Source organism: Mustela putorius, unplaced genomic scaffold (assembly GCF_011764305.1).
Source record: "Mustela putorius furo isolate JIRA1106 unplaced genomic scaffold, ASM1176430v1.1 tig00003846_pilon_pilon_pilon, whole genome shotgun sequence".
Classification (NCBI taxonomy): Eukaryota; Metazoa; Chordata; class Mammalia; order Carnivora; family Mustelidae; genus Mustela; species Mustela putorius.
This window is the reverse complement of record NW_025421999.1, coordinates 17297171-17419066: the sequence shown is the minus strand read 5'-3', so window position 1 is coordinate 17419066 and position 121896 is coordinate 17297171. Positions and strand designations below refer to the sequence as shown.

Here is a 121896-nt window from a genome sequence, read left to right as displayed (position 1 = left end):
AGAGCAAGAAATATCTATTTGTTCAGGCCACAAAACATCCTTTGAGAGAAACTAACAAGAGAAATCTCTTTGAAACAATTTAGCAACTTAGTAATATAAAACCTCCTGAAATTGACTTTGAAGCACCTGCTTTAAATATCAAAGTAAAATCCTACAGTTTTCAAGTCACAATTTTGAAAAAGCTTTACATTATCTCTTTTGGTTAAAAAATGAAGATAAAAAATAGTGTTTATTGATGAGGTTTTAGAATATAGAATTAAGAATTTAGAATATAGGTGAGGTTTGGTGAGGTGGAGTCTGGAGCCAATGACCAAGAAAGAATTCTTGAGACATCTTTGGTACAAAATGGTGGGTTATGAAAGCACAGGGACAGGACCCCTGGACAGAAAGAGCTGCTGCACTGGGGTTGTGAGGGGTGGCAGGTTATATATGGTGGGGTTGGGGGAGGTAAGGAAAAAGCTAGCTTTCAAAAGAACTTTCGTATGCTAAAGAGGACCTACAAGATACCGGAGGCTTTGAGGCCTTGTCATTGTCAAGATTTTTCCCTCTAGCAAGATGTTAACATTAAGATAGGTGGGAGATTCCAAAAGAATGTCATATATGTCCCACCCAGGAGTGCTGGTGGGAGAAGGTTGCTGTGTGTCAGCTTTTGCTTTGTCCTCTGCCAGCCTTCTGTTCCCTCTTCATTTATTGGGCAATTCCTATGTGCCAGACTCACATAAATAAAATGTTGGGTAATCATAAGATGCAACTCTATTTAGTCATAAAGTGGAAGGAAGTACTGATACATACTACAACATGAATGATCCTTGAAAGCATTATGCTAAATGAAAGAGGTCAAACACAAAAGACTATATGATTCCACTCATATGAAATGTCAAGAATAGGTAAATCCATAGAGAGAGAAAGTAGATTAGTGAGAGTAAGGGACTGGGCAGGGGGAATATGGAGTGACTATTATTGAATACTGGGATTTTATTTTGGGAATGATAGAAATGTTGTAGAATTCGTGGTAATGATAGCACAAACTTGTAAACATACTGAAAACTACTGAATTATACACTTGAAAAATGCAAGCTTTCTATACATGGACCTTCTTTCACTTTCCTAAATAAGTCATTAGCTGGGATGGGGAAAAAAATGGAGCAGAGAGGAATTATTCCTTCAAGAATTTAATTATTCTTTTTGCTGATTGAGGTTTAAATTAATAACTTGAATATAAGGTAAAAGGAGGTAATAATTATGGAGGTGAACATAACAAAATGTTACAAAGCTCTTTTTGCCTGTCTCTTCCAAACTCAATCTGTAATTCAGTAAACAATTTTGTTCCAGGTGTCAGCATGTCTTTCTCATTAACAAAGCTAAGAAAGATTTCTTGAGATTGGTATAAAGTTCACAAAGATTGAAGGTGAGAAATGGATACATGGATAAATGGATACATTGTTTTATTGTTTCTACTTTTATGTTTTGGTGAAAATTTCTGTAGTAGTAAGTGAAAGAAATTACCTCTTTGGGGGAAAGCATTGTTTTCCACAAAAGTTGGAGGATATTTTTCTTTCTTGCATTTTTGTAATGAAAATAGAATACCAGTGAAATGCATCCAGATCTTAAGTATATATAGAAAGTTCAATGAGTTTTGATAAATAAATACTACCCTGAGATCTTAAGCCATTCCCTCACTATAGAAAGTTTTCAGTTGGGCACCTGGGTTGCTCAGTCCTTAAGTGTCTGCCCTTAGGCTCGGGTCATGATCCCAGGGTCTTGGGATCAAGCCCTGCATCAGACTCTCCACTTTGCCGGAAGCATGCTTCTCTCTCCCACTGCCCCTGTTTGTGTTCCCTCTCTCGCTGTGTCTCTCTGTCTCTCTCTGTGAAATAAATAAATATTTTTTTTTTTAAAGATTTTTATTTATTTATTTGACAGAGATCACAAGGAGGCAGAGAGACAGGCAGAGAGAGAGGAGAAAGCAGGCTCCCTGCTGAGCAGAGAGCCTGCTGTGGGACTCGATCCCAGGACCCTGGGATCATGACCTGAGCCGAAGGCAGAGGCTTTAACCCACGGAGCCACCCAGGCGCCCCATAAATAAATATTTTTTTAAAAAAAGTTTCCAGGCATTACCTCTCACAAGCAACAACTCTTTTGATTTGTCACTAGAATTTGTTTGCCAGTAAGTACAGGCAAATAATGTATATACTCATTGGCCATTTGAGTATCATATTGAATAGCCTTGACATTTTTGTAAAAAATTCAAGTGCATATATATGTGGATCTATTTCTGGACTGCATTCTACTTCATTGATCTATTTGCCTATATTTATAAACCTAATACTGTGCCTTGATTACTATAGCTTTTCAGTAACTCTTGAATGTAAACTGAATCAACTTTGTTTTTTTCATAATTATTTTGCTATATTATGTGTTTGTATATAATTCTAATTATCAACATCTGGAAACATTTGTTGGTATTGTGATAAGTATGGTATTGAATCTATAGAACAATTTGGGAAGAATTGTCTTAACTGTACTGGTTCTTTAAATTCAAAACATGATTTATTTCTTCATTTATTTAGGTCTTAGATTTTTCTTAGAAATGTCTTATAGTTTTTAGTGCAGAGGACTTACATGTGTTTGTTAAATTTATTCCTACATATATTATGTTTTTAAATGTTAATATAGGTGGGATTATTTAAAAAAACTTTATTTTTCAATTTTTGCATGTAGAAAAACAAGTGATTTTTAATTTTTTTAATTTTTAATTAATTAATTTATTTTTTAAAAGATTTTATTTATTTATTTGACAGAGAGAGATCACAAGTAGGCAGAGAGGCAGGCAGAGAGAGAGAGGGAGAAGCAGGCTTCCCGCCAAGCAGAGAGCCTGATGCGGGGCTCGATCCCAGGACCCTGAGATCATGACCTGAGCCGAAGGCAGAGGCTTAACCCATTGAGCCACCCAGACGCCCCAACAAGTGATTTTTTAAATTGCTGTTCTATCATGCTACTTTGCTATGTCCATTTATTTGACCTAGTTATTTTGTAGACTCCTTTAGATTTTCTGTGTACAGGATATTGGCATCTGTGAATAAAGGCCCCTTTTTTTGTCCTTCGAATTGATAGGACTTTGTCTTTCTTGCTTTATTGCTCTTGTTAAAACTTTAACTAAAATGTCGAATGGAAATAGAAGAAATCTTTGTCTTCTCAATTTCAGGGCAAAAGTGTTCAATATCTCAGCTTTCAGTGTGATGTTGGTTATGGTTTTTATTTTTTTTTTTTAATTAACCCTGAAAAAATTCCCTAAATTCCTAGTTTCCTGAGAGTTTATTTTTAAATAATGTGTCTTAAATACTTCTTCTGTACCTATTAAGATGAATATATGATTTTCTGCTTTTTTCTTTCAATATGTTTAAGTACAACAATTTTAGAACTTCCCACTTTTAAAATTTAGAAATGAAAAATTATACTTTTTAAAAAGATTTTATTTATTTATTTGAGAGAGAGTGGGAGCTAGAGAGAGAGAGAACACACATAGAGGGAGAAGGAGAGAGATAAGTAGGCTCCTCACTGAGCAGGGAGCCCGACATGGGACTTGATCCCAGGCCCTGGGATCATGACCTCAGCCAAAGGCAAAGGCTTAACTGACAGAGCCACCCAGGCATCCCTACATTTTTAAAAAATACTGTTTTAGCTGCATCCCCCCAAATGACATGTATTTTCATCATTATTCAGTTTGACATATTTTTGATTCAGTGTTTATTTACATGTGTACTGCTCAATTTCCAAGTACTTGTTTTTTAAATTGATGTATAATTAATATATGGTCATATTTCTGTCAAGTGTATGATATGATTCAACAATTTTATGCATTTCTCAGTGCTCATTAAGGTGAGTGTACTCTTAATCCTTTTTGTTTTTAAAATAAATTTTTTGTTATTGATTTTTAATTTGTTAGAGAACATACTCCATAAGATTTCAGTCTTTTAACATTTACTAATACTTATTTTGTGGCCCAAGATATAGTCTGTCTTTGTGAACATCCAGTAAGAACCTAAAAAAATGTATGTATTTTGCAGGTATAGTTTCAATGTCCTACAAATGTGAATTAGATCAAGGTCATTTATAGTATAATTCAAATATTTTGTATTTCTTATTTTTCTAGCATTCTGTAATTGCCAGGTAGATTTTTTCCATCCTTTTACTTTCAACCTTACTGTTTTTTTTTTTTTTTTAAATATAGAAAGCATATCTCTTATAGGCATCACAGTTATAATTTGCCTTTTTTTTGGTGATCTGATCTGGCAATTTGTCTTTCAATTGGAGGCTTTTTATTTATTTATGTTTAATATAATTACAGATATATTCTGATTTAAGTATACTATTTCTATGTGTTTGAGTCATCTATGCTTTTGTTTCCCTTTTTATCCTATTCTCCTTTTGTGTATTATCTTTTAACATTCTATTTTGATATTCTATTTCTTTTAACTACATCTATTTGTATTATTACTTATCACTTTCTTTAGAGATTACCAATGCCTGGTTAACTTGTCAAGGATTAGAGTTAATATTTATCAGTGAGTTTAAAATGTAAAACATTTTTAATAGTATAATTCTATCTATACTTATCTATTTACTTATATGTTTTATATATACTATGTTATATAACAAATCAATATTACATATTGACATAAACCAATCAGTTATCTTTTCAAAGAAATTAAGATAATAAAAAGAGGGTTTCTAAAATTTAGGTACACATTTGTCATTTTGGCTCTCTTTATTTCTTCCTATAGATTTGAGTTTCCATCTATTGTTATTTCCTTTTAACTTGAAAAAGTTCCTTTTGCCTCTAATACAGGTTAAGTAGTGATAGATTCTGTCTTTTGCCTGTCTTATCCATTATAATCCATCACTGACTTTTTTTGAAGAATATTTTCACAAGATAGAGAATTCTAAATTGACAGTTCTCTTCTTGCAGGACTTTAAAAATGCTGTTCCATTTTTCTCTGGCTTCCATTGTTTCCGATGAGAAGATAGTCATTCTTACTACTGCAATCCTATGTGTGTCATTTTCCCTCTGGGCCCTCTTTTTTTAAATTTTTTTTTTAATTTTTAAAATTAATTAATTTATTTTTAGCATAACAGTATTCATTATTTTTGCACCACACCCAGTGCTCCATGCAATCCGTGCCCTCTATAATACCCACCACCTGGTACTCCAACCTCCCACCCCCCCCACCACTTGAAACCCCTCAGATTGTTTTTCAGAGTCCATAGTCTCTCATGATTCACCTCCCCTTCCAATTTCCCCCAACTCCCTTCTCCTCCCTAACTCCCCATGTCCTCCATGCTATTTGTTATGCTCCACAAATAAGTGAAACTATATGATAATTGACTCTCTCTGCTTGACTTATCTCACTCAGCATAATCTCTTCCAGTCCCGTCCAGGTTGATACAAAAGTTGGGTATTCATCCTTTCTGATGGAGGCATAATACTCCATAGTGTATATGGACCACATCTTCCTTATCCATTCGTCCGTTGAAGGGCATCTTGGTTCTTTCCACAGTTTGGCGACTGTGGCCATTGCTGCTATAAACATGGGGGTGCAGATGGCCCTTCTTTTCACTACATCTATATCTTTGGGGTAAATACCCAGGAGTGCAATTGCAGGGTCATAGGGAAGTTCTATTTTTAATTTCTTGAGGAATCTCCACACTGTTCTCCAAAGAGGCTGCACCAACTTGCATTCCCACCAACAGTGGAAGAGGGTTCCCCTTTCTCCACATCTTCTCCAACACATGTTGTTTCCTGTTTTGTTAATTTTGGCCATTTTAACTGGTGTAAGGTGGTATCTCAATGTGGTTTTAATTTGAATCTCCCTGAGGGCTAGTGATGATGAACATTTTTTCATGTGTCTGATAGCCGTTTGTATGTCTTCATTGCAGAAGTGTCTGTTCATATCTTCTGCCCATTTTTTCATATGATTGCCTGTTTTGTGTGTGTTGAGTTTGAGGAGTTCATTATAGATCCTGGATATCAACCTTTTGTCTGTACTGTCATTTGCAAATATCTTCTCCCATTCCGTGGGTTGCCTCTTTGTTTTCTTGACTGTTTCCTTTGCTGTGAGAATTGATTCCATTTACTATAGCACCAAGAACCATAAGATACCTGGGAATAAGCCTAACCAAAGAGGTAAAGGATCTGTACTTGAGGAACTACAGAGCACTCATGAAAGAAATTGAAGAAGACACAAAAAGATGGAAGACCCTTCCATGCTCTTGGATCAGAAGAATAAATATTGTTAAAATGTCTATACTACCTAGAGCAATCTATACTTTTAATGCTCTTCTGATCAAAATTCCACTGGTATTCTTCAAAGAATTGGAGCAAATAATCCAAAAATTTGTATGGAATCAGAAAAGACTCCAAATCGCTAAGGAAATGTTGAAAAACACAAATAAAACTGGGGGCATCACGTTACCTGATTTCAAGCTTTATTACAAAGCTGTGATCACCAAGACAGCATGGTACTGGCATAAAAACAGACACATAGACCAGTGGAACAGAGTAGAGAGCCCAGATATGGACCCTCAACTCTATGGTCAATTAATCTTCAACAAAACAGGAAAAAATATACAGTGGAAAAAAGACAGTCTCTTCAATAAATGGTGCTGGGAAAACTGGACAGCTATATGTAGAAGAATGAAACTCGACCATTCTCTTACACTGTACACAAAGATAAACTCAAAATGTGAGACAGGAATCCATCAGAATCCTAGAGGAGAACATAGGCAGTAATCTCTTCAATATCAGCCACAGCAACTTCTTTCAAGATATGTCTCCAAAGGCAAAGGAAACGAAAGCGAAAATAAACTTTTGGGACCTCTGGGCCCTCTTAAGACTTTTTGTTTTTAGCGTCTGACTCTAATGGGTCTTAATATTCTGTTCCCTATATTTATTCTGTTAGATGTTCACCCCATTTTTTTGGCTGTATAAGTTAATATTTTATGTCAATATTTGTCATCAAACATTGTTTTCTTTCCAAACTTTTCTCTCAACTTACGGAGTTTCAATTACACAACATGTTGGACAAGTTGGTATTTTCCTAAAGGTTACTGAATATTCATTTAATTTCCTTGTATTTGCTCTTTTTTTCTAATATTGGATACTTCTTATTGATGGCCTTCAAATTTACAGATCCACTTTTGCAATCTTTTAAACCCACACAGTGAATATTTTACTTTACATAATTTTCTTTTTCAGCTCTTGGAATTCAACTTGGCTCTATTAGTTTTGTTGTATCTCTTCATTTTTCTTATCTTCTTTTAATGTTTTCATTATATTTTTGCACATATCATGTGGTTTTGCACATAATAGTTGTATCTATTAATTCTACCATCTGGATCATCTTGGGGTTTGTTTCTACAAATTGCTTTTTGACTGTCCTATATTCTTTGTTTTCATATATTTTATAATTTTTGATAACATACTGGGCATTACTGATGATGTTATAGAGGGTCTAGGTTTTATCTTCCTAGTATAATATAATCAGAGTGATAATAATAGGTGAATGGAGTCTGATTTTCTCCAAAAGTTCAAGAAGTCCATGTCGAGCAACAATTTTACCCTCACAACACTATCAAGATGTTAACTGAGAAGTTTGATCAAAATAGTGGTCACCCTTTTGTAGATAGTCTTTATTTTAATATCTGCTCATTGAAGGAAACGGATGCATAGAGAGTATTCTAAAGCCGTAAGGGAAGATTCCTTCTACAGCCAAACCTGGGAATCAAGATACTTATTAAATACAGTATGGGAGTGAGAATTACTGGCTCTAATCAACTAATTCTGTTTTGTCCTTTTATTTACTTGGTATTTAGTCCTGTGGTTGATTTTTTTTTAAAATAAGAGTTTGACCAAATAAATATTTACCAAAATGTAAACTACATAAATCAATCTAAACACTTTTCAAATGTTTTCACCTGAGAGGAGTTTAGAACAGTGGAAAAGGAAGATTGGGGGCAGGTGGCTCAGCAATGAAAATGTACTTTATAGATCAGAAGTGTGCATAACTGGGGTTTGGCTTCCACTGGCTGAGGGGCCTGATTGAGAAGAAACAGCCAAAGTGTGGGGATTTAAAGCCAGAAGCAAGCTAATTTTAGATTGCAAATATCAGATATAGAAAAAGAGTCACAGGATAATATTACCAAACCCATTCCTCTGTCAGCTCAGGATACATTTGAACAAAGAGATCAAATATGAAACTGACCTCAAAGCCAATGCTTAACCACTGCTCTGGGCCCTAAAAAAGAGTTGTGAATGGAGTTTAGTTCAAGTGGATACTATTTTAATTAAATTCAATACTTCTGCCTCTTTAGAAGAAGCTGAGATAGAATTTTTTTTTAAATCAAAAGAAAAATATTCTGAAAATGCCACCAGATTTTTGTACATAATATGTTTCTCACACATTGCTCTGCATGTTCTTTGTCTGCAGGAGGGATTGTATGAATGAGTGCTAGAGTATTTGTGCCACAGTATCTCAGAAGAGTTGTTTCCAAAATGCCAGTCTATAGATTGATACAAGCACACACAGTGAAAGAGAAAAGTAAGAATATGAATTTTTCATAGAGCTAATAATTAAAGGATTTACCTTAATTCTGAATTTAAGGTCTTCCTACATTTTGGCTTTTACAATATCCTTTTGGAAAGAGAAAGGTATTGGTACATGTATTTTTTTTTTTTTTTAAATTTTTTATTTTTTATAAACATATATTTTTATCCCCAGGGGTACAGGTCTGTGAATCACCAGGTTTACACACTTCACAGCACTCACCAAATCACATACCCTCCCCAATGTCCATAATCCCACCCCCTTCTCCCAAACCCCCTCCCCCCAGCAACCCTCAGTTTGTTGTGAGATTAAGAGTCACTTATGGTTTGTCTCCCTCCCAATCCCATCTTGTTTCATTTATTCTTCTACCCACTTAAGCCTCCATGTTGCATCACCACTTCCTCATATCAGGGAGATCATATGATAGTTGTCTTTCTCTGCTTGACTTATTTCGCTAAGCATGATACGCTCTAGTTCCATCCATGTTGTTGCAAATGGCAAGATTTCATTTCTTTTGATGGCTGCATAGTATTCCATTGTGTATATATACCACATCTTCTTGATCCATTCATCTGTTGATGGACATCTAGGTTCTTTCCATAGTTTGGCTATTGTGGACATTGCTGCTATAAACATTCGGGTGCAAGTGTCCCTTTGGATCACTACATTTGTATCTTTAGGGTAAATACCCAATAGTGCAATTGCTGGGTCATAGGGCAGTTCTATTTTCAACATTTTGAGGAACCTCCATGCTGTTTTCCAGAGTGGCTGCACCAGCTTGCATTCCCACCAACAGTGTAGGAGGGTTCCCCTTTCTCCGCATCCTCGCCAGCATCTGTCATTTCCTGACTTGTTGATTTTAGCCATTCTGACTGGTGTGAGGTGATATCTCATTGTGGTTTTGATTTGTATTTCCCTGATGCCGAGTGATATGGAGCACTTTTTCATGTGTCTGTTGGCCATCTGGATGTCTTCTTTGCAGAAATGTCTGTTCATGTCTTCTGCCCATTTCTTGATTGGATTATTTGTTCTTTGGGTGTTGAGTTTGCTAAGTTCTTTATAGATTCTGGACACTAGTCCTTTATCTGATATGTCGTTTGCAAATATCTTCTCCCATTCTGTCAGTTGTCTTTTGATTTTGTTAACTGTTTCCTTTGCTGTGCAAAAGCTTTTGATCTTGATGAAATCCCAATAGTTCATTTTTGCCCTTGCTTCCCTTGCCTTTTGCGTTGTTCCTAGGAAGATGTTGCTGTGGCAGAGGTCGAAGAGGTTGCTGCCCGTGTTCTCCTCAAGGATTTTGATGGATTCCTTTCGTACATTGAGGTCCTTCATCCATTTTGAGTCTATTTTTGTGTGTGGTGTAAGGAAATGGTCCAATTTCATTTTTCTGCATGTGGCTGTCCAATTTTCCCAGCACCATTTATTGAAAAGGCTGTCTTTTTTCCATTGGACATTCTTTCCTGCTTTGTCGAAGATTAGTTGACCATAGATTTGAGGGTCTATTTCTGGGCTCTCTATTCTGTTCCATTGATCTATGTGTCTGTTTTTGTGCCAGTACCATGCTGTCTTGATGATGACAGCTTTGTAATAGAGCCTGAAGTCCGGAATTGTGATGCCACCAACGTTGGCTTTCTTTTTCAATATCCCTTTGGCTATTCGAGGTCTTTTCTGGTTCCATATAAATTTTAGAATTATTTGTTCCATTTCTTTGAAAAAGATGGACGGTACTTTGATAGGAATTGCATTAAATGTGTAGATTGCTTTAGGTAGCATAGACATTTTCACAACATTTATTCTTCCAATCCAGGAGCATGGAACATTTTTCCATTTCTTTGTGTCTTCCTCAATTTCTTTCATGAGTACTTTATAGTTTTCTGAGTATAGATTCTGTGTCTCTTTGGTTAGGTTTATTCCTAGGTATCTTATGGTTTTGGATGCAATTGTAAATGGGATTGACTCCTTAATATCTCTTTCTTCTGTCTTGCTGTTGGTGTAGAGAAATGCAACTGATTTCTGTGCATTGATTTTATATCCTGACACTTTACTGAATTCCTGTATAAGTTCTAGCAGTTTTGGAGTGCAGTCTTTTGGGTTTTCCACATATAGTATCATATCATCTGCGAAGAGTGATAATTTGACTTCTTCTTTGCCGATTTGGATGCCTTTAATTTCCTTTTGTTGTCTGATTGCTGAGGCTAGGACCTCTAGTACGATGTTGAATAGCAGTGGTGATAATGGACATCCCTGCCGTGTTCCTGACCTTAGCGGAAAAGCTTTCAGTTTTTCTCCATTGAGAATGATACTTGCGGTGGGTTTTTCATAGATGGCTTTGATGATATTGAGGTATGTGCCCTCTATCCCTACACTTTGAAGAGTTTTGATCAGGAAGGGATGTTGTACTTTGTCAAATGCTTTTTCAGCATCTATTGAGAGTATCATATGGTTCTTGTTCTTACTTTTATTGATGTGTTGTATCACATTGACTGATTTGCGGATGTTGAACCAACCTTGCAGCCCTGGAATAAATCCCACTTGGTCGTGGTGAATAATCTTTTTAATGTACTGTTGAATCCTATTGGCTAGTATTTTGTTGAGTATTTTCGCATCTGTGTTCATCAAGGATATCGGTCTATAGCTCTCTTTTTTGGTGGGATCCTTGTCTGGTTTTGGGATCAAGGTGATGCTGGCCTCATAAAATGAGTTTGGAAGTTTTCCTTCCATTTCTATTTTTTGGAACAGTTTCAGGAGAATAGGAATTAGTTCTTCTTTAAATGTTTGGTAGAATTCCCCCGGGAAGCCGTCTGGCCCTGGGCTTTTGTGTGTTTGGAGATTTTTAATGACTGTTTCAATCTCCTTACTGGTTATGGGTCTGTTCAGGCTTTCTATTTCTTCCTGGTTCAGTTGTGGTAGTTTATATGTTTCTAGGAATGCATCCATTTCTTCCAGATTGTCAAATTTATTGCCGTAGAGTTGCTCATAGTATGTTCTTATAATAGTTTGTATTTCTTTGGTGTTAGTTGTGATCTCTCCTCTTTCATTCATGATTTTATTTATTTGGGTCCTTTCTCTTTTCTTTTTGATAAGTCGGGCCAGGGGTTTATCAATTTTATTAATTCTTTCAAAGAACCAGCTCCTAGTTTCGTTGATTTGTTCTATTGTTTTTTTTTTGTTTCTATTTCATTGATTTCTGCTCTGATCTTTATGATTTCTCTTCTCCTGCTGGGCTTAGGGTTTCTTTCTTGTTCTTTCTCCAGCTCCTTTAGGTGTAGGGTTAGGTTGTGTACCTGAGACCTTTCTTGTTTCTTGAGAAAAGGCTTGTACCGCTATATATATTTTTCCTCTCAGGACTGCCTTTGTTGTGTCCCACAGATTTTGAACCGTTGTGTTTTCATTATCATTTGTTTCCATGATTTTTTTCAATTCTTCTTTAATTTCCCGGTTGACCCATTCATTCTTTAGAAGGATACTGTTTAGTCTCCATGTATTTGGGTTCTTTCCAAACTTCCTTTTGTGGTTGAGTTCTAGCTTTAGAGCATTGTGGTCTGAAAATATGCAGGGAATGATCCCAATCTTTTGATACCGGTTGAGTCCTGATTTAGGACCGAGGATGTGATCTATTCTGGAGAATGTTCCATGTGCACTAGAGAAGAATGTGTATTCTGTTGCTTTGGGATGAAATATTCTGAATATATCTGTGATGTCCATCTGGTCCAGTGTGTCATTTAAGGCCTTTATATCCTTGCTGATCTTTTGCTTGGATGACCTGTCCATTTCAGTGAGGGGAGTGTTAAAGTCCCCTACTATCATTGTATTATTGTTGATGTGTTTTCTTCTTGAATTTTGTTATTAATTGGTTTATATAGTTGGCTGCTCCCACATTGGGGGCATAGATATTTAAAATTGTTAAATCTTCTTGTTGGACAGACCCTTTGAGTATGATATAGTGTCCTTCCTCATCTCTTATTATAGTCTTTGGCTTAAAATCTAATTGATCTGATATAAGGATTGCCACTCCTGCTTTCTTCTGATGTCCATTAGCATGGTAAATTCTTTTCCACCCCCTCACTTTAAATCTGGAGGTGTCTTCGGGCTTAAAAATGTGTTTCTTGGAGGCAACATATAGATGGGTTTTGTTTTTTTTTATCCATTCTGATACCCTGTGTCTTTTGACAGGGGCATTTAGCCCATTCACATTCAGGGTAACTATTGAGAGATATGAATTTAGTGCCATTGTATTGCCTGTAAGGTGACTGTTACTGTATATGGTCTCTGTTCCTTTCTGATCTACCACTTGTAGGCTCTCTCTTTGCTTAGAGGACCCCTTTCAAGATTTCCTGTAGAGCTGGTTTGGTATTTGCAAATTCTTTCAGTTGTTGTTTGTCCTGGAAGCTTTTAATCTCTCCTTCTATTTTCAATGATAGCCTAGCTGGATATAGTATTCTTGGCTGCATGTTTTTCTCGTTTAGTGCTCTGAAAATATCATGCCAGCTCTTTCTGGCCTGCCAGGTCTCTGTGGATAAGTCAGCTGCCAATCTAATATTTTTACCATTGTATGTTACAGACTTCTTTTCCCGGGCTGCTTTCAGGATTTTCTCTTTGTCATTGAGACTTGTAAATTTTACTATTAGGTGACGGGGTGTGGGCCTATTCTTATTGATTTTGAGGGGCATTCTCTGAACCTCCTGAATTTTGATGCTCGTTCCCTTTGCCATATTGGGGAAATTCTCCCCAATAATTCTCTCCAGTATACCTTCTGCTCCCCTCTCACTTTCTTCTTCTTCTGGAATCCCAATTATTCTAATGTTGTTTCGTCTTATGGTGTCACTTATCTCTCGAATTCTCCCCTCGTGGTCCAGTAGCTGTTTGTCCCTCTTTTGATCAGCTTCTTTATTCTCTGTCATTTGGTCTTCTATATCACTAATTCTTTCTTCTGCCTCATTTATCCTAGCAGTGAGAGCCTCCATTTTTGATTGCACCTCATTAATAGCTTTTTTGATTTCAACTTGGTTAGATTTTAGTTCTTTTATTTCTCCAGAAAGGGCTTTTATATCTCTCGAGAGGGTTTCTCTAATATCTTCCATGCCTTTTTCGAGCCCGGCTAGAACCTTGAGAATTGTCATTCTGAACTCTAGATCTGATATATTACCGATGTCTGTATTGATTAGGTCCCTAGCCTTCGGTACTGCCTCTTGTTCTTTTTTTTTGTGTTGAATTTTTACGTCTTGTCATTTTGTCCAGATAAGAGTAAATGAAGGGGCAAGTAAAATACTAAAAGGGTGGCAACAACCCCAGGAAAATATGCTTTAACCAAATTAGAAGAGATCCAAAATCGTGAGTGGGGAGAAAGGGGATAAAAAGAGGTTCAAAAAGGAAGAGAGAAAAAAGAAAAAAAAAAAAAAAAAAAAAAAAATAAAAGAAAAGAATTTTAAAAAAAAAGAAAACACCTAAGAAAAATGTAAAAAAAAAAAAATATATATATATATATATTAGATAAACTAGTAAAAAATCGTTAAAAAAGAAAAAGGTAACAGTTAAAAAAAAAAAAATTTTACCCGAAGGCGAGAAAAAAAAAAAAAAAAGAAAAAAAAAAAAAAAAAAAAAAAAAAAATTAAATTAACTGCAAGACTAAAAAAAATCACAGGAAAAAAGCCATGAGTTCCGTGCTTGGCTTTCTCCTCCTCTGGAATTCTGCTGCTCTCCTTGGTATTAAAACCGCACTCCTTGGTAGGTGAACTTGGTCTCGGCTGGATTTCTTGTTGATCTTCTGGGGGAGGGGCCTGTTGTAGTGATTCTCAAGTGTCTTTGCCCCAGGCGGAATTACACCGCCCTTACCCGGGGCCGGGGTGAGTAATCCGCTCGGGTTTGCTTTCAGGAGCTTTTGTTCCCTGAGCGCTTTCCGTAGAGTTCCAGAGGACGGGAATACAAATGGCGGCCTCCTGGTCTCCGGCCCGGAGGAGCCGAGAGCCCAGGGCCCCACTCCTCAGTGCGCCCTCAGAGAACAGCGCCCAGTTACTCCCGTCTGCCTGACCTCCGGCCGCGCTCCGAGCTCACCGAGCCTGCGACCGGTTCAAGGTCACCCCGAGCTGCGAGCTCACTGTCGGCTCTGTCTCTGTAGCCGGCTTTCCCGTTCCAGTACCCGCAAGCTCTGCGACACTCAGACACCCCCGATCCTTCTGTGACCCTGCGGGACCTGAGGCCACGCTGACCCCGCGTGGGCTTCGCCCCGGTTTAGCCTCTGGAGCGATGTCCCTCAGCGGAACAGACTTTTAAAAGTCCCGATTTTGTGCGCGGTTGCTCCGCCGCTTGCCGGGAGCCGGCCCCTCCCCCCGGGGTCTATCTTCCCGTCGCTTTGGATTCACTTCTCCGCCGGTCCTACCTTTCAGAAAGTGGTTGATTTTCTGTTTCCAGAATTGCTGTTCTTCTTCTCTTCGATCTGCCGATGGATTTTCAGGTGTTTGCAATCTTTAGATAAGCTATCTAGCTGATCTCCGGCTAGCTGAAGCAGTCTCAGCTTGCTACTTCTCCGCCATCTTGACTCCTCGGTACATGTATTTTTAATTACCTTTCTTAGAAGAATGAAAATTGATAACCTTATATAAATCCCTCCATTAAAATGAGTCTGTGCCATTCAAATTCAAGGCACATATTCTTCAGAACAGCATGAAAGCATTTACAAAAAAATGAAACAAGAATGTACATCATTAAAATTAAGCCTTTGTCAATTGTGAGACAATCCATTCTTTCCGGCAGAACTACTTTCAGATAGAAAACATACCACCAGATAATTAATTATTCATACCGTCAATAGTGAGATGCATCCTGATATCAGGCTTGTTAATATGTGAAAAAATGTGATGCTAAGAATCTATGAGATAGAGTGTGTGATTTACATAGAGACGATTCATTCATTTAACACGTAAGTATTCTTCCTATTATTCTTTGACACAGTGTACCTGAGTCTAGGCATTGAAGAGTTTGAATGATACATGAAATTATGAGCCAACCATATTCTTCATTCTTATCCAGTGCAGTACTTCTCAAAATTTTGAACTTTTTCAAGTTATTGTTTTTACCCATTTCTCATTTGATGTCCATGTTTGACTATTCCAAGTGCTCTGGTTATGCAAAACATTCTGTAGTCTCAAACGTTCCTAGCTCTGTGGATGAACAGTGGACGAACTAGTCACCCTAATATATAGGATGTACTACTTGAAGTCAGGGAGGAAAACCTGTTTACTGCCAGATGCACTCACAAGGATGAGTGCTCTCTAAGCTGAAGGATAACAGGGGATGTAGTTAGGGAACATAAATATGAAAAATAAATTCAAATTTCTGCTCATTTCTGCTCACCCTAAATTCTCAAGTATTTCTCAGAAATAAGAATTGCTTAATAAGAAATGCTGAAATAATTTTTTCACGTTCTTTAGGAAATAAGAATCTCTGACCCAGGATCAGCAGTAAGGTTCAGGGTAAATGAAGATCTGGATTGAGAAAACCAAGTCATAACCCCTTACTAAAAATCTGCATTGGCCTTCTCACTTCTAAATGTCTTCTTTTGATGGTGTTGACCCTTCATCAGATATAGAAGAGAAACACTAATGATGCTTTGTTGGAAATGTTAATAGGGATAAAAGGGAAACACAGCCTTCGCTTTTTCTTGAAGACAATCATAATGAATAGGAAACTTGTTCTCAGTTGTTTTTTAATTGACACTAAAAAACAACCGATAGAAACACCATGAGGCAAGTATGAAATGATCATGATAGTGAAATAGTAGTCTTGTTTGTGCTGCAGGTTCAGGAATAGGAAAGAATTTTAATATGCTTAGGGTAGGGGTTTGACCTAATGTTCTGATGTGTGATGAAGTTGAAAATATGTAACTTGGGATAAGAAAATGGTCGGTAAGGAGAGGGAGAGGAAATTTGTGGCTTTTTCCCATTTTAAAATGATTATGGTTTCCTTTAGCCAACTCCAGGGGATTTAATAACTTTTTGTATTGGAGAAGGGTGGCTTATGCCATATGGCTACCCCCTGCTTCTGTGTTCAATCTACAAATAGCATAATTTGGGAGCCCAGGACAATTTGTTCATTGTAAATCTATGCTGTAATTCTTCTTTATGTCTGAAAACTATATTCAAGATTTCTTTCTGGCTCTTGAATTGCCTTTAAAAAAATCAACTGGCAAGGGTCTGAGAGAATAATTTCTAAGTGAGTGACAGAAAACTGTGCCCTTTCCGCAGACCATTTCAAAATAACCTTTGATGAGCCCACAATCCATTTTAATTACCTGTGCAAATAGCCCATTTCTAATATTGTGAGCAATGAATGGCCCTGTAACTCTGTGTAATTGCTTGGGATATTGCTGCTTGGATACTGAATGTTTTATGAAGGACACCTATTTAGTCACAAAATTAAAGGCCAGAGTATTTTAAATTTTGGACTAATATTCAGCCATGCAGCTTTGGATAATTCCAGTTTTTTTTTTTTTTAAATTCTCTCTCCCTGTTTGTGTAGAGAGAAGGAAAAACATGATTTCAGAATGCTATCATAGTGTTTCAAGCAATTTATCACATCATATAATTCAGCCAGGCAGAATAAACATAGATTTCAGCAGATGTAAAAATCAAGGAACAGTTATAATATTCTGTTTGATAGAAACAGGAAAATATATAAATGCACATTAAACAACTTTTTAAAAAGATAAAGAGCATTTTAATTATTTTATAAAGATCTCCATTTTCTACATTTTCCAGAGTCAACTTGGTAGAAATTTACGGCTACTTGGCAATTGACAAAAATGTTTAGAGAATGACCACAACTACTCAGTTTCACTTAGATTCTGAATAGTGTTTTAGCTACAAGGCACTATAACTCAGTGATCAGAAAAAAAGTCTTAAGTTATCAGTTGCTTAATATTTGTTTTTCCAAACGTAATAATGATTACCATCAGAGTATCTGTAAAATCCTTTGTAGTCTTTAGAAGTAGTGTACTACTTATTGTAATTATGGCAATTTCTTCTTCAAATGATAGCAACCATTTTGATTTTTTAAAGAATAACTATTCACTGTTTTTAAGTGTGCTGCTGTCCTCACCTTTAAAACAGAGTTGGAGCTATCCCTGCAGTTTTCCAGGGTTATCATAAACATAATACTGACATTGTGTACTTCTATTTTTCTTAAATAATTCTATTAACTCATTGTAAATTTTTTACTGACATGGTAAATTCAAATAACTAACTATACTTTAGCATTGTAGTCTGCAATGGAAACTTTTATAATACTGAGATACCAGTTTTAAGCTAAAAGTAAATGAGCATGACCAAATCACTCTAAGACCACAGCATTCAATCTAACTTTGCAAGGCCATTATAAATGGTACATGCAAACTGAGATCAGTGTTTATGGTGATTGGTTCCATGACACAATTACATGGATATACTTTCTTAGTAGGATAGAATAAATTCCCTGGTTTGATCTGACATGTTGGGATAGATGGGGTCAAAGTGAGGAAGAAGTACAAGGTCCATCCACTACACCAGGAGCTGTTTTATATGGTGGATGGAAAGGAGAACATAGTTTAATGGATTGAATTTGATTTGTGTTTAACAGGATATTGGAACATTTCAAAGACTAGTTTTTAAATTGTAAGCTACCATTTGCAGAGGTATATACTGGACTGAGTAGCCTCACCCCTACCCAAACTCAACATCTACCTAGAACCTATGAATATTATCTTATTTAGAGATAGGGTCTTTGCTAATATAAGTAGATATAGATGAAGTGTTACTGGCTATGGGTGCTCTAAATACAATATGACTGGTGTCTTTATAACAAGAGGGGACTTTAGATACACACGCATATTAGCTATTTGTAGCCCTGCAAAGATGTGCATGCTATAAATGGGAATTCAAACTACTTTAATTCATTATAGTCTCCATTAAGAAGGAAAAACAAAGTGTATTTGTAATTGTATATCTTGTGTTGATCAAGTACTTTTTTTTTTAAGATTTTATTTATTTATTTGACAGAGAGAGAGAAAGAGAGAGAGATCACAAGTAGGCAGAGAGGCAGGCAGAGAGAGAGAGAGGGAAGCAGGCTCCCTGCTGAGCAGAGAGCCTGATGCGGGCCTTGATCCCAGGACCCTGAGACCATGACCTGAGCTGGAAGGCAGAGGCTTAACCCACTGAGCCACCCAGGTGCCCGATCAAGTACTTTTTGATAAGAGAGAATATTTATTTGACTAAGCATCAATGAGAATCAAGTCTTCCATTTTTACTTTCCACAGACAAGCTCCTGGCTCTGTATTTTTCAAATCTTGATTCTCTACCAAATCAACATATTTCATATATCAAGTATGATACTGTGATATAACCTCTGGTCCTTCAACATTGTCATTTTAAGAATTTTACCACAACATATGTCTATGTGAACATATTGCTAGGACCATTCCCAGGGCCTTGGGCAGTAGGCCCATTTAGTGAGAGACCCTAAGCAAAGCTTCATTAGCTTACTAAAGCTTTAACCCTCAGCAACAGGAACAGAAGCTGGTCTGTAGAAAATAAAGGAGTATCTGGTGGGTAGGCAATATAATGCTTATAGCAGCCTGAGAGTTTTGGTGAATTAGCCAGGAAAGAAAAAAAAGCCAGAGTAGTGGTTAGAAAGAGAGTTAGGGTCATATGTAAAGGTTCTATTTGTGGAGCTGTGGATTGCAGTTTTAAGTCTGGGGGTATGAATATACAGAGGAGGGGGTAGAAATGGAGAGAAAGGAGCAGCAGGTGGAGGAGAAGGGAGAAGACAGGGTTGGGGAGGAGAAGGGCGGAAGAGGAGGGGTGGAGAGAAGGGATAGAGGAGGGAGAAAGGGGGAGGACCAAGGGGAAGGAGAAGGGGCAAAGGAGGATGGGGAGGCCCCTGTGGCAATGATGGGGGGAGGGGGAGGAGGAAAGAAAGAAGAGGAGGGAAAAAGGAAGAGAATCAGGGAAGCAGTTTTGGCATTGCCAGTCACAGTCCCTAATCTCTCTCCTCTTCTTTGGCGTTTGTCCAAATTCCTAGTAGCTTTCCCTGTTGTCTTTATTGGGGGAGGGGATTCTCCATCCTTGTAGACTTCCTGTCAGCACTTGGATGTCAGTTGTTCCGTCTCAGGCTGTTGCCAAAGCTCTGTCCCATCGTGGCCTCTGAGCATTAGACCCTTACCTTTTTCATTTTTCTGCTCCCAGCCACAAAGGATTTTCCTGTCTCACATCTCTTCTGGGGAAATCTCTCAGACAGCAGGGGAAGGATTAGAGGTTGGGCACAATACATGATGAGGTGAAAATGGGGTCTATAGGAAGTGTAAGACAGATTATCTCAATATAGACATTTTCCCTGGAAAGCAGAACATTAATTCTCTGTTCTATAAAATCATTTGAATGAATATACAATTTCATCTAATGAGCTTGATTTTTGCCATTATAAGTGCTTAATATAAATCCCTTATCAAAATGAATCATGAAAGACTGCATTCTAAATGGATTTTCTTTGGATATTGCAGGGCTAGGACTTTTAAGATATTTTGGAACCTGCTGTCTGAAAATAATACCACAATCAAAGTGCCACATTTGGCTGCGTTTGTATGCTGCCAAAAAAATCGGAAGAAAAATGAAAAATTCGCTCATTCATTTGGAAGTTTCCAAATATCCAGATGTTTGGCATCATACATACTGTTAGGTGACTAATTGGTTGGGCTGTTCATATTCCACATGTTTGGCATTGTTTTACATAGATTCGGGTTATGTTTTCAGATAGGGAAGTGCAATGTATTTTATGTGCTCACTTGGGACCCAAAGGCTAATGGTGTCAAATGGATTTTTCCCATTTGACCCCCATGAACAGAGTTCAGTTTTCCTCATGTTACTTAGTCCTACAAAAATGCAGGTGCAGATATTTTATTGCTTTTTAAATCTCACAAAGTACTAAAAGATTTGAATAAGAAAAATAGTTCTGTTCCAGCAGAAATCATTTCATCCCAAGGAAAATTTTCCTCTCATTATTCCAGCAAATGAACAATAAAAAAATACATGAAATCATAGTATCACCAAGTCTGAGAATACACATCAAAACTTGACCGTTTTCTTTCCTATAAGGCAGAATGGGGAGAACAGATGTTTAAAAAGGGACTTTTAGTTAAATTATACTTTAAACATACGACTTTATCACATTAAGATCTAGAAGATCTAGGAAAATGATAATTTTCACTACATATAGTGACTCCTTGAGTTTTGTTTGCCTAGAGTTAATTTTTTGTCGAGAATTTCCCAGCTGGGCTATGCCATTTGTTTTAAATTGATTGTGTGTTCTATGTGGAGCTATAACAGAAAACTGGGAAAACAGATCAATTTAGGGACCGGAGAGCTACCAGAGAAGAGATATTTATATTAATTTAAGAGACTTAAGCCTGTAAGCCTTTCCTTCAATATGTCTAATGACTTAATTCAACAAATATTGACTGAGTTGTTCTCATTTGAAGAGCGCTTGCTTTACTACCCTGGGAGAAGCAGAGTTAAACAGAATAAAAGTCTTTTATTTCAGCTGACTAAAAGAATATTGAACTGAAGCAAGAAATCTGATTAAAAAAACACAGTGTAAGGAAGAAATGTTTACCAAATAGAAATTATCAATCAACTATTATTTAATATTCATCATCAATATTTCTAAGATTCAGACTTAAAACAGCTACTAACATATTCTTAAGGAAAAGGAATAGAAATTAGGAGACATTTAAGGAAATTTAATTCTTCCTGCTTTTACTTGACACAGAAATGATTAAGGAGAAAACAGAACAAAACAAAAGTAGGATTACAGGTTTTCTTTTATACTTGAATGATTTAAAAATGTATGCCAACATTAAAACACACCTTGAAGAATTCTAGTAAATTGGTCAGCAAGCATTTCAGTGATAAAAATGCTGATAGTATAAGTGCAAATAACAGACAAAAAAATGAGTGAACCTGATAGGATTGATTCATTCAAAAGAGATGAAATTATTAAAAGATCAAGTGCAAAGGGAAAAGTCTATAAATATTGATGTGTCTGATACACCAAGAAAAAGCAGAAAGACACATGATAGCTCTGAGAGGGATGACTAGTAATTGCAAGAGGCATATAAGGCAATAAATTATAGCAAATAAGTAGATAACATTTCTCAGATTAAACCTCAATTGTGGGCTGAAACAAATTGGTGTGGTACAGGAGGCATGACTTCAAGAATTTTTTAGAAGAGAACTGCTACATGATGCACCATAACAGATCAAATTGCTCTTGTTATGGGAAGTACATTCTGCTATAGAATAGTTTCAGTAAAGCAGGGGAAGTTTTTTCTCCTCCCAAACTGTCCAATAGAAATACGCATCTGAAAAATGTGGCTCTGGAAGAGAGACTAAGCAAATGTAGAAATAGGAACATCAACATTAAATTCATTATCACAATTACAAGAAACCACTATTTCAGTAATTATAATAGTAATAAAACACTTTCTATGCTTTATTTGTTTATGCAAATAGAATCAGGCACAAGTAGAAATCAATACAAATGTCTAGATACTATTGGTAGTTTGATTCAGCAACTAAAGATTAAATTATTGAAAGATCTAGTGCAAAAGGAAAAAAATCCATAAATATGTATGTATTCTGCTACAGTATAGAAAACATCAGTAAATGACTAAAGGCAATGTGAAGGAAGTATTCATTTCTGATGTGGAGTTCCATAAGAACAATCTCAAGAGAGAATAAGGTGATAACGGAGTTGGATTTCAAAAGATAGATCTGTTTCCAGAGAGGAAGAGGATAAATCTAGTACTAAGAAATGGAGACTTTGATCAACAAAACAAGATTGGATGAGGTGTGTTGGAAACCCATATGTGGGCCAATGAGTGAAAGTAGAGACAACTGCACCATAACGTGGTAGATAGTCTAAAATACAGCGACAACAGAGGAGTGCGAAAATTTCAGTTTAATTTAAACTACTCAAATCCATGGTGCTTTGATTTGGTAAGCTGTATCAGTACATCAGGAGGATCCAGGCTGTGGTAAAATTTAAAGTCAGGAGCAGTGGTTTTACACTCTGGAGGTTTGCTGGGTTTGCCATGGGACCCCAGCATTAGCTATTTTAATTAGAATAATGTGCAACCTCGAGGGAGGAGAAATTGGAAGGGGCTAGGAAGGCTGTCGACAGCCAAGTGAAGCAAGTTTGTTTTCAAGGAACAGTGTGAAGACTGAAAAACATATGGTTGTCCTTGCTTTCATCTAAGTACACTAAAAACTGGTTTTACGATAGCAAAACTAAATTTTGTACACAGTGGCAGATGGAAACCCTAATGTGCTGCCTGCTTTGGCAGGATGTATTTGAGTTGAGTTCGGATGACATCGTATATGTGAAGGGTATTGAGTGGTTACAGATAAAAAAAAACTCAGTAAAAGAAGGACTGAAGGAGGGTTGGATAATCTCAGGTTGTATTTAGGGAAAGGACTACTGATACCATATTGAAACCCAAATGCCTGCCAGTGGTCATCTGTAGGTTGTTTTCTAAGTATCTTAGTTTTAACACATCTGAACATAAGCTTCTGTGTTTTCTCCCAAACTGGGTCTTTTCTTCATTTTAGTTATAGGTACCTGGCTGCTCAAGTCAGAAATTTAAGAGCACTCTGATGTTTCCACCTTCCTTACTACTTTCATTCTCTTCATCAGCAAGTCCTATCAATTTCACCTACAAAGTGCTCCTGGTTTCCATGTACTTCCATCTTTATTGTCATTCACTTGTCCAAGCCTCCATGTTCTCTGGAGTAAATGATTGCCCGTCAGACTCTTCACTTCTCACCCTTTTCCTAACACACTCCTCATGGATTGGGTTGATTGGTTACAATTATAAATCAGGTCCATTTGCTAATCTGCTTAAAATAAGTTCAAAAATTTAAAAATTAAATTTCTCAGTATGGTCTTTGATGTTCTGCATGATTGACCCTGTCTGCCCCCCAGGGTGTTTTAGATCATTGTTCTCCATGCTCACCATGCTTCAGGCACGTGTGTATTTTTCAGTTCTTTAATCACAACAGATCATTTCTCAAATTGGGGCCATTGTAGCCTTTTGTATATAATTTTTTCATCATGTTACTAGGCCAAAAGGGAGGCCTAACAGTTTCATTTATTAAGGAGTTATGACCAAATAACTTGATAAGTATTTATGTCCTAACAACTTATTAGCTGTTTAAAAAATACACATAAATTGAAAGAAAAGAATTTATTTCATTCTTAACCACAATTATTAATGAATGGGACATGTGTACCACTTTTCATAGCACAAATTCTCAAACTTTGGAATCAGATTGAACAATGACAAACTCATATTTAATTCCACAAAATCTTTTGTGTGGTACTTGCTTTTTGCTGCAGCACCTACTGGCATTTTTAGAAATCTGCTTTACAAAGATAATCATGTCATGAAAAGAAATGTAATGTGATCTAACATTGAAACTGCCAACTATCTAGTGTTAGTAACTGGCCTTGTGTTTCAAGGATATTAGGTATCATTGTCTTTTGCTCTTGAAAATTTCTCTCAGAACATCCTTGTTGAGTTCACTGTGGTGCCCTAGGGTATCTTGGCATACCATTTGGGAACCAAAGCTCTAGAGGATTTGAATGGGACAGTGACCTGACCTTCGCATACCATTTGGGAACCAAAGCTCTAGAGGATTTGAATGGAACTGGGATTTCACTTAGGATAGTACTCTCTAGTTCCATCCATGTGTCTGCAAATAGCAAGATTTCATTCTTTTTATGGCTGAGTAATATTTTATAGTATAAAATATTATATTTTATATTTTTTTTACTGAAAGAAAAAATTTTTTATTGTTTATTTTAATTCAGGTAGAGTTAACATACAGTGATATATTTGTTTCAGGTGTACGATATAGTGATTCAGTGATTCTATATATTACTCAGCGGTCATCAAGAAAAGTGTACTCTTAGTCCCCATCATCTATTTCACTCATCCCTCCATCCACTTCCACTCTGGTAACCACAGAGTCGGTATTTTGTTTGTATCTTTTTTCTCCTTTATTTATATATGTTAGTTTCTTAAATTCCATATAAGAGTGACATCAAAAGGCATTTGTCGGGACGCCTGGGTGGCTCAGTTGGTTAAGCAGCTGCCTTCAGCTCAGGTCGTGATCCCAGCGTCCTGGGATTGAATCCCACATCCGGCTCCTTGCTCAGCAGGGAGCCTGCTTCTTCCTCTGCCTCTGCCTGTCATTCTGTCTGCCTGTGCTCACTCTCTCTCCCTCTTTCTCTCTGATAAATAAATAAAATCTTAAAAAAAGAAAAAGGCATTTGTCTTTTTCAGACTGGGATTTCACTTAGGATAGTACTCTCTAGCTCCATCCATGTGTCTGCAAATAGCAAGATTTCATTCTTTTTATGGCTGAGTAATTTTCCACTCTGTGTGTGTGTGTGTGTGTGTGTGTGTGTGTGCATGTATCATCTCATTTATCAAATCATCAAGAAATATTTGGATTGCTTCCATATTATAATATTATAAATAATGTTGCAAGAAACATATGGGCACATGTATTCTTTTGAGTTATTGTTCTCATATTCTTCGGGTAAACACCTGGTAGTGTGATTGCTGGATCATAAGGTAGTTCTATATTTAATGTTTTGAGGAACAGTCATACTGTTTTCCACAGTGGCTGCAGCAGCTTGCATTCCCACCAACAGTGCAAGAGATATTTAACAGAATCACTTTGGCTATTGTGAAGAAAATACTGAAGGGGTAAAGGTAGAACCATGACTGGTTAATAGCCTACTGCAATAACTGACAGCTAATGCTGTGGTCATCAGACCAGAGAGGTAATAGTGTCAGTAATGAGAAGAAATGCTGTATTTCAGACTGTGCTTATAAAATTGGATTCCAGCTACAGAGGAAAGAGAGGAAATAGGGATCACTCCAAGTTTATTGGTTTAAGTAACTGGAATAATAGACCAGCAATCTTAAAGAGGGTAGAAGATGAGGAACTCAGTTTTCTACATGTTGAAATTGAGATGCCCATTGGATATCTACAGAGAAAAGATAAATAGGAAATTAAGGTTTGGCGTTCAGGGGAGAATTCTGCTCTAGAGATAAACATTTGATGATGCTGTTGTATTATCATCCTCTATTTACAGGCAGGGGACTAGAGAGTTCCAAGGAATCAATTATACAGAGAAAAGCTGCAGGCGATAAAAAAGGATGTTAATATATATATTCAATATACTTTTTTCTACGTGGAGGGGAAAACTGATGCTGGTGCTGGTCAAAAAGAATTGCTGACACAAGAATCTACAGGAGAGGAGAGATCATGGAATCCAATCTAGAGGTCTAGTTAGGAGATGGTATTAGTTGCTATCCATGATAATGGGGAGAGAGGAGGGGCTAAGAAAAATGGAAGTGTAAGTTCTTCTCTAAACTTGTTTTTTCTTTTCAAAGAATTATAAACAAAGTCATCACCTGAGAGTAACAGAAGTGGGAATGATGTTGGAATTTTGAAGAGAGAAGTTATGAAACGGCCAAGAGAGAAGAACAAATGGAAAAGAGTAAGTCACATTGTTGGGGAGCATTGGTTGATAGGAGGTTAGTGATCATGAACCCAAATGAGAGCATTTAGCATGGTTTTATGGTTTCCAGAGCCAGGTTTGTCTTTCCTGGTGCAATAAGTAGACAGCTATACTTAACAAATGTGCTTTTTCAAAGTATGGTGAAGAAAGAGAGGGTAAAGGAATTAAGGGTATATTTAAGGTAGTAACTAGAATAACTGATCCTGGATTTTAAGGTGATTAAGGACAGTAAAGATGTTAGAGAGGTGAGGATCAATGAAAAAGTAGTAGAATCGATAGTTTGTAAAACCTCGTGGGTTCAAAGAATTATTGGAGTAAGGGCACTGGAGAAACTACTGGTCAAAGAATAGGTTCTTGGAGTTAAGATTAAGGCAAAGTTACAATTGTGGTAAATTACAAGGTAGAAGTTCATCCATGGAGCCACTGATTTAGTGTGTTAAACAAAATATTTGGTGAAGGCAAGGTCTGGGAACTGCATTAAAATGATCATTAATTTGTACTTGCTTTTATTTCTGGCTTTTGATTCATTCTTAGGAAGACCTTTAATATTCAAATTTTATAAAATAATTCTATATTTTCTTGTTACTTTTAGGGTTTCATTTTCTACATTTAATTATTTCATCTCTTAGGAATTCTTCTTGAAATATGATTTGAGATACCAATATAATCTTTTTTTCTTCAGATATACACCTAGTTGGCCCAATACCGTTTCTTTTTTTTTTTTTTCAATTTTATTTATTTATTTGACACAGAGAGAGAGAGAGGGAAGCAGGCTCCCCACTGAGCAGAGAGCCTGATGCGGGTCTCAACCCAGGACCCTGAGATTGTGACCTGAGCCGAAGGCAGAGGCTTAACCCACTGAGCTACCCAGGCAACCCCCAATACCATTTCTTGAACAGTCTATCTTTTTAGCACTGATTTGAGAAAACACCTTTAACATATATTAGAATTACACATGTATTTGGGCCTCATTTAGACTTATTATTCTAGCTTTTAAAATTTATATACTCATATCATACTCTTAAAATTGAGACCTTATAATAGCTTTAATATCTGTTGAGGCTAAGCCACTCATTGCTTTTCTCTTTCAGTGGTTTCTTGCCTATTCTTATACACATATACATCTCCAGATACTCTGGAATCTGATTGTCTATTTAAAAATTATTAGCATTTTAATTGAAATTGTGTTATAAATTAAGGAGAAGTGACATTTTGAGTCTTCTCATTTATAACATGTCCATCTGTGACCCTTAGACATGCACTAGTTTGAATTTATAGGTCTAAGATATTTGATAAATTTATATTATTTCATATATTTTTCATCGCTAATGTGAAGGTGATCTTTTCTCCCATTATATATTTTGATTGTTTGGTCTTTGAATATATGATAACCACTGATTTCTGTGTACTTATTTTTTACCCTTGTGATTTTACTAATTCTCTTACTGTTTGCAATAATTTTTTGGTTGATTTCCATGTGTTTCAGGGTATACAATCCTATCATTTTTAAAAAGTTTATCACCTTCTTTCCAAATTTTATATTTCCAAATGTTGTTGTTATGTTGCTTATGTTGTTTTTAATTGATTTGACAGCTAATTGGAGTAAAATGTTAATAATACAGATACTGATCATATTTTGTTTTCCTCTTGTCTCTAATAGTAATTCCTCAGTTAAGCAGAATGATGGCTTTAGGGAAAGACTATTTTTTCATCTCTACTGATACTATTAATGATTGGAAATCAAGAATGCTTTGAATTTTGTCTGTTTAGCATTTGAGGAGATGTTTATTTTTTCTCCTTAGAAATATTAATTTAATAAATTATATTAGGTAAATTATATTAATAGTTTCCCTAATTCTGAGCCATTTTGCATTATTGGACTAGATCTCACCTGGTCTTAATGGATCATTCTTTCAATTACAATGTATTACATAGGTGATTTTATTATATTCACAAAAAAAATTAACCTACAGTATTTATGTGTTGTTATTGTTTTTAGTGTCATCCAGATTTTGGTATCAATGCTGTATTTGCTTCATTAAAAAACTGGAATTTTCTTCCTTTTGAATACTCTAGAACAGTTTGTATGTATTAAAATTATCTAGTCTTCAATAGTTTGTTAGAATTCTTCTGTGAATCTTCTGAGCTTTATTTGGGGAGTTCAGGAGTTAGCATGTATCCTTATTTCTTCTATAGATGTTACTGTTTAGTTTTTTTTTTTCCCCAGTTGTGGTAAATTATGTTTTCCTAGAAAATTATTCATTTCATCCAAGTTTTCTATTTTGTTTGCCTAGATTTGAGCAAAGTTTCTTATGATTCTTTTAATTTCCTGTTTTTAATGATTTTATGTTTTTCCTCCTTGTAATTTCATTTAACTCTATTTTCAGTTCTTTTTTTTCCTGATTAACTTTGTTAGTGGTTTGTTTCGTTGATATTTAAAAGATTAATCAGTTAATCTTTTTTTAAGCCAGTTTTCTAACAGAGTAAACCTTTTATTAATTTCTTCCTTCTGCTTTTTGTTGGTTTAATATTCTTTTTCTAAAGTTTTGAGTCAGATTTTTCACTGATTAAATTTTTAATGCCAAAAATTTCCTCTAAAAACTGTTTTAGCTCAATTTTGTAGGCTTGATTTGTAGCATTTTCATTATTATTACTTTCTAAAAATTTATTTAAGAGTTTTAACATTTCTAGGTAGAAAAGCCTTTTATTATTTTATTTTATATTTAAGTTCTATTTTCATTCCATTTGAAAAAAGGTATATTCTCCATTTGTAAGATGGAGAGGTCAATAAATATCAATCAAGTCTACCTCATAATGATTTGGGTATTATATTTTATTATTTTTAAATATTTTTATTTACTTACTTGACAGAGAGAGATACAGCAAGAGAGGGAACACAAGCAGGGGGAGCGGGAAAGGGAAAAGCAGGCTTCCCACCAACCAGGAAGCCTGATGCAAGGCTCAGTCCCAGGACCCTGGGATCACCACCTGAGCAGAAGGCAGACGCCTAATGACTGAGCCACCCAGGTGTCCCGATTTGGGTATTTTATATCTTTATTTTTTTTCCCACTCAGGTTTCATGAACCAAGAAGGGGAAATGCAAATCTCCTATTTTTAAGCATTTCTATTTAGCTTTGTATCTTTTATAATTTCTCCCTTATGGTTGTTGCTTCTATATTAATTGATATTCTTACCTGCAAATTTTAAAGGATTAAATAGAATCTCTATCTGTTCTCTTTTACTGCATAGCAAACTACCTCAAAAGCTTGTGGCTTAAAACAACCACTGTTTATTTAGTTCTCCATTCTGTGGGTCAGTTAATTTTATTCTTCATGCCTGGACCAGATCAGCTGATCCTGCTAGGTTCTCCCATATGTCTACAGCCAGCTCATAGATTGAGTAGCAGCTGAAGCATCCAGGATGACTGGGTTGGGTATCCTTCATTATGTCTGGCTAGCCTCTTGAGGTCTAGGCGGGGTCCTTTCACAATGTATCACCTTTGCTGTTTCCTATTGGTCAGAGAAGTTAACTAAAGTATTCCTTAGTTATGGCTATCCCAGAGTAGAGAAACAGACTCCATCTCTTGATGGGAGGAGCTATGAAGTACTATGGCCATTTTTGCAACTAAACACATTAACAGTGTGGTCACTGTACTTAGAATGAAGATTAGAGATAGTTTCTAGGACGACTAGTCAGAAATTAGGAATAGTAGTAGTGTGGGCAGAGAAAAACTATCAGTAGAATGTGGAAAGTAAGAGTGAAGAATTAAAAACTCTCTACGATTTCTTGCTTTGATTAAGTGTCATTGTTAAACTCATTATTGGTCATAAGGAGTATATTGCTCCACAGATGCTCATACTTTCCCCACTCTCTTCTTCTATTCTCAAATATCAGAGTATATTTGCAGAATGGTGAAATTAGAAATCACTTAACTGAGTCACATTTTTAGAGGTTGAGTCTTGGAAGTTTGAAAAATGATTCTCTACTATGGGATTTGCACTGTGTATCTTGCTGATGCCTGTGTTCCTTCTTCAGATTGGAATAGATTTGGGTACCATGGTGGAAGTTGGCAGGACGGCAATTTGCCCTACATTTGTTTTAAGCCATTCATGTAAAGGAATTCATCCTGGATCAACTATAACTCCCTAAAAATCTAAGACTGGGTTCCTTGCTTGTAATAAACCATTTTCCACCCACTTTGTCCTGAGAAGAGACTGAGTGCTGACATTGTTATAAGTGCTTTCTGTATTTTAAATGATTTAATGATTTAATTATTTTAATAACCCATTTAGGGAGCTCATGGATTATCATTATCATTTTCATTTAACAGTTGAAGAAACTGAGATATTGGGAGCTTACCAAACTGGAGTCAGAATGCCTTATTTGCATTTTAGGTCTGCCACTGAAGAACTGAGCTTCTCTTGGAACACCCACGATGTTGGTGTGTTAGTGGGAATAAAGCAAAGGTAGAGGAAATGGTTCCTATTCTCAGGACATTTTTCTTAGTCAAGGGTAGCTCTAAAATAAGGGACCCCTACATTCTACTTCAGCTCCAGGATGGCATTAGAAGAGCAGTAGTGTTGGTACTTTTAAAATGTTATTCTTAACATAGATCATTTGATATATCATTTCTGGTATTCCAGTCCTAAAATCTACTCTTTGACTATGTCAGTCTTTTCTGGGGAAGATCATGTTTTTATCTTTAAATTTTATTTATTTGGGGGAAAGAGAGAGAGAACACATGCACAAGCATGTGTATGGGGAGAGAGCAGGGGGCGAGTGAGAGAGAATTCAGAGCAGACACCACACTGAGTGCAAAGCATGACATGGGGGGTCAATCCCAGAACCCCAAGATCAAAACCAAGAGTTGGACACTTAACCAACGGAGCCTTCCAGGTGTCCCAAAGATCATGCTTTAATATTTTTCTTCTTTTAACTAAAATCATGATTATTCCCCTCCATCAGTTTAATAAATTTCTGTCTTATCTCAGATTGTTTTGTGTGTGTGTTGCTGCTCTCCACACAAGCATTCATTGTGGGCAGTAATACCTCCCTTTCTGATAAGTTGTTCACCCCTTTGGCTTTGTTTTTGTGTGACTGGATTTAGGCCATAGTTCAGATTTGCTCATTATTCTGGAAGCAAAAACTAGGAACTGGCTTCTCAGTGTACTATTAAATAAGCTTTTCTTCTTTTAAATAATTTTCCTATTGATAATACAAAACATGAATACACAATAGGAGAAGAGGAAAAAGCTTGAGAACTGCTGGGAAAATACCCAACCTTTTGTTTGTTATGTTTGGTGATGGAAACTGATTACCTAACTTGCCATCATTTGTTTCACACAGACTAGAAAAAGGAATAAAACAATGGGGCTTTAACCATGGGAGGCTGTTCTTTATCAGTGGAGTCTAGAAAAGGAATTTTATGTAACAGAGACTATATTTTCAGTCTTGTGAGGTGAGAGGAGAATAAAGGAGGAGGACAGGGATGACAGGGGAAGGATTGTTTAAAATTACATTTCCCAAGTGTTTCTCAAGTTAAACTGAGGTTTACTGGGAGTAATGTTTTCTTCAGGATCAAGTTACTTAATATTGGTACTGATGAAGTTCCAGAACCTAAGTCAGGTTCGGTGGGGTGAGGTTCGGAGCTGACGACTAAAGAAAGAATTCTTAAGACATCTTTGGTGCAAAATGGTGGTTGATTAAAGCATGGGGACAGGACCCGTGGGCAGACGGAGATGCTGCTGCCCAGGGCCTGTGAGGAGTGGCTGGTTATATACACAGGAGTTGGGTAGGTGAGGACAAAGGGGTGTTCAGAAGGGCTATTGGGGTAAAGAAGACTGTCAGGATATTGAAGGCCTGGTTACTATCAAGCCAAGGCCACTTTCCCTCTAATGAGGCACTAACATAAAGACAATTGGGAGTCTCCTGGTGGAATGTTACATTCCTGCTATCAAACGTCCTTGTTAGTGAGATTTAGGTCTTAAAAGAAATTTAACTTTATTTACTTTTCCTTCTACCTCCGTCTCCTTCGGTTTTTTATGGAGGGGAGGGTGACGTTAGGGCTTGAGGAACTGAGTTATATATCTTTGGAAATTGGGCTATTGATAAGGCAACTTCTTTGTTGTAAATCTCAAGGACATTTGTAAACCAAGAGAGACTCCTGCCTTGCAGGACTGTGATCTCTGCAAGATAACCATTTGCTCTTCTTTTAGGGCAGTCAGGGGTGCCTGTGAAATGTCACACATATTACCAAGGGGAGTGGGTGGAGAGGGGGTGCAAGGCACCAGCCCCTGCTCCATCCTCAGCCAGCCTCCTGCTCCCTCATCAGTACTATTTGTGTTATTTATATTTATATGTGGTTCTTAGCATCAGCATCAAACTTGTAAAAGTCCAAGATTCCTATAGGAAAAAACGGCAGGGCCCACCTGATAAGAAATAGTTTGATATTTGGCCTTCCTGAATATATTAACAAATTATCTATAGGCAGTAATCCACCAGGCTTTTCAGAGGCATTTCCTCCCTGTTTCCTCATCTGTTCTTGCGAAGTCACTGGGGATTTGTTTTTTTTTTTTTTTTAATTTTTTATTTTTTATAAACATATATTTTTATCCCCAGGGGTACAGGTCTGTGAATCACCAGGTTTACACACTTCACAGCACTCACCAAAGCACATACCCTCCCCAATGTCCATAATCCCACCCCCTTCTCCCAAACCCCCTCCCCCCGGCAACCCTCAGTTTGTTTTGTGAGATTAAGAGTCACTTATGGTTTGTCTCCCTCCCAATCCCATCTTGTTTCATTTATTCTTCTTCTACCCACTTAAGCCTCCATGTTGCATCACCACTTCCTCATATCAGGGAGATCATATGATAGTTGTCTTTCTCTGCTTGACTTATTTCGCTAAGCATGATACGCTCTAGTTCCATCCATGTTGTTGCAAATGGCAAGATTTCATTTCTTTTGATGGCTGCATAGTATTCCATTGTGTATATATACCACATCTTCTTGATCCATTCATCTGTTGATGGAATTGCACTATTGGGGATTTGTTTTGTTTGCTTAGTTTTCACATTGTATTCCAGATTGTGTGTGTGTGTGTGTGTGTGTGTGTGGGCATGGCATCAACTACTGGCCACAAAATGAGTTATGTGGCATGGCTGAAAAATTTAAAAAAAAAAGATCATTTCAATGAATGAGTATTCCTTTAATATGTAAACATACAAAAATCCTACCTGGGATGGTTCTTTCTTCCTTTTTTTGATGTTGCTCATCAGGAAGCACTGTCTCAAGATTTCTCTCTCCACAACACATGCATATGATGACCTCTCTTTCCTCATCCTAAATGAGAGGTGCATTCATGGGATAGAATAAAGCATTTGGTTCTGTGCCACTGGGCAGGGCCCACTCCTAGCAGAACTTTGATGTGAAATGACCTGATATTCATCATAGCCACTGTCCTTCTTGTACTCTCCATTCTTACAGGGGGGATAAGATAAACACATAATAACAGCAGGAAGTATGTGATAAGAATAGACATTTGAATCATAGTTTTTCAGAAGAAGGCTTTACACAGAATTTAGACTTAGAGCTGAGTATTGAAGCATGGGTACTCTTTAGATAGAATGGCATTCCTTTTTCCTCCTTACTAAAGCCTACTCTTCAGAAATAATATTGTATAAGCCACCTATGTGTTGGGATGCATTTTTGAAGTTACGTTTTACAGAGTTACATACATTTAAAACAATGACTTCAGTTATATCGTAAGAAACATATTCTTAGAGGCATTACTGAGCAGGGACTGGGGATTATTTTTAGACAGGAGGATCATCCTAGAACTTCTAAAATTATATTATATATATTTTATCAGCCTACAAGGGTCATGCTTACCCCTAGCCATATTGGATGAACAGCTTCCACCTAGGAGAAACTGGCAAGCTAATTCTTCCCTTTTGCTGAATTAGAGTCAGTCTCTTCTTAAAATGCAGTGAGTTCTCCTGTTGCTGAAGAGTTGTTTGTCCCAGGTCCATATTAAAGGATAGTGGGACTTCTTTCCTTCACAGTGGCTATAGACTTTAATAGAGTGCAGTGGCTTAGAACTAATATTATAAGGAATACATGATTCTGCTCATAAATACTCAGGCATATCTATGTTGTTCCTTGTTCCTTAGAGGGAAGAGAAAATTAAGGTCAATATGGAATTGTTAAAAGTAATGTATTTGGGGGTGCCTGGGTGGCTCAGTCCATTAAGCATCTGCCTTTGGCTCCCGTCATGATTTCAGGCTCCTTACCATTGTAAACACATCCATTCATAAATAAGCTGACCAAATTACCACACTACTTGAAAGTCATCAATGGTACTCTACTGTCTACTAAATAAAGTTGAACTTTAATTTTCAATGTCCTTTGTAATTTCTTTTTTTTTGCTTCCACAGCTTAAAGTAGTACCCATCTCTTTCTTACTGTTTTTTAGTGATACAAAACTGAAAGCAATCTTGTGGTACAACTCTGCAACCAAAAAGAGAATTCCAAAGATTTCTAAATAAAATTCTCTTTGTCCTTTGGAGGGTAGCGCAGCAATTTAATCAAGTAATTATTGACCACCTGAGTTCCACATTAGAGATTGTGACAGATACAAATAACATAAGGTGACATTTAGTCTTGGTCTGCCAGGGACAGCCCTTACTTGTGTCTGAAATCGAAGAACTATTACTAATATCCTCTTTTTGCTCTCATTTTGGATGAGAAATTAGGTGAGCACCCATATAGGACACAATTATTGCTATTATAGAGAAATCATTTGGATATGCATGCAGGAAATTATTAAAGAAAAATACAAGATTTGATACAATCAAGCATTTAATTTTCTGATGGAACCCAAAATGTTGTATTCTTGAGGGACAGTGAGAGAGTTGAAGCTATTAGGAAAGGTTTTCAATAGGAGGAACCTGAAGTCTGGATAGACAGAGAAGGAGGGTTGACATTCCTAGTGAGAAGCCATAGGGGTGGGAATATACATGATAATTTTGTGCTCCACTAAAGAAAGTGACTTGAATGGAGTGGGGAGAATGGCTTGTGAGATGAGGTATGTTACTTGATGGGGAAATTCTCCCTTTCCATAGCCTCACCTGAGGGAATTGTATTGAAGGGGAAATCCATCTTAGTTAGGCTCAGGTAGACTTCTGCTATCCCATGGGACACAGTTACATGGCACAGACTAATCTTACTCTTGTCACAGGACTAATTGGATAGAAATAATTTCCTGCCAGAACCTGTTTTGTGTAAGATGATGTGTATCTTCTAAGTCAATAACCTCTAGAGTTATTATTATTCCTTTATTTTAAATGAGAGGAGGAACAGAAATAAAAATACTCTGATGTGCTCCATGTGGTGTACTGCCACATTTTACAATGCATTCTTAGGCAATCAGTCTACGTTCTTGTCCCTACTGTATCTTGCACATTCATTACACAAAGCAAATATTTCTTTTACTCCTCTCTCTTCCCACACTGCAAATTTTGTATACTCAGGATCTTATTTTAATTATATTTTATCTTCAAATGCCTTGCATAATACACTCAATAAATAGTAAAAAGATGACGTTGATTTTCTGCTTTTGATGATTCGGTTTTCGGACAAAAAGGTCGAAAGATCCTCAAAAAAAAAAAAAAAACAGAGAAAGGAATGTAATGTACTTTTAGGGCTAAACATGGTCAGGACTTATAAATGGCTTCTCTACTTAGTTCAGGATGTTTTGATTTTTGTCATGGATTTGACTATGTATAAAATTATTACCTGAAAAATGATAACCATAAGATGTCTCGTCTCTCTTCTCAGCAAAGACATGATGTCCCCTATTTGGATACTGATATATTTTACTCTTTTTAATGTTTGTTTCTAATATTACCTAAATGACAGTCAATAAATATTAAAGTTTAGATACAGAATTTGTCCTTTACTGCCGTCCCTAATGCTTATTCTTATTTGTATTCCCTAAGACCACAAATAGTCATATTAGGAACTCTGATGGGCTTTGGAGTCAGATGGACCTGGTTTAAATTATTCTATTTCACTAACTAGCTTTGTGATCACTTATAATTTCTTTTCTCCAAGCCTCCATTTCTGTTCTATAAAATGGGAACAATAATAGAACATATCTTATAGAGGTGTTGTGATTATTAAACAAAATATATATTTAAAAAGAATATTGTAGGGAGGTGATCTCAAGATGGTGACAGGTCATTTCTGACTTCAGTTCCCCTTACAAGACAGGAAGCTAGAAATTAACCCTAGACAGGATACCACTGTGAAAATCTCAGAACTTGGGGGTAAGGCTGAAACACCCCCCAGGAACACAGTGACTGAGGAAGTCTTCATTAGAAGGGTAAGAGGCGTAGTTTTACTTTGCCCACATTGCCCCTTTCTCATGCTGGCATCGCACAGCACTGAGAGGGCTCTTTCAGGCCTATGGTTTTTCCAGTAGGAAAAGAGAACCCACAGTAGATATCCAGCTTCCCCGCATTGTAGGACACTTCCTTGGAAGCCTATTCAGGTTTCTCCCCACAGGGATCATAGGGAGAGTCTATAAGGGTTAATCACTGGGAATCAGATAGAGATGAAAGAAGAAGGTAGAGTTTATACACCCACCAATCATATATTAGTGGACCACACTCTTGCTTGCAGTGGCCCCAAGCAGAAATCCCAGCCAGCAGCTCTGCCCAACTGCAGAGTTGAGACGGTGGCGCCATCTGGCCAGGGAGCTTGGTTAACAGTTCTGTGTGATTTAGTTCCCCAGTCAACTAGCTATACCACCTGTGGAACCCATTCTACATGTTGGTAGAATGGAAATAAATTTGCAGCCCTGCTCAAATGTGAAGTATAGTCTCCAATTCTGCCTGATCAGAAAACCTGGCCAGAGAACCTGGGTATCTGTGGAGCCCATCCTTCAGTCCTGCTTGGGCAGAGAGCCAAATCAGCAACCCTTTCTAACTGTTGAGCCTCTAGCCCTGCATAATAAGGGATCCTAAACAGTGACCCTGGGAAGACTCAGAGCACAGCCTATGATATTGCCCAGCCATGGAGACCAGATTATAGTCCTATTCAGCAATAGATACCAACACATGGCCGTGCTCAGTTGCTATGGACTCACCCAGGCAAAAAGTCCAAGTAGTGATCCCTCCTAATCACAGAGCATAGTTTGGTACCCTACCTGACCAGAGTCTAGATTTTGACCCTACCCTACTGTGGAGCTTAGTTTCTAGCACCACCCAACTGCTGGAAAACCTATCTGCACAGAGAGCCTGGCAAGTGACTTTACCTTACAACAGAGCTCAGCCAACGTTAACTTATCACAGGGCAGCTGTAGCACTGCCCAACTTTAGGTCACAGTCTGTGGCCCCACCTGAACACAGAGCAAGGCCTGAGGCCCCTGTCTGATCATGGAGCTCTTCTTGTGGCCCTGCATGAACACAGATAGGTAGCATAGCCTGAGGCCTCACCCAGCCAGAAGCATTTGTGGAGTCTAGCTCAAAGCCCTGCCCAACTTCAGAGTCCAACCAGTAACACTGCCTTGCCAGGGAACATAGCCTGCAACTTTGCCCAACGACATGTGAATATAGAACCTAGCTAGTAAAGCAGAATCAGCAGCCCTGCCTGATTAGACAGCTCACCTAGTGGCTCCACTTGAACATGGAGCTCAGCCAGCAGCACCATTTCCCACCTTAGACAATAGGCAGTAGCCTTGCTTAACTAGAGACCCTAATATGAAACCACACTTACTTGTGAATCCTGCCAACTGACTCATGGAATGCTGCGTGCTGAGCTGATTCATGAAGGTCTTTTTCTGTCATAACAAACCTGTAAAGTCAGGAAGAGGAGATTGCTTATTCAAGTGCATATATATCAATGCAAAGATATGGGATCATGAAAAATCAGGTAAACGTTATACACCAAAGGAAACAAATAAAACTTATAACTGACCCTAAAGAAATGGAGATCTATGAATTTGGAATCTCTGAATTTAGAATATCATCTTTCTTTAAATTTATTTTTATTTTTTAATTTTTATTTATTTTTTTAAACAATTTTTTCAGTGTTCCAAAATTCATTGTTTATGCACCACACCCAGTGCTCCATGTAATATGTGTCCTCCACAGTACCCACTACCAGGCTCATCCCCCCACCTCCCTTTCAACCCTCACTTTGTCTCTCAGAGTCCATAGTCTCTCATGGTTTGTCTCCACCTCCAATTTTCCCCAACTCACTTCTCCTCTCCATCTCCCAGTGTCCTCTGTGTTATTCCTTATGCTTCACAAGTCAGTGAAACCATATGATAATTGACTCTCTCTGTTTGGTTTATTTCACTCAACATAATCTCTTCTAGTCCCATCCATGTTGACAAAGAACTTCAGTAAATTGGGGCAGCTGGGTGGCTTAGTGGGTTAAAGCCTCTGCCTTCAGCTCAGGTCATGATCCTGGGGGCCTGGGATTGAGCCCTGCATCAGGCTCTCTGCCCTGCAAGCAGCCTCTTTCCTCCTCTCTCTCTGCCTGCCTCTGTGCCTACTTGTGATCCCTGTCTGTCAAATAAATAAATAAAATCTTAAAAAAAAGAAATTCAGTAAACTACAAAAATGTACAGACAACTAAATGAAATTAGGAAAATAATGCATAAACAAAATATATTTAACAACAAAATAAAAGCCGTTAATAAAAAAACATAAACAAATCTTAGAGTTAAAGACTCCAATGACTGTATTGCAGATATCAACAGAGAAATTAAACAGAAGATCCAACAAAACAGAAAAAAAAATTATTGAACTTGTAGATCATTGAAATTATCCAGTTAAATATACAAAAAGAAAAAAGAATGAAAAAGAGAAAGATTACAGGAGTTATGGAATACAATAAACAGAAATCATGTACACATTATAGAAAACCAGACTAGAGGAAAAGATAAAGTCTATTTATTTATTTATTGTTTTTTGTTTTTATTTTTTATAAACATATAATATATTTTTATCCCCAGGGGTACAGGTCTGTGAATCGCCAGGTTTACACACTTCAAAGCACTCACCATAGCACATACCCTCCCCAACGCCCATAACCCCACCCCCCTTCTCCCAACCCCCCTCCCCCCAGCAACCCTCAGTTTGTTTTGTGAGATTAAGAGTCACTTATCATTTGTCTCCCTCCCAATCCCATCTTGTTTCATTTATTCTTCTCCTACCCCCTTGACCCCCTCATGTTGCATCTCCACTTCCTCATATCAGGGAGATCACATGATAGTTGTCTTTCTCTGATTGACTTATTTCTCTAAGCATGATACGCTCTAGTTCCATCCACATCATCACAAATGGCAAGATTTCATTTCTTTTGATGGCTGCATAGTTTTTCATTGTGTATATATACCACCTCTTCTCTTCTTTATCCATTCATCTGTTGATGGACATCTAGGTTCTTTCCATAGATTGGCTATTGTGGACATTGCTGCTATAAACATTTGGTGCACGTGCCCCTTTGGATCACTACGTTTGTATCTTTAGGGTAAATACCCAGTAGTGCAATTGCTGGGTCTTAGGGTAGTTCTATTTTCAACATTCTGAGGAACCTCCATGCTGTTTTCCAGAGTGGCTGCACCAGTTCGCATTCCCACCAATGTAGGAGGGTTCCCCTTTCTTGCAAGCATCTGTCATTTCCTGACTTGTTGATTTTAGCCATTCTGACTGGTGTGAGGTGATATCTCATTGTGGTTTTGATTTGTATTTCCCTGATGCCAAGTGATGGAGAACTTTTTCATGTGTCTGTTGGCCATCTGGATGTCTTCTTTGTAGAAATGTCTGTTCATGTCTTCTGCCCATTTCTTGATTGGATTATTTGTTCTTTGAGTTTTGAGTTTGCTAAGTTCTTTATAAATTTTGGACACTAGCCCTTTATCTGATGGATATGAAATCAATGCACAGAAATCAGTTGCATTTCTCTACACCAACAACAAGACAGAAGAAAGAGAAATTAAGGAGTCAATCCCATTTACAATTGCACCCAAAACTATAAGATACCTAGGAATAAACCTAACCAAAGAGGCTAAGAATCTATACTCAGAAAACTATAAAGTACTCATGAAAAAAATTGAGGAAGACACAAAGAAATGGAAAAATGTTCCATGCTCCTGGATTGGAAGAATAAATATTGTGAAAATGTCTATGCTACCTGAAGCAATCTATGCATTTAATGCAATTCCTATCAAAGTACCATCCATTTTCTTCAAAGAAATGGAACAAATAATCCTAAAATTTATATGGAACCAGAAAAGACCTAGAATAGCCAAAGGAATATTGAAAAAGAAAGCCAACGTTGGTGGCATCACAATTCCGGACTTCAAGCTCTATTACAAAGCTGTCATTATCAAGACAGCATGGTACTGGCACAAAAACAGACACATAGATCAATGGAACAGAATAGAGAGCCCAGAAATAGACCCTCAAATCTATGGTCAACTAATCTTCGACAAAGCAGGAATGAATGTCCAATGGAAAAAGGACAGCCTCTTCAATAAATGGTGCTGGGAAAATTGGACAGTCACATGCAGAAAAATGAAATTGGACCATTTTCTTACACCACACATGGAAATAGACTAAAAATGGATGAAGGACCTCAATGTGCGAAAGGAACCATCCAAATCCTTGAGGAGAACACAGGCAGCAACCTCTTCGACCTGAGCCGCAGCAACATCTTCCTAGGAACATCGCCAAAGGCAAGGGAAGCAAGGGCAAAAATGAACTATTGGGATTTCATCAAGATCAAAAGCTTTGGCACAACAAAAGAAACAGTTAACAAAACCAAAAGACAACTGACAGAATGGGATAAAGTCTATTTAAACCAATAATGGAGGACAGAAAGTCTATTTAAAGCAATAATGGCTGAAACCTGGGGAGAGAAACAGACATCCAGACTTATCAGCCCAAAAGATTCCAAACAGGTTGAAGCCAAAAGGGCCACAAAGAAACACGTTATAATTAAATTATTAAAAGTCAAATATAAAAGGAAAAATTTTAAGCAGTAAGACAAAATTTACTCATTACATACAGAGGAGCCTTTGTAAGACTATCAAAATAAACTTTGCAGACCAGGAGAAAGTAGAATGACATATTCAAAATACTGAAAGAAAAAACTTTCACTAAAAGACTACATCAAGGAAAGCTGTCCTTTTTTTGTCCTAAACAAAAGCTGAGAGAGTCTGTCACCACTAGAATCACCTTATAAGAAATGTGAACGGGTGTTCTTCAAACTAAAATAAAATAATAGTAATATTATAAAAACATAAGAATGTATAAAACTTACTAGTTAAAGTAAATATGTAGTCAAAGCCAGATTCTCTAACATTATAATGGTAGTACATAAATCTCAACTTGAAAACATAAAAAACAAATGTATTAAATATAACTATACTATAATAACTTGTTATTAGATACCTCATATTAAAATGGAAATTGTAATATGAATAAACTAAAATAGGAGGTAAAATATAAAGTTTCTGTATGCTATGAGGCTCTTACAGCTTAAAAGAAATAAGAAAAGAAGAAGGAACAAAGGATCTGCAAAAAAGTAAAAAAACTGACAAAACAGACTTTAAGTTAAAAATGATTGATGACAAAGAAGGCAATTATATAATAATAAAGGGGTCAATCCATCAAGAAGATGAAATACTTGTAAGTATTTATGAATCCAACATCAGAACATATTATTTTAAATATACAAAGAAAATACTGAGAAATATAAATAAACTATACTAATAAAAAATACAATAATAGTCAAAGACTTTAATACATTACTAACAACAATGATAGATCATCCAGAGAGAGAACCAATGAATTTGAACAACAATATAAAGCAAATGGAAATAACAGACATATACAGAACATTCTATCCAGCAACAGAAAGCTGCACATTCTTCTTGTAAGGACACAGAACATATATAAATCCATATAAATTACATAACACTTCTGAATAACAAATGGATCAAGGAGGAAATCAAGAAGAAAATAAAAAGATTTCCTGAGAAAAAGAAAAATAGAAACACAATATACCAAAATTTATGGGTTGAATCAAAAGCAATTCTAAGAGGGAAGGTGAAAGCTATAAACACATACATCAAGAAAAAAATTAAGATCTCAAATAATTTTATATCATACCTTAAGGAACTGGAAAAGGAAAAATGAGCTAAGCCCAAAGCTAGCAGATGGGGGGAGGAATAATATAAATTAGAATAGAAATAAATGGGTAAAGACTGAGCAAGATGATGGAAGAGTAGGAGTTTGAAATGTCCGCATGTCCCAGGAGTTCAGTTAGATAGTTATCAAACCATTCTGAATGCCTACAGACTCATCAGGAAATAGAAGAGAAAAAGATCAGCAACCCTGGGAACAGAAAATTGACCACTTTCCAGAAGGTAGGACATGTGGAAAAGTGAATCTGAAGCAACAGGGAAATAGACCATGGCGGGAGGGGCCAGTTCCTGGCAAGTGAGAGAGCAGTGGAGCACAACATTGGAACTTTTAGAAGTTTGCTTCACTGAGGGATGTCACTCCAGAGACGAGACTGAGTGGGGGATGGAGCTCTCATGGGGACAGTGGGTCTCAGGACCTGTGGGGACACAAAAAGACCAGGGGTGTCTGAGTGTGGCAGAGCTCCCAGTATCAAGTGGGGAAGTTGGCTGCAGAAATGGAGTCAAGAGTGGGCTCTCAATTCTGGATTACCTTAAACTGTGATTCAAGGCAGAGTTTGACCACTGCTCTTCAAGAAGGGACCCCACAAGTGGCAGATCCAGAGAGACTCCTTCCTTCCTCCTCTGGGAGCAGCAGCATGGGAGCATGCTGCCAGAATCTGCTGGGTTTGAAGACTTCAAACAGGGCTGTTTGCCAGAGATAGAAACACTAGGCCATAAGCCAGATGAGCATGAAGTACAGCTGGAGATGAGGGAGTTGGGAGGGATTGACTGCTCTTCTCTGAGGGCACATTGAAGAGTGGGGCCCTGAGCACTCAGCTCCTCTGGCACCAGAGATTGGGAGCCACCATATTCATTCCTGCCCTCCTTCCCTCCCTTGTCAGGGAACAAAAGCTCCTGAGAGCAAACCCAAGCAGATTACTTAGACTGGCCCCAAGCAAGGTGGTGCAATTCTGCCTCAGGCAAAGACATTCGAGAATCAGTGCAACAGACCCCTCCCCCAGAAGATCAGCAAGAACACCCAGCCAAGAACAAGTTCATTGATCAATGAAAACTGCAGAACTCCAGAGCTGGGGGAAGCAACACATAGAATTTATGACTTTTCCCCATGATCCTTTAGTCTTTCAAAGTTAATTTTTAAAATTTTATTTTTTCTTATTCTATTTTTAAAAATTTTTCCTCTTTCCTATTTTAACATTTTAACTATTTTATATTTCCAATACCTTTTAGAAAATCTTTTAAAATTTTCACTGTTATAGTCATATTTTATCCCTTCATTGTATTTATCCTTATTTTTTGTATGTACATATATTTTTTTTCTTTAAAATTTTGGGACACAATTTCTTCTAATACATCAAAATATACCCTAAATCTAGTGAATGGCTTTTTTCTAGTCTACAGCCTGATCACATTCTTTCCTTTTTTTTTTCTTTTCTTTTTTCAACCAACTTCTTATCTTATAAATTACTTTTATAGAATCTTTTTAAATTTTCATCTTTACCTTCATATTCCATCCCTTCATCATTTACCCTTATTTTTGTATATATATAAGTTTTTCTTTCTTTAAAATTTTGGGAAGTAGTTTATTCTAACTGACCAAAATATACCTAAAATCAAGTGTGTCACTCTGTTCTATTCATGAGTCTAATATATATATTCCTATTCTTTTTTCCCCCCTTTCTCCCTTTTCCCCCTTTCTTCTTCCCTGGGTTTTGGGTCTCTTCTGATTTGGTTAGTGTATATTTTTCTCAGTTTATTGATACCCTTTTAGTATTTTGTTATCTCATTCATCTATTCTTATCTGGATAAAATGCCAAGGTTGAAAAACTCACCACAAAACAAAACAAAACAAAACATAAACAAGAGGCAGTACTGATGGCTAATCAATACAGACATTAATATGTCAGAAATTGAGTTCAGAATTATGATTATCAACATGCTAGCTGGGCTCAAAAAAAAAAAAAAAAACATGGGAGATATTGGAGAATCCCTCTCTGGAGAAATAAAATCCCTTTCTGGAGAAATAAAAGAACTAAAATCTAACCAAGTTGAAATAAAAAATGTTATTAATGAGAAGCAGTAAAAAATGGAGGTGCTTACTGCTAGGATAAATGAGGCAGAAGAGAGAATCAGTGATATAGACCACCCAATGATGGAGAATAAAGCAGCTGAGCAAAAGAGAGACAAACAACTACTGGACCATGAGGGGAGAATTTGAGAGATAAGTGATAACATAAGATGAAACAATATTAGAATAACTGGGATCACAGAAGAAGAGGAGAGAGAGGAGCAGAAGGTATATTTGAGCAAATTATAGCAGAGAATTTCCCTAGTTTAGTGAAGAGAACAAGCACCAAAATCTAGGAGGCACAAGGAAACCCCCTCAAAACAATAAAAATAGGTCCACATCCTATCATCTAATAGTAAAACTTACAAGTTTCAGTGACAAAGAGAAAATCCTGGAAGCAGTTCAGGACAAGAGGTCTGTAACACAGTGTTAGAAATATTAGATTGGCAGCAGACCTATCCACAGAGACCTGGCAGGCCAGAAAGGACTGGCAAGATATATTCAGAGTACTAAATGAGAAAAATATGCAGCAAAGAATACTACATCCAGTTAGGCTGTAATTGAAAATAGAAGGAGAGATAAAAAGCTTCCAGGACACTGGAAAGAAAAAACTAAAAGAATTTGCAAACACAAAATGAGGAAGTATTGAAATATTGAAATATTGAAAGGGGACCTCTAAGCAAAGAGAGAGCCTAAAACTAACAAACTAGAAAGGAAGAGAGACAATATACAGTAACAGTCACCTTACAGGCAATACAATGGCACTAAATTCATACCTTTCAATAGTTATCTGAATGTAAATGGGCTAAATGCCCCAATCAAAAGACACAGTGTGTTAGAAGGGATTAAAAAAAAAAAAAAAACAAAGAACAAAAAACAAAAAATAAGACCCACTGATATTTTGTCTCCAAGAAACTCATTTTAGACCCAAAGACACCTCCAGATTTAAAGTGAGGGCTGGAAAAAAAAATTTATCATGATAATGGACATCAAAAGAAATCTAGGTTTGCAATCCTTATATCAGATAAATTAGATTTTAAGGCAAAGACTATAATAAGAGATGAAAAAAAAAATACCATATCATGCTTAAAGTGTCTGCCCAACAAAAATATCTAACAATTTTAAATATCTATGTCCCTAACATAGGAGCAGCCAATTATATAAACCAATTAATAACAAAATCAAAGAAACACATTGACAATAGTATAATAATAGTAGGGGACTTTAACACCCCTGTTACTGAAATGGACAGATCATCTAAACAAAAGATCAACAAGGAAATAAAGGCTTTAAATTACACACTGGACCAGATGGACATCACTGATATATTTAAAACATTCCATCCCCAAACAACAGAATACACATTCTTCTCTAGTGCACTTGGAACATTCTCCAGAATAGGTCACATCCTGGGTCACAAACCAGGTCTCAACTTGTACCATAAGATTGGGATCATTCCATGCATATTTTCAGATCACAATGCTTAGAAACTTGAACTCAATCACAAGAGGAAAGTTGGAAAGAACTCAAATACATGGAGGCTACAGAGCAACCTACTAAAGAATGAATGGGTCAACCAGAAAATTAAAGAAGAATTAAAAAAATTCATGGAAACAAATGAAAATGAAAACACAATGGTTCAAAATCTGTGGGACACAGCAAAGGTAGTCCTGAGAGGAAAGTATATAGCAATACAAGCCTTTCTCAAGAAACAAGAAAGGTCTCAAGTACACAACCTAACTCCACACTTAAAGGAGCTGGAAAAAGAACAGCAAAGAAAGCCTAAATAAGCAGGAGAAGAAAAATAATAAAGATCAGAGCAGAAATCAATGAAATAGAAACAAACGAATGAACAAACAAACAAACAAACAAACAAAAAACAGTAGAACAAATCAAAGAAACTAGTAGCTGGTTCTCTGAAAGAATTAGTAAAGAAAAGAGAGGGGACCCAAATTAATAAAATCATGGATGAAAGAGGAGAGATCACAACCAACACCAAAGAAATACAAACAATGATAAGAACATATTATGAGGAGCACCTGGGTGGCTCAGTGGGTTAAAGCCTCAGCCTTCAGCTCAGGTCATGATCCCAGGGTCCTGGAATCAAGCCCCACATCAGGATCTCTGCTCAGCAGGGGGCCTCTCTCTCTCTGCCTGCCTCTCTGCCTACCTGTGATCCCTGTCTATCAAATAAATAAATAAATAAACAAATAAATAAATAAATAAAATCTTTTTTTTTTTTTTTTTAAGAACGTATTATGAGCAACTCTACACCAGCCAGTTTGACAATCTGGAAGAAATGAATGCATTCCTAGAGATGTATAAACTACCAAGCTGAGCCAGGAAGAAACAGAAAACCTGAACATACCCATAACTAGTAAGGAGATTAAAGTAGTCATCAAAAATCTCCCAATAAACAAGAGCCCAGGGCCAGAGAGCTTCCCAGGAGAATTTTACCAAACATTTAAAGTAGAATTAATTACCTATTCTACTGAAACTGTTCCAAAAAATAGAAATGGAAGAAAAACTTCCAGACTCATTTATGAGGCCAGCACTATCTTGATCCCCAAATCAGACAAAGACCCCATCAAAGAAGAATTACAGATCAATATCCTTGATGAACATGGATGCAAAAATTCTCACCAAAATACTAGCCAATAGGATCCAATGGTACATTAAAAGGATTATTCACCATGACCAAGTGGGATTTAGTACTGTACTGCAAGTTTGGTTCAACATCCACAAATCATACAAGGTGATACAATATATTAAGAAACGAAAGAACAAGAACCATATAATACTGTCAATAGATGCTGAAAAAGACTTTGACAACATACAGCATCCTTTCTTGAACAAAACTCTTGACAGTGTGGGCATAGAGGGTATATATCTCAATATCATCAAAGCCATCTATGAAAAACCCACAGTGAATATCATTCAGGAACATGGCAGGGATGCCCACTATACCACTGTTATTCAACATAGTACTAGAAGTCCTAGTGTCAGCAATCAGTCAACAAAAAGAAATAAAAGACATCCGAATCAACAAAGAAGTCAAACTTTCACTCTTTGAAGATGAAATGATAATTTATGTGGAAAAAACAAAAGACTCCACTCCAAAACTGCTAGAACTCATACAGGAATTCAGTAAAGTGTCAGGGTATAAAACCAATGCACAGAAATCAGGTGCATTTCTATACACCAAGAGTAAGACAGAAGAAAGAGAAATTAAGCAGTTGATCCCACTTATAATTGCACCCCAAACCAGAGAATATCTAGGAGTAAACCTAACCAAAGAGCCGAAGAATTTGTATTCAGAAACTATAAACTACTCATGAAAGAAATTGAGGAAGGCATAAAGAAATGAAAAAACTTTCCATGCTCATGTATTGGAAAAATAAATATTGTGAAAATGCCTATGCTACCTAAAGCAATCTATACATTTAATGCAATCTCTATCAAAATATCATCAGTTTTTTTTTCAAATTAATGGAACAAAAAATCCTAAAATTTATATGGAACCAGAAAAGATCCTAAATAGAGGAATGTTGAAAAAGAAAGCCAAAGTTGGTGGCATTGCAATTCCAGACTTCAAGCTCTATTACAAATCTGTAATCATGGCAGTGTGGTACTGGCACAAAACAGACACATAGATCAGGGGAACAGAATAGAGAGCCCAGAAATGGACCCTCAACTCTATGGTCAACTAGTCTTTGACAAAGAAGGAAAGAATGTCCAATGGAAAAAAGACAGCCTCGTCAATAAATGGTGTTGGGAAAATTGGACAGCAACACGCAGAAGGATGCTATTTGACCATTTCCTTACATCACACATAAAAAGAGACTCCAAATAGATGAAAGACCTCAATGTGAGACAGGAATCTATCAAAATCCTTGAGGAGGACAGAGGCGGAAATCTCTTAGATCTCAGCCACAGCAAATTCTTCCTAGAGACATTCCCAAAGGCAAGGGAAGCAAGGGCAAAAATGAACTGTTGAGACATTATCAAGATCAAAAGCTTTTGCGCAGCAAAGGAAAAAATCAACAAAACTAAAGAACAGCTGACAGAATGGGAGAAGATATTTGCAAATGACATATCAGATAAAGGGTTGGTATCCAAAATCTTTAAAGAACTTATAAAACTCAATACCCAAAGAACAAATAATCCAGTCAAGAAATGGGCAGAGGACATGAATACACATTTGTACAAAGAAGACATCCAGATGACCAACAGACACATGAAAAAGTGCTCCACATCACTTGCCATCAGGAAATACAAATCAAAACCACAGTGAGATACTATCTCACATCAGTCAGAATGGCTACAGTTAACAAGTCAGGAAATGACAGATGTTGGTGAGGATGCAGAGAAAGGGGAACCCTCCTACACTGTTGGTGGAAATGCAAGCTGGTGCAGCCACTCTGGTAAACCATATGGAGGTTCCTCAAGAAATTGAAAATAGTGCTACCCTAGGACCCAGCTATCACATTACTGGGTGTTTATCCTAAAGATACGAATGTAGTGATACAAAGGTGCATGTGTATCTGAATGTTTATAGCAGCAATATCCACAATAACCAAAGTATGGAAAGAACCTAGATGACCACCAACAGATGAATGGGTAAAGAAGATATTTACAGACACAGACACACACACACACACACACACACACACACACACACATAGAGGAATACTATGCAGTCATCAAAAGAAACAAAATCTTGCCATTTGCAATGATGTGGATAGAACTAGAGGATATTATGCTAATCAAAATAAGTCAATCAGAGAAAGACAATTACCACATGATGTCTCTGGCATGAGGAATTAGGGAGGCAGGGTGGGGGGCTATGGGGGGTAGGGAGGGAAAGAATGAAACAAGATGGGATGGAGAGGTAGACAAACCATAAGAGACTCTTAATCTCAGGAAATAAATGGAGTGTTTATGGGGGGTTGGGGATAGGGTGGCTGTGTTACGGACACTGGGGAGGGTATGTGCTATGGTGAGTGCTGTGAAATGTGTAAGCCTGATGATTCATAGACCTGTACCCCTGGGGCAAGTAATACATTATATGTTAATAAAAAAAAGATAGACATAAGTGTAATAGGAGACAGGGAAACAATAGGAAAGATTAACAAAATTAAGAGTTCCTTGGAAAGATAAATGAAACTGGCATTTAGACTAACAAAGAAAAACAAAAAAGGACAAATAGAATTCTGAATGAAAGAAGAGATATCACATCAGATTCCACAGAAATACAGTCATAAAAGTATGAACAATTATATGCCAGCAAACTGGACAACATAAAAGAAATGGATTACTTTCCAGAAACATACAACCTATCATGACTGAAAAAGAATAAATAGAAAATCTGGGCAGATCAGTGAGTAAGGAGATTGAATCAATAATAAAAAACCTCCAACAAAGGTAAATCCAGGACCAGCTAGCTTCATTGGTGAACTCTACCAAAAATTTAAAGAAGAATTAACACCAAACCTTCCCAAGCTCTTCCAAAACATTGAAAGGCAGGAAACATTCCCAAATTCATTTTTTGAGGACAACATTATCCTGATACCAAAGTCAGATAAGAACACTACAAGAGAACTATCAGCCAATATGCCTGATGGATATATATACATAAAAATCTCAGTACTAGCAAATTGAATTCAACAACATATTAAATGATCATATGCTATAATCAAGTAGGATTTACCCTTGGGATGAAAAGATGTTTTAACATATGTAAATCAATAAACATATCACATCAATAAAAGATAAAAATTATGTGATCATCTCAATAGATGCAGAAAAAACATTGACAAAATTTAACATCCACTTATGATAAAAACCCTCAACAAACTGAATGTAGAAGGAATGTACTTCAACACGATAAAGGTCATATATGACAAACACACAACTATTATAATACTAATGGTAAAAGTTGAAAGCTTTTCCTCTAAGATCAGGAACAAGACAAGAATGTCCACACTTAACACACCTATTCAATATAGTACCTGAAGTCCCAGCCAGAGAAATCAGGCAAGAAAAAGAAATAAAAGGCATCCAAATGGAAAAAACAATAAAATGGTCTCTGTAGATGACATGATTGTGTGTATAGAAATCCCTGAAGACTCTACCAAAAACAAAACAAAAAACAACAAAAACTTGTTAGAATAAATAAACTCAATAAAGTTACACATTACAAATTGAGATACAAAAATTAGTTATATTTTATACACAAAAAATGAATTATCTAAAAATACATAGATCTAGTTTAAAAGGCATCAAAAACAAACAAAAATATTTAGGAATGAATTTGACCAAGGATATGAAAGATCTCTACACTGAAAAAAATAAGACATTGATAAAAGAAATTGAAAGAGATACAAATAAATGAAAACATATCCTGTTTTTATAGATTGGAAGAATTAGTATTATGAAAATGTCCACACTACTCAAAGTCAACTTATAGATTCAATGCAACATCTTTCAACATTCCAATGACATTTTTTACACAAGTAGAGAAAACAATCCTAAAATTCATACAGAACTATGAAAGACCCTGAATAGCTAAAGCAATCTTGGGGCGGGGATGGAGAAAAAAGCTGGAGGCATCATGCTTCTTGTCTTCAAACTGTATTACAAAGCTAGAGTAATCAGAACACTTTGGTACTGGCAATAAAGTAAACATAAAAACCATAGAACATGGAACAGAATCAAAAAACATAGAACAAAATCAAGAGCCTGAAAATAAACCCATGCTTATCTGTTTAACTAATACTTCATAAGCAATACTGAATGGGAAAAAGATACATGTTTTCAATAAATGGTGATTAGAAAAGTGGATATTTGTATAGAAAAGAATAAATTGATCCCTATCTTTCACCTCTAAGAAAAGTTAGCTGGAAATGGATTAAAGACTTAAGTGTAATTCCTAAATCAACAATCCCTGAGGAAGAAAATAGGGAAAAACCTTAACATGGTTTTTGGCAATAATTTTGTAGATACAGCTTCAAAAGCACAAGCATACAAAGTGAAAATAGAAATATGGGACTACCTCAAAATAAAAAAAAAATTGTATATTGCAAAGGAGATATCATCAAAGTGAAAGACAAGCTACAGAATATAAGAACATATTGCACAGCATATATCTCAAGGAGTTTATATCTAAAACATAAAAGTAATTCATATGATTATATAATAATAGAATCCATCTAAAATGAAACAAAATATCTGAATAAATGGTGCTCACCATCATCAGTCATCAGGAATATGCAAATAAAATCCACAATAAGATACTATCTTATACCTATTAGGATGGCTTTTTAGCAAAAGGCAAGATATAACAAGTGTTGGTGAAGATGTGGAAAAAGGGAATCCTTGTGCACCATTGGTTGGTAAATAAACTGATACAACCATTGTGGGAACAGTATGGAGTTTCCCCCCAAAATTAAAAATAGCATTATCATATGACCTAGCAATCCCACTTTTGGGTATGTGTTTGAAGGAAATGAAATCACTATATTGAGATATCTGCACCCCTCTCACATATTTATTGCAGCATTACTTGTAATAGCCAAGACATAGATACAACCTAAACATTTAATGTCAGGTGACCACTGGATAAACCTTGGGCCAGTATCCACTGGATAAACAAAAAATCACACGATCCCTTCCCACCACACGAATATTATTTAGCTTTCAAAAATGAAATATTTGCCATAACATGAGTGAGATGTAAAGTTGTCATGTTAAGGGAAACAAGAAAAATAAAGACTCCATAATCTCATTTATGTGTGGGATTTGAAAAAACTGTACTTATAGAAACAAAATAGATTGGTGGTTGTCAAGAGAGAGAGTTGTGGGAGATGAGAGAAATGGGTGAAGCTGATGAAATGCTACAAACTTCCAGTTATTAGATGAGTGAGTCCTGAGGATGTAATGATGACTAAAGTCAACAATACTATATTGTATGCTTAAAAGTTGGTAAGAGGATAGATCTTAAAAGTTCTCACCACACATACACAGTAACTATCAGATGTGATTGATGTATTAACTAACCTTGTGGTACTAATTATTTCATAATACATACACATACCAAACCATCCTGTTGTACATCTCAAACTTATACAATGTTAAATGTCAATTACATCTCAAAACTTGAAAAAAAAAAGAATGTTATGCAGTGCAGCAAATGGTAAGTCCTTAATATTAGCTATTGATATGTTGTAGGAAAACAATTTCCACCAAGAAAATATGTCTCAATTGTCGTAGAAGTAGCAGTTTGGGTATGTGGAATTGGAAATTAAAGAAACTATTTAAGTAAACATATACTTTAAGGAAGATGAATGTAAACTCAAGATTCAGGAGAAACAGGGAAATGAAGATATGTTCTTACTTTTCTAAAACTTTCTTAGCCCCACCCTTTTTTTCTTACATCTTGGTTTCCAATATTTCAAGGAGCCAAGATATACTGCCTCTTTAAAGAAAATTAGGACTTCTCCATCTAGGTTGGCAAATGTGGGCAGGTTCTCTTTTATTTAATAACTGGACCTAGACAGATGCCTGGTTTAAAAATAAAATGAAAAAAGGGGAAAATCTGAATATTCAATACTCATTGAAAATGACAGATTTGGCAGACTAGATGTGAATGTCTGAAGCCAAATGTAAGGTCCATGTGTTCCATGGGTCCTTTTGTTTTTTGAGTAGGACTGGGAAATACTGTGGTTATGAACTATTTTCTAGGGAATTCAAGTGGTAGAAAGGTAAAGTAGGTGATTGAGGCCAAAGCATCTTTGTTAGATTTGTCTCTAAATTGATCTTTGGGTTTAAGAATCAAGACTGGACTGAGACACATGAAAAAATGTTCATCATCATTAGCTATCAGGGAGATTCAAATCAAAACTACATTGAGATACCACCTTACACCAGTTAGAATGGCCAAAATTAACAAGTCAGTAAACAATATGTGTAGGACAGGATGTTGGTGGGAATGCAGGATGGTGCATCCACTTTGGAAAACAATGTGGATATTCTTTAAGAAATTAAAAATAGAAGTTCCCTATGACCCTTCAATTGCGCTACTGGGTATTTACCCCAAAGATTCTGATGTCATAAAAAGAAGGGCCACCTGTACCCTAATGTTCATAGCAGCAATGGCCACAGTTGCCAAACTGTGGAAAGAACCAAGATGCCTTTCAAAGGACGAATGGATAAATAAGATATGGTCCATATATACAATGGAGTATTATGCCTCCATCAGAAAGGATGAATACCCAACTTTTGTATCAACATGAATGGGGCTGGAAGAGATTATGTTGAGTGAAATAAGTCAAACAGAGAGAGTCAATTATCATATGGTTTCACTTACTTGTGGAACATAAGGAATAACATGGAGACATTGGGAGATGGAGAGGAGAAGTGAGTTTGGGGAAATTGGAGGGGGAAATAAACCATGAGAGACTGTGGACTCTGAGAAACAAACAGAGGGTTTTTAGAGGGGAGGGAGGTAGGGGTTGGGTGAGCCTGGTGGTGGGTATTAAGGAGGGCACGTATTGCATGGAGCACTGGGTGTGTGCATAAACAATGAATGCTGAAATACTGAAAAGAAATAAAATATAATGAAAAAAAGAAGACTGGACTGAGCTTTGAGGTACACTGAGAGGAAAGACATCCCATTTTCAACTAAAGTATATGGCTATACACTGGGAGGCATTGCTGATAGACATTCTTGCCTAGGATATTTCTAAGAAGTTACATCTTGATCCAAACATTGGGGTCTTAGATAAGAATGGAGATTTGTATGCCAAACATTACATCCAAACTCAGTAATTAGGACATTCCATACTTACATCATTCTCTTCTTAGCATTGGTACAGAAAGGATGCTCCTCTGAAATGTATTGCTTTTGCTGAAATTTTTCAACTTATACTCAATTACTTGTACATTCCAGTGATTCTACTGGTAAAAAAGAAAAACATTAGAATCTAATTATTATATTTAAAAGTTACTTAACTCATTCAGTTATTCATTAATTACTCTGCCTTTATCCATAAACATTTTGAACAGTTAATAATCAGAAGAGACTTTACATGAGAGAGTTTGGACTCTGAGGAAGTAACTGAAGGTTTTGGAGGGGCCGGGGGTGGGAGGTTTGTTGAGCCTGGTAGTGGGTATTGTGGAGGGCACATATTGCATGGAGCACTGGGTGTGGTGCATAAACAATGAATTCTGGAACACTGAAAATAAATAAAAAATAAATAAAAATTGAAAAAAATAAGATACTTTGTCTCTTTCTAAGAAGTTAAAGAATGTACGCTTTTAACTTTTAAGACATGTGACATTGTTGTGTCTATCAAGCTCTTAAGAAATACAATCTCTACGATTTTTTTTACCCCCACTGGAGTTTGGGAAGTGCCTTATACTCATCAATTTTTAGAATAACGCTCTAATCATACATGGGCATAAAAAGGACATTTCTTGGCCTTTAATAACTATGGCTGTAGTTTGTAATGGCACTTCTGTGGATAGAGTGAGCTAGCTGCTATTGACACAAGTATTTTCTTTACATATCAATTGAGACTTTTTTTGGTTAATAGGTTCTTACAATCTAATTAGATGTTTGAAGACCATGATTTATTTTGATGCAATTATCCAATTGATTTGTTTGTTATTTCCAGCTTCTTACATCCAGTATACCAATATAAGAACACCTCACCTGATGCCAAAGATAACAGACAACTCAGCAGAGCTGGCTGCCTTGACAGTGTATCAACAACAGAGTTGATCTGGCTCCTGATGATTTCAGCAAACCCATTATTAAATTTTTATTAGCCAATGATGAATAAACAGGTTTGGAGCTTTCCTCTCCCTCTTTCTATCTTATTTTGTATAATCAGCATTGTGTGGAAATTTTGTTTTTCTGGTTCCACATTAGTATTTTCAAAGTAAAGTAGTCAATAAATCTTTATAATTGACTCAAATTGTACGAGGACTAGAAGCCAAACATAGAGGTCTATTGATGTGTTTTACAAAGTTGAGATCGAAGCCCATCAGCTCAAGCACAAAACCCTGGTTCCTGGGACTTACAAAATATATGATGAATTCAAAATAAAGCAGTTTGGCTCTGGAGAAGTGGTGGTGTTAGTGTGACCTGAGAAATATTAACCAGATAGATTGCTTTTGAATAGAAACCTATATAAAATCAGTGATGTATTATTATCTGACATATATAAACACATGTAATCACAGAGGCTTTGGGTCTTTATAAGGCAATGCCATTCCAGGCATTTTGTCTGATAACAGAACAATGCTTCAGGTTATGGTACGGTTAAGGTCTCACACATCTTGTGTATGATAAACACATAATTGTGTTTTTCCAGTTGATAGGAAAGAAATACCTCTTCCCACATCAGAAGCATTTCAGATGTCAATACTCTACTAATTTCAGAATATTAGAAAACAAGATATTAAAGTGGTGAGAAAGACCATTATTTCGGAATCCATTTATTAAAACTGAATAATTTCAACAAGGATAGAATTGAGATAGGGACAGTATGAAAGGTAAGTTATAGAGGCACCTGGGTGGCTCAGTGGGTTAAGCTGCTGCCTTCGGCTCAGGTCATGATCTCAAGGTCCTGGGATCGAGTCCCGCATCGGGCTCTCTGCTCAGCAGGGAGCCTGCTTCCTGCTCTCTCTCTGCCTGCCTCTCTGCCTACTTGTAATCTCTCTCTGTCAAATAAATAAATAAAATCTTAAAAAAAAAAGAAAGGTAAGTTATAATACAAGATCCCACATTCTCTGATAAAAACCATATTAGGACCCTAAACAAAATACCTTATTGGTTAATTTGACAGTGGAGAAATACACTAACAACCACTATTTGTGTTATCTTTGTACCCTTTATTTTATTTGATTATTGTAGACATTCTGTATTAATCCTGTATTAATCACAGGTAGTAGTATTATTATTAGCCCATTTTAAGGATTGGGAAATAAGGCTGGGAAATAAATTACTTACCCACAACCAACCAGCTACTACTAAGTGGTAGTGCTAGAATTTGAACCAAAGTTGTGTGTGTGTGTGTGTGTGTGTGTGTGTAGAAAACATCTTTATTTTTTTTTAATTTTTAAATTTAAATTCCATTAGAAAATATATAATACATCAATAGTTTCATACGTAATGTTCAATGATTCATCAGTACCTAAGTCTTTGAACTGAAACAGTATGCTCTCGTCACTCTAAAGTTCTGCCTCTGTTTTAAACACTATTGTCTGCCTTAGCCACCAGCTTCATAAACAGTTGAAAGATACACCGTTTTGACAAATAACCACGTTTTGAATCAGCTGTGCACATTTTCTCCAGAACAAAACCTCATATCCATTTAGAAATTCTCTCAGATCTCCTTGTATATCCAAATAGTTCTGGATGAGATATAGTTCTTCATCCAAGTTTGTTTCTTATTATTTCAGTCATTGTGTCATCTGGGTTCATGAAGCCATTTTTTAACACTCCTCACAGTATTTTTCTTCTTACATAATACTTCTAACCAGAGGATTTTAGATAAATTACCTAGGACCTTGTTCTTTCGATCAGCTTTATCAAGTTTCCTAAGTTCTTTCTACGTGTATGAACTTTTTCATTAGCAACTCAAGCAAGACCATCTACTCTTCTCTTATTTAAGAGGAACTCTCTAAGGGAAAAACAAACATTTTCCTGAAAAAACTCCTTACTAATTCAGGAAATCACACGTAAGTGGAAAGAAAAGGCAGATTTTATTGAATCAATTTTGCTTCTTTGAAGGGCCATTGTATCCAATAAAAAGACATGTTTTAATTTTACTATTCTCTCTTTTCCCTTTCTTTTACTGTTCTCCTCATTTGCTCATTTGTGCAATCTGTTTCAGGATAGGATTTATGGTATCTCAACATGACACATAAAATACAGCTAAGAGATATAATTAGAAATAGGTGAAAAATAAAAAGATAATGGGAAGAAAGAAAAATACTCTATGAATTAAATATTTTGGAGGAGAAGTCTAGAACCAACTAAATTGCTTGATGAATAGATAATACTAACTATAATTTAAGCTTGATAATTTTGAAATGAATACAGAATATTAATACTTCAAGAGACTCTCAGAAAATTTAAATTCCAAATACATGTGCACATGTATCATTATTCACATTGTGCTGTATTTATTTCTAATTATCTCCACTAAACTACAAACTATGGTAGGGTAGGACTCTGACATTTGAGTGGAACAGTACTGGTGGACGTCCCATCCATACTTCAGAGGACTTCAAGTTACACCAGCTGATCTCAATCCCTAAAAAAATTTTTTAAGCTGAGGAAAGTCAGTTTGCTCATGCAAGAAATTAGCACCACCCCATATTCTCCAGCACCCCTCTACCAAAAATACTTAGTTGGTGTGCAAATACCTCAGCTCCCTCACCCCTTAGGCAATTAGACCTATGGTGCATATTTCACAGTCTTTCCAGGGGACTAAGTCCCAGCCACTCCCACAGTAGTAGTTGTCTTGCTTTTTCAGTCAGCTGCTTCTTTCACTCCCCCATCCCTCAGCCAGATAAACTGCTCATATATAAACCCTGTTTTAGCATCTGCTTTTGGGGGAACCCAAATTAAGACACTAATTATACCCACCCAGTCTACTTTAGGATCTAACACAAATTTTTGGTTGAATGATATAATTTTAAAAAATTATCTTAAATTATAAAATCATATTAATTTCTATCCCCTAAAAAGAAGTCTTTAATACAAAGCATTAGGGTATTGAATCCTGAAGCTCATTTTAAAAACCTAAATTCTTGGGGGAAAAGGGCTGAGTGGTGGTCTGTTTGAGGTCTCCAGTGATGATGTAGCCACACTTTAGCCTCTGAAGTAGAAAGCACACCATGTACATTTCTTCACTTACTGTCTTTCCTAACCATGGAGGCAAGAAAGCCTTGCATCTTAAAGGCCTTCTCCATCACTGAGTTAAGGGAATAGAAATAAAAACTATTTTTCCATTGGTTCATGTCTCTTTCTAGCATTTTCATTCCTTTTTGTACAAGGTACGTAATATGGCAATACTTCAAACAATCACAAAATTTTCTGCCTTCTCCTACCCTTGAGAGCTGTAGTAAATAGACAGGTCAACAGCATGGGAAACTACTTTCTTCTCACTTCTTCCTGTATCCCAGAGCTTCGGGCAAATCCTCAGCACCTAGCTGCCTCCTTCCTTCCTCTGGTGCTACATCTGGCTGTTTAGATCCTCAATGGTACCATGTACTCAAAAATTCAGATTTTTGGCTTCTCTTGAAAATAATCAGAAGACTCAGTATTCTAAGCCTGTGATCCTGTATGGCACTAGTTGCTGGAACTTCATAATTGTTATTCTGTTTTGATGGAGTTCTTTCTCTAGTTTCCTAACCTGCCTGCTTCCCTCACTCATGTCCCTATTTTTCAGTTGAGCTTGTGATTTCTGGGGGCTCCTTAAAGCTCTCTTGCTGTGTATCTTTCGTGCTGAAGGCTAGGGTGACTGGGGGGAGGCATGGGCCAGTCCCTCCCTGACGTCTTTCTTCTCTACTGAAGATCATGCTCAATAGCTAAACATTATCTGAAACTGTAGAAACCCATGCCAAGGCTTCTATGTTAAAAAGTAGGGGCTGCTGGAACCAACAGAAGGTTAGCCTGGGTGATATGGATTAGTGACATTCAAAAGATGGGACACACTCTTTTAATTCTAGAAAGAAGGGCGCCTGGGTGGCTCCATGGTTAAAGCCTCTGCCTTCGGCTCAGGTCATGATCCCAGGGTCCTGGGATGGAGCCTCACATCGGGTTCTCTGCTCAGCAGGGAGCCTGCCTCCTCCTCCTCTCTCTTTCTGCCTGCTTCTCTGCCTATTTGTGGTCTGTCTGTCAAATAAATAAAAATATAAAAAAAAATAATTCTAGAAAGATGTTGTACTTTGAATGCCTCTCCCATGCCTGTGTAACACAAAGCATCATTTCAGAATTTAGAGACTCCTACCTTGCTTCATAAAAACTCCAAATTCAGGCCAGTTATATCTTTTAAGTAAAGGAAATGCCAGCTGTCATAAGTTAACTCTGGGCATGGCTTGCTAGCTAAGTCACAGGCTCAGTTAATTCAAGTTGATTTCTAAATACACCATCTTGTCTTTGTTTTATTTAATGAGACAAATTTATCATCTATAGTATAATTTTAAGATACTCTCAAATCTTACTTGAGCTCCTTCTTTGGTTTAGTGAAGAACTGTGTTATTCTAGAATGTTTTCACAAGTGTTATAAGGACACTGGATCAGGAAATGTAGTAGACTCAGAGTAGCTGGATTTCATGACTCTGTCAGCATCTCTCATGACCCCTTTCAGGTCACTGAATAGATGCTCTGTAAAAGTGCTGACAAACTAGTTTTTCATAGACATTTCTTAAGTACAATCATATCTATATTTGTATACAACATGATTGTGGCATATTTTTTCATTTCTTTTATTAGTGAATTTTATAGTATAAGTTTTCAGAAGACATGAATTTGGGAATGCATTAGCCAGTGCCAGAATCAGGATCTTCAATGATACTTCAAGAATGGAATGATGGGTAAAGTTATTAGAATTATACTTAAAAAGGAAATTTGTACTCTCCCATACTCATGCAGCAGGAAATGCATGTACATACAAAAACAGCACTGTACAAATCTAGGATGGAAATGGGGCTTAGTAGTCATATGTATGAAAAAGGTTATAGTTAGTGGAAAACTCAACTAGAGTCACTAATAGGATGTATCTGCCCTAAAGCAATGGGAGCACATTAACAAACACACTAATGAAAAAGATACTTGTCCAGAAAAAGGCAAATGATGTTCCCACTTTACTAAGCATTGTTAAGGCCACACCTAGATCGGATGTTCATTTCTGATACCATGGTTTAAGTGGGATACTGACAGAGTAGAGCGTGTTTGAAAGGCAGGGACTAGATGAGGAAGCTTTGGAAACTGTAGCCTGTAGATGGAAAGATTAAAGGCAGATATAATGGCTTTTAAACATCTCAAGTGCTATTACGCAGAACCTAGAACAGATGAATTCTGTACCTGGGTGCTCAGTGGGTTAAAGCTTCTGCCTTCAGCTCAGGTCATGGTCTCAGGGTCCTGGGATTGGGTGCCACATCTGGCTTTCTGCTCAGTTGGGAGCCTGCTTCCCTTCTCTCTCTCTCTCTCTGCCTGTCTCTCTGACTACTTGTGATCTCTCTTTGTCAAAGTAAATAAAATAAAATAAAATAAAAAAAGAACCTAGAACAGATGTATTCTGTATTACACTTAGAGGATCAACATGTGGTCAGTAAGACGATATTAGAAGTGGAGAGTGATGCTTATCTTTATATAAAGAAATACATTTATATTGGATAACTTGGATATATACTTTTATTTCCTAAATACTAGACTTGTCCAAAACTGCACTAGGCTGACTCAGGAGGTATTTTCTTACTACTTGTGAGGTAAAGCAGAGAAACACAGATATGTAACAGTAGTGGAGAGTTTTTATTAGCTGATTTCCAAGTGTCTTTTAAAGTTCTGAAGAGTTGGAGTCTTATAATCATCAGCACTAAATGATCTCTACTTGGTTTGGTTTTAAAATAAGACCCAACTTCCAAACTATAATTTCCACTGAAGAATATGTAATCAAAACATTAATTTCTGTGCTAGATGTGTTATTAGGTCACAGTGCTAATCATTTACCTTAAGTCCCTCTGTCCAGCACAAAATGAAGTCCGAGTTTGTGTTTCTTCGATGAATACAAATTTTTGAATTACAAAAATTCTTTGGTGATGTTACTGTTACTATTAACCACTTTCATAGATTTGACAGTGGAGATTTCATTTTATAGACATTTTAAAGTTGTTTGGTTTTTTTTAATCATTCCATTCCTCTGTTCTTCTTCACACTGTATTGATCAAAGTTTGGTTTGGATACTGCTCGGGTCCCTGGTTGTGATTTATTTATCTAAAAATTGACAGGAAATTTGGTAGTTTTATAGCAAAGTGTGATTATATAGTTTTATTCACATATACTGCCTATTTTTGAGAGATGAGAATTGAGATTTTTTCCCCCCAAATCTGGTAATTATCTTAATCATTTAATTTTAAATACACTCATCTACTGTAAAGACTATAGTGATTATTTTGTCTTTCTTATTATTTTCATGTAATGGAATCACTTTCATTCATTATATTTAGAAATACATTGTTACTACTGTTTTTGTGATAGCTCTTATGGACAAAAGTGATTTGGTGGCTCAAAAGCTGTTTATTAACATGTAAAAGTAATGGTAAAAACAGTAAACTCTATAATTAATAACTTCTAAACATAAGTAGCAAACATTTCAATATTAATATTGAGTAGGAATATTTATGGATAAAGCAAGCAAATCTGCAAATGTTGTTTTGCCCAAGAAAAAAATGTGAATAGGATGCATAATAAAATGTGAATAGGATGCATAATAAAATGTGAATGTGATGCATAATAAATAACTAAAAATGGGATATTGTTGCAGCAGTAGTCCATTTGTTTTTTGTTCTTGAGTGGTGTTATAAACCTTTTCTGAAATAGAGGGATAAAGCCTTGGAAAATTTGCATAATCATGTACCAAAGGAGAATGGGTTCTCTGGTCCAAAACAATTGACTTGCAGTATGAAATATATAAATTTTGTTGCTAAAATAGCGATGAGCCCAAAATTTCCACGTAGCCATAGCTACATTTACCATGACAAAAATCAGACACAAAAGATACCATTTCTGAGATAATTTTAAAGTGCCACAAAATTAATGCTAACTTCTATGCTTGCAGAGAAAGCAGAAAAGCAGTGTGTAAAATCCCTTTATCAAACAACAGAGTTAGAGACTGAAAAATGTCAATGACATGCAGTCTAGAAATCCACGTATAGGGGGCGCCTGGGTGGCTAAGTGGGTTAAAGCCTCTGCCTTTGGCTAAGGTCATGATCCCAGGGACCTGGGATCTAGCCCCACATCCGGCTCTCTGCTCAGCAGAGAGCCTGCTTCCTCCTCTCTCTGACTGCCTTTCTGCCTACTGTGATATCTGTCTGTCAAATAAATAAATAAAATCTTAAAAAGAAAAATTAAAAAAAATTATAAAAAAAATAAAAAAATAAAAAGAAATCCACGTATACATCAGCGGATGCAGGTACACGGTACTGTTGGGATGCAAAATAAAGGCGCTTTCTTGTACATATGAGGAAGAAGGTCCTGATGCCTTCTGCTCCTTGTCAATAAAAACTTCTCTCACAGTTGAGATTTTCTAAGTTAATTATTTTGTGATCCATGTTAGAGCCTGGAAAGGATATGGTGTTATCAGTAATCATGGGAAACCCACTGTATCAGGAAAAGTTTAACAAGTAAATTCTGGTCACAGGTCAAGATAGTGACCCAGGAAGATCCTGAACTCACCTCCTTCCATGGACACACCAAATCAACTGCTATACCGTGGAACAACTTCCTTTGAAAAGAACCTAAAAACTGGCAGAGTGATCCCTGCACGTCATGTAAATGAAAGGGAAAGTACATTAAAGTAGGTAGGAAAAGCTGAGAGCCTATGTCACAATAAGCCCCACCCCAGCACAGTGACTCACACTCAGGAAGAAAACCAAAACCTAGCACTTGTCCCTGAGAAACAAAGAGTTCATCAGGCACATCATATCAAGAACCCCAACTATTAAGATTGGCATCTGAGAGGTAAGCCCCCCAAACATCTAATTTTGAAGATTAACAGGGCTCATGCCAACAAGATCCATTGTGCTGTGGTATGCAGCAAAAGGGTGCATGCAGACTCACCTGCCTCAGAGCCCAGTGCAGAAGCACCTTTTGCAAAGCACCCAGACTTGATGTGAAAAAGACTCATTTGCAAATTCTAAAACTTTATTCTAAGGGGTAGTGTCCTCCTAGGTTACACTCTGGGGACACCGGCTAGTGGGTGTCATTTTTTCTTCTCTCTTTGCTTTGTTAAAGCCTGCAGAACTACCTCTTTTTAAAATTCTTTTTTTTTGGAGGATACTATCTTTGCTCATCCCCTTTCCTTGTTCTAGTCAGTGGGCACCATTTTTATGTGTTCCCTCTGCTACACTCCAAGGTGCCAGTATCTGCTGAAGGGTAGCTTCCACACATGTCTGGCGCTCTGGTCTTACATCTGGTGACCCAGCTTTTGCAGCAGCAACCCAGGGGACATCTCTTGATTGCCTGGCTCTGAAGGCCTGTTGGTTTGTATTCCTGGGTGCCGTGGGAGTATAACAGTTAAAAAGATGGTTTACCATCTACTACCCCCAGGCACTGCACAAATAGCAGGCTGAAACACATCCCTAATCATTCTGAGAGAGAGGCTTATTTGCTTGACCAGGAGCTATGGCCTGAGGAGCAGACCTCTGGTTTGGCACATTTATGGGACCTAGAGAGATATTTTTAGGAAACTGAGGCTGGTGAACACAATTACTATGCTTTCCCTCTGCCTCACTTCAGCTGATATCATAAAGAAAGGATCTTATACCCTTGTCTGTTGCCCTGGTATTTTCAACTGCTACTGGGGGACACCTCTCCATCATTTGGCTTTGGAGGCCAATGGGACTTATGCTCAGGGGTTCCCATAAGACTATAACCAATGGAGAAAGGGTTCTTAACAGCTACCCCTCCAGGGTACAGCAAGAGGCAACAGATCCAAGAACTAGATCTTCCTATGAAAGAGGCCTATTAGCTTATCAACATAGATTCAGTCTGATTGTCAGGCCTCTTCATTAAGTATACATATAAGGGCTACATTTAAACCTATCCTGAACCTTGGAGGGCTGATGCTAACTTCACATTTTCCTTCTATCTAGACTTCCAGCATTTCTTGGAGAAGAGCTCTTAAACGTGTCTAGTACTTCCAGTTTTTACATTTGGTGCCCTGTTTTTTTTACAGCCACTGCTCAAGGGATAACCCTTTATTATGTGGCATTACTGGCCAATAGACTTGCATTCCCACAGTACTGTAAGAATTAGAGATATTCTTGGTGGGCTACCTTCCCCAGGCAAACTGAAACACCCTCCAGTTTTCTGTAAAGGAGATAACCCTGTAGTTTTTGGCTTAAGGTTCAGGCTTCATGCGTGGCACACATCTAGTGGCTACAGAGGCAGTCTGAGAGAACATAAGCCAAGAATGTCGTATTTGTTTTCTCTCTCTACCTCACTATAGCTCATCATTATCTCCAAGAAAAGAATTTATATACTAGTATGCAGCCCCAATTTTTGTGACTGCCACCTGAGATACCCTCAGATCACCTGGCTATGGTGGTCAGTGAGACTTATGTTTGCAGCATATTATTGCATTCTTTGAAAGCTGCTCTACCTGTGCCTGGATTCTAATCTGCCTAACTCTAGGTGCATAGCTGCTGCATAAGTGTCTGGATCCCAATCTACCTAACTCTAGGTAGTGACTGAGATCCTTCTCTTTGGGACACCACATAGTCTTAGCACACCTTCAGCTACTGGGATCATTAAAAATAATATAGGTGCAGGGACAATCGCAATGTTTGAGAGAAAACCAAGAGCTAAGGCAGGGTTGAGTAAGATTTGATCTGCTACACAGGCCAACCTTTCCAGACTGGGAGAGGTGGCTCTATTTTCCTCAACAGAGAGTCAAGCAAAATGAAGAGACAGAGACATATGCTTGAAATAAAAGAACAAGATAAAACCTCAGAAAAAAAAATCAAATAGAGATAAGTAATTACGTGATAAAGATACAAAGTCATGGTCAAAGAGATGCTCACTGAGCCCAGGAGAAAATTGGATAAACACAACGAGAACCCCAACAAAGAGAAGGTATAAGAAAATACCAAACAGAAGTTACAGAACTGAAAAATGCAATAACAAAAACAAAAACAAAAACAAAAAACACTAGAATGGTTCAACAGCAGACTAGATGAAGCAGAAGAAAGGATCAGTGAACTCAAACAGGGCAGCAGAGGAACTTATCCAATCAGAGAATGAAAAAACAAACAAACAAATCTGAAGATAGCCTAAGGAGTTTATGGAACAACATCAAGCTACTAATATTCAAAATAAAAGACCCCCAGAAGGAGAAAAATGTGGGACAGAAAAATTATTTAAAGAAATAATCCTGAAGTCTTCCCAAACTTGAGAAAGGAAAAAGACATCCAGACCAGAAAGCCAGAGAGTTTCAAATAGCATGATCCAAAGAGACTGACACCAAAACATATAATTAAATGTAGGGATAGGGTGGCTGGGTTATGGACATTGGGGAGGTTATGTGCTATGGTGAGTGCTGTGAAATGTGTAAGCCTGATGATTCATAGACCTGTACCACTGGGGCAAATAATGCATTATGTTAAGTAAAAAAAGTTAAAGGCAAAGAGAGAATCTGAAAAGCTTCAGGAGAAAAACAACTTTTTACATACCAGGCAAAACCTGTAAGGCTCAAGCAAATTTTGCAGGAGAAACTTTGCAGGCAGGAAGACAATGGCATGATATACTCAATGTACTGAAAGAAAAATCTTCCAACCAAGAATGTTTTTCCTGGCAAAGTTATCATTCAGAACTGAAGGAAAGACAGCGTTTTCTAGATAAACAAGAGTTAGAGGACTTCATTACCACTATCTTGACTTTATAAGAATGGGTTAAAGAGTCTTTTTAAGTTGAAAAGAAAATGTGCTAATTAGTAACAAAAAATATGAAAGAGTAAATCTCACTGGAAAGGGTAAGAGTAGTGGATTAAATATTTTTAAGTGGATTTAAGACATGAAGTTAATATGAAGGTTAAATACAAACAGTATAAATAACTGTCATTACAAAAATTGGTTAAGGGGTATACACAAGATAAAAAAATGTGACATCAAAAAACAAAACATGAGGAAGAGAGAAAAAGGTAGAACTTTAGAGTGCATTCAAGGTCAGTTGTCATCAACTTAAAATAGACAGTGATAAATATAAGTTGTTATATGTAAGCCTCATGGTAACTGTATAGCAAAAACCTATAGTAGATACACAATAGATAAAGGAACCTAAGCTTACCACTAAAGAAATCCTCAAAACCACAAGGTAAGGACAGAGAGCAAAAAAGGAACAGAGGAACTATAAAACAACAAAATTAATAAATGGCAGTAAGAACATACCAATCAGTAATTACTTTAAATATAAATGAACTAAATTCTCTAATCAAAAGACAAAGTGGCTAAATGAATAAAAAACAAAACAGCAACAAACCCCAAAACAAGAAAAAAACAAACAAAACAAGATCCACCTACAGATTTCCTATAAGAATCTCCAGATATAGTGACACACATAGGCTGAAAGTGAAAGGATGGAAAAAGATATTTCATATGAAAGAAATCAAAAGAAAGCTGGGGTAACAATACTTATATTGACAAAATGGACTTTAAAACAAAGATTATAATAAGAGACAAAGAGGTTTACATAATGAAAAGGGGTCAATACAACAAAAGGATATAACATTTATAAATATTTATGCACACAACATAGGAGAACCTAAATATATAAATATTAATGGATCCAAAGGGAAAAGCAGACAGTAATACAATAATAGTAGGGAATTTTAATGGCCTACTTATGTCAAAGAATAGATCATCCAGACAGAAAAATCAGTAAGAAAAAGTTGGCCTTAAAAGACACATTAGACCAGATGGGCTTACCAGACATATATAGAACATTATCTTGAAAAGAAATATATTCTTTTCAAGTGTTCATGGAACATTCTCCAGGATTGTAAAGATTAAACAAAGATTAAACAATAAGCTACAGCACAAACATGTCAATGAAGAAATCAAAAGCTAAAAAATATCTTAAGAAAAATGAAAATGCAAATACAACATACTAAGACTTGTGGAATTCAGAAAAAGCAGTCTAAGAGGAAAATTCATAACAGTAAATGCTTACCTCAAGAAACAAGACAAATCTGTGTTAGAAAATCTAACTTTATACCTCAAAGGATTAAAGGGAAAAAAAATAACAAAGCCCAAAGTTAGTACCAGGAAGGAAATAATATAAATCAGAGCAGAAATAAATGAAAGACTAAAAAAAAAAAATTCAAAAGATCAATGAAATTAAGAACTAATTCTTTGAAAAGATAAAATTGATAAACCTTTAGCTTGAGTCACCAGGAAAAAAAAGGAAAGAGAACTCAAATAAAATTTTATAAAAGAAGAGACATTATAAGTGAGTTATACCACAGAAATACAAAGGATAAGAGACTACTAGGAACAATTATACATCAACAAATTGGACAGTGTACAAAAAATTGATAAATTTCTAGTATCATATAAACTTCTAAGACTGAATCATGCAGAAACAGAAAATCTAAATAAACCAATTAGTAGTAAGATTGAGTAAATAATCGAAAACCTCTCAACAAAAGGCCATGACCAAACGGTTTCCCTAGTAAAAATGTTCAAAGAAGAATACCAGTTCTTCTCCAAATCTTCCAAAAATAGATAAAACACTTCCCCTATACCAAAACTAGATAATGACACTAAAAATAAATAAATAATAAATAAAAATAAAATTAAGGTTATCTCTGAACATAGATGCAGAAATCATCAACAAAATATTGGCAAACTAAATTTAAAAACACATTAAAATGATCATATGCTATGATCATGTGGGGTTTTTCCAGTACACAAGGTTGGTTCAACATCCATAAACCAAACAATGCAATACATCACATTAACAAAATGAAGGATAAAAATAATATGCTCATTTCAACTGACTCAGAAAAAGCACTTAAAAAATTTAGTATCAGTTTATGATTAAAAAAACCTCAGCAAAGTCGGTACAGATGGAACACACAAGACTTGAACATTAGTTTCAAAACTAAAAAATTCCTGAAAGACACCATAGTCACTAAACTCCTTGACATTGGTCTTGGTTTAATTTTCTTGTGTTTGACACCAAAAGCAAAAGCAATAAAAACCAAAATAAATACTAGAACGCTATTAAGCTGAAAAGCTTTGTACAGCCAAGGAAACTACCCATAAAATGAAAAGATAACCTTCTAAATGAGAGAAGATATTTGCAAATCATATATCTGATAGAGGTTGATATCCAAAGAATTATACAACTCAATAGCAAAAAATTAAACAATTTGATTTAAAAATGGGCTGAAGATATTAATAGACATTTGTTTTGGAAAGACATAGAGATGACCAGCAGGTATATCACACCTGTGAGAGAGACTTTTACCAAAAGGCAAGGAATAGTAAGTGAGAGTGTGGATATGAAGCAAGGGAACACTTGTGCTCTGCTTGTGGGAATGTAAATTGGGGCAATGACTATGGAAACCAATATAGAGTTTCCTCAAAAAGTTAAAAAATAAAACTACTATATGACCCAGCAATTCCACTTCTGGGTACTTACCCAAAGAAAATAAACTCTAACTTTAAAAGATATATGCCTCCCTATGTTCATTGCAGCATTATTTATAATTAACAAGATATGGAAATAACTCAAGTGTTTTATTTCTGGATGAATAAAGAAAATGTGTGTGTGTGTGTGTGTGTGTGTGTGTGTGTGTGTGTACATGCATGGAAGGATCTTGCATTTATGACTATATGGATGGTCCTCAAGGACATTATGCTAAACTAAGTCAGATACAGAGAGACAAACATTGTATATTTTCCCTTGTATATGGAATCATAAAAAACAAGTCAACACAAAACAAAAAAGCAAGCTCATGATAAAAAAAATTCCTTAACTATGTATGGTGATAGAGGTTAACTGGAGTTATTGTGGTGATTTCATGTTATATACAGATTTTGAATCATTATTTTGTACAACTGAAACAATGTAATGTTGCATGTCAGTCATTCCTCAAGGGGGAAAAAAAAGAAAAAGGGAAAAAGGCAAGTACTTCAAAGTTTATCTACTTTATTTTGGTTAGTGGTCAATAGTATTTTTCTCTTAATTCACTTTTGAAGGAAACAGTGAAAATCAGAAATATGATCAAATCATGACCAATAAGTGTATAGTCTTTCAGTGTCCAATGCAAAGAAATGATTCATGAATGTCTCTAATTTTATACACTGAAGTATAGGATTTGGGGGATAAAGGTGCTCACATTTTTTTTTTTTAGTGTTTATTTTTTGAGCTGTTTTAGTTTACAGTGAAACTGAGTAGGAGGTACAGAAATATCCTATATACTACCTATCCCTATACATGCATAGCTTCTCCCATTATCAATGTCACTCACCAGTGGTACATTTGTTATAATTGATGAAACTACATTGACACATCATTATCACCCCAAATCTATAATTTACATTATGGTTTGCTCTGGGTGTTGTATATTTTATGTGTTTGGATAAATTTGCTTTCTTTCACTTAGTAATATGCATTCATTTCATCCATGCTTTTTAAGGGTTTACAGTTTTTTAAAAACATTGAATAATATTCCATTGTCTGGATACACCACAGTTTGTTTACCCCTTCATTTAGTGAACTACATCTTGGTTGTTTCCAAGTTTTGGTAATGATGAATAAGGCTGCTATAAACATCTTTGTGCAAGTTATTGTGTGGACATATCTTTTCAACTCATGGTAAACAACTAGGAGTGTGATTACTGGACTGTACAGTAAGAGTATGTTTCATAAGAAACCAACAGATTATCTTCCAAAGTGGTTGTACCATTTTGCATTCCCATTAGGAGTGAATGAAAGTCCCTGTCACTCCATGCCCTCACTAACATTTGGTGTTTCCAGTGTTCCAGATTTTGGCCATTCTAATTGGTGCACAGTGGTATTTCACTGTTGTTTTACTTTGTATTTTTGTGATGACATTGGATGTTAAGAATCTTTTCATACACTTACTTGTTATCTGTATATCTTTTTTGGTGAGGTGTCTGTTAAAGTGATACATTTTTTCTTATCATTGAGTTTTAAGAATTCTTTATATATTTTGTATAATAGTCTTTGACATATGTGTCTTACAAATATTTTCTCCCAATCTATGGCTTGTCTTATAATTCTCTTGACTTTGTGTTTTGCAGAGAAAAAGATTTTAATTTCAATGTAGTTCAACTTATTGATTCTTTTATAGCTTGTGCCTTTGGTACTTTAAAAAGTCATTGCCAAACACAAGGTCATCCAGATTTTGTTGTATAATGTTATTTAAGAGTTTCATAGTTTTGATTTTTATGTTTAGGTCTGTGATCCATTTTGAGTTCATTTTTTGAGGGATGTAAAACTTATGTCTAGATTGAACTCCTTTGCCAAAGTGAATATTCAGTTGTTCCGACACCATTTTTGAAAAGTTTATCTTTACTATATTTCTTTTACTCCTTTGTCAAAGATCAATTGAATGATACTTATATATGAGTCTTGTTTCCAGGCTTTCTATTCTGTTTAATCAATCTGTCTATTCTTTCATCTTAATTACTATAGCTTTATATGAAGTCTTGAATTCAGGTTGTGTTAGTCCTCTAACTTTGTTTTTATACTTTATTATTTTTTTTAAGATTTTATTTATTTGACAGATAGAAATCAAAAGTAGGCAGAGCAGCAGGCAGAGAGAGGGGGGAAGCAGGCTCCCCACTGAGCAGAGAGCCTGATGCGGGGCTCAATCCCAGGACCCTGAGATCATGACCTGAACCAGAGGCAGAGGCTTTAACTCACTGAGCCACCCAGGCATCCCTTTTTTACTTTTAATACTGTGTTCGCTATTCTGGGTCTTTTGTCTCTCCACATAAACTTTAGAATTATTTTGTCAATATCCAATAACTCATTGGGATTTTGATGTGGGTTTCACTGAATCTATAGACCAAGTTGGGAAGAACTGACATCTTGACAATATTGAGTCTTTCTATCCATAAACATGAGCTATCTCTCCATTTATGGTTATTTTATTTAACTTAGCAGAGTTTTTCAGTGCTTCTCATATAGATCTTGTACATAGTTTTAGGTTCTTATCTAAGTATTTTATTTTTTTATAACAAATGAGTTTTTTAATGTCAAATTTCACTCGTTCAGTGCTTATATATAGGAAAGTGATGGACTTTTGTATGTAAACCTTGTATCTTGCCACCTTGCTATAATTATTGTTTTCAGTGGGTTTTCTTAAAAAAATCTTTTGGATTTTCTGCATGGATGATCATATCATCTGAGAACAAAGATAATATAAATTTTTTGTACATTGTTGGATTTGACTAACACTTTGTTGAGGACCTTTGCATCTATGTTCATCAGAGCTATTAGTCTATAGATTTTTTTCTCTTGTGAGGTCTTTGATTTTTGTATTAAAGCTTTAAAAAATGAATTAGTATTTCATCTGCTCCTATGTCTGAAAGATATTTTAAAGAATTGGTTTTAATTTCCTCCTTAAAAGTTTGGGAGAATTTACTGGTGAGTTCATATGGGCCCAGTGCTTTCTATCTTGGAAGATGATTAATTATTGATTCAATTTCTGTAATGTCTATACATAGGCCTAATCACATTGTCTATTCTTGTGTGAGTTTTGGCAGATCATGTATTTCAAGGAATTGGTCCATTTAATCTAAATTATCAAATTTGTCATCAGAGTTGTTCACAGCACTCTTTTTTATTACTTTTAATGTCAATGAGATCTGTAGTGATATTCCCAATTTCTAATATTAGTAGTTTGTGTCTTTTTTTCTTAGCCTGGATAGAGTTTTAATAATTTTATCTTTTTGAAAAACCAGCTTTTGTTTACAGTGATTTTCTCTCTTGATTTCTTGTTCTCAGTTTCATCGATATCTTCTCTAATTTATTTCCTTTCTTTTGCTTACATTGGATTTACTCTTTTTTTTTTTTGTGTGCTTTAAGATGAAAATTTAGGTGATTGATTTTAGATATTGTCCTTTTCTAACATATCATTCATTGCACATTATGAACTTTCCTGTTAGTTGTTCCAGATTTTTAAGATTTGCCAATTCTTGTCTCTATTTCTCTTTGTTGGGTCTGTTATCAAAGGAACAAGACTGAGACAAAGTGAAAGTTATGCAAAGCTTTATTCTATGCCAAGCATTAGAAGTCAGACTGACCATCCAGGGCCGCCTCTGAAGAGAGTGACCACCCTTGGTCTTACAGGCTAGTTTTATAGGGCGCAACGACAGACTTTTATGTATGTGGCTTTGGCTGATTGGATGTTTTCTACCTGTGTGTTTTAGTAACGGTTACCTGGAACTGATACTAGTAACTGTTGAGGTGTTTATTAAACTACAAAATGGCTACCTAGGCAACAAAATGGCTACTGAGGCAACATGGAGTCACTCTGGCTAAGGAGGCCCAGGCAGACCCTAAGCATTTAACAGGTTTTAATGTGGAATCTGCCCCAACATTTCCCCCTTTTCTTTGGAGATTAGTCAATTCCTTGACTTTTCCTGAACTGTAAGCAAACCAGGCTCTGGTGGGGGCCTTAAGGAAGTTAGTGAAGACAGTAGGGGCTGTTATGGTCCATTGGGCTGTTTTAGGGTGACGAGGTGTTTCCTGGTTACTGCTGAGTAGGAACAGGGTTAAAAGTGACCAAGTTATGAACCCCTTTTGAGTCTTAGTTTTAGTCTACAGTTGGTGGGGTCCACTGGCAGTGGTTCCTATTTCTGGGGGGTGTTCTTGCTTTTGGCTCATTTGGTGTGACATGTGTGAATCCAGGTCCTGATGTCTTTTACTTTTACTGCAATGGGGGTGATCAGGATGACAGTGAATGGTCCCTTTCAGTGAGGCTTCAAGTTTTTATTCAGTGGCAGCATATCCAAACAAAGTTTCCGGATTGTTAAGGATGTGGTTCCATCTCCATCTCTGTCTCAGTGTAGGCAGCTCGGATCCCTGTGTGGACTCTTTTTAAGGCAGACTGTAGCACCTGCAATGACTGGAGTACAGATTGATCAGTCATTTCCGCTAGGGCAACCTCTTGTAACCATGGGCAGAGTGGAGGGGGTCTCCTGAACATTATTTTAAATGGGGGTAACCTTGTTTAAGTAGGGTGTGCATCGTGCCCTAAGGAGGGCAAAGGGAAGGCGATCTACCCATCCACTGCCAGTTTCCAGAATTAACTCTGTCAAGGTCTCTTTAAGGGTCCAGTTTATTTTTTCTACTGTCCAGAACTCTGGGGCTGGTAGGCAGAGTGTAGTTTTCAATTAGTACCTATGGCCTTGGTCAATGTCTGTGAGACTGAACTAAAAAATGCAGGGCCATTGCTTGACCTGATTGTGAGAGGAAACCCAAACCTAGGAATTATTTTTTTAGAAGTTTTTGGCTACCACTCCTGCCATTTCATGTTTGGTGGAAAAAGCCTCTACCCAGCCTGAAAGGTATCCATAGAAACTAATATTCACAAAGGTGTGATACTGAAACATAACTTTTCTCTAAAATTACCCTCATTTCCAGAGATAGTCAAATCAGGACTAATTTATTTGAAAAACAATTTCAGTTTTAATAAACTTGGCCTAATTATTTACATAAGTCTTTCTCAACTATGATGTTCCAGTCAAAGCCTTGGTAAAATAACCAGCATTTTCAATGGTATCCTATTACAAGGAGAACAGATTCTTTTTTTTTTTTTTAAAGATTTTATTTATTTATTTGACAGAGAGAGATCACAAGTAGGCAGAGAGAGAGAGAGGAGGAAGCAGGCTCCCTGCCGAGCAGAGAGCCCGATGCAGGACTCGATCCCAGGACCCTGAGATCATGACCTGAGCTGAAGGCAGTGGCTTAATCCACTGAGCCACCCAGGCGCCCCAAGGAGAACAGATTCTTATTGAATTTATGCAAATGACTGATTGCCATGGAAGAAAGAATACTTGCTGAGACCTTTTGAGTATTAGAGGGTTCAGAGAGAGAGAAAAGTTGAATGCTTTGATTTGTTTACAAATGAATATTTTTACATCTCTGTAAGTTACAGATAACTTAAGAAAAAATTTCCCTAGTCTGGATAAGCAAACATCAGTTTGTCTAGTCCCATGTTACTAATTCTGGTTTAGTCTAAATGCAGTTTTTACTTCTAGAAATTTTTACCCATTTCAGTTTTAGGATTCTTAAAATATCAAATACCTGTATTTGTATAGCATTTACCCAAATGTAACCCAAAGTTTATCATTGGTTTAGCGTTACTTTCTGAGTAACTTAGCAAACCAAGGAAAAGTCTTATGAGTCAAAGAGATTTAATTTACAATTTAAATCTTGTTGACAATTGCTAAAATTTAAGTTTTAAAGCACATGCTTAAATAGGATTACAGATAAAACAAAACATAGAAACTGGTTTTTCTGGGCAGACAAAGAGAAAACCATTTATATTTTCTTTTTAATAGCAGATCAATTAATCTAAGAAAACTTTGTCTTTTTGAACAGAGAGAAAGCAGATTTTTTTATACCAGTGTCTTTTTAGTTTACATAATAGTCAACATTTACTTGAGTGGATCACCAATAAAGATTTGTCATGACACAGGGCTTTAGTTTTTCTTCTTTAAATACTATGCCTCATTTGAACAGAAAAATTTTACAGGAAAAGATTTATTAGTCTTTTTTTCCTTTTTGTGAATAAATTTATCAAAACTGATCTAATATGGTCAAATTTTTAACATATTTCATTGTTTTCTTTTAAACCTATATAAACCAAGGCAAATAAAGGTCACTTTCCCCAAGCCTTCTATGACTTACTAAATACCCTCAAGTTTAGTTTTTATTATTTCATGTTCAGGGGCAACCGGACATTTTTATTTTAAGACAAAACTACTTACTCTCTTAGACCCTCTTTTTTTTGTGTGTGTGTACAGTTTTTCTAAACTTACTATCAGTTATCAGTCAACTGCCTTTCCTCTGGTTTTTTAGACAACATTAAAACTTTTAATAAAAACCTTAATGGCGTTTTTCTTTTGGTAGTCTAGAATACATGGAGTCATTTCATGTGTATTTATCATTCTGATGTGCTACATTTTAAAACTCATTTTAATCTTAGTCCATCCTGACAATACCTAAAATTTCTTTTTTGAAGATTTCCCTTCACAAACCTTTTACAACAATTTTTGCATCAGGTTTTGTCCCAAGCCAATTTTTTCCCAAACAATTATCTCATTTAGGACAAAATTACCTTTTATCTTTAACAAAATGTATTTCCATTCCTTATTTATTTATTTATTTATTTATTTATTTGTATCTCCTACTTTTTACGTATATGGTTGTTTTCCTTACTTCCATCAGTCTTAGTTACAGTTAGCAGAATTTTTTATTCTTAGAAACACTTTAGTCTCTAGTGATGGCTAAGTATTAACCAATTATGAAAAGTTACAACAGAATTCTGTAGATGGCAAATTTATGAATCAGTTAAGCACAATACATGTTTACCACAGATTTAAATTTTTTTTTTTTTTTTTTTTTTGCAGTAAGAAGTTAAAATCACAAACCTACATCTAGTATTCAATGCTTTAGTACTTTATCCTATTTGGTTAAGATCTATATGTCCAACAAATTTAATTCCATTTGTCATCCAAGCAAACTTTAAAGTTTCAGGTTACCAAAGACTTTGAAAGTTACTTTAACAATTACCCATTAAAACTTTGAGACAGACAATTAATCATCAGTTCAGTTATTTCTTTGCTAACAGATTTTAACAAATAACATGAGCTTATGTGACCTTCAGTAAACTTTGATTGAAGTTTCACATTTACTGCTGTAACTTTAGAAACATGTCTATCTTAATTAAACCAACAAACTTAACTTAGTTTAGATACTGATTCACATTTCACCTGGACCCACTCCACTTTTAGTGTTTACTTGAGACACGGGTGGGAAGATCTGGAGTGGGGGGTGTTATGTCCAGGGGGTGGGTGATCTTTTTGTTCCTTGACAGTGAAGAGAGAAGGAGCCATGGTACAGGAAGTACCAAGGATTGTCTAGAGGCCAGTTATGCAGGCTGCACCCAAGCTGGTGCAGAAACAGAAGGGGGAGTGCTGCCAAAAGGCAGAGAAAGGATTTCCAGTTTTAGAGCTCATCAGCTCCAAGACAGGAGCAGACGCTATGCTTTCTCACCAGCAAGGGGGTGGGGGGCAGACAGTCCAGGTCGGGCCAGAGAAGGCAAGGAACTTCCCTGAAACAAAGGTAGTTTCGGCAGCTGCTTGGGAACATTCTTTAAAGTCTCTGTCTCGAATTAGACTAACCACAATTGGCTCCAGTTATAGTCATTAACAAAAGAAATGAGCAAAGGAGAAGTCCCACATCTATTAGGAGGAACGGAGAGATGAAAGTCAGAGTCTCCTTACTCTCTGCTTGACCCATTTTTTCAAACACAACAAACAACACAACAGACAATAAAAAGACAAGACACAGACAACCCATAGACCCAGCGGCCCTTACCTAGAACCTGCTGCTGGTGGGGATTTTCTCGCTCCCCTACAAACATTCACCGGTTGTGATTTTCTCAGTCTCCTAGAAACAAGCAACACAACAGACAACAAAAAGACAAAACAAAGACAACCACAGACCCAGCAGCTGGTGGGGATTTTCTCGGTCCTCTGACTGCCTAGGGGGACTCGAACCCCTTCGCGATCACCAGAAGAGGATTGGGGCATCCCCACATCCACTCCAGCCCTGGGGAGCATGGCTGTATCCAGCTTCTCCCTCGTGGGCCATACCTTGGAGCTCCACAACCAGACAGACAGACAGGATCTCACAGAATAAAATCTGGAGATCTTACCTCCGGAGGCTTTTCCCAGAAATTCTGATGCTGGCTCAGTGCTCATTGTTTGATCAAAGATGACCTCCAAATGTTGGGTCCGTTATCAAAGGAACGAGACTGAGACAAAGTGAAAGTTATGCAAAGCCTTATTCTATGCCAAGCATTAGAAGTCAGACTGACCATCCAGGGCCGCCTCTGAAGAGAGTGACCACCCCTTGGTCACTCTTACAGGCTAGTTTTATAGGGCGCAACGACAGACTTTTATGTATGTGGCTTTGGCTGATTGGATGTTTCCTACCTGTGTGTTTTAGTACCAGTTACCCGGAACCGATACTAGTAACTGTTGAGGCATTTATTAAACTACAAAATGGCTACCTAGGCAACAAAATGGCTACTAAGGCATCATGGAGTCACTCTGGCTAAGTAGGCCCAGGCAGACCCTAGGGATTTAACAGGTTTTAACGTGGAATTGGACCCAACACTCTTCTTTCTGTTCCCCCATTTGAGATGATCTGATGTGAGAACTTCCTTTCTTCATTTTTCTCAAGTCAAATGCTATGTTCATGAATTTCATCTCCTTTTCCCCCCATTTTCACTTATGAAATTATTTTATCTTTCTTCCACAATGTTTCATAAGTTAATGTCTTCTTTTTTATTATTGCCATTATCTGATTTAATGACTTTTTGCTGTAAGCCCCAATAGATCTAGGCTCATAATAAGACTGGAAGACTTGAGGCATTGAAAAGATTGGGAGCTGGTTCCCAGATGGATTTTGAAATAAAAACATTATAAGACCATAAGTGTAAGATGTTCAACATAATGACAGCTTCAGACATTTTCAAACACAACTTTTTCCAAGAGAGGCTCTAGGTGTAATGTCTGTACTCTTTTAAAGTTGTTCTGAACAATGTTTATAGGGACAAAAGTATACAAAATATAGTTCTAGATTCTTGGGGTCTGTTACATAGTTGCCCCAAGTGATAAGGCAAGAGATGTTTGCTTTTTGCTATAAGTTTTTTTTTTAAGACATATGTTCCACCATGTATTGCATTAATCATAGGATTACTTTGAATCCACACACACAACTCTAAATTTCTGACCCCAATCCTTCACTTCCTTTCTCCCTCTACTTCACATGTTATTTACTTCTAATTATTTATTAAAAGTTATGTAGTATAGTAGAAGAGCTTATAATAATAAACTTCCCCAACATTTCTTGCTTCTTCCTACATTTTCCCTGGCCTGCTTCTCCTAGGCAATCATTTTTACTTGTTTGTCTTTAGGCTTTCTCATCAGTACACACAGTATATACAACCTTTAGCTATTATCTATTAACTTTCCAGAATGACCCATGGAACTTCCCTAATCCCATAAGACTTTTTATACTCCTTTTTGTCTCATGTCTTCTTTTTCTATTTTATAAAACTTTGTATACATCTTTATTCCACAAATTTCAAAATATTCTATTTCTAGGAGGATGTCAAACAGGAGGATGAGGATTCTCCTCTTTGACAATTCTCCTTCTTTGTGGTTTGTTCTTATGGTTTGATTTTTGTTTTCAACATGAGCTTAATGTGTGGAAATTTTCTTCTCTGGGAATCTTGCATACCTCAGGCTATAGAATAATCTCAGCAGACTGACTGTGCTTTTACCTGGGTTCTTAACTGGCTCTGAACCTAATTTCTTAAATATTAAAACTTAGGGAATCTTACCCAACTTTGCTGGTATAAATCTGAACCTGTTATACAAGCATGGAGTCATCTTGGGTTCCTAGCTTATTGCTGGTAACTTTTTTTTTTCTACCTGGAGCACTGGAAGATGACAAGCTGCTGTACTATTTCTTAGCAAGGCAGAGTGCCCCTAGAGGGCACTTTGGTTGTATTTTGTTTCATGAAGATACTTCTCTGAGGCTCTCAGCTTAACCAAAGGTGTTTTGCTCCAAAATATAAGCCATGAGGCCCCATCTCCGGTGTCCAGTCATTAAAAATTCACCCACCAGTGCCTAATAAATACATCTGAGTCCTCTACTTGTTTGGGCTCCAGTTATTTAAGCTTTTTCTTATAACTCTGAAATTGAGCTATATTTTCATTTCTGGCACTCCCTAGATTTCTTATTTATTTTCTGAGAATAAATCTGATTAAAAAATGTTTTATACCATGTAATTCCATGTAATTCAAGTAAGATGGCATTTTTGCTCATTACCTTCCAAATATTGACTGAAAAACCCAGTTGAGTTTTTCTTTAATCTTAAAATTTTAAATCAAAGTCACAATCATAGCTACAAAAATATCAAATAACATACGAGGTCAATACACTATAAGGATCAGATAAGAAATGGAATTCTAAGGTCCACTGGGTCTGAATACATGCCTGGTGAACATTTCCCTAATCCTTATGTATAATTGGGATTGACATTCTTGATAGTTAGCTCAAAATCCATATTGTATCTTAGGGGATAAGGGAAAAGATATATCATAGTGGAGAAGACAAAGAGAAAGCCTCTAAAACTAAACTCCCCACTCTACCACCACCAGAGACAAGGTGGTAAATCAGAAACTATATCACATTCTAGTGTGGAGAGATGGTAGAGATAGATTAATAGTATCTTAAGGATCTGAAGAAGGACTTGGAAAAGTACAGACCTTGGACAAAATCTGATATATGGCCAATTTTTGTACAGTCTGCAAACTAATAATGGTTTTCACATTTTTTAAAGGATTGTTAAAAAATAAATAAATATGCCACAGAGACTATATATGGTCTGCAGTCTAAAATATTTACAATTTGATTCTTCACAGAAAAAGTATTTTGCCTCCATCTAAAGGATGTAGGGGTAGTAGTCCCATTATATTTATTTAATTCACCTGTTTAGCCCCTGAAGAAAATAAATAATCTTACAGGTTGATAGCAGATTATAGCAAGATCAACTAAGTTATATCCCTGATTAAATCTTTATATAAGATATACCTGATGTCCTTTCTACAGCTGATTAATATGATATCAGATAAAAGCAGGTAGCTTTGATTTGGGTAAGCACAAGTTATTTTTTATTTTTTTGCTAAATTATAATGAAAATAGTTTGTATTTACATAGAATGAATAATAATATACATTTACACTTTGGCCTCAGAGCTATCGTCCAAACATATTTGGAGCATCTTGGGATCCTGAAGGTTTATTGATTACACTGAGGATTTTGTTTATTAGTGAAATGAGTGAAAGGCAGTCACATTGGAAATCTTGATGAGACACCCAGGATTCAGAAAGTGGAGACAAATATTGCAAAGTTATCCATATTTCAAAAAAAACATTTAAAGATCTCAGGTGAGGTGTGTTCATACCAGAGTATCCCGTCTGAAGTGAAAGACAAGTTAATGCCTTTTTCTCCTTCTACCATAAGAAAGAAACACTAACTCTGTTGGGTGATAAGCAAACTGTATAAGAAGTTAGCCCAGACGTCATCCATCATGGTTATACCAGCACACCTTCTTCAGCTTTTGTCTATGACTGTCTGGGGAGTCCTGTAGGACCAGCTGACACAAGAGTAAAAAGCCTGAGCTCAGTTTTACAGATGGGCTGGCTTGGTAGGTGGGTACAAGCTGAAAATGGAAGGCAGCTGCATGAAAGCATTAGGGTTGATCTTGAAAGACAGTGGTAAGTAAAAATCCTCCTGGTGAAACCACTTTGTGGGTAAAAAATGGTTGGAGGTTAGAGGATATACAGGTCTCTAATTAAGGATCTGAAAGGAGGTAAAAAGGGCCAAAGAGAACTGGGGTAAAGGCAGGTAGATTAACACATGGGAGTGGGCACAAAATGTGTAGATTATAGTTTATGTTATACCCACCAGAGAACATCCTTCTTGGAAAAAATATGGTAAACAACAAAGAAGACAAAATCACCAGGCTGATTGATGTTTGCTAGCCTCCGCCACTGGCCACTCTGTGCTGGTATGGAGGCCTCATGGGAGAAGTAGTTGAGATGGCAGATATGGAGGCCACACATAGGTGGACCACCATGTATCACTAGTTCCTAAGGCTGATCTAGCAGCTGCCATTTCCATATGTCCAACTTGCCAGAAATAGACTGTCCTCAACTCCCAACATGGCAGCATTCCTGTGGAGACAAACTGACCATTGATGACAAGTAGACTACAATGGAACCTCTTGTCTTGGAAAGGTTAGTGATTTGTTATCACAGGAATAGACACACATTCAGGTGTGGATTTATATTTCCTGCACCATACTTAGAGTACTTGGATTCACCAGCATGAGATCCCACATAACATTGGACCAGAAAGCACACTTTATAAAAAAGCAGGTGCGAAAGTAGACTCATGACCATGAGATTCACTCACTACATCACATATCACACCACCCAGAAGTTGTCAGCATTTTAGAGGTTCAAAATGGTTTCCTCAAAACACAGCTGGAGCACAAGCTTAGAAGCATACTACGTGAGGAAAGGGGCAACATTCCCCAGGATGTCAACATATACATTGCTATCTGTATAAGAATTAAGAAAAGATTTATTTGAAAGCATTACTCTAGTCTGTATTCCTTTCCTTTTCTTGGTTTTGGGTAAAGTTTGAAATTAACTTAATAATATACCTTAAGGGAAAGCACTGAGTTATGCCAAAATAACTACACGTGGTACAGGCACAGCCTATAAATCCATCCATTCATTGGGAATCTATTTTCTATTTTGATTTGCTTCATAAAAAAAGTTTGGAAAAGAACCTAACCCCAAACTATATAGCTGTGGACTACCTAATTATTTAATCAACCTACTGCTCTTGCTGATTCAGTGGTACCTCACAGGGTTTGAAATGTGTCTATGGATTCCTGGTTTCCTTAAAGACTCTGTTGCTTCCCCAGCCTTTGGAGAGTTTTCAGATTACATGTTATTGACTCATGCTAATGGTCTAAATCTGTCTACTGTGAAATTTACTAGCTGGATCAAAAACAATAAAGGTGTTTTGTGTTAAGACTTAAAGTTTTGTTTGGAAATAATACATCTTTTCTTTTGGAAATAATAAAACTTTTCTTTTACTACTTGTTAAGGCTGAGTTGAAAATACATTTTACTTTTGCCAAATTCTCCTTAAAGAAAGGTAAGCTCTTCATTCACTAATTTTATGACTTCTGATTAAAGTCAACTTTCTGTCAGAAATTTCCTCTCTGTAAAATGCATTTTGTATCCAACTTTCACATTGGGAAAATCACTTACCCTATATAACCACCCTCTAAAATATTTCTGAAATCCCCAGTTTTACCATGGAAAAGACTTGTTTTCCAAAGGTCCAATATCCCTTCAGGATTATACACTTTCCTTTTTTGATATGTGCAAAGTGTTCTTATACACTAGCAGCTACCTGTGTATAGTAGAATTAATGAATTAGTGCAATTATCCAGAACATTTATAGTAAATATTAGGGAAAAGCTTAGACATTTTTGCTTGAATACCTACAGTGATTTCTTTGACTGACAAAACCTAGAGGAAGGTTGCATAATTTTTCACAGTACAGAAGCAAAAATTCTAGTATTAAAGATTGAAGTTTTTAAAGATAGGCATAACTGAAAGTTAATTAGTAGAAGACTAGAATGTACCCGGTCTGGGTGCAGTCCCCTTCAGATACTGAGCTAGTCCTTCTGACTTCTTAATTTCTTTTCTGCAGGCCCTGAAGAATCACCCTGTTTTTTTAAATCTCCATGCTTGGCACAGCTCTATCTACTTCTTGGAATTCTGTTCCCTCAAATCTTGACTGATGGTTTTTGTAGTTCCCTTTTCTTACTTTTGCCAAAGAGATTCACATAAATCTTCCAATTTTCAGTGTGACACTGATAATTATCTATGTGGTCTTACAGGAGATGCTTAACCTTTTGGAAGTTCAAACCTTCACAGTTAATTAAATAAAGAAAATGACTACTTCATAATGTTATGAATATTAAATAATGCCTTGCATATCAATTTTAGTAGGTATGTAGTAAGCAGTTCTCTCCAACTTTTCTGCCTCATTTTGTTCCTACACAAATCTGAAACATGCAGGATTAAAAAATGGTCAATAATATTTTATATTAGTATGAGAACTGAAAATTTACAAAAATAGTTCCTTATGTCTCATCTTATTTGTTGTTCCCACACTGATTTGAGATAGGTAAGATATTTATTGTTGCTACTTTCAGATAAGGAAATTGAAGCCCAGGGATAGTGAGAGAAGTGTCTAAATTCATAGTGCTTTTTACAGAGTAGAAATGAGAGGAAGGTATGATATTTATTTCCTGGATTATGGTGTTTGGTAAGGACAGCACTTCCTGGGTTTTACCATTGGAAACCAAACTGTAATCCTGGGAACAATGTTCCCAAATATTGGTGGATTAAGCCAGGGAAACAGTCCAAAACCAGATTGCACTCTAAAAGGCTGGACAAATTTAGGCAACCCAAGCAAGTGAAGAAACCATAGCTGGAAGAATTCCTCAGGAAAAGCTTAGGTTCCATGTGGACAGGGTATATTCAGAAATGAACAGGCAGGGGCACCTGGGTGGCTCAGTGGGTTAAAGCCTCTGCCTTCGGCTCAGGTCATGATCTCAGGATCCTGGGATCAAGCCCCACACTGGGCTCTCTACTCAGCAGGGAGCCTGCTTCCCCCTCTTTCTCTGCCTGCCTCTCTGCCTACTTGTGATCTCTCTCTGTCAAATAAATGAATAAAATCTTAAAGAAAAAAAAAAAAAGAAAGAACAGGCAATGTTGAATGGAAAGATCATTAAAATGTTTCCAGTGGAACTAATTACTTTTCTCTAATAAATTAGCTTAAGTTTGTTATATGTGTAGGTCCTGCCTAACTCTTTTTTTCTGATCAACATACAAATCAGCTAAAAAGGTATTTAATGCATATACATACATGGAAAACCATTTGGGACTTTTATGAATGATACACCAATGAATGTATAAGATTAACTTATTTTCGCCATGTATTTGGCAGAGCATTCTTGTATACATGGTCTGTGTCAATCACTCTGTTTGGTACAGGGGCTATGACCAGCATTCATTGCCACGAAACTTAAATAAGTGGAAAAGATATTTATAGCTTAATGATAGGAAAAAAAAAACCCTATACAAAACATAGAAAATTTTTCTTAAATGAAAAATAGAAGAAACTATAAATATGGTTGGTTTTATCAGAATTTCCTTGTATCGGAGGTTATTAAATTAGCATTATGTAGCTTGTTTTTTCTAAAAGTAATAGCAAATGGAAACAAATTTATTATTTTTTGCAATAGTTTTATTGATATAAACTATTTTTGTTTTAATATTTCAACCTGATTTATTTATTTATTTAAAGATTTTATTTATTTATTTGACAGAGAGAGATCACAAATAGGCAGAGAAGCAGACAGAGAGGGGGGAAGCAGTCTCCCTGCTGAGCAGAGAGCCCAATGCGGAACTCGATCCCAGGACTCTAAGATCATGACCTGAGCCAAAGGTAGCAGCTTAACCCACTGAGCCACCTAGGCGCCCTCAACCTGATATATTTAAGGTGAAGTATACATTAAGTATACATTATTAATTCTTCTCCACTAATATTAGCTTACCTATAGTGCTGTACAAGATATAATATAAATATTCTAATTACCGTGTATTAATACAGCAATACACTAATTTTGAGTTTTATAAGCAAATGCTTGTTGCATGATAGAGATGACTTTTTTCCTTGCTTTCACTAAGTACCAAATAGGTTTCTTAATTTTAAAAATTTTATAATAATGTTATGGGATAGGAAATATTTCTATTTTTAATTTATTATGGGGTAAAAGCCATAGAGAGGTTAACTGATTTGATCAAAGTCACAGAACTAAAAACTTCTTCAGTAACTGTATGGGTGCATTTCCAAGTTCAATTATTCCATTTTCCACTCTTCATTTATTTCAATAAGAAGTTTTACTTTACAAAAATACAGTATGCTGATGGAATCATATCAAATCCATGGATTTGTAATTTAAAATTATTACAAGCTTGTACATGACTTCAGGGAATTCATTCGATGAATATTAAGAAACTATTTATGTACTAGACTCTTTTATACTTTGGAAATTTGAAAAATAAAATATAAGACTACTGGCTATTTTTCCAGCAGAAAATCTCATCTAAATCACTTGTTTAATAGAATCCGCATATACAATTTCTAAATTTTCTGTATTTTATTAAATTGAACTAACTGGAAATTAAAATTTTAAATTATTATAAAATAAACCTAGAATTATCCATTACAAAAATACCCCAATCATTTAGAGTAATAAATAATCAAGTAATTTCATGGAAAGGGCCATTAAGAAAAATAATTTTTTCATCATTAACATTCTAGTTGCAACTAAAATTATTAAGCTATATCGAGTTTTATTTTAATAAGGTTAAACATTTGTTTACAGTTATGTTTGATTATAACATAAATATTCTTAGCAGGCCTGTTCTTTCATATGAATTAAACTCTACTGGGCTTCAGGTCAAGTCTTCAAAAGAATCTGAATTAGTTGATGCTACATCTATGTATATATATTCTTGTGTACCATGTGAATTCTAAATTATTTTTTCTTTAGGAATTAAAAACATGAGCATGGAATCAAAGGGATCAGTTGCTGATATCTTTATTTCACAAAGACTCAGGTAGATTTAATCTAAGTGTCTGATAGCCTGTAATTCTCTCTGCTTTTGTTCTATTCCAAACAAACCTATTTGAGTAGGGGCTGCATAGAGGGAGTCAAGAAAACAGAATTCCTGGATGCATAGTTCATAGTTGGAATCTTTGAGCAAAATAGACATTTTTATGTACAGATGAGCACATTATTCAAGGTACCTTTTGACAGATGGGAAGGGAAGAATTTAAAAGTTTTTGGTAAGTGGGGCCAGATTTCATCAAATTTAAGAGTCTTGGTAAGAGTCTCTGGATGGGAAATAATAGGAAATACGTACTCTAGCTTTATTTCCTATAGACTACAACATGTTAGAATCAGTGTACTTTCAGTCTAACTCTCTAGATGGGAGAAAACAGAAGTCCAGAGGCCATAATGGCTTGTTCAAGGTCAATTTGATGATTGAGGAGCCACCTATACATGATCTGATGATCTCTCAAAATTTCTTTCCATTACTGGGCTTCCTTGGAGGTTAATTCAAACCATTAAGGGCTTCCAAATACATGTCTTTCTTTTCCTTTGAATATGGAAACTACAAATTAATTTTTTTAATCAGTAATATAGAAGGTTATATAATTAAATTCTTTATAAGCCAGTTAGAGACAGTCATCCAGAGGAGACAGGCAGAAACAAAAGACCTGATTGCTAATGGATAAGAGGCAAAGAAGATTACATAATGTGCACAGCATATATAAACTACAAAATTTACAATATTGACATTGATTCATGTCAAAGAACACAAATTATGTTTGGTACATCCTGTTAAATAAGCTGGGAAAGTATAATACATTTTATAATAGTAATTTTCAAAAAATTAAATATTGGCCCTTAAAGTTATAGACCTTAGATTTTTGGAGAATACATTTATATTGAGTCCTTAAATCCTCAGGAATGTTAGAGAAGTTAATTATTTTTGGTTGGAAATAAGTGGCAATATACATTTAAAAGGAAAATTCAATTACTTTATATGTACCCAGTGGTTTTATTACAAATTCAGGGCTTTTTTGCAAGTTAAATGAGGTAAAACATTTGAAGGTGTAGGTAGGAAACAGTTAACATGGGTAAAATGGCAATGAGTTCCATTTTGCATTTAACGTATGTCCAAATTTTATTTCAGCAAATAGATTATCTTTAATCATCTGTAGTTCAATTTTATTCAATATACTAACACTTGGAAGAGAAATAGCAAATATTTTGTTTATCTCTGTCATTTTCAAGTGACTGGTAAGGAGTTAGTATTCTGTATGCTATTCATTATGGAAGATTTTGAGGCTGGATCTAGATTTGGTGAGGAAAAATGCTGTGAATGATCAGCCATGTGTGAAAAAAAAAGCATGGAAAAGGGAGAATATTTGTGCCATTTATTTGTAATCTCTTGCTTAGTTCATCCATAAACTATGTCCTTTCTCTGTAATTCCAGTTTTCATTTTACTACAATTAACCAGTTCTGTGTGCCTGAACTCTAGTGAACTTTAGTATTATTCTGTTCTGTAGCAGGAAGAATAGATAGATTAGATTCAAAACTCATCTTCCCTAAGGAGTAAGATTAGCATGAGTGAGTTACTGAACTTCCACAAGTCTCAGTTTAATCATTTATAAAATAGGCAGAATACCAATTTTCTATGGATTTGGGTGAAGTAGGTTGGAAATTTTAAGTAAAATTGCAGTACTTTAAGTTACTTAACTTCCCTAGCCAGTGGCTATGTGAGCTAAAGGAGTATAATGAAATTTTGATATTGGTTTTAAATGGAATTTTCTTGGGATAATAAATCCATTTTCCAATACTTCATACATTCTAAAGAATATACTCATGAAATTTAAATACTGGCACATCCCTTCATCTACAATAACATAGACAACTGAGAACTATCTACTTAATTAGTATAAGACACTTATGTGACTTTGCAAAATTGATGTGCCAAGATAATTTATCTAGTCACTCATTAAGAAAACACCTTGGGAGAAAAAATTCCAGTTAAAAGAAAATTAAGTATATAATATATAGGCTTATAAAATTATAGATTTTAGCAATTCCATTTACTATGAAGTAAAGCCAAGCCTATGCAGAGCTGCGTGTTGTCTCAAACATTGCTTTCTCTTTTGCTGACCACAAACACGAGTTTTATTTTCAGAACTGCAGCCTGTCCTAGCTTGCCCTCTACTGGTTAATGTTTTTGGTGCACCAATGCTTAGGTCCTAAGAGGAGACCTAACAAAGGAGGACCACTAACTTTTATAGTAAAAGCGGATATAATCAGAAGGAAAGCAAACACACATACACAGGTTATATTTCAGATGCTTGTATTTTAGTATCCTACCATACACACATGATTTTCTCCATCAGTTTATGGTTCTAGCTGTCTATATTGCCTCTAAAGGCTTACAGCCAGGATATACATTTAACAGACACATGCATCGAGTTCATACCTTGTTTATGTATAGCTCAAGAAAAGGAAGACAGAAAAAATCTCTGCCTTCATGGAGAATCTGGTTTATACTCTGCAGATAAAGCCAAATAATAAACAAGTGAATTCAATTTCAGATAGAGAGAAACATTCTGCAGAAAAGAACACTGTAATGAGACAGCACCTTGTACAGGTTGGTGACATGTGTAGTTACAGATAGGGTCATCAATGAAGACCTCTCAAAAGAGATGAATGAGAAAGAAGAGGCTGAAATTAAGTGGAAACAGTAGGCAGGGGTCAGATTACTACAGGGTCTGTGGATTGTTTTAAAGTTTATTTTTTTTTTCGAGTATATTGGGAAGCTGTTTGAAGTTTTAAGAATTGCCATTCAATTTATATTTTTAAAAATGTGACTGAATCAACATGCGGTGGGAAAAGATGGCAGAGTAGGAGGATCCTGAGCTTACCTCCTCCCAGAAACACACTAAGGCAACCACTACATGTAATGCAGCTCACTCTGAAAATGACCTGAAAACCGGCAGAGCAGAGCTTCTATAACCAAAGACAAAGAGAAAGCCACATTGAGAAGAGTACGAGAGACAAAGACATGGTCAGGAACAAAATCTCCTGTGTGGTGATCTACCGCAAGAGGGATATCCTAAGTGTGGAAGGTGAATGGATCAAGCCCCACACTGGGTGCCCTTGACCCTGGAGATTGTCACAAGGAAGATGAACTCCTAAGCATGTGTTTTTGAGATTATCTCCAAAAGATCCAGAGAGGTGTAGAAAACAGTCTCTGCTCTTAAAGGGCTAGCACTCTATATCACTTTTCCTGAGACCCAGCACAGAAGCAGCAATTTGAAAACATCTGGGTTACACCTGAGAGAGAATTATTAAGTACTTTTAGGACATGAGATGGAGAAGCAGGGATCTATAGGAGTTGTTCCAGGAGTGAAAGTACCAGTGGGTGCCATTTATCTTGCCCTCTTTCAGCCTAACTGCCCAGATGCTGTGTGAGCTGGTTCTGACTCTTTTTTCTACCTTACAAACACTGTTTGCTTTGTCCTGAAATTCCTCGGTGGACCCACTACAGTCAATGTGCCCACTCCACCAGACATCCCTCTAAAGTGGCTTCTGCCATGCTTTATCTGATAGGGAACCTCAACCAGGATGAGCATCCCCCATCCCCCCCACCCCCAAATGACTTCAGGTAGGAGGGAAGTTAGCCCCACCAACTGGCATGCCTGCAGTATATGCAGCTGGGACACTCAGCCAGTTACATCAGGGGCCAGCCTGGCCCATCAATGTACCAAGAGCAGTTTTAGCCAGTTATTGCTGATAGTGAGTTGAGAGCCAGCCCTACCCACCAGCATGCTCACAGCAGTCATGGTCTAGTCATAACAAGATGGTGCATGCCCACATAGGGAACCCTCTTAGAGTACCTGGTTTGGTAACCAGGGATATTGTACTATTGAGCCTCACCACACCTTCTATACAGAACCACCGCCTTCAAGACCAGAAGATGTATCTGGTCTACCTGACATATGTATAACAGAGAATTGGACAAAATGAGAGGACAGACAGATGTGACCTCAGTGAAAGTAGATGACTAAAGCTCAGAAAAAGATAAATAAAATGGAGATAAGCAATTTATATGACAAACCATTCAAAGTAATTATCATAAAGATGCTCATTGGATTTGAGATTAGAATCCATGAATACAGTGAGAATTACAACAAAAAGAAAAGATAAAAGAGAATAAGTCAGAGCCAAAATGTAATAATGGAAATGAAAAATATAATAATGGAAATGAAAAAAATACACTAGAGAAATCAGTAGCAGATTATAAGATGAGGAAGAACTAGTTGGTGATCTGGAAGACAGGGGAGGAGAAAGCAACCAAGCTGAATAGGCAAAAAAGAAAAAAAAAATGTTTGCAATTTCTAGGACAGCATCAAGCGTACTATTATTTGCATTATAGGGGTCCTAGAAGGATAAGAGAGACAGATATAGGGACACAAAACTTACTAAAGAATAGCTAGAACCCCCTAATCTAGAGAAGGAAACAAACAGCCAGATCCAGAAAGCCCCAAAGTGAACACAAGTAGGTTACAAAAAAAAATAATAAAATTAAAAACTTCAAAGATGAAAAGAACATCCATGATATTTTCCAAAGTGCTAAAAGAGAAGCCTACAACCAAGACTACTTCGCACAGCAAGATTATCATTTTGAATTGAAGGAGAAAGTTTCCCAGACCAACAAAAATTGAAGGAGTTCATCATCACTAAACTGGTCTTACAAAAATGTTCAACAGGGGGCGCCTGGGTGGCTCAGTGGGTTGGGGCCTCTGCTTTTGGCTTGGGTCGTGATCCCGGGGTCCTGGGATCGAGCCCCACATCGGGCTCTCTGCTCGGCAGGGAGCCTGCTTCCTCCTCTCTCTCTCTGCCTGCCTCTCTGCCTACTTGTGATCTCTGTCTGTCAAATAAATAAATCTTAAAAAAAAAAAAAAACGTTCAACGGACTTCTTTAAGTGGAAAAAAAAATAGATCATATTTTTTAAAAAGACCATTATGGGAAAATATTTCACTGCTGAAAGCAAATATACAGTAAAGGTAGTAGATCAGTCACTTATAAAGCTAATATGAAAGTTAAAAGACAAAAGTAGGGAGTCTAGGGGAAGACCCTCATGGGATCTTCATTAGGGACCTTCATGGGGGAAGACCCATTCATGGTCCTGTGTCCCATGAATACAGCTAGACAACTATCAAATCATCCTAAATACCCCAGAAATTGATCTGAAAAATGGAAGAAAAATTACAAAACCAAAGGTAGAGAAGAGGACATGTTGAAGAAGAGAGGAAGTGTGGAGATGTGGCTTGGGAGAGAAATGGTCCATAGGTGCTGGAGCGGGGACAAAACTGCTATTAGACAGAAGGGCAAGAGATAGACTAGCACACAAGAGAGTGCCTGGGGAAAGTGAATCCCCATAGCAATTGGCTTGGAAATACAAAGAGCTCAAATTTTGTGAGTTCCTGCAACAAGTGGGGCTTAAAGGATGGAGTTTTAAAGGTCAATAGGCTTGGTTCAGAAAAAGATCAGAGGACATTGGGACTGCTCTTGGAGAAAAGGCAGGACAAACATTCCATGGACATCCAGTGTGGGATAGCAATCTTAGGCATAAGGCACACCGGGAGGAAGTTAGTTGCTCATCTTGAGTGTCTCCCAGGGAGTCAGTGTTCACAGAGATACCCCACTAGGAACAAAGGAACTAGAGGTGCCACTTCCTTCCCCTACTCCTCAACATAGGCACAGGGCCACCTGGGGGAACCAGCACAATGCTGACACTTGCTACCTAACTTGTGTACACCAACCCCTGCCTCTCCACACTTGCCTCAGTCCCAGCACAGTGTGTCCACTTCCCAAAATGACCTGTCCAAAGCCCTGCCAACACTCCATTCAGCAAGGCTATCATTCAGAATAGAAGGAGAGGATAAAGTCAAGCAGAAAGTCAATTATCATATGGTTTCACTTACTTGTGAAGCATAAGGAATAACATGGAGGACATTGGGAGAAGGAAAGGAAAAGTGAATTGGGATAAATTAGGGGTGGGGCGGAGACAAAACATGAGAGACTACAGACTCAGAAACAAACTGAAGGTTTTGGAAGGGAGGGGGGTGGGGAATGGGTTAGCCTGGTGGTGGGTATTAAGAAGGGCATGTATTGCATGGAGTACTGGGTGTGGTGCATAAACAATGAATCTTGGAACACTGGAAAAAAAAATTTCCCAAACAAAAACTAAAGGAATTCATGACCACTAAGCCAGTCCTGCAAGAAATATTAAAGGAGACTTTTTGAGTGGAAAGGAAGTACCAAAAATAACAGTATGAAAGTAGAAAACACACAAGCAATAAAAATGAATATTTCTGTAAAAAAAAATCAGTTAAGGAACTCACAAAATAAAAAGATATAAATTATGATATCATCTACCTAAAACATGAGGAGGAGTAAAGAATGGGTTCAAACTTAAATGGCCATCAATTTAATATAGCCTGCTAAATGCAGGAGATGTTATACACAGACCTAATTGTAACCAAAACTCAAAGACCACTAATAAATATGCAAAGAATAAAGCAAAAGAAATCAAAATATATCACTAAACAAATCCAGTAAACAATGAAAGAGAGAACGACAAGAAAGACCAGAGAAAATTAATGGAAACAACCACAAAATAAGTAATATAATGGCAATAAACATGTCTACCAATAATTACTTTGAATGTAAATGAACTAAATATTCTTTTTAAAAAAGATTTTATTTATTTATTTGAGATAGAATGGGAGTGAAAAAGAGAGAGAGTGCACAAGCATGGGGAGCAGCAGGCAGATGGAGAAGCAGACTCCCTGCCAAACAGGGAGCCCAATGCGGGGCTTGATCCTAGGACTCCGGGATCATGACCTGAGCTGAAGGCAGATGCTTAACCAACTGAGCCTCTCAGGCGCCCCTGACCTAAATATTCTAATAAAAAAACATGCAGTGACAAAATGGATTAAAAAAAAAAAAAAGACCCATATATATGTTACCAGAAGAGACTCATTTTAGACCTGAAAACACCTGCACATTGAAACTGAGGGCTATGGAGAAACACTTCTCATGCAAATGGATGTAAAAAGAAAGCAGAAGCAGCAACATTTATATCAGACAAATTAGACTTTAAAACAAAGACTGTAACAAGACTCAAAAAGGACACTACATAGTAAAAGGGACAATCCAACAAGAAGACAACTGTAAATATTTATGCACCCAACATGGGAACATACAAATATTTAAGACAGTTAATAATAAACATAAAGAAACCAATCAATAATAATACAAAAATAATATGTGACTTTAACACCTCTCTTACATCCATGGACAGATCATCTAAATAGAAAACCAACAAGGAAACAATGGTTTTGAATGACACACTGGACAAGATGGATTTAACAGATATATTCAGAGCATTCCATCTTAAAACAGAAGAATACACATTCTTCTTAAGTGCACATGGAACATTCTCCAGAATAGGTCACATAATCTCAGAAATTCAAGAATATTAAAGTCCTATCATGCATCTTTTCTGACCACAATGCTATGAAACTAGAAGTTAAACATGAAAGAAAAATCTGGAAAAACCACAAATGGAGTTAAATAACATGTTTCAAAATACTGAATAGGTCAACCAGGAAATAAAAGAAATAAAAATGTACATGGAAGCAGATGAAAATAAAAACACAATGGTTCAAAACCTTTGGGATGCAGTAAAAGCAGTTCTAAAAGGGGACTTTATAGCAATGCAGGCCTACCTCAAGAAGAAAAATCCCAAACAACCTAAACTTACACCAAAAGGAGCTAGAAAAAAAAAAAAAGAACAGAAAACAATGTCTAAAACCAGCAGAAGGAAAGCAATAAAGATTAGAGCAGAAATAAATGCTATAGAAACTTAAAAAACAAAAACAAAACCAAAAACAAAACAATAGAAGAGATCAATGAAACCAGGAGTGGTTTCTTTGAAAAGTAAAAAATATTGATAAAACCTCTAGCCAAATTTATCAAGAGAAAAAGGAGAAAGGACCCAAATAAAATTATAAATAAGAGAAGAAAAAAAAAAAAACAACAAATACCACAGAAATACAAACAACAGTGAAAATATTATGAAAATCTATATCCTAACAAATTGGGGAACTCAGAAGGAATGAATAAATTTCTAAAAGTCTAGGACCAGAAGGCTTCATAGGGAAATTCTACCAAACATTTAAAGAGTTAATATCTATTCTTTTTAAACTATTCTGAAAAATGGAAGAGGAAGAAAAACTTCCAAATTCACTGTATAGGGCCAACATTACCCTGATACCAAAACCAGATAAAGACACCACTAAAAAAGATGGCAACAGGGCGCCTGGGTGGCTCAGTGGGTTAAAGCCTCTGCCTTTGGCTTAGGTCATGATCCCAGGGTCTTGGGATCGAGCCCCACATCGGGCTCTCTGCTCACCAGGGAACATGTTTCCTCCTCTCTCTCTCTGCCTGCTGCCTACTTGTGATCTCTGTCTGTCAAATAAATAAATAAAAGTCTTACAAAAAAAAAAAAGACAGCAACATGCCAACATCTCTGATGAAACTAGAGGCAAAAACACTCAACAAAATACTAGCAAACCAAATCCAATAATACATTTAAAAAAATCATCCACTGTAATCAAGTGGGATTGTTTAATATTCATAAATCAACCAATGTGATACATCACACTAATAAGAGAAAGGAGAAGAACCACAAGATCTCTTCAAAAGGCACAGAAAAAGCATATGATAAAGTACAACATCCATTCATTATCAAAACCCTCAACAGAGTAGCATCAACATAATACCTCAATACAATAAAACCCATTTACAAAAACCCACAGCTTAACATCATCTGCAACAGGAAATAACTAAGAGCTTTCCCCCTACGGTCAGAAACAAGACAAGACTGTCAACCCTCACAACTTTTATTCAACACAGTACTGGAAGTCCTTGTTACAGCAGTCAGACAACAGAAAGAAATAAAATGCATCCAAATTGGTATTGAAGAAATAAAATGTTCACTATTTGCAGATGGCACAATACTATATATAGAAAATCCCAAAGACTCCACCGGAAAACTGCTAGAACTGATCAACAAATTTGGTAGAGTTGCAGGATACAAAATCAATATACAGAAATTTGTTGCATTTCTGTAGACCCATAATAGAACAGCACAAAGAGAAATTAAGAAAACAATCCCATTTACAATTACACCAAAACCAATAAAATACCTGGAATAAAACTAACAAAAGAGGTGAAAGATCTATATTCTGAAAACTATAAAACACTGATCAAGGAAATTGAAGATGACACAGGAAATGGAATGACATTCCATGCTCATGAATTGGAAGAATATTGGTAAATCTGTCTACACTACCCTAAGCAATGTACATACTTAATTCAATTTTTATCAAAATACCAAAAGCAGGGGTGCCTGGGTGGCTCAGTGGGTTGGGCCTCTGCCTTCGGCTCAAGTCATGATCTCAGAGTCCTGGGATAGATCCCCGCACTGGGCTGTCTGCTCAGCGGGGAGCCTGCTTCCCCCTGCCCCTTTCCTGCCTTTCTGCCTTGTGATCTCTGCCTGTTAAATAAATAAATAAATAAATAAATAAATAAAATCTTTAAAAACAAAACTTTAAAAAAAATACCAAAAGCATTTTTCAGAGAGCTAGAACAAACATAGAAGACATCTAAATTGGTAATTTAGAAATAAAATGGTCACTATTTGCTGATGTTGATGACATGATACTATATATAGAAAACCCTAAAGACTCTACCAAAAGTCGATTAGAACTAATATATAAATTCAGCAAAGTTTCAGGATATAAAATTAATATACAGAATTCTCTTGTGTTTCTATATGCTAATAAAAAAATAGCAGGGAAAAATTATAAAAACAATCCCATTTACAATTGCACCAAAGCCAATAAAATACCTAGGGATAAATTTGATGAATTAAGTGAAAGACCTGTACTCTGAAAACCATAAGATACTGAGGAAAGAAATTGAAGACACCAACAAACATGATACTCATGGATTGGAAAAATTACTATCATTGAAATGTCCATGCTACCCAAAGCAATCTACAGATCTGATGAAACTTCTATCAAAATACCAATGGCATTTTTAAAGCACTATAACAAATAACCCTAAAATTTGTATGGAACCACAAAAGACCCCAAATAGCCAAAGCAATCTTGAAAAAGGACAAAGCTGGAGGTATCACAATCCCAGATTTCAAGCTATTCTACAATGCTATAGTTTATCAAGATAGCATGGTACTGGCACAAAGGTTGATACATGTGTCAATGGAACAGCATAGAGAGCCCTGAAACAAACCCATGCTTATATGGTAAATAGAACTGTGACAAAGGAGAAAAGAATAAATTATGGGAAAAAGAGACTCTTTAATAAATGGTGTTGGGAAAACTGCACAGGTACATATAAAGGAATGAAAGTGGACCACTTTCTTACATCACATGAAAAAATAAATTTAAAAAGAATTTAAGGATTTAACCAAAGCTGGGGGCATCACAATGCTTAACTTCAAGCTATATAACAAAGCTGCGATCATCAAGACAACATGATATTGGTACAAAACGAACACATATCAATGGAACAGAACAGAGAAACCAGAAATCGACCCTCAACTCTATGGTCAACTAATCCTAACAAATCAGGAAAGAATATCCAATGGAAAAAAGACAGTGTCTTCAATAAATGGTGCTGGGAAAATTGGACAGCCTCATGCAGAATGAAACTAGATCATTCTCTTATATCACACACAAAGATAAACTCAAAGTGGATGAAAGACCTCAATTTGAGACAGCAATCCACCAAAATTCTAGAGAACATAAGCAGTAACCGCTTAGACACTGGCCACAGCAACTTCTTTCAAGACATGCCTTTAAAGGCAAGGGAAGCAAAAGCAAAAATGAACTTTTGGGACTTCATCAAGATAAAAAGCTTTTGCATAGCAAAGGAAACAGTCAACAAGACTAAGAGGCAACCCATGGAATGGGAGAAGATATTTGCAAATGATACTACAGATAAAGGGCTGGTATCCAAGACCTATAATGAACTTATCAAACTCAACACACAAAAAACAATCTATCAAGAAATGGGCAGAAGACATGAGCAGACACTATTCCAAAGAACACATATAAATGGCTAACAGACACGTGAAAAAGTGCTCAACATCACTTGCCATCAGGGGAAATACAAATCAAAATCACAATGAGATGCCATCCTACACCAGTTAGAATGGCAAAAATTAACAAGACAGGAAACAAGAAGTGTTGGTGAGGATGTGGAGAAAGGGAAGCCCTCTCACACTGCTGGTGGGAATGCAAGCTGGTACAGCCACACTGGAAAACAGTATGGAGGTTCCTCAAGACATTAAAAATAGAGCTACCTTATGATCCAGAAATCACAATACTAGGTATTTACCCCAAAGATACAGATGTAATGAAAAGAAGGGGCATATGCACTCCAATTTTCATAGCAGCAATGTCCACAATAGCCAAACTGTGGAAGGAGCCAGGATGTCCTTCAACAAATGGATAGATAAAGATGTAGTCCATATATACAATGGAATATTACTCAGCCATCAGAAAGGATGAATACCCACCATATGCATCGACATGGATGGAAATGGATAGATTATGTTAAGTGAAATAAGTCAAGCAGAAAAAGACAATTATCATAAGGTTTTACTCATATGTGGAATACAAGGAATAATGCAGAGGACCATGGAAGGAAGGAAAAACTGAATGGGAAGAAATATGAGGGAGACAAAACACGAGAGACTCTGGACCCTGGGAACTAAATGGGGACATGTGGTTGGCTGGTGATGGGTATTGAGGGTATATGTTGTGACAAATACTGAGTGTTATACACAACTAATAAATTGTTGAACAATAACTCAAAAACTAATGATGTACTACTATATGCTGGCTAATTGAACATAACAAAAAATAAATAAAAACTACACATAAGTGTAGGTGCATACCATTAGACATAATAGGTTTAAAAATAAAAGGATAGAAAAAAACATTAAATATGCTAAATTAACTGAAAAAAGGTGACAGAGCTAAATTAATACCAGATGAGTAGACTTTAAGCTTAAAATATTATCAGAGAAGGTAAAAAGCTTTTCACAATGATAAAATGTTTTTAATCCGCTAGAAGATATAGTGACTCTAAATTTGTATGCACCTAATAACATAGTTTTAAAATATACATAGCAAAAAGTGACAGAACTAAAGGAATGGACAAATTCACAATCATAGCTGATTTTAATAAATCTCTCATTAACTGATAGGATAAAACAATGGCAAGATTGGGAACATTTAAACAAAAAAGATCATTTAATCACTTCTGGTGATGGAAATAATTTAATAACCTGCCCTCTCCTCCATATTCCCACATGGTAAATTTTAAGAGGCATTTCTCATTTGTGACTGTGAGATAGAAATGGCTTTTAGACCATACTTATCAGCCCTGATAGGTGATAGTGGTGCTGCAGCTAAATTTTTATATTTTTTTTTAGGTACTTTTTATAAAATTTCTACATTGTTATAGATAGTTATCTTCCTTTTGTAGATTAGAACATGCTGGCTTTGACAGACTAAATTGCTACTAGTTCCACAAATAATACATGTTTGTGGTAATGTTAAGACCCAAGTCTTTTGACTCTAAGTCTTCTTTCTACAAAAACATTGTATTAAAAAGATGGCTTGAACTCATTTAATTAGGAGCCCTCCATGCTGAATAAGCATCTGTTACTTTTCATTAAGCACCTAATCCATGTCTTGTTTTGGAGGGCTGTTGTATAACATAATCAGATGGATGTGGAATGTGAAGACCAAGGACTGGGAATTACCTGGTGGGTATGGGGAAGACACACAAATTTCCCTGATTCTCAGTTTCCTCATCATTAAAGTGGAGGTGATATTGCCAACTTATATAGCATTATTCAGAGTCTTAAGAATAGCATAAAAATCATTGTTTCTTTGGCTCCACCCTGACTTACTCTGCAAGAATCTTGGCATCTTCCATTCTGGATGCCACCAGTAAACACCTGAGACTTTTTAGTCCTTTTGAAAAATAGTCAGTATCAGGAAAAGGAAGTAACCTGATAGGGATATAAAATAACAAATAAACATTAAAAAGTTACTATATATGAAAATTTGTGAATTCTAAAGCAATGTACTAAATGCTGTTGAGTTCTTCTTTAGTGTCTAGATATTATAAGGATACAAAAATAATATCTGGGACCCACAGGAATATTAAAATGTTCCATTTTCCTAAGGCTCTAAGTAGGATAATAAATAGTAACACAATTTCGAGGCAATAATACCTGAAGGAGAGATAATCTACAGTTCAGTATGTGAGCTAAACTTGGTCTTATGCTTCACAGGGCTATACTAGGTTAATGCTACTCAAACATTCATGTACATGTAAGACATCTGAAAATCTTGTTAAAAATGCAGATTCTGATTCAGTAGGTCTGGGGAAGGATCGGAGATTCTGCATTTCTAACCAGCTCCTAGGTGATATCATTGAGGCTGTCCCAAGAATCACACTCTAAAAAGAAAGATCCCACATACCTGGAGAAGATAGTAATTATGCTGGTAGAGGTTCTATTATTCTGGTTAGGGTGCTTTAGTACAAACAATGCCAAGCTAACTCTGGTAATGTTAAACAAAAAAGGAATTTATTAAAAGGATATCAGATAGTCCACAGCATTGATGGAAATGCTCGCAGACCATGTTTAAGAAAATGAGAATAAAAGATGATCAAGATCATCTCAGGAACAGTCTACATAGGACTGTACTATTAGCACCAGTTCTACTATAATCTTCCCACGGGCAGGATTAGATTCTTGGTTGCCATAAATGTGGCAACTCATCTTTGGACTTAAAACTTTGCATTTGTCCTCTAAACAGATTCAAAATCATAGGGATTGAGACAATGATTCACTGTGCTAAGATAGAATCCTAACCCTGTTAGAACTGCCTTGCCTTCAAGGTATGGTCCTGTCTTCCAAGGTATGGTCCTACCTTCCAACAAGGTATGGTCCTGTCTTCCAAGGTATGGTCCTACCTTCCAACAAGGTATGGTCCTGTCTTCCAAGGTATGGTCCTACCTTCCAACAAGGTATGGTCCTGTCTTCCCTTCCAACCCAAATGTCAAATGTCATTACATTCTTAAATCTTAGAGAGGTATGAGTAACAAAAGGCCGTGCAATCCAGATGCACTCTTTTGATAAAAATGTGATTTCCAGAGATATTTTAAAATGTAAGGTTTTCATATAAGATTAGGGAAAGAGGGAGAGATGACTATAGTTTTCCAATTATTATCAATTTCCACTTGTCCCATCTCCTGAATCCCTTGAGGACATTTTCTTCACTGACTTAATTCATATGTCTTATGAATGTTTGAGAGAAAAGACGAACAGATGGTAGATTTCAAAAGCCAATGTCATTTTATGGTTTGTGTTGTGGAAACTAATGGATAAACAGAGTTTGTGTTACTCAAAAGATTGATAAGCTGTGACAATGGAGTAATGAAACTAGATTTATTTAACTACACAGAAATTAGCAATCTATTTTATAAGGAGGCTAGAAGAGAGATAAATAAAGGAAAAGCTATATTATATTGAATAGTAAGGAATGTTTTAAATGAATTCACCTTGGACAGATTAGAAATGAGATTCTGAGTTAAAAACATTGATCTCAGAGGGAAAATATTTTATGGTATCTCTTTAAGAATTGTCAAATGAATTTCTCTTTAAAGGTACATAACCACACACTCACACACAACTATTTCCTTCATGGCTGAGCCTTAGAGATTCCAAGTTATTTTTGGTGCCAGATTTCAACCCAGAGGAAGTTTTATGGCTGAGTTAAAACCTCCTGAAAGCAAAGGTTACAATGGAAATGCTGACAGAGTCCGTGCCATGGCAACATTTGTGAGTGTAGTTTTATTAAAACAATAAACAACTTTTGTTCAAGTGCAAGTGAATGTAAAAACAAACAGAAAAAGGGCCCCTTCCTGCCTCTAATGCTTAATCTCTCTCTGTTATTTCCTTACTGGGGCTCTGATCTGAGCTTGCTGGGTCGCACAACTAATTTTCGTCTGAAATCAACTCTTGCACCCAGGATCATTATAAAAAGGCCTATAAAACACCAGGAGAGGGAACTCACATCTGACCTTTTTTAAAGTGGATACTGAGTGTATGCTCATTTGGGGCATTGGGTATATTTATAAGTGGCACTAGATTTGGGTTTTTAATTTCCTAATTGACTCTGTATGTATTTCTGTGCCAGCTTATCTAACAAATTGTAGGTGTTTCCTCCTTTATTGCCAAGTAACACATCAAGGTCTAAATGATGCCTTATGAGGTACACACTGTGTTTGCTCAGGAACAGATGGAAGAAAACAGGGAGACCAGAAGTCTTACCTCTTTACACAATGCAGTCAGCTGGACTGGACAGAGCTGGTTAATGGCTTTTCACATTTGAAGTTTACAAAGAGAGTCTCAGTGACCCTAGGAATTGTGGAGCCGTGAGGAGAAGAAGAATGCTGGACTTCTCTTGCCCTCCTTTTCCCCAAAGTATTATTGTGCATAGTGTTTGCAAATGACATACATCTAGGAGAATAAAGACCATCCAAGAAATACTTTCCGAAGAATGAACACACGAGTAAATATCAAGGAAGCCAAACTAAAATATGAAGGAAATCAGATCAAATATGTGAATTCTCCAAAAAAGACATTAAAAATAACGTCTGTGTTTATAGAAAGGTACGGAATATAGCAAAAGGGAATGAGAGGTTTGAAAAGTGACGGTAGGCTAGAGGCAAAAGGGCAGGGGATCGGTGAGAAATTTTCCATTGCTCAGAGAAGTGCCTGAATCTACCAGAACGATTGAGCTCAAATTTGCTCTAATTAAATTATTTTGTGAGGCTCTGTGCTCACATCTTTCAACTACCAAATCCTATCCATTTAGAACATTCTCAATCCATGCTAAAGATTAGAGTCACCTGGGCATGGTTAAAAATCACAGTGGTTATGCACAATTAAATGAGATTCTGGGGCTGGGGGTGAAATGTACATCATTTTTGTTGTTGTTGTTGTTGTTTTGTTTTGTTTTTTAAGCTCCCTGGTGATTCCAGGTACAGTAAAAAAACTGTAGATCTCTCGAGAGGGACCCTACAACCCTAGACATACTGACCTTTCAATGGGGGAAAAAAAAACCCAAAACAAAAAACTACAGATGTTTGTGGCAGGACATTTCCTCTAGGCAATTCACTGGGCCCTTCTGACTGTTAGCAACATTCACAATTTGGTTCTCTGGCTCCAAGCCCAATTGGTAGAATGTCTATAGCCGATGTTTGAATGACATTCACAAATGGAAGCTTCCAAACCTTTTCTTCTTTAACTAGTAACAGCAGGACCTTATTTAAATAAAGATCAGTAGTGATCATTTAATCCCCTTAAAATTGCCTTTTCTTCCTTTCTTCTATAAGCTAGCTGACCTTTGGATGCACAAAGCAAGATTGTGGACGTCTGCAAGTTGCTTTCTGGAGTAGCTGAGCAGTCAATTGAATTGCTCTGCGCTCCATCGAGTTTAGTTATTAAGACTAAAATTACGGAGGTGGTTGATTATTCCAGCCATTTGAAGGACTGTTCTGAATTCAATCAATTCTTTTTTCATCAGCTGTTCTCAGGGCCAAAATGCGGAACAGACTGGATAACACTTGGAATGTGGAAAGGCCAAAGCAAGCCCAAATGGGACTCAGTGAAGCCGGTGGAAACTGTCTTTTCCTCATGTGCTTTTAATGCTTTATATTTTATTCATGTATTCCTGATTATAAACCGTTACTTTGGGCAAGGAGTACCTTGTAAGTAGCCAATGAATTGTATAGATGTACACAGGCTCATTTTGCATTCGTTTGCAGGAAAAACCTTTGAGCCCTCTTGCCTCTAATGCTGATGCTGCTTTTATTAGTACACATGTACCAGAAGCAAGCGTGGTGGCACTCTGAGCCAGTTGTTCGCAACCCTGGCTGTGCTCTGTAGCACAGAGCTACAGCTACAGAGCTGTAGGTTGCTTTGAAAGCACCTTGAAAAAATCTGAATCAGAACCAAGGGCTCTTGAGGATTGTTGCTTACTGTTCACTTGCAGCTGGACCACGATACATTTATCAGCAAATGCTAGGATCTAGCAAGGAAGCTTCTTTGCACTCTAATCTAGACACAGGGCTAATGAAGCAGGATGCGTAACACTTTCAGTTTTCAATCGTTTTGGAGACATGTCATCAAAATAATTCCTTTCTTTCTCTCCAATTCTTTTGAGAGCAATCCATATAGCAGTGAATGCTTCTTTGGGAGAATTATTTTGAAAAAGTGAAAATCATGGCTTCCCTTTGGAACTACCTTAGTTTTTGAAGCATAATTTAAGGGAGGTGATGCATTTGACAACACTGTATTTATTATGATTTATTGTTCGCAAAGAATTTTTATACAGTTGACCCTTGAACAATGAGAGGGTTAGGGATGTCAACCCCCAAGTAGTCATAAATTTGTGTATAACTTTTGACTCCCCCCAAAACTTAGCTATTAATAGCCTACTATTGACCGGAAGCCTTACCAATAGCGAACAAGTTAACCTTTTCTTCTGTGGTATGTATTTTATACTGTATTTCTCACAAGTTTCTTCATGAAGTTTTCAGAGTAGATATTGCTAGCTCTTCTAGACAGATAGGGAAACACTTATTAAGAGACTTGCTTTACCAGTCAAATGCATTTTAAGTGCATTTTATCAATTTTAGGGGATTTTTAAAAATTTTATTCAGTTGACATACAATGTTATAATGTTATATTAGTTTCAGGTGTGCAACATAGGGACTTGACATTTCTATACATTACTAAACAGTCCCCATATGTATATTTACAACCACAGTTATTATAATATTATTGACTATATTCCCCATGCTGTACACTTTTAATCCCCACGATTTATTTTGCAGCTGGAAGTTTGTACCTCTTAATCCCTTTCACCTATTTCACTCAGCCCTCCCCCCACCCAGCAAGCACTGGTATGTTCTCTGTGTTTATGAATCTGTTATTTGTTTTCAGATTCCACATTTAAGTGAAATCATATAGTATTTGCCTCAGACTCATCTCTCTTAGCATAATACTCTCTAGGTCCATCCATGTTGTCACAATTGGTAAGATCTCATTCTTTTTCATGGCTGAATAGGATTTCGTTTTGTTTTAACCATGGGAAGGGAGGAGCCACTGGAAAGATCACAATACACAATTTTGATCAAAACAAACCCAGGCAAAATGTGACTTTGTGACATTTGAATTCTTTATAAGGTAATTTTGAAGTTGAGGTGAGATGCCACATTTAGAAGCCTGATTGTAGCCCCTTAGCTAGTGGTATGGCCTGCCCATTTGTGTTCTGCTGATCCATGATCCTCTTAGTCCCCAAAGGTCGTCTAGTTATAGAATTCCTGCTTCTTTACAATAAACCACCTATTACTTGAAGCTTTCAATTACAAAGCCCAATTCATAGGGGATTCCTAAGTAGCTTCACTCTCTTAGGCAAAGAGAAAGCCAAAGTGGCAACAAGGAAGAGTATTTCACTAACCTGTGAGTGGTAGTGAGCAGTGGCTAGTGGGTTTCCCAAAAGCATGTGGTTAGGTAGATAATGGCGAAGGCAGCAAGGAAGCAGTGCTAACAGTGGTGGGGAGGATGGGCTCATACAAGATTCTGAGAGGGTTTTCTTGCTGGTCTCCAGCCTTTCAGTATGAACACATGCAAGAGTTTACTCAGGAACCATGTATCATGTGTCCCTCATAAGAGATGCAAACATTGTGTGCTTAGAGGAAGAGAGACAAACAGCAGATGAATTCTAAAAAAAAAAAAAAAAAAAAAAAAAAAAAAAAAAGAAAGAAAGAAAGAAAGAAAGAAAGAAAAAAAAGTGGGGTATAAACAGCAGTGAGTGCCAGGTGTTTCATGTCATGTGGAAAATGCAAGTTCCCTGACTGGAAGTAAGTGGGTAATCTCCAATGTCAAGACTGCCTTGGCCTCTTTAGGCTCTGCTTGTAGCTGTCTTCTTTAACTTATTTTTGAGGTATTTCAAAACATTTCATATTAATTAAATTTATCCTCAGAGTTCCAGAAAAGGGGTAAGATACATTTTCATATTATTTGGGAAATTATGTACAGTGTGTTGTTAGAAGTGATATACTAGGTATCTATAAAAATGTTTTTGATAGTTATGGTAAAAAGAGGATGATAAATATACTTTAGGAGAAATTGTATTTTTAGTTATAATCTTTGTTATAATGGTGTTTAAAAAAGTTTTTTGAGGAGTTTGACTTCCTGTATCTTTCACTCATTACAGCATATAAAATTTTTCTTTTCTTTCATACCAACTTCATATTTAAGGAGAGATGACTGAATATTAGAATCAAAAGGGGCATAATTATTTAGCCAAAACTCCTATTTGTCAGAAACCAAACTGAGGATCAGAGAAGTTACATTATTTCCCTAATGTCACACACCTAGTTAGAGGTAGACCTAGGACTAAAACCAAAGAAAATATACAGTGAATTTTTTTTTTTTCTCAAGTCTTCCAAATAAGCATGTTGAGTGAAAACCACTCATAAGGCAGGTAAAAAAGACAGAAAAGGATGTGTGAAATAGAATTATGTCAGAATGCCACAAGCACTTAAAATCAGCAATGAACACCTCTGACTGACCTTAGTCTTTTCCAAATTTTTCTCTGGACACCTTTTATAAAGCTGGCTGCCATCTCTCTGAACTTTTTGTGCATCCTAATTGTCAATTTACAGAGTACCAACAATTTAATCACTCATTCTTTTCCACTAAAATTGAAACAGGAAACAGGAATTTAAGAATTCAGTTTACTTGTGTCCCCACTATTTTGTAAATCTTCATGAAGGCAGGGAATGAATTTTGTTCACTGTTGTATTCCTGGTGCTTGGCACAAAGCAAGTATTCAATAAATATTGGAGCAATTGGCAAACATCTAACTACCTGCCTTGAAAATTAGTCAATACTTGCTTATGAATTTAAACTATTTGAACACATAAAATGTCTTTCAGCAGATGAATGGATCAAGAAGATGTGGTATATATACACAATGGAATACTATGCAGCCATCAAAAGAAATGAAATCTTGCCATTTGCGACAACATGGATGGAACTAGAGCGTATCATGCTTAGCGAAATAAGTCAAGCAGAGAAAGACAACTATCATGATCTCCCTGATATGAGGAAGTGGTGATGCAACATGGGGGCTTAAGTGGGTAGGAGAAGAATCAATGAAACAAGATGGGAATGGGAGGGAGACAAACCATAAGTGACTCTTAATCTCACAAAACAAACTGAGGGTTGCTGGGGGGAGGGGGTTTGGGAGAAGGGGGTGGGATTATGGACATTGGGGAGGGTATGTGCTTTGGTGAGTGCTGTGAAGTGTGTAAACCTGGTGATTCACAGACCTGTACCCCTGGGGATAAAAATATATGTTTATAAAAAATAAAAAATTAAAAAAAAATGTCTTTCAGGTCTATGAAAAACATACTTTCAAGAATCTCCCCAAAGAGGCTAGCAAAAACATGTTCTTTTCTATATTTATGCTAACATCTGGAGAGCAACTTTTCTAGCAGTGAGAAAAATGTCCACTCATAGTAGGCATGGTTTCACCTAGAAAACAGTTGTGTTTTGGCAATCAGTGAGTAAACACTCCTTGCCTATGATTTCAAAAATGATTTTGCATGCAACCTCTTATGATTTTTTATAAAATTCCTATGACACACATGAGACTAGTATTATTTTATCATATTTAGTTGATGTAAAAAATAATTCCAAAGTCATTGGGAATATAACAGACCTTCTGACTCTAAATACCATATACTTCTCCAAATCCCATCTCTCCTTCCAGATACAAACTATGGTTTGGGAAAATTAGTCATAATAATTATCGTCTCTTTTAAGTGCATTGGAGATTATGGTCCCAGTTCTGTCTGTGCCTCCAAGGGACTATAGAGGTTACTCAATGGAGAAGGTCAAATTGTTAGTGGCTTCATGGGAGTTTTCTTCTTACGTATGCAGTCTCCTTATCTAACATGACATTTAGTGGACTTTGTTACATGACTTGATGTCAACTCTCTTCATCTAAAATTTCATAATCATAAAAATCTCAGATAACACGCCAAACATTGGTCTTGAGGAAAGACTGATGCAACCAAATGTTGAGACGACAATTTGGATAGTTCCTTTGAATTTACAGTAGTGATAAGATTTTCAAGTCAATTCAACAAATAGTTGAGTACTGTCTATGATAAAAATAGATTGTGTTTATAAACATAAGGCACATTTCCTGTCTTAGGAAATATGCAGTTTCAGGATGAAGACTGAGCTAAGTAATTAACTGTTCAATGTGACACTTGTTCAACAACTGATACAACCAAACTATTATGGGGTACAGATGAGGGACTCATTTTGCAAATGACATAATCTGGCCTTTAAAAGAGCAATAACCATCATTGCAGGTGAAGGATGTGGTGAGGCAATCATGCAAATATGAAAACACAGTAAGACACTGTGTTGGTGCTACTCCTATGCAATCCTAGGGTATAAGCAGTAGTTTCTACTTGAAAAAGTTACATTTATTTTGAGAGTTGTTGCAAGTGGGGCTCTGTAAGAAGCAGATTCTAAGATGAAGACTGGCATGCAGAAGGCTTATTAGAGAGTGTTCATGGGATTCATACTTTAAGAGGGAAGGACACAGGACTGGACTGAGGAAAAGAGGTGACCAGTTAGGTGATCTCAGGAGAGGACTCTGTTAACACTAAGGGGAGCTCTGAAGCTGGAGTGGTCCTTCAGAGTTGTCTAAGGTGGGGGCCAAGTGCTCTATGTCTACCAGCCATTGAATGTAGGCATCACTGGGAAGGGGGCTTGACTTTAAACAAAGTGGATTGACAATGTTAAGCCATCTACCAGAAGCATTCCCAGTGGGGAGAGTACATTATTCTAGGCAGGGATTCTGGATGGAAAAAAATGTTCTTTATCTAAAATGCTAAGGTTGTCAAATGTTCTTTTATTTAGGCTGCATCATATAAGTGTCTCATAGTATTTTATCAGGTTTCTACTTAGATAATAAGATTCACATTAAAATTTTTTCCTCACAAATACTGGTAGGATGGTAGTTCCTGAGAATTGATATTCATAATTCCAAGAAACCATATTTTGTTCTAAAATTTATTATAAATTTGTAAGAGCAATATCTTTAATTTCTGTAATTAGTTTAGTATATTATAATAAAAATATTTGATGGTTTAAGAATTTTGCAGGACCCATAGCTGCTTTCTGAAGAAAGGGTGAGCATGCATATTATTGTACTCTACATGTCATGACAACATTGTCATCTTCCAAACAAAGAGCATCTCATGCTCTTTCGATAAGCCATGAGATACTCAGTGTGCTATTGGTCTTCCCATTTTATAGGTGATGAAATTAAGTTTCAGAGAACTGACATAATTTGCACAAGGTCACAACAGTAGAAAATGTCAAAACCAGTGTAATGGCTCAGTTTTCTGCCTTGAAGTACAGCAGTATAGTTTGATCTTCATTGCAACACATTCTCTTAAAGTGGAAGATTGTCCCTCATAGGCATGAACTTCTCATATGAGTTCTAAGCATTACTTTATTCCACTATGGGAGTGATGGTAGGCTATTTCTCCTACCCCAAATCTTCTATCTTCTGAAATTAAGGTAGAGTAATATTTATCCATCTGTTCATTCAATTAATAAATATTTTCTGAGTATTTATAAAGTGACAAGGGTCATGCCAATTAGGCCCTGGGTTATAAACATAGCCGAGATACGGCTCTTTTTCTCAAGAAGGCTAGTTCTGGTCTAACACCTGCTTAGGGGAGTTTTTGGACATAGAGAAGGGCTAGAAAAGAAGGCTCGGTTATGTAATTTCCCTGGAGAATTGCGGTGGCTTATAGCAACAAACTGTCACAGAGTGCACAGAGTGCATACATGTGGAGTTGCCAGACTCTCATTAGAAATGTAGGTAAAAGACAAAAGTAAAGATTCTAGAATGTTCTGATTTTTATTTCTGAATATTAAACAACACTCCCAAATAGCTACCTATATATAATTCAAAGAATGAATGTCTTCCACATTATTTTCTTGAAAACACTTCTGCTCTAACATTTCAATTTGTAGTTTTGGGTACTTTCTCATTTTTGTTAGGTCAATAAGAGCATGGAGTAATGATTTTGTAATGATTACATAACCAATATAGGAAGGCTCTGGAGAATGCTAAAAAATTACTACAGATTAATTGAAATACTATCACTAAGTGATTTAAAAGTGAATTCTAAAAAAAAAATAAAGTGATATATTCTTTTTTTTTCTTTTTGAAAGATGTATATTCTGATATAATATTACATAATTGGAGGGTAAAACTCTCAAGTGCAGTTAAGACAGGGAAGAAAATCCATGTTTATCATCTTTCTGACATACAAAAATCTTAAACAGATTCATAACATTGTCTTTCCTTCACAAAAACTATTACAAAAAAATCCTATGTAATTATACAATATGTGAACTTAGTTACCATTGTGTTTATGACAAAATGTGTTTGTACTTAGCATATTCCTCATATCTCATATAATCACATATTGTCTCAATGTAGCAATTTACATTGTAAACTCCCCAAGGACACAGATCTCTGGATTATAAAGCATATTGACCAAAGTGACACTTAGTTAATGTCTGATAAATTGAGAAAGTGATTTTTTTTTGTTTTTGTTTTTTTAAATTTTTTATTTTTTATAAACATATATTTTTATCCCAGGGGTACAGGTCTGTGAATTACCAGGTTTACACACTTCACAGCACTCACCAAAGCACATACCCTCCCCAATGTCCATAATCCCACCCCTTCTCCCAACCCCCCTCCCCCCAGCAACCCTCAGTTTGTTTTGTGAGATCAAGAGTCACTTATGGTTTGTCTCCCTCCCATTCCCATCTTGTTTCATTGATTCTTCTCCTACCCACTTAAGCCCCCATGTTGCATCACCACTTCCTCATATCAGGGAGATCATATGATAGTTGTCTTTCTCTGCTTGACTTATTTCGCTAAGCATGATACGCTCTAGTTCCATCCATGTTGTCGCAAATGGCAAGATTTCATTTCTTTTGATGGCTGCATAGTATTCCATTGTGTATATATACCACATCTTCTTGATCCATTCATCTGTTGATGGACATCTAGGTTCTTTCCATAGTTTGGCTATTGTGGACATTGCTGCTATAAACATTCGGGTGCACGTGCCCCTTTGGATCACTACGTTTGTATCTTTAGGGTAAATACCCAATAGTGCAATTGCTGAGTCATAGGGCAGTTCTATTTTCAACATTTTGAGGAACCTCCATGCTGTTTTCTAGAGTGGCTGCACCAGCTTGCATTCCCACCAACACTGGAGGAGGATTCTCCTTTCTCTGCATCCTCGCCAGCATCTGTCATTTCCTGACTTGTTGATTTTAGCCATTCTGACTGGTGTGAGGTGATATCCCATTGTGGTTTTGATTTGTATTTCCCTGATGCTGAGTGATATGGAGCACTTTTTCATGTGTCTGTTGGCCTTCTGGATGTCTTCTTTGCAGAATGTCTGTTCATGTCCTCTGCCCATTTCTTGATTGGATTATTTGTTCTTTGGGTGTTGAGTTTGCTAAGTTCTTTATAGATTCTGGACACTAGTCCTTTATCTGATATGTCAAAACTGCTAGAACTTATACAGGAATTCAGTAAAGTGTCAGGATATAAAATCAATGCACAGAAATCAGTTGCATTTCTCTACACCAACAGCAAGACAGAAGAAAGAGAAATTAAGGAGTCCATCCCATTTACAATTGCACCCCAAACCATAAGATACCTAGGAATAAACCTAACCAAAGAGACACAGAATCTATACTCAGAAAACTATAAAGTACTCATGAAAAAAATTGAGGAACACACAAAGAAATGGAAAAATGTTCCATGCTCCTGGGTTGGAAGAATAAATATTGTGAAAATGTCTATGCTACCTAAAGCAATCTACACATATAATGCAATTCCTATCAAAGTACCATCCATCTTTTTCAAAGAAATGGAACAAATAATTCTAAAATTTATATGGAACCAGAAAAGACCTCGAATAGCCAAAGGGATATTAAAAAAGAAAGCCAACATTGGTGGCACCACAATTCCGGACTTCAAGCTCTATTACAAAGCTGTCATCATCAAGACAGCATGGTACTGGCACAAAAACAGACCCATATATCAATGGAACAGAATAGAGAGCCCAGAAATAGACCCTCAACTCTATGGTCAACTAATCTTTGACAAAGCAGGAAAGAATGTTCAATGGAAAAAAGACAGCCTCTTCAATAAATGGTGTTGGGAAAATTGGACAGCCACATGCAGAAAAATGAAACTGGACCATTTCCTTACACCACACACAAAAATAGACTCAAAATGGATGAAGGACCTCAATGTGCGAAAGGAATCCATCAAAATCCTTGAGAACACAGGTAGCAACCTCTTCGACCTCAGCCGCAGCAACATCTTCCTAGGAACAACGCCAAAGGCAAGGGAAGCAGGGGAAAAAATGAACTATTGGGATTTCATCAAGATCAAAAGCTTTTGCACAGCAAAGGAAACAGTTAACAAAATCAAAAGACAACTGACAGAATGGGAAAAGATATTTGCAAAAGTGATATATTCTTAATGTCTGTGTCTTTTGTAATTATGTTTAAAATGTGTTGATTAGAACCATGTGTGCCAACTCTTACAACTAAAGCTGGAAAAAGGCTTTGACTAAGGTAGTGATTGGAGAGAAGAAATGCCTATTTAAAGCTTACTGAAATCATTTGCTTCCTAGTAAGGGGGCCTACACACTGAAATATGTTCATTTTCTTATTTGTTGCTGGCTTATATGACAGTAATTAGGATGACTGATTTTAATAGCTCAAGAGATATTATAATGGCTTACATGAGCTGGCCTGATTAAATGATCTTATTTTAACAGAAGTGGGAACGTAAGGCATCTTGTTTTCTTTGCTCTTTTACCTTTTATTTCAATTTAAAATACTTAGCTGATTTCCGGAAGTCTATATTTTTGAGATAAACAGTAAAAAGCATAAAGAAGATGATATAAATGTTATCCAGATACAACAACTTGATTATCAAAATGAATTTTATGGGGACAGAATGAGTCTATCATTAATATCCTAAGGGATAATCTTAAATAGTGATAACTTCTCATTTCAGAAATAATCAGTAGATCCAAATTTATACCAATTAATAAGTACTTTTAATTGTCAAATATTTAAAAGTAGGTAGCATTGACTGAGTCATGGTTTATCACTCATGCACATGATTTCCTTATGGTGACAACAGTTCTATTCAGAATTAAATTGTTGTTGTTATTGGCTTGGTTAACTCACACTTTAGATTAGTAAGTTACATGGCTGTGATTATTTTAGTACATGAGTATGCACTGTTGGAGGAAAAATATTAGATGTATCTGTAAAAAAAAAAAAAAGAAGGTGTCACCTGTTCTTTAAAATTTTCAGCCCCTGAGATTAGATTTTATATTATAGACAAATGCCACATTTGTTGACTGTAAAACATTTTGCATTTTAAATATTCAGAAAAAAGAAAAAAAAGTTACTTTTCTTCTTTTCAAAAAAAAATCGTTTGTGAGTTATTACTATTGGACTCTCTTATGGGGAAATTAGGTCATTTTTGGCCCATTTGGGTATATTAAGAGAATAACCTATTCTAGTTCTTTTTTTCAAGAGACTAGATTTTCTCCAGTCCATATACTGCAAATATGAAACATACATTCTATCTGTAACACTAGTTTCCAGGATACATAAAGAGGCCAGAATTTTTACAAAATCTTTAAATTTTTTTAAACACCAACTTTAGAAAGGTTTTGTATTTTCTAGACTACTGTTTGAACACTATTTCCTCCCACCCTAAAATAGCATCAACTGATCATTTGACTACTAATAAAGAGTAAATGAAGAACTTATTTTTATAGGTAAGGAAATATCTTGGGCTTCAATTTAAGTAACAGATTAAAAAAATATCTGCACTTCCCCTATTATATTAGTCATGTTCCTGACAACAATTTTTGAAGAGAATGAGATCATTGTGGATAAGAGCACTAGTTAGAAGGTAACAGTGTGATTGATCTATCTACTAACCAGTTCATAATTACAAATTGAATAGAGATACAAAATCAGGATGCTGGGTGATATCCAGAGTATTGTTTATAAGAGCTTGTAGGATCTTATCATCTCCATCTTCTGAGCTGAAAGAGGAGGTCAGAGAAACTAAAGAAGTTTTCTCAGAAAAATGCTAATTAATTTCATGTAAACAAATGTTTGTATATTATTGAGTTTATGTAACATGAGGTAGATAGGAAGGAGGTAATGAAAAATTATCATCCCTGATTCAAGACTGGGGTAGGAGAGGCTTTTTGATACTAACTGAAACTATTTAACCATAGATTAATGAAGTCAGATTCATACACACACACACACACATTTTTCTACCTACCCATTAATACAATGCCTGACTCCTAGGTGCTCACTAAATATTTATTGAATTATATTTTTAAGAAAGTATGAGATAAGAAAGAAGGGAAGAGAAGGAAAAATTTAAAAACCTACATTCTGAAGAGCCTGAAACCCTGGGTTCTCCAAGTGTTGCTTTTCGTGATCTAATTTCTCTGATCTCAGTTTTCTCAGCTAACAAATGAGGATGATAAGGGAATCTACTTCACAGGACAGTTGTCTGGAATAATGAGATAATATGCAGAAAATCTCTCTGTAAAACAAAGTGCTATTCAGACAGATGTAATTGGTATTATTAGAGCAATAGCAGTTGGAGAATTCTTAATGGTTGCTTCTTTTCATAATGTGCATGAAAAAGAGCCGTTTTGGCAGAGAGGAGATGGGTGAAATAAATAAAGGGGATTAAGAGTATATTTACCTCAATGAGCACTGAGCAATGTATACAATTGTTGAGTCATTATATTATATACCTAAATTTAATATAACACTATATGTTAATTATACTTCAATAAAAAACCAGTAATCTAGTTAAAAAAAAAAAGCACCACTTAATATAAGCCTTATGTTGGATCATATGAACTGTGAGTCTAGTTCTCTTAGGAAAAGACATACTCTATATATGATTTCATCCACTTGGGCAAAATTAGGTGATAAATAAGCTTTTGTTGCATATTGGAGACTATTTACTCCACCTACATGGTTTAAGCCAATTGTATTATTCAATTTCATTTTGATCTGTGCCAATCCCAAATGTTTGTTGTCCCCCCCCACTCCCAAATCCAGCTTATTTAGATAACAGGTTATTAACTTGAGATAACTACTTACATTTTTATCTTCAGCAATGTGTCAAGGATCCCCAAAGAGAACAAATACCAGACCTTTCGAACTGGTGGGGTTGGTAACTAAACTAACTCACTCCCTTATTATATGGATGAGACAGTTTGTGAAGACTTCAAGTTACTTACACACATCCTACAGTTACTTGATAGAGCTTGGAATAGAATCTAGACGTATGGACTCTTAATTCATCTTTTCATTAAACCAATTAAATTCCCCAAAGGATAGAAACTTTGAAATCCTGCATAGAAAAAAAAAAAAAAAGAGAGATATCTGCTAGATATTTGGAAGACTACAATAATATCACCTTTATCTTTCTTTTTTCCAAGGAGAACAATGTAGTCCACAAACAAACAAACAAACCAAACCAAAACAAAACAAAACAAAATACCCAAACTCTTAACTGTGCTTCCCTGGAAAGAGATTACACATTAGCGCTTTGATTTTATTCTGTGTTATGAATTTTACTTCTTTTCCTATTTCTAACAGTAGGACTAAATCTAAACATAAAAGTCATCCCTGACACTTGAGAGGGTAAGCATTAATGCAATTCGGTATTTGGTTGATGCTGACACACAATATACTCTCAGATTATACTTGATTCTGTACCTATCAACAAGAAAAAAAAATGCTTAACTTTGGGGTTTGAGGACACTCATTGTCCGTGTTAAAATATAGCTCTGTCTCCAATTCACAGATAAACCAGACAGCAGTATATTAGAAACATATTGGCAAGCAGGTTGGACACTGGAAATAGCAGAAAAAGAGTTGGCATTTGCTGGAAAAAGCATATGCAAAGATCTTGCATCACGGTGCTGGCACCCATGGTTTAGCTTGACAGCCGGTCCTAGCAGAGGTTCTGTTATGAGCAAACCAGTATCAGAGCCCACTCCTTTTTCTGAAAAGCTACTCCAGTCTGGAAAACATTAAAGGAGCAAGATAATTCTAAGGAAAAGAGGAAAGAGCAGAATAACTTCGAGTCAGCACTGTGTCAGACCTGATCTTTATAAGCATTATAAAACATCAAAGCCAAAACTGAATAAATGGAAAAATGTGGTACTTATTGGTTCTAGAAATATTCTACAATGTAAACGCTTCACACACGCAATGATATTCAAATATTGTTCCCCTTTTGTACCAAAAGATAGGTTAGAGTGAAAAAAGGTTTATAGAATATGTAACATTAAGAAATAGATCCTGAATGATTTACAGGAAAAACATCATTTGCACGAGGTTTTAATTAATGCCCGGAGTCAGGTTACTTGACATTTTAAGATACTTCGTCTGAACTAAGCAGAAGAAACCAATTTTTTCCCTGGAATATAAGTTTAATGAGGGCAGAATGGTTTTAATTTTCCAATTAGAAGATTTGAGACTAATTTTTGATATTTAGTAAAAAACCTAGCAATTTATCATGTCTTTTCAAAAGTAATACATGGTACTTCACATACATGATCTCACCTAATCATCTCACAAAGTTAGGCAGGTATTATCACCATTATCATTTTTACATAAGGAAACAGTTTTGTAAAATGACACAACTGACAATTGGCAGAATCAAGATTTGAATCTAGGATGCCACACTAAATTCTAGCTCTTCCTCTACATTGTACTGATTAAATACCTCCCTTCTCATGTGGAAAGTCTTTATTCCTGTGATCTTCTGGAAAAGGTAGGGTCATCTAATCATACAGACAAGGTTGTCAAAACCAACCTTCCATTCTATATTTCCATTATATATTTTCCTTTCTTACTAGAGATAGATGCCTCACAATATCAGTCAAGTTGTTTATGTGATAGCCCATTCTATTAATACAACCATATTTTCTAGCAAGTTTATCCTTAAATGGAGTGAAGTGTGCTTCTTATAATGCCTTCTTCTAGTTCTGCTCTCTGGACCTAATTTGTGTGAAGCTTAATTACTCTTCCACATTACTACCCCTGAAATCCTTTAAGACAGTATTTGTCCCTTATCCAACTCTAAAAATATAACTCTTTATATACTTCATCTTTCTTGGTATTCTTATATTGCTCAAGTTTGCCAATTCCCTTATAAAATCCAATATCTAAAATTCAGTCAGCTATTCAAAAGTGTACTGACCAGTAAAGAATGTGATGTTTTTTTTTTTTTGCCAAGATTTTGAAATTTAACTTTTATTAATGTGGCCCAGGTTTACATGTTGGTTTTATTGAACTTGGGATTCAGTGAAAACCTCAGTTATGTTTTTTCATATGAAATTTTACAAAACAAGTTTATAAACACTTATCATTTAAAAATACTTGGGTTTTTTTATTTTAGTTGCTTGAGAAAATTTTGAATTCTGATTTCAATCCTCCTCCACCTGCCAAACTAAGGAACTCCACATTTGCTTTATATTTGATAAGCTGTCTTCACCATCTTTAATCCTGGGCATTGATAACAAAACTGGACAGAAGTGAGACATGGTCAGGGCATTCTGACCCCATAAGGAGAGTGTTGAGTGACATGGAGCCCTTCCTCATTCTCTGGTACTCTTGTTCTCTACATTTCCTGGTGGAGAGAGTAAGAAAGATGGAAATCGCTTAATGCTTATTCCTCTCAGCTTTCATTGCCACCTTTAGCAATTATCATGAACACCAACTTAAGTGTCAGTTTTTCTCCATGATACTTGGTTTTCAACACAGATTTTTACAAGTGATGATTCATATATTCAATTTGTATTTATTATAGCTTAACGCAGTATGGTATTACTTGAAAACATGCTTGAGGGCATGGTTTTCAGAATCAGACCTAAAATTGGTTCTAACAGTGGCTCACCACCATTTAGCTCTATAATCTTGGACAAGTTATTTAAACCTTTCAAAATCCCAGTTTTCTCATTGGAAGGTAGATGTGGTTCTTCCTACCCTCATAGTGGTATTAAGCTCTGGATGAGGCATATGTTCCAGCCTAGTCCACCTGGACCAGGTTCACAGGTCAAAAAAGGATAGAAATATTTTCTTTCATTGAGCTCTTACTGTGTGGTAAGCAATCTGCAAGGAACTGGGGAGATAAATGGGAAAGAATATTTCTCCCTAAGGAATTTAGGACAAGGTAGCTTTGTTAAATATAATCTTCAGACCCTTTAAAAATGGTGTAATCCAGAAAATAGCCAGAATTCCTGGGATCAGTGTAATCCACTCCACAGGACTGATTACAGTGATACTTGTTTGGAGAGCCCAGCCAGTGCCCTTGCACCTAAAAGCCCAAGATGGTGGCCCTGTCTGGCCAGGGAGAATACTGTGCATTTTTGCCTGATTCAGTCCCCAAAGAACTTTGCCAGCCTTGGGACCTATTCTACAGCCTCAACCAGGCAGGAAAGTTAGTTTATAGCCCCTCCTAAAGTAAAATACAACCTTCAGCTGGTCTGACCAAGAAATCAAGAATCTGCATAGCCCATCTGCGTAGAGGCCATAGCTAGTGGCCCTGCACACTGGCAGAACCAGGACAGTGACTCCTTAGGTCAGGGAGTGTGGGGCAGAGTGCTGCCCAATTTGATCCCCATACAAGAGTCTTACTGACTTTGGAGCCTGTAGAGTGGGCCCTAAAGGCCAGGAAACTAATCCACAGCCCTGCCCACTGTTGAATACAGCCCTTAGCTCATCCAAGCTGGGAAAACAGAACTGCCAAGTTGTGTAGCCCATCTTACAGTCTCACTTACAGTATTGTTTAAGCAGAGAACAAAGCCAGCAGCTATCTATGTCTTCAGAGCAAAACCAGGCTCCACTGAGCCAAGAAATTCAGTGTACATTCTACCTAATTCTACCTAATTCAGGTCCACATGCTGTCCTTGGGGCCCATTCTGCTGTTCCATTGGGCAGCAAAGATAATATACAGCCTTGCCTCCTGCAGACTATAGTTCTTAGTCCTAACCATCAAGGAAGACTGACCAGAAAAACTGAACTGTGGAACCCATCCCACAGCCTCCATTAGACAGGAAACCATGCCAGCAGCACTATTCAACTGTTTTCAGCCAATGCTGTACCACCCACCCCCAGGGTTAAGGCAGAGGCATTGCCCAAAAAGACCCTGATAGCAAGCTCCATGGGCCCAAGGATGCCATTAGCTGACATGTCCAGAACTTTAAGCTGAGCTGACTGGTGAAGGTTTGCCAAACAAACCTATCAAGTCTGAAAGAGAATTCTGCTTCCTCTGATGCACAGATACAATGTAACAGATAAACATGACACAACCAAAAGAAACTAATAAAGCTCCAGTAAGTGACTCTATAGAAATAGAGATCTATGAACTCACAAAGAATTTGGAATAATTACATTAAAGAAGTTCAGTGAACCACAAGACACTCAGCAACTAAATGAAACTTAGAAAACAGTGTGTGGACAAAACAAGTGGTTCAACAAAGAAATAGAAACCATAAATGAACAAACCTGATAGAAATCCTAGAGCTGAAGAATGACTGAAAAGAAATCAACAGATAATTTCAACAGCAGACTTGACCATGCAGAAGAACCAATGACCTAGAACACCTGCTTGAAATTCTCTACGCAGAGGAACAAAAAGAAAAGAGAATGAAAAGCAATAAAGAAAGCTTTGAGGACTTCTGGGACACCATAAATATAAATACACACATTACAGAATTATCAGAAGTGAAGACAAGGGGAAAAGAAATGGACATCCAGTCCATGAGGCCCAAAGAATACCAAAATGGTTGAATCTGAAAAAGGCTACATTGAGACATATTGTAATTAAATTGTTAAAAGTCAAAGACAAAGTATTCTGAAAGATACAAGAGAAAAGTAACAGGACACATATAATAGAACCCTCATAAAACTATAAGTGAATTTTTCAAAAGTAAATTTTTCAGGCCAGGAAAAATGGTATGATAATTAAAAATATTGGGGAAAAAAAACCTGTTGATCCAGAATACTATACCCAGAAAAGCTGTCCTTTAAGAAATGAAGAAGAGAGGACTTAAAAAAAAAAAAAAAAAAAAAAAAAAAGGAAGGAGCAGCAGCAAAGTGAGTTAAAATCCCTAGACCTCTCTCTTATAGGAAATGCAAACAAGAGTTCTTCAACCAGAAGTAAAAGGATTTAATTAATATCATAAAAATATATGAAGCAAAATTCACTAGTAAATCTAAGTTTTGTCAAAATCCAATTCTCTAATATGGTAATGGTAGAATATACTTTGCTTACAACTCTAAAGTTAAAAAAAGTATTAAAATAACCATAACTATAGCTGATTATTAAATATACTATATAAACATATGTAAATCCCAATATCAATAACCAAAATGGGGGGGAGGGAGTAAAAATTAAAGTTAATATGTTAATAGCCTAAAATAGAGTGTTATAAAGTATTTTAAGTAAATCTCATGGTAATCAAATAGAAAAAAAAAGCTGTAGAAGTTACACAAAAGATTATGACAAAGCAATCAAGTATATCATCACAAAATGTCTTCACATCATAAAGGAAACCAGAGTGACAGGAAACATTCTAAAAAATAGTCAGAAAACAATTAATCAAGTAGAAATAGTAACTTCTCATCTATCAATAATTACTTTAAAACATAAGTAGACTATACTCAGGACACTTGGGTGGCTCAGTGGGTTAAGCCTCTGCCTTTGGCTTAGGTCATGATCCTAGGGTCCTGGGATTGAGCCCCACATTGGGTTCTCCACTTAGTGGGGAGCCTGCTTCCTCCTCTCTGTCTCTGCCTGTCTCTCTGCCTACTTGTGATCTCTGTCTGTCAAATAAATAAATAAAATATTTAAAAGCAAAACAAAACAAAAAACCACAAGTAGACTATATTCTCCAATCAAAAATACAGAATTGCAAATGGATAAAAAAAAAGTCCCAATGATATGTTGCCTATAACACTAGCTATAGCATTAAGGAAACACATAGATGGACAGAGAAGGGATGGAAAAAGATATTTCAAACAAACAGTAACTGAAAGAGAGCAGGGGTAGCTATACTTATACCAAATGCATTGATCTTTAAATTAAAAATGGTCACAAGAGACAAAGATCATTATATAATGATAGGTTACTCCGTCAAGATATAAATAAGTATGTATGCACCTAACATCAAAGCACCTAAATATATAAAGCAAAAACTAATAAAACTAAAAGGAGAAATAAGCATGAGTGATTACTCACCAGTAAGAGTTGAGAAATTTATTATCCTACTCTCAATAATAGATCATTCAGGTAGAGAATCGAGGAAGCTTTACAATGGATACCACAGAAATACAAAGATTCTTAAGAAGCTATTCTGAATTATAAATCGAAAAACTAGAAGAAATGGTTATGTTCAACTTACTAAGACTGAATCAGGAAAAAAGAGAGAATCTGAATAAATCAATTAGTAGTATGGAGATTGAATCATGAATCAAAAAAATCTCCCAACAAAGAAAAGGCCAGGGTCAGATGGCTTCACTGGTGAGCTTTACCAACAATTTAAAGAATAATTAGTGCCAATCTTTCTCATACTCTTTCAAAATTCAAAGAGGGAACATACCCAAACTCATTTTACAGGGATAACGTTACCCTGATTCCAAAGCCAAATAAAGACTCTGCAAGAAATAAAAACTACAGGCCAATATCCCTGATAAATATAAATGCAAAAATTCTCAAAAAATACTAGGAAATCAAATTCAGCCACACATTAAAAGAATCATACTCCATGGTCAAGTGGGATTCATCTCAGGGTTTTAAGAATGGCTTAACATACACAAGTCTATAAATGTAGTTCATTTGTTCTGTTAATAGAATGAAAGATAAAAGTCATATGACTATACCAATACATGCAGAAAAAAATGCGTCTGACAAAATTAATCATCTGTTCGTAATAAAAGTTTTCATCACATTAGGTATAGAAGGACCATATCACAGCATGATAAAAACCATATATTACAAGCCCACAGCTAACATCAAACCCAATATGAAAGGTTAAAAGCATTTTCTTTAAGATCAGAAACACAACAAGAGTGCCCACACTCACCCTACCTATTCAGCATAGTACTGGAAGTCCTAGTCATACCAATCAGGCAAGAAAAAGAAATAAAAGATATCCAAGCTGGAAAGGAAGAAGTAAAATTGTCTCTATTTGCAGATGTTGTGATTTTACTTTATTTTATTTTTAAGATTTTATTTATTTATTTTATATATATATAGAGAGACAGTGAGAGAGGGAACAGAAGCAGGGGGAGTGGGAGAGAGAGAAGCAGGCTTTCTGCAGAACAGGGAGCCCAAGGCGGGACTCCATCTCAGGATGCTAGGATCATGACCTGAGCTGAAGGTAGATATTTAATGACTGAGCCACTGTTATATCTAGAGGAGTGAATTATGCAGATGAACACCACCTGCAAATTGAGGAGGCCAAATTGAGGAGTCTTTACTAAAAAGCTGGTGGCTGCGAGGGTGCTCATGCACTCCGAAATCTCTCAGCCCTGAATGAGTTCAGGGGTAGACTTATAAAGGCATAGACCACTGCTG

The 121896-nt window shown here is 36.3% G+C and overlaps 1 long non-coding RNA gene across 1 annotated transcript; it reads left to right on the top strand.

Annotated features, from left to right (window-relative positions):
• Positions 1-316: 316 nt before the first annotated feature.
• On the top strand, positions 317-55359 carry LOC106006810. The gene is made up of 4 exons (XR_001181086.2): positions 317-348; positions 1333-1408; positions 26095-26201; positions 55186-55359. It is a non-coding gene; the product is annotated as an uncharacterized LOC106006810 (long non-coding RNA).
• The last annotated feature ends 66537 nt before the right edge of the window (positions 55360-121896 follow it).